Source organism: Apodemus sylvaticus, chromosome 2 (genome assembly GCF_947179515.1).
Source record: "Apodemus sylvaticus chromosome 2, mApoSyl1.1, whole genome shotgun sequence".
In the NCBI taxonomy this organism is placed as follows: domain Eukaryota; kingdom Metazoa; phylum Chordata; class Mammalia; order Rodentia; family Muridae; genus Apodemus; species Apodemus sylvaticus.
Window position 1 is genome coordinate 183859119 of NC_067473.1, and position 131881 is coordinate 183990999.

Sequence of the window (131881 nt, forward strand, 5' to 3'; positions counted from 1 at the left end):
GACACCTCAGAGAGAGAATCAGAGCCAGTGATGTGGACAGGGAGCTGGAGAGGGGAGGTTGAGCCCCACTGAGGTCACCAATGACCACATGCTCCTCTAGCCCTCACTCTTCACAGCAAGACAGCTTTTCTCTAGAGAGGATGAAAAAGAAATGCCATAGGGTATTAAGGTAGTAAGTCTGACATGTTTAACTCACAAAAGAATTGAAATAGAGATGATAATTCCTGCTGAGTGCAGACATTTATCTTCCTAAATTGGAATAAAGTACTTGAAGTCAACTAGCTTACTATTTCTACAAAAGGTTCATCCGTTTAAAAAACATCCATTAGGCCAGGCAGTGGTGGCGCACGCCTTTAATTTCTCTGCACTTGGGAGGCAGAGGCAGGTGGATTTCTGAGTTTGAGGCTAGCCTGGTCTACAGGGTGAGTTCCAGGACAGGCAGGGCTACAGAGAAACCCTGTCTCAGAAAAACAGAAGAAGAAGGAAAACCAACCATCCATTATATACTGCATTTTGAGGATTTTGTTTGGTCTTGTTTTGTTTCCATCTGGTAGCTAAAATAGTAACCCCTAAATTCCAAATTGAAGAAGACCTTAGAGGATATGTGTTTATATTCTCTTGAGAAGAAAAGGGGACTCATCCGTGGTCAGACAGAATTCTTAAACATTTTATAGGGTTTTGATGTTCAAAACAAACACCAGACAAATAAACACTCAGTGTCTGACTCCTGTGTGTCTTGAGCAATGCCATTGAAGATGGGACTTTGGCAAGTCTGAGGGGATCTGAGCTTACGTGACTCCGCGGTCTGCAAGAGAGAAGCTGCCCAGCTCTCCTGACAATGACTGGACAGGTGCCGAGTGCTCTGCTTTGTGTGTTTCTAGACTACATGTGCATAGAAAGCAGAGGGCAGAAAATGTCAGCCATTGTCTTCTTCAAACAATGCAGAAGCCATCTGGAGGGTGGGAAGAGGGGATAGTTGAAGAATCATGCTGGGAATCACGGAAGCATAAGTATTACCACCAACCAGTCCGAAGGACAGGGATGGTAGGGAAGCTACCATGTGTACAGCAGATGGGACACCCCCCTTTTTTCCTGGTTTTTCGAGGCAGGGTTTCTCTATGTAGCCCTGGCTGACCTGGAACTCACTCTGTAGACCAGGCTGGCCTCGAACTCAGAAATCTGCCTGCCTCTGCCTCCCAAGTGCTGGGATTAAAGGCATGTGCCACCACTGCCTGGATATTTTCAAACTCTACCTTCCCACTTTACAATGGAAACCCTCTAACTAAGGCTTACTGTTGTTACTGCTACTGTCCCCAATGCTCTCAGGTCACATGCCTGAGCAGGGAAATAGTGGTGTGAGTGTGTGTGTGTGTGTGTGTGTGTGTGTGTGTGTGTGTTCTGAGACAGGCTGTGTCACTGAGCCTAGAGCTTTCCCTTCTAACTAGGCTGGTTCCCAGTTAGCCATGGGCTCAGGCTGTCTCTGCCTCCTAGCACTGTGATTTGAATCTCTTTTGGAGGGCTGTGGGGTTCTGAACCAGGGTCCTTGTGCTCCAACAGCAAGCGCTTTACCTACGGAGCCATCCCCGATCCTATGACGTTCTCACTCTAAGCTCTGGGCCGCTTCTCTACTCAAACACATCCAGGGCCTGCTATCTGCTGAGCCCCTCACATCATGGAATATAAATAAAAGATAAAAAGCAGATTCAGAAACTCGAGTCGCTTTCTGCCATACAGATGGATGCCTGCTCTGACCCAAACAGGCCTGCTCATCCAGCATCAGAGTCACACGAGGTTTGTTTCTATATTAATTTTGCTTATTGTGGGGGAAGGAGGCTCATGTGTGGACCGCAGTATACACGTGGAGGTCAAAGACAACTTGTGGATGTCGGTTCTCTCCTTCCACCATGTGGACTGTGGGCACTGTTTCAGACTTGGTGGCAAGTACCCTTACTTACTGAGCTTCTGGGGACACCAAGAGCATCTAGCTTCCAGTTCACCTCCAGGAACACTGTGCTTGCATATTTAACGAATGTAGCTTTTTTTTCCTCTGAGATCAGGAACATCTAGGTCTTTCCTCAAGAACTTTCCCAAGGCAGGAGGTCCAGCAACCCTCCAGCACACGAAGATGAGCAAATCCGTAGCAAGTGCAGGGCAGTGAGCGTGGTCCCCTAGAACTCCATGTAAGAGAAACCAGAGGATGGTGTGATAGTTTGTATCTGCTTGGCCCAGGGAGTGGCACAATTAGGTGGTATAGCCTTGTTGGAGTGGGTGTGGCCTGTTGGAGTGGGTGTGGCCTTGTTGGAGGAGGTGTGGCCTTGTTGGAGGAGGTGTGTCACTGTGGGCATGGATCTTAAGACCCTAGTTCTAGCTGCCTAGAAATCAGATGAAGATGTAGAACTCTCAGCTCCTCCTGCACCATGCCTGCCTGGATGCTGCCATGCTCCTGCCTTGATGATGATGGACTGAACCTCTGACCCTGTAAGCCAGCCCCAATTAAATGTTGTCCTTATAAGAGTTGCCTTGGTCATGGTGTCTGCTCACAGCAGTGAGATCCTAAAACAGAAGTCATCCTCCCATGAGCCTCTTGTGACCCAGTCTCCTTGCACCCCATCCACCCCCAGGGGTGCTATTTCCACATTAGATCTAAGCAGAGTCCTATCTGAAGGGGTTGCTAAGGTTGCAATGAAATAAAAGGTTTTCAAAATCAGATACTGTACAGACTGTTAAGAAACAAAACAAAGGGCTGGAGAGATGGCTCAGCGGTTAATAACACTGACTGTTCTTCCAAATGTCCTGAGTTCAAATCCCTGCAACCACATGGTGGCTCACAATAATCTGTAATGAGATCTGATGCCCTCTTCTAGTGTGTCTGAAGACAGTTACAGTGTATTTAGATATAATAAATAAATCTTAAAAAAAAAAAGCCCAACTCTACCTGGAAAGGGGTTTTGTACCTATTACCTGAACCCTGAACATTCATTGGGCCAGAGGCAAAGGCCAGGAACTACTTACAACTACCATATTCCCTGAGAGAAATGATTGTTACAATTCTTCCTCTGATATTCTACTCCTCTTAGCTTTCTTTTTGTTGTTACTGTTACCTGGGTTTTGTTTGGTTAGTGTTTGCTTGTTTTGTTTCATTCTGATTTTTGAAGACCTGGAATTTACTAGGTAGACCAGGCTGCCCTCAAAGTCATGGAGATCTGCCTGCCCTCTGTCTCCCTATTGCTGAGATTAATGAAGTAAGCTACCATGACTGGATCGTTTATTTCTGAGACAGGGTTTTACTACGTGGACCAGACTAGCCTGGATCTGTGTAGCCCAAGCTGCCCTCAAACTCACAGTGACTCTCCTGCCTCCTCTTTCTAGAGTGCTTAGGCTCTAACCATGCCCACCCACCGTTCTTTTTCATTTTTTACCGCTGTGTTATTTAGGACCCACAAGGAACCAAAGCTGAATCTGCAGGGCTCCCGCAGACCTCAGTCTGTTGGTTAGTTACCGCTGTGTGGGCTTCACATTTGAGCTATCATTGCAGGAGAGGGATCTGGAAGTAGTTCTGCTTCTTAGTAATTCCAGTCTCTAGGGTGTCCATCCATTTATGGGGTGCCTGTGGGGAATGAAACATTAGGAGCCAATTTTTCTTCTCAGAAAGTGGGAAATCTGCATGGAGTTTCTAAAGAGAACTCTGAATGTAGTTTGTTCTGGAACACATAATTACTTCACACACTGAAATCAAGAAGTCAGGCCCTGATTGTCCTCACAGATGTGCTGGCAAATTACAACCCGTGCCTCATCACTGCCATCAACCCAGAGATAACCTTTGTTGGGTGCTTGAAACAATGACTCCTTCCTTGTGTAAGCCAAAGGGATTGTGGGTAAAAATGTAACACTGTGGGTTTCTTATGGTAACTGGTGACACGGCTTGGGGCCTGAAGAAGTCCTCCAGTGAGATTAAAACGTAATAGGTACTTGCATGGATAGGCATGTGCACACACACACACAAGTACATACACATGTGCACACACATGTACACATGTGCACGCATATGCACAATGTTTTCTTTCTCCCCCTTTTTATTTCACATCCTTTCTCAAAAAGAGATTGAAATCATTTGTGCTAACTCCTGCATTTTAAACATAATATACTAATTCCTTGAGGATTTCATACATGTGTACAGTATATTTTGTTCATATTCACACTTCTGCTCTGTCCCATAGCTCCTCTAAGACCCAACCCCTCAACTCTCCTACAACTTCAAATCCACTTATTTTTAAAAACGTAACCTACTTAGGCCAGTTTGTGCTGCCTTATTCTTCTCTATGTCAGTCAACACTGGCCTCCCAGAAGGGTACACCCTTAAAGAAAATTGACTCCACCCACCCCAGCAGACATTCATCAACTGTCAACAGCTTCACTACTAATGGTGGGGGTCTTGTGAGCCCCTCCCCCTTCCATGCCAGCATGTTGATTGACTTGATTTTGTACAAGACTGGATTAAAAGCCACAGGGGGGGTGAGTCCAAGGGTGGTGGTGCTCACCTCCAATCCCAGCACTCCAGAGAGGAGGCAAGAGGCTTGCCATGGCTGCATAGAGAGACCCTGCCTCCCAAAACAAGCAAAGAAACAAAGAAACAGACCAAGAAACGGTGTTTACTGATTGAATGTTTACTTGTCTGTTAGAGGAAAGGAATTATCTCTCTTGACACCCACCAGCGGTCCCTGCTGCATCCGTCCCAATGAATGGAGCTCCTTCTAGACATATGTAAAGACTGTTCTAACACAGTGCAGTGATTCAAAGCTTTAATTCCCTTTGTCCCTGGTATGCTGCTGTAGTTTGGATGAGAATTGGCCCCCACAGGTTCAGGTCCATTACCACAGGGTGTCTGACTACAGTACTGCTGGGGAAATACAGAGACAGGCGTTGAGGGATGACAGGCTCACTCTGCTTGGCCTGCCTCCTCGTTGTGGTTGAGAAGGTCTTAGCAGAGCTTCCTGCTCCTGTGACCCTGTGACCGTGTCCACACCTTCACTTCTGTTATAGACGCTCCCTAAGGAACCGTAAGCCAAAATAAACCCTTCGTTCTGTAAGTCACCTGGGCCATGCTGATCTGAGAGGGCAACAGAAAGGTAGCCAAGCCACACTCCAACCACGCAGGATCACACCGTCTCTACTAGGGGTTCTGTTCATCCTGTTCCTGTTTGAAAACTTGATCATCTTTTCACACATGCAAAGTCACACGTGTCTTAGACACAGCAACCAGGAGCACTCTATTCCCAGACTCAGGAAGGATGGACAGTCCATGTGGGTTTGCTGACAGAAGCATTTTAAGGTGACTAGAAGGGAAGTTCTGTTGAACATTCCCATCTTCATTACATAATGGCTTTGGAGTCAGGTGAACCTAGGGGGATCCCAGTAAGAGAAATACAAATTTAATAACCATTACAGATATAGGGCCTTTGCTCTCCTTCTCCTCTTCCTCCCCCTCCTCCGTTCCCTCTCCTCCTCCTCCCTCTCCTCCTTTTCTTCTTCCTCCTGTTCCTCCTCCCCTCCTCCTCCTTCTCTTCCTCTTCTTCCTTCTCCTCTCCCTCCTCCTCTTGCTCCTTCTCCCCCTCCCCCAACTCTTCTTCCTTTTCTTCCTGCTCCTCCTCCTTCTCTTCTTCTTCCTCCTCCTCTTGCTCCTTCTCCCCCTCCTTCCCCTCTTTTTCCCTTTCTTTCTCCCCCTCCTTCTCTTTTTCTTCTCTTTTTCTTTCAGAGACAGAGTCTCATCACGTAGACCAGGCTGGCCTGTAGCTCAGAGATCTATTTCTGTCTCCCAAGTTCTGGGATTAAAGGCATGTGCTGCCACGCTCTGCCTTGATTTCTCCCTGAGGGAGCATTTGCAGTTGGTGCCTTCAAGGGAATTTGTCAGTTCCACGTCTGTTATTACTGTTTAAGTGCCGGTGCTAATAAGAACAGGGAGACTCTTTGGATACCTAAGAAGCAATTGTATTTGTTGGATCTACAGTGATGTTCCCTGGAAAAGAATAACTTATTATTTTATGTATGTACACAGCATGGCACACATGTGGAGGTCAGAGGACATCTGTGTGAGTCCAGTTCTCTTTCTGCCTTGACGTGGGTTCCAGGGACTGAACTTGGGTCATTCAGGCTTCTTGGCTCTTGCCTACAAGGTGTGTCCTTTCTCATTTGTGACACTGGTCACCACCACCACCACCACCAAAATTCTATCCACTTTAAACCTTCTCAAGGAACTGGATTTTAGTTTTCTTTGGTCGCCCACTGTTTCACACCTCTTCTTGTGTATTTCAGCTTGACTTGTTATTACTTCTCATAATGCATGTGTGTACACATTTCGAGCATGATTGATGGGTGCACATGTGTGTGAAGAGCAGAAATTTGGATCAGATATTCTTCCTCAGACTCTGCTGACCAGTGAGCTGCAGATGCTCCTGTCTCCACCTTCCCAGTGTGCAATGCAGCCCCTGGCTCTCCTTGGGTTTGGGGGACTGAACTCGGGTCCTCTTGTTTGCACAGCCAGCACTTCACCAGCTGAACCAGCTTCCCAGCCTCGTTATTTCTTGGGATTTTCTCTTTAGATCTATTTTTTTTATTTGTGGACTTGTGTGCATTTATGATTTGAGCCCTTTAATTTCTCTTTCAGCGCTATTTTGACTTTCCCACACAAAGTGCTTCCTGATTTTTCCCAGCTTGGCACACAGATCCTCTGGTCTGTGTTAAATGCCAAGTGTGCAGGATTTTCCGGCGGTTCCTGACTCGCTCGGCCCCTGCTCTCCAGCTGGTTCTGAGTTTGAAGCCATATGTGTGATCTCGCTTTGTGGGCCGTGGTGATGAGCTGTATCTGAGACCTGCCCTGTGCTTCCTCGGCGCCCCTGTGTCCTCATGCATCACCCATCCCTTTGGTGGTCTTCAGAGCACTCTCCAGGACACTTCTACCTGATCCGGCAGAGGAAGCACAAACCATGAACTTGACAGGAAATCAAATACGACTTTTGATTGTGAGACTGAAAGACTGCCAACGTTGAGTAGGGACTTAGCGGACGTCAGTTAAATCATGCATGCAGCTGAATTCTGTAACTCAGGAAGAGGGCACTGAAAATACATAATGGAATTTTAGTCCAATTTGAGGATTAATGGGTTGGCAGAAACACAGCAATGAAGACTCTCAGTAGTTTGTTAATCTCTCCTTTGACATAACCCCGAAGTGCTAACTTTACTCCTTCTGTGAGGAGGTGGTCCTGATGCTAAAGTCCTGTTCCTCAATTGGTTCTTGACCTGTCAGTAAAGAAGTCATGGCCAATTGCTGGACGGAAGGGATAGGGATAGGCGGGACTTCCAGGAGGAGGAGGAGGAAGGGGGGAAGAGAGAGAGAGAGAGTTAGCTCACCATGTTTCTGATGGAGAAAAACTGACCAGCATGTGAGATCTCAAAACAGAGTGGCCACAGGGCGCTCCTACAGGCAGATGGTGGTCAGGGGAGTTTAGCAACTAATGTTCGGGGTAGTGGGGAGGTGCAGAGAGCTAAGCCTATTGATAAGGGCGTGCTGTTCCAGGGAAGAGATAGTAGCACCCAGCAATTGTGCCAAAGGGCACGTTGAAATTGAACAGCTGTGTGTCTGTGTCTTCCATCCCTGGACTCAAGGGAAGCTGTGTGGTGGCTGGTAGTGCACTCTGTTCCTCGAGTTTAGGAAGGGCAGCAAAGCTACAGGCTGCACTCCTGGTCTGTCTCCCAGAGCAGGCAGCAGATGGCCTATGTGACCAATACTCCCTCTGACAGCAGAGCTGCCAATGAGTGTGTCGCAGAGGCAGGCTCTGCCCTCATCCGCGGTCACAGTCACAGGCATCTTTAGCAAGCCCTCCAGAGTCCAAATTATACTACTGAATATTTAATACAGTCCAGCCTCCTGTCTGTGGTTCCAAAGCCTAGAGACATGCTGTCAGTGACTTAAATGTGAGAGTTAAAGTAAGAGAACGTTTTTAAATTTTAGAGACACAGGCCAAAATAGGGGTGGATTTGAAATTGTGTTTTTCTAAAAATAAAAATTTAATTACTTCCTTATTGAAAGAGCACATGTATCCCTCACAGCTTGGCCCCAGAAGCCTGGCTACCATGACCCAGAGATGAAGAAAATGCCTGAGCGACCCTCGAACAGAAAAGCTGGGATCGGGTGGGCTCTGCTCTCGGATGGAGGGCACAGACTACAGTCTGGATCTGGATCGGCTGGGTTATTCTGAACAGCACAGGAGGGTTGACTAGTCTCTGTGGGCGGTCTCTGTGAGGAACAGTCTGGGTGGCAGTCAGCAGCAGGAGGAAGCTGCAGTTGTCAGCCTTTGTATGCACTGGTCAGTCATTTTTTTTATTCGATATAATTTTTTATTTACATTTCAAATGATTTCCCCTTTTCTAGCCCCCCACTCCCCGAAAGTCCCGTAAGCCCCCTTCTCTTCCCCTGTCCTCCCACCCACCCCTTCCCACTTCCCCGTTCTGGTTTTGCCAAATACTGCTTCACTGAGTCTTTCCAGAACAAGGGGCCACTCCTCCTTTCTTCTTGTACCTCATTTGATGTGTGGATTATGTTTTGGGTATTCCAGTTTTCTAGGTTAATAACCACTTATTAGTGAGTGCATACCATGATTCACCTTTTGAGTCTGGGTTACCTCACTTAGTATGATGTTCTCTAGCTCCATCCATTTGCCTAAGAATTTCATGAATTCATTGTTTCTAATGGCTGAATAGTACTCCATTGTGTAGATATACCACATTTTTTGCATCCACTCTTCTGTTGAGGGATACCTGGGTTCTTTCCAGCATCTGGCAATTATAAATAGGGCTGCTATGAACATAGTAGAGCATGTATCCTTATTACATGGTGGGGAATCCTCTGGGTATATGCCCAGGAGTGGTATAGCAGGATCTTCTGGAAGTGAGGTGCCCAGTTTTCAGAGGAACCGCCAGACTGATTTCCAGAGTGGTTGTACCAATTTGCAACCCCACCAGCAGTGGAGGAGTGTTCCTCTTTCTCCACACCCTCTCCAACACCTGTTCTCTCCTGAATTTTTAATCTTAGCCATTCTGACTGGTCAGTCATTCGTAAACTCACTTGAACAGGAGGAAGACTTTCCCAGTCCACAGAGCCCCTCCCAGGAAGGCTTTCCCACTCACATTTGTGTGAGGCATCGGGGTCTTGACATGGCTGTGCCCACATGAGCAGCACACATTCATTCAGACTTCACCTGCTCCCCTCCCCCTTGTATGCCGTACCGGAGAATGGAGCCCAGAGCTTTGCGCATGCTCAGTGTGTCCTCTGCCCACACAGCCCTATCTATCCCCAGCCCCCTAGCCGTAGGCTTCAGACAAATCATTTCATGGTGCACAAACAGACCAATTCACGAATGTTTGTGAATATTCTCCACGGGAGTCCAATAAAGTATATGTTCTTCATCAGTGTCTAGAGCCGGCCATCGATAATCGCAGGGGTTCACTTAAAAGCCAAAGGTGGAGCTGAGGAGTTACTTTGGCGAAAAGCACTTACTCAATGTTCAAAGCTTTTGATCTCCAGCACTCCCCTACCTGCTAACTGATGCCACCCACTGCTGTCGCCACCACCACCACTGTCATTACCTCTACCACCTCCTCACAACCACCACCACTTCTACTTCTTCACCACCACCACCTTCACCATCACCCCCTTTATTACCACTACAACCTTCTCCTCAACACCACTACCACCACCACCACCTCTGCTTCCTCACCACTTCCACCACCACCACCATCACCATCACCACCTAGAAGGAAAGGCAGACCACTGGCTGGGCAAATCAATCAAGGGTTGCATCTATGCAAATTGAAACACAAACCTCAGCCCTGAATTCTGTCTCTAGGTTGGAAGGAGCAGCAGCCTTTCTCGTTTGTAAGATCAAAGTCAGCTTCTCCAGTGCCATGGATTTATTAATATGAACAAAGCATCATCTGCGTTCACATGGCGGATTTGTTGACCAGCACAGTTCACATTGGCACAGTTTGGTGGAAGGTAGTACTAAGGCAGCAGGAGTGTCCCCCGAGATGCTCTGATCTTCACAGTCCCAAATCATCAGAAGAGCACCTGGTCTTCGCATCAGCTTAAATTATGTGTTCTTAGAGAGTGTGGTGGTTGGAATGTGCTTGGCCCAGGGAGAGGCACTGTTAGGAGGTGTGGCCTTATTGGAGTGGGTGTGGCCTCATTGGAGGAAGCGTGCCATTGTGGGTGTGGCCTTTAAGACCCTCATGTGAGCTGCCTAGAAGTCAGTCTTCTCCTATTGGCCTTTGGAACACAATGTAGAGCTCTCAGCCCCTCTTGCACCATGCTTGCCTGGACGCTGCCATGTTCCTACCTTGATGATGATGGACTGAACCTCTGACCCTGTAAGCCAACCCAAAATAAATGTTGTCCTTATGAGAGTTGCCTTGGTCATGGTGTCTCTTCACAGCAGTAAAACCCTAAGACATAGATCCTAAAAATAGTTTTCCTTTTAAAAATTAAAATACATTTGCATTCATGGATTAATGCTGTTGAGGCCACCTCATGCTATTAATTAAAAGCACATTCATTCATGATGAATTTATGGAGGCTCATGTTTTATGGGGTGTTTTGTTTCATTTTGTTTTGTTTTTGCTTGTTTGTTTCTTTGTTTAAAAGATTTATTAATTGTTATATGTAGTTGTCTTCAGACACACCAGAAGGGGGCATCAAATTTCATTACAGATTGTTGTGAGCCACCATGTGGTTGCTCAGACTTGAACTCAGAGCCTTCGGAAGAGCAGCCAGTGCTCTTAACCACTGAGCCATCTCACCAGCCCTTGTTTTTGTTTTTTAATTTTTTTCATCCCAAAATATATTATTCTTGAGATTAAAAAAATGCTGATTCATAATCAGATTGACTTAGAAATGTGTCTAGGCCAGAGAAGGACAGGGGTGGGGTTGAGGAATGTAGACCAGCAAAAGGTCTGGTTTAACTTTTACAAGGGATAAAATGTCTCAGAATCAAATCTCGAGGTTGTTTATAATCCAAAAGGCATCAGGGATGAATTTGGAAATAACAAAACCACAAAACCTCGCCTCACTGACATCTGCCCTCTGTGTGGGGCGGTTCTCTGAAGAGGGAGACTGCTCTCCCAGGTTTGTCCTGGGAATGCCATGTTTACTACTAATGACATTTCAGGAATGCACTGTCTGAGGTGACAGAGCCAGACACACCCGAGCCCTGAGGAGGCCTGCATGGCATCTTGGTTGTGATAATTGTGTTGTGTTCTGTCTCCTGTGACCTAGCAGTTACAATTCCACCCCTCTCTTGACGGGAACAAACAAATACTGATCTCAGCTGCGACTCAGCCTTTAAAATGAGGCTGAACTATCTCTTAGGACAGAGCTGGGAACACAGGCAATAAAGCTGTCTTTCCTGACAGTGCTGCCGTGCTGCCTGCATTCCTGTGTGTGAGCCGACCATCCTGCTGTGCATCTAGCAGCCTTTCCCCTTGAGTCTAACCCACACATGGAAATAGATCAACCTGTTACCATGGATACGTAAAAACATGGCCAAATGATTAAAATTCTTGCCTAAACCATTGCTGTGTCTGACCCAGTACTCTGGCCTTCTCCTTAGGAAGTGACACCCCAAGGAAGGGGGCACAGCATCTGCAGACCCCTGTCCCTGTGTCCACTGGTCCAGCTCTTACCATTTATCTGCCTGGGCCCCACGTCTGGGATCTGAAGCCACAGATCCCATGTCCACACACTATAGGTGCCAATGTTCTCCGCCCCCGACTCCCACTGTGCATCTCAACGATAATTACTCTGACTTCCAAGGCTTTATTAATTTCCCTCTTTATCCATACCAAATGTGAAAAATCTCTTTGACTTTTGTTAGCTTAAGCAAAGTGCTTGCCCCAGAAAATCAGTTCAAGATTGCATTTAAATATAAGACTTAATTGGACTCCTTAGTTTTATTTAACTCTATGGGCTTTGCATACATTGCCAGACATTATTCATTCAACGAGATTTGTCCATGGCTGTCCCCCTGACTAACAGGTACATGAAGGAGAAGTGGTTGTGCTGCTCTTCGGAGTCTGGTGGCTGGGTCACCGTGCTGGGTGGTGACACTGGCCACACAGAGGGAAATGACCCATCTGAGCACAGAGACAGTCACCCAGACAGCATGGCTTCCACTAAGAATGAAGTCAGAGGCAGTGGTTGAGTTGGGGGTGGGGGGAGATGTGGAGAGAGAGGAGGACACAGTTATGGAGGTGGACTGTGGAAAATGTCATCCCAGCAAGGTACTTGGCACACAGGAAAAACTGTCATAACTGTTGGCCAAGGCCACAACCCTTTGAAAACTCCTCCATTTTAATTAAATGGTGGCAATTTCCCCAAAGCATAGTAATCAGCCTTCCCGGAGCTGTTTTCCTCCATCCCTCCCCATGGAGACCCCCACAATGCCTGTCAACCCTCTGACATTCCTTCCTTCCTGCTAAGCATTCTTTGGTCACTCCTAGCAATGGCCAATCTTCAGTCCCTTTGACCCACACCTCCTGTCCTCCTGGTCTCCAGCTCACCCCCTCACCTCCATCCCGTAATAACCCCTAGTCGGCAAGCAGACACAGAACACTGGTTTCTCAACCTAGAGACTATCCTTCAGCGGAACTACTCAGATTAAACCTAGCCTGCTCTGTGTCTTTTCCTTCAGCCATAACATTTAGATGTTCTACTAGTAGCAGTGCACATAAAACATTGCTACAAATAGCATCTAAAGACCAATAACGTTTAGTCAAATACATTAAAATTGTTGTAGCTAGCCTGTGACTAATTGTATTCCCAGGGATTTTCCCCAAATAAATGCAAATATACATATACCTGTGCAAAGTCTACAATAAAGGCACTATGTGTCGATGATGTTTCCCAACACTGCAATGACTCTTAGAATTCATTTCTCCTCACAGTTTGAGAAGAGCTATTCTGCCTTGCACTGGACAGCAGGCACTAGAGGGTCGTATGCAGCCGGGAGCCTGTAGTGCCTGCCTGCTCACATCTTGGCAGACCAGGAAGTGAAGACTGGACCCAGAAGCAAGCCTGTGCTACAACCTTCAAAGTCCATTAACCCATTTCTCCCAGATTTAGGTCTTCCCCAAACAGCAGCCCACCCGGGAACCAAGTGTTGAAACCCATGAGCCAGTAGGAACATTTCACAACCAAATCAGAACTGTTCCTAGAAGGTTTAGGCTTGATAACCCAACTATAAAGAACTCATAGTTCTTGGGCTGGAGAGATGGCTCAGAGCACTGACTGTTCTTCCAAAGGTCCAGAGTTCAATTCCCAGCAACCATATGGTGGCTCACAACCATCTGTAATGCTGTCTGATGCCCCTTCTTCTGGTGTGTGTGAAGACAGCTACAGTGTACTAACATACATTAAATAAATAAATAAATAAATATAAAAAAGAACTCAATATTAACAGGGATATGGATAAACAAACTGTATATTTATACAATGTATTTTCTAGTGCTGAAAGAGGAATACATTAGGAATACATGCAATATGGACACGTCCCAGTGAGAGAAAGGAGACAGGGGCTAGAGAGGGACCTCCGTGGTCCAAAGGCCTTGCAGCTCTTGCAGAGGACCAGTTCAGTTCAGTTCCTGGCACCCACATCAAGTGGCTCAGAAGCCACCTGTGACTCCAGCTCCAGGGGATCCAACATCCCACCATACTCATGCGCCCACCTGTGAATGCAAAAATAATCAAAACCAAATCATCTTAAAAAGCAGCTTGACAATCACCCAAAGAAGGAAACTTTGGTTCCATTTATGCGATGCCTGAGAAAAACCCTATGCACTGAGAACAGCAGGTCAGGTTGATTTTCAACAGTGATGCAGTCTGACCAAGGAACAGTGTAAATGCCAAGGACAAGGAAAACAATAGAGGTGTAGGCTGTAGCTGTGTGCAGGGTTAAAACTCACTCCGCTGTATGCTCACGGCTCCCGGCGGCCACTGCGTGTTTCTAACCTAAAACATGAAACTCAATACCAGACGGTAAACCTTAGGCTTGCTTTTCATTTCTACAGACCAGTCCTCCCGAGGCTACTGTCTGTGTATTTTGAGCCTGCAGAAAACTCATCCCAAGTTCTTTGCTGCTGAGGGAAGAAACAAGACATTCAAAAGTCACAAAGATGGGACGGTGGTGTTCATGTGCGGCTGCTCGAAACTTGCCACGTGACGGCACCAAATCAAGCAGCTTGCGCTGTTTAGAGTGAAATGAAGGGGCAAGGATAACGTCTTGTGACTCTTTACACGGCTGTGGCTGCAATAGTGTGGATATAGGATAAGACTGTTTCAAATGCCTTTCTTTTTAAAATGTGGAAATAAATTTATGTGTGGTTCATATTTACTCATTGGGTCAACCTGCTGAATTATCACGTGTCCTTAGTAATGGTCTAGAAATGGAGATCTCATATCCCATTGGTCCATCTATCATCTACCTGTCCATCTGTCTGTCTGTTCATACACATCCATCTCTCTATTCTGAAAGACTCTAGAAACAGACACGGGCAACAGTAAGCATGCTCAATAGCCACATTGTTGGCAAAATCCTACATTAAAAGGATAGATACAGGACTGGGGAGATGTCTCTGCAGCTAAAGTACTTGCTTCACAAGTCTGAAGACAGAAATGTCAGGTAGGCGTGGTGACCTGGCTGTAGTTCTAGAATAGTACCAATGAATAAAAAACTTATGGGTAAAAGTTTGATGAAAAAGGAGATTATTTTTCATAGGATTTTCCCTGTCCAATTACATTAGTGCAGAGGAGGTTTGTGATTGGACAGGGAAAAAGGAGGTGGAGCTAAGAGTTGCAGAGAGAGTGGGTGTCTCAGGGTAAGTGAGAGAAGAAAGATGGTTGCAGACAACCTGCACAGCGTTCAGCAACCAGTCCAGGTGATCAGCAGTCTCTATAAATTGGCTAAGTTTTGGGAGCTGGGTTAGGTTTCCTATATATTTTCAGTTGATAACAGTCGTTCTTGGATTTCTGACAGGGTTAAAGACTTATAGTCAGCTCTAGCCAACCCAGGCTATTTACTCTGAGAGGAACAGATTTGAGAGGATGATCTTCAGATGGCGTTCAATCTGAAGCCAAGACATAGCCAGGTGCAGAACTATAATCTTTTAAGTTAGGATAGAGGACAGTGTTCAATTTTATTGGCAAAACTGTTAGACTGGGTCTTAGGTCTATCTTATACCATATAAATTACAAAATGGTAATAGGTGTGCTCAATTTATATTTTGAGAGAAAGTTGTTTTTTTTTATTTATTTAATTAAACAGAAAGGGTGATAGGTCACAGGATTTTCCCCGTCCAATTACATTAGTGCAGAGGAGGGCTGTGATTGGACAGGGAAAAGGGAGGCGGAGCTAAGAGTGACAGAGGAGTGGGGAGAGAGAGAGAGAGAGAGAGAGAGAGAGAGAGAGAGAGAGAGAGAGAGAGAGAGAGAGAGAGAGAGAGAGAGTTTCAGGGTAGGGGAGAGAAGATGGCGACACATATGAACCCACGTGGCGTTTACCGGCCACAAGTAGTTGCAGTATCATAAGGTTAGAGTAATTGGGATAAAGCTTTTATCATTATCAATTGGCTCTGAAATTATTGTATTTGCACTTTGTAAATTCTGATATTATTGATACATAAATCTGATTGGTTAATTAAGCTTTAAAGTGTTAATTCTACCAGGTAATTGGGTGATGTGATGGCTTACCGGGGTGCATGGGGCATTGCGTGGTAGGGAGAGAAACTTGGTCCCCCCTTCCCCCCCAGGGATGGCGGGGAGAGGAATTGAAGAGTGCGATGGCCCGACATGGCTGGAGAGCTGGCAGGCCCGCTCGAGTATGGGAGCGTAGTCTGGCCCCCGGAGAGTTGGCAGGTTCGTTTTTTAATAATTCCTGCAACAATTATTTACCTAGTCTTAAAATATCTCCCCTTATTCTAGATAAAGGGAGTTTTTTACTTCAGAAATATAAATTTTAAAGTGTACAGTTAGAATAAAATCAAAATAAACTGTAAACTAGCCATCTCTCCAGCCCCTACGTGGTACAAATTAATACATACAAGCAAACCACCCGGCCCCACACACATACACGAAGTAAGATATTTTTCAAACCACACTGTAAGGATAGTGAAGTAATGCACATCACCCTCAGAAGGTCGAGGATGCAGCACATAGTCCTAACGATGCCTGGCAGACACAGCAATGCCATAGCTAGATAGAGACCACCCCCAGAAGTCTCCTATGTGTAAGGCTTGGAGCTCAGGCTTATGCAATGAGAAGGTCATGGGGCCTTGAAGAGGCGGAGCCTAGGGATTTAGGTCACTGGGATCATGACTGTGATTGGCAGTAGAACTAGGTATAACCCCCCGGCTATGCCTGCGTGGGCTTGTCTTGATCCGGTTAACTGAAGCAGGAAGAGCTACAGTAAGGCAGTAAGGCGTTGGTAGTGCAGTTCCCCGTGCTTTGGGCCATGGACAGAGGAAAACGGAGAGAGCTGTTGATCAGGATTCCTCTCCTTACTGGGGAATCAACATGAGCAGCCACCACCGTGGAGTACCTTCGAGTAAAAGCCAGAATAAATCCTCTCTCTCTTGAAGTTACTTTGTCTGGGATGAAATACCCAGCAACGGGGAAAATAACACCGATATCAGCTTCCATCCGCCTTCACACACCAAATTCATGGGTAAGCTTAGTTTCGCTTCTAGGTTCCTGGCAAGGGATGGCCAGAATTCAAACATGCCCCTGTTGAAGGACATCAAAACAACAAAAGTGTGACACAGATGTGAAACCCCATCGGCAGGATAAAATCAATCGGTCAGCCCAGGAACCAAGCACAAAGTAATCAGCTTGAATATGTGGATGTGGTAATAGTTAATGGTGCAGTGTTGAAATATCAGCTCTAACACGTGCCTCCAGGGCGCTTAACAAAAGTCCAATTTAAAGAGCATTCACTGTGCTGTGTAGCTGAGCTCTCCAGGGACAGAGTGATGGAGGGAAGAGGGAGGCATCACACCCTGGAGCTCCGCAGAGAGCAACTGTATCATCATGGAGTCTTCAGTGCTGAATGGCTCTGACCACTTGGGGGCCTGGAACTGAAACCTTTGATGGCCCATGGGTAGGACGATTAGAAAGACAAGCCTGACCACATAATGTGAATACAATGATTTTGCTCATTTTTGTTTTCCTTTCTGAGTACATCTGCATTTTCTTTGTTTTCTTTTTATTTTTAAGATTTGTTTATTTTATTTATATGAGTACATTGTAACTATCTTCAGACACACCAGAAGAGGGAGTCAGATCTTATGTCTGATGGTTGTAAGCCACCATGTGGTTGCTGGGAATTGAACTCAGGACCGCTGGAAGAGCAGTTCATGCTCTTAATGGCTGAGCCGTCTCTCCAGCCCTGCATCTGCAATTTCTAAAGGCTAATAGATGTGAGTATATAAAGATCAAAATGGTGGTGTTGGAAAGGTGGCTCAGTGCTTACAATGCTTGTCGTGGAAGTGTGGAGGCCTGAGATTCGCCTCAGCCTTCATACTAGCAGGCGCCTGTAATCTCAGAGCAAGAGAGGCAGAGACAGAGAGTTCCCTGAGGCTTCCTAGCAAGTTAGCCCAGCCCAGTGAGCAGGGCCTCAGGTCCCAGTCAGAAACCATGTCTGAATAAGAGCCGTCTGATGGCTCCTGAGGACTGACATTGGTTCTAGCTTCCACATACTGACGTCTGTTCACACACATACTCATAAACACACATGGAGGAAAGAATGTCTCATTACGCCATCTCACCCTCTGCTACAACATGTTCATAATTAAAGCAAAATTACCAGGAAATCGTGCATGAAATTTAAACCTAGAAGCCTCTCCTTGGGATATCGACCCAACCACCTGCTGAACCATTCTCAGGCCCAGATACTTGCTCCGCAAAACTACCATGCTCAAACACGGTGAGCTCCTTCACTGGCAGCCTCCTCCTTGTTGTTGTTGTTTTCTGATCTTCTTTGGGTCTTGGAAGGCATCTCCTGATGTGTCCCAGGCTGGTCTGGGGAGAACGATCCTTCTCCCCTGCATTAGGATCCTGCATTAGGAGATTGCTTGCACACACCTCCACACCCAGCATCATCTACTACTCCTAACCCTAACTCCCAGCTCCAGGGCTTAGTCTGCAAGATATTTATCCTCTTCTCTGAGGACGGATTTCTTTCCAGAATCAGTTAAAGCCAGCAAACTTTAGAACAGGATAATCTGCATTTAGCCTACCCGTAAGGAGGGACATTTACTCCTGGTCCTGGCTCTTTATCTGGAAACTTTGATATAATGCCCTTGGCCTCTTTATCCCTTTACAGAGTCTGTGTAGCTCACCCTTGCTTGTGTGCTTGACAAATGGCTACAGCAAAGCCCATATTCATGTTATTGCTTCCACATGTTCTAAGCAGGCCACTGCAGCAACAGGCCCATGCCCATCTGGCCAGGATGGAAGGGTGAGTGTGCCCCTTCTGAGACACAGTACTAATGAGCTCATCGTCGCTGTGTCCTGAGCCACATTATCCCTCCAGTCACAATCAGCCATGAACACCATGTCTCCACCCCCAGCTGTCTTAGTCCTGTCTCTCTCATAAGCAGCTTACGACTCCGGGACTCTTTCTCTGTCCTGTTGACCTTGAACTGTTACTTAACTCCAGACCTCATTTCTACTCCCATCTGTCGGGTCTTTCAGCATCTTCGTTTCTCTTTCGGGTGTTTTATCTCTTTGGAGTGTTACCATTTTTTCGGTGGCGAGACTGAAGCTACAGAGAAGAGGTTGCCTTCTAGTCTGCTATTTTAAATTAGCGAAACATCACCTTCCTTCCTTCCTTCCTTCCTTCCTTCCTTCCTTCCTTCCTTCCTTCCTTCCTTCCTTCCTTCCTTCCTGCCTTCCTTCCTTTCTGTGATTCCTTTCAGGAAGCTACTGAGGTAGTTTTAATTTTAAAGACCCAATCTAGAATCATCCAGAAAGAGAATATCAGAGAAAGATCAGGTTTGCCTGTAGGCGTGTTTGTCGGCGACGTCTTGATTCCTGACCTGAGGGGGGAACTGAGGGAACTCAGTCTAGAAGTGAGAAGCACCGTTCTCTGGGTTTTGGTTTTAGATTACATGAAAAAAAGAGAAGGAGTTGAGTACAGGTGTGTGTATATCCCTTCTGTGTACAGGTGTGTGTATGTCCCTTCTGTGTACAGGTGTGTGTATGTCCCTTCTGTGTACAGGTGTGTGTATATCCCTTCTGTGTACAGGTGTGTATATCCTTTCTGTGTACAGGTGTGTGTATATCCTTTCTGTGTACAGGTGTGTGTATATCCCTTCTGTGTACAGGTGTGTGTATATCCCTTCTGTGTACAGGTGTGTGTATGTCCCTTCTGTGTACAGGTGTGTGTATGTCCCTTCTGTGTACAGGTGTGTGTATATCCCTTCTGTGTACAGGTGTGTGTATATCCCTTCTGTGTACAGGTGTGTGTATATCCCTTCTGTGTACAGGTGTGTATATATCCCTTCTGTATGGGTGTGTGTATATCCCTTCTGTGTACAGGTGTGTGTATATTCCTTCTCTCTCTGATCTTGACATTAGATGCCATGTGAATGGCTGCCTCCTGTGGGGTACTTTATCAGTGCGAAAGGGTGATACTAGAACAGTTGGTCGCTTTCTTCTTCCTCCTCCCACCTCCTCCCCAGCACTTTCTTACTCACCCTTCCTTCCGCCTCCAGAAATTGCCCCACTGAGTGACTCTTCAAATGCTCACTGGATCTGTAGCATCAGTGACTTCAGGGCAAGAAACTCTCAGCCTCCACCCTAGGTCTCACTGCCTCAGGAACTCTGGAGGCGGAAGGCAGCAATCTGAGGTTCTGAGCCCTCTGGGCACTCTGACACACAGTCAGTTTTGAGAACCATAACCTTAACTCACCCAGCTCTGGGCCTGTGTCTGCAAGATGTTTATCCTCTTCTGTGATGACCAACCCATTTATTAGGCACATCCTTAGTTGCTTCATGCTTCTAGGTCCTACTATCTCCATCCAAAAGAGTAACTATTAGACCTTAAAAGGATTTCTATGAGTCTCTTTTGTACAGCTTTTTATCACTACGGAATAGTTTGGCAACTTTGCAACTTTGTTTTAATTTAGTTTAACAGATGTTTTTGTTTTTGTTTTGGTACAACCCACGCAGCTCTTGTACAACACAAGCCCCTTATGTTTTTACATGTCTTAGTGTTTTGTTCTTAATGAATAAATAGATATTTCATCATAGGATACTATAGGTCACACTAATAAAAAATTGGTTTTCACAGCACTTATTTTCTAACAACTTAAAAGGCATTGATTGAGTCAATTACCTTAAATTGTCATCCAGTTTGTTTCATTGTAGGAGAGTTGGTATCTTGTCATGAGGATCAGGAAATTAATTATTTTCTGGACTTTTTGCTTGATGTCTGAAAGAAATATTTAGGAGCAGTAACAGTGAGGAGCCTGGAGTGACAGGCAGGAGATGGAATAAAATCTGAGAAAACAAAGATTTTTTATTTTATCATGTCAAATAAATCTAATATAAACATTTGTATTCAATTTGTTCAACATATTTTCCTACCTGTTCATACTCCACTAAAGGTTATCTAATGCTCAGATATTTCCAATAATTAAATAGTTCAGGTATTATTAGCTACTTTCCATTGTTCTCCCAACACTAAAAATTAATTTTTAAACCAGCAAAGTTTGTAGACCATCATAGCTCAACTATGATCTCATAACAAACGAACGGGTCATGTTTGGGGCAGTGTCACTCTCTGCCATTCAGGAAGAGGCACCATGGGGGTGGGGGGAGGGCAGAACAAGTCACTCACACGAGTTGTAATGAAAAGCATTCAGTTTTTATGAGTTAGTCAGAGGTGTGTTCTCAAGGGAGTGTTTCAGCACTGTTAGGCATTCACTGTTTCCCCGAGAGGGAGGGAAACCAGAGCTAGTGAACTGAAGTCTGTGAGCTGAGTCATTACTTAGCTCCATTCCAAGGGCTTGCTCAGTCTCAACGCAGCCCCTCAGGTTCAGTGTACAGTCCCCAGCAAAGACTTTTCTTTGTGGTCTGCCCCCAGTGATCAAACTCAGACGTGACTTGTCTGTTCTCTGAAGTCCCTTGATCTGTACACATCCTCGGATGAAGACTGGTCCCTTGTATTAATACTCTAAAATTTTCACCTTGATGGTGGGTGAAGACAGTTGTTCTACTTTCTGATTTTCTGATACTTAATTCTAATTATCAATGGACTGGATTAACAAACACCTGGAATAACCGTGCGATATGCCTCTGGTAGTGTCTGAGAGGTTGTTCCCGGAGAGGATTAACTGAGGGGGCCAGGATTTTGTGTGAATTAAAAGAGCACAGTAGAAAGCCAGGCAAGCACCCACATCCACCTCTCTGGGCTTGCTGATCTGTAGATCTGCCGCTAAGGAGCTCCACCCACAGTGTGTCCCTCATGGACCTCACTTTTCCCACCAGAAAGGACTGTATCCCAGAGAACTGTGAGCCCAAGTAACCCCTCACCCCACCCTTCACCCTTAAGTTTCTTCTTGTCAGGAATTTGGTCAGCAGAAGAAAGGTTACGGATGGGTGGTATCTGCACTGATTTCTTTCTTTCTTTTCTTTTTTTTTTTTTTTGGTTTCTAGGAGACAGAGTTTCTCTGTGTAGCCCTGGCTATCCTGAAACTCACTTTGTAGACCAGGCTGGCCTTGAACTCAGAAATCTGCCCGCCTCTGCCTCCCAAGTACTGGGATTAAAGGTGTGAGCCACCACGCCTGGCTTCCGCAGTGTTTTCTCACAGGAATGGCACACTGGCCTCATTTGATATTTTTGTTCTTTCTCTAAACCTAACTACACATATTTTACCAAATCCAGGCTCCAGGAAAGGTTAAGACGACCTTCTCAAACCTTCAGGCTTCTTTTAACTTTCCTTGAGTCTTCTTTTTGTTTGTTTGTTTGGTTGGTTTATTTGTTTTTGTTTTTTTGTTCTTTTTTTTTTTTTTTTTTGAGACAGGGTTTCTCTGTGTAGCCCTGGCTGTCCTGGAACTCACTCTGTAGACCAGGCTGGCCTTGAACTCAGAAATCCACCTGCCTCTGCCTCCTGCATGCTGGAATTAAAGGTATGCACCACCCACTGCCTGGTAGAGTCTTCTGCGTTAGTTCCAGCCCTCAATCCTCTCAGTTTTCTTTGCGTCCTCCAAAGGTATCATCTTCCTCCGAAAGCCTGCACAACTTTCCGGAGCCCCCCTTCAGCAGCCCCTGTAGACTCTTGAGCAGTAGTTTTCACATCTGTGAGTCCAGATCCCTTTGGGTGAAAATTCCTGTTCACAGGGATGGGTGGCCTAAGACCATAGAAAACACATGTACATTATGATTAATAACAGTAGCAAAGCAACAGTTACAAAGTAGCAATGAAAATGTGCAAGTTACCACACAGGAGGAGCTGTATTAATGCAGCCCAGGGAGGGTTGAGAAGCCTTCTCTCTATCCTGCTCCCTAGCCTCACATGGATTGGTCTGGACTGAACTCTCTCCCGGCAAGTCCCATTCTCTCCCTACTTTCTTTATTCCATGCACAAGACACAGACTTTGCCATTTATTGCCCCTCCCTTTCTGTGCCTCTCCTCCCTTGTGTTTCTGTGCAATCTCAATGTTTCTTCTGCTTGAGAGGCACCTGGATTCCTTTGTAATCAGTTTACTCATCCCATCAGCCCCTCCACACACCTCCCCCTCTCCCACCCTCCACCCCTTGCCCTTCCCTTATCCTCCCTGCCACACCCTTTTGCTCCACCTGTTTTTATCTCTGTCCTTTGAAGGCTTTTACTGCAAACACTCTGCTGTGACACAGAAACATAAGCAAATAGGCCGACTGCGTGGGCTTTGCGATCCCATAGAGCAGGCTTCATGAGTGCTTGGGGTTTTTAAATTTTTTTTTAAAGATTCATTTTAAGATGCAAGTGTTTTGGCTCCATCTATGTGCATCAGCTGAATACCTGATGTCCAGGAGGTCAGAAAAATCAAATAATAAACAAAAACAAACAAAAAAAGAGATTCCCTGGAACTGGAGTTCCAGATGCTTATGAGCCCACTATGTGGGTGGTGGGAACTACCCTGGGGCCTAGCAGGAGCAAGTGCTCTCAACCAGGGAGCCATCGCTCCAGTCCCTGTTTGTTTTGAGGTGAGATTTCAGGGGTCCTGAATAAATACCCAGCACAGCCAGCCATAAGTTCAGACCAACCCTGTTTGGTCTTGGGCTTCTTGTGAACAGCAATGCTCCACTGTCTTGCAGAAACTTTCTCAAAGGCAGCTGTATGCAGTAACTTGCTGCAGTGACCTGCTGCGGTGACCTGTTGCGGTGACCTGTTGCGGTGACCTGCTGCTGCTAACTCAGTGTACTGAGTCTCTGATGCCCCCTCCTTTACTCAGAACTTAACTAGAACGTTCTCCTTGCTTGGCTTTTGGGAGATTCACATATCCTCAACGTACTTCCCTGTTTCCTTAAGGGAGGCTCCCCTCCCCCTCCTCTACCCTCCCTCATCCCTCCCCCTTCTCAACCCTCCCCCACCCCAGCTTGTCAGGTGTTTTCTAAGACTTCTTGATTTCTTTCTTGTTCTTATCAAGGTACACTTTTAAAATTATTGTTTCTTGCGGGCAATTACACACTCTAAAGTCTAACTGCCTGCTATATAATTTTTACCTTGGGATATTCTAGAGAAAGGACTGGCAAACATTTTCAATAAAGAACAGATAGCTAGTGTTTAAAGGTCCGTGTTTAAGTCACCATTACAACTGCAAAATTATAGCACCATGTAGAACATAGACAACACACGTGAATTTGCATGCCCTGCGAAATTCTATTTATGAACACCAGTCATTTTTTTTAAAGATTTATTTATGTATTATATGTAAGTATATTGTAGCTGTCTTCAGACACTCCAGAAGAGGGTGTCAGATCTCATTACGGATGGTTATGAGCCACCATGCGGTTGCTGGGATTTGAACTCAGGATCTTCAGCAGTCAGTGCTCTTAACTGCTGAGCCATCTCTCCAGCACAACACCAGTCATTTGTATTCCATACAATTATTATGCATCACACTTATTTTTGGGATTCTTTTTTAAATCTCAAAGTATAAAATATTGGACTGGATAGATAGATAGCTCAGTGGTTAGGAGCAGAGCAGGACCTCTTCCAGAGGTCCTAATTTCAGTTCCCAGCAACCACATGGTGGCTCACACCATCTGTAATGGAATCCAATGCCCTCCTCTGGTGTGTCTGAAGACAGAGACAGTATACTCATATATTAAATAAATAGAACTTTTTAAAAAAGTATAAAATATCTATCTCAGATAAAACTGTGAATCTCAGGCCAGTTTGGCTCTCAGGCACTGCCAAGCATGGTCTAGAAGTTCTGGGGGCTGGTTCTGAAGCTGACCTTTGGCACGCTTGTACGGTCGAGGGCCTGTGGATCACAGAGTCACTGCCCCCCATGATGTCAGCAGAAGGTTGAAGCAGAAATTGTTCTACATTCAATGTTTGATAACTACCACAATAATTGTGGTGCAGGAGGACCCAGCTGAAACAAACTGTGGGGCAGGAGAGCTGGTTCAGGGGACAGAAGTGCTTATCATGCAAGCATGAGGACCTGAGTCCAAATCAGTGCCCTGGAACTGATGTAACCAGTGACAGTGATCCCATAGCTTAAACCTGAATCCCAATGTTCTTAGAGCCAGATAGGAAGCAGAGACAGGAGAATGGCAGGAGATGTGTGTGTGTGTGTGTGTGTGTGTGTGTGTGTGATTATAAGTTTATATATGTGTGTACATATAGTTGGTGTTTACTTACTTTAAACAAGGGCTGGTGAGATGACGTGGTAGGCAAAGGCACTTGCCACCAAGCCTAACAGCCTGACTTACACCTCAGGGACTCGCATGGTGGAAGGAGAAAACATACGCCTGTAAGTTGTCTTTTGATTACCACTTATGCCTCATACGTACCTACAAAATAAACAAGAACAGAACAATTCAACAACAAGATTAATTGTCATTACAATATATAAAGAATCACCCGGGCGGTGGTGGCGCACACCTTTAATCCCAGCACTTGGGAAACAGAGGCAGAGGCAGGCTGATTTCCGAGTTTGAGGCCAGCCTGGTCTACAGAGTGAGTTCCAGGTCAGCCAGGGCTACACAGAGAAACCCTGTCTCAAAAAAAAGGCCAAATATGTATGTGTGTGTGTGTGTATTTATATATATATGTGTGTGTGTGCATATATGCATATATGTATATAGACATATATACATATACATGCATACATGCATATTTGCATATATGTGTATATGTCTATATGAAGAATTATTTTCCTATTCTTGATGCTTATTTTATCCACAGAAATGCATTTTCTTAGAATTCATTAAGAATTCAGAGTTTCATTAAGCATATCCAAGTATTCATTTGGCTTTTATGAGCTTATTAAAGACAGATTCCTTTGTACCCCTTCCTTCCCCTGAGAACTTAAGGCAGTGAGAATGAGCTCAGTCCTCATTCAGTCAAAGCCTGCATGTGTGCTCTTTGGCCCTGGACCAACCCAGGCTGCGTGTTTTGGTCCTCATTTGTTATATTGTTTTGATCTTGTCTATTTTAATTTTTTGAAAAATCTTCACAGGAAATCACCAACTATGTTATTTTGATGTGTGAGAAAAACCAAAGCAAAGCAATATAAGCAAAATGTTCAGCTGTTTTTAAGATTTACTATTAGCCAGGACCAAGTGTGAAAGTAAACAAACCCACAAATTTACCTTCATTCCAATTTATATTTCATTTTAAAAATAATCCCTCTGAGATGTCTTTAATTTTAAAGTTGATTTTATTTACATTGTCTCTGTGTGTGCTTCTTCCCATGCACATGTGTGTGTGCCTGTGTGAGTGCGTGTCACGGCATGTGTGTGGAGGTCTGAGCACAGGTTTTGGGGAGTTGTTCCTTCCCTTCCATTGCGGGTTCAGAGTATCTCTCGGACTCTGGTGGCCACACTTGTTCGAAGCCTTTACCAGTCAGTCAGTCTTGCTAGCCCTACACTCTAGAGTCTCAGACTCACTGGAATCAACCTTGCTCTCTGTGCTTTTGCTACTCAGTTTATACATGATCTGTAAAGAGTGTTACTTCAGGAGGGCGCATTTTATCCTAAGGAGGATCTCACCCTAAGTAATCTAGGATTCTCATGGAATGCTATGGCTGAGAAATGGGACTTGAGGTGTATTTTTGTGCCTTTCAGAGACACAGGGAATGGCAGACGAGTGTATTGTATCTATGCAGATCCCAACACTTTGGAAAATATGTCTGACTCTGGTAAATATGCCTTTATATTTGGATACAACCTTAAAATAATCTTGAGGGTTTAGAGAAAATCACTCTCAGAACCAAAGCGAAATAACTGGTTATATCCAGAGTTCTGTTTTCTTTTTCTTTCTTTCTTGTTTTTCTTTTTGAGAGCCTTTAAAAATTATCCTTATATTTATTTTTGTCTCTGTGTATGCATGTGTATATGTGTGACTAAAGACCATCTGTGAGCTGGTATCTGATGTGGCTAAAAACGGGGTCATAGGTCACCTGGAGTTGTAGCTACAGGCAGTTGCGAGCCACTTAACATGGGTCCTGGGGATTGAACTCAAGCCCTCTGAAAGAATGGTAAGAACGCTTAATATCCAGGAATTAGAGATAGGAGACTCTCTTCAGTCCTGTGGAGTTCCATTTTCTGAAAATTAAATTTTTGCTTATATAGTTTGACCATTCTTATTGAGATAAAATATGAGATATTTCATAAACTATTTTTTACAGTAGTAAAAAATTAGGGATTAAGGCTGTAATCTGTAATTAAGGCTTAATTCTGTAAGAGCACCCCAGAAGGTAATGGCTCAAAAACCAGAGTCAAACAAGTGTCACATGATGTCACCTACCTGTGGGCACTAAAATGTGATGTCATCACACTAAGTGTAAAAATAAGTCTCAGCAGAGAGGAGAAAGGGTGTGGGAGGGGTCAGGGAGATGCCAGTTCCTAAGGAGAGGGAGGTTGGTCCTCCTCAGTGGTTGGTCTCCAGTTAGTGGTAACTCCTCGTGCATCTCACAATGGCTAGATGAGAGGAACAGAATGGTAAGTGTGTTCAGTATCACATACGGTATCAAGCCAATTTGATCGTTACATAGTATCTACATGTATTAAAGTACCCCAGAAATGTGAATAATTATTATGTAGCAAGTAAAAATAGAACATTTTCTAAACAACGAAGTTTATCTGTCTCCTTGGTAACAGCCCCAGATAAATCTGGCAGCTTTAGTCAGTGGAGACCCAGGATGGCCCTACCTCTGCTGTAGCATAGGCTAGCTCTGGTGCTTAGTCACCATGAGAAATTACAGGCAGGATGAGATGCTGGCTGGGGCTTTCTTTACACAAAGAGGAGGCACAAGATCCTTAACTCATCCACATTCTAGTGACAAATATCCGGTCACGTGACCATGCCAGGTCTCTAGAGAGAATCCTGAAGGCAGCTTTCTGTGTCCACACAAGAGAGGATGGGCAGGATGGAAAGCTGCTATGCTCTTACGCGTGACTGTGAACAACTATCGGTGACCAACCTGCACGATGCCAAGCACCTGGGAAGCTGGACCAACATAGTGAGATGTGAGAAACGAACCTGTCCATGTCCTTCCATAATGAAAATATTCAGCAAGGCAAAGCCTGAGGCAGGCCTGTCTGACTTAATGTCGCTACATGAGAAGATTTTAGTTAGCAAAAGCTCAGAGGATATAGCCAACTTTAAAATGGACCATGTTCCAAAACCTGGGAATTGATTTTCTCATAGAAAACTGGCTGGGTTCCTACGTTGTTTCAAACAGACTCCTTTACCTCATGTGTTTCATCCTCAATGTAAAAATAAAAGACAATGTTACGCTTTAGTGCCCCAAATGGAAAAGCTGTAAAGTACTAATCATTGTACTACATTTTTTAATACTTGATGATTAGAGAATGTACAGAGGGCTGTGGTGAGGAAATACCGTGCAGAGACTCTTCAGAGCTAAGGCAGAGCGTGTTAGTTCAAAACCACCAGAACATACGGCTCCGTCCTTTAAGGTTTATCACAAGTTCAATGTGGTTGCGTCTATACAACTGCCTTCTTAAACGTTTATCCTTGTACCCATCCACAGAGCAAGGCACTGTTGACCCTCTCTCTCATCAGAGGACCTTCTTGTGGAGCTGATGGCCGTTAATGCAGAGATTCACAACTGGCCAAAGTGCAGAGAGTAAGCGACCATGGAGGGCTCGGCGACATCTATATTACCCCAGCGCCCCGGGCCCCCGCTGCCCTGCCCTGCGATGCTCGGGGCGGGGACCATGGCAGAAGGGGCTAGAAGGATGTGAGAGCCAGAGGTGAGGCAAGACTTGTGAAGAATGTTTTCTAGCACGGGCCATTGGACCGATGGATTCACTGTAGCTGTGACACCAACTCCTGTGGCATCAGTCAAGAGGAGACAGGCTCATCAGACCGGGGCAGCACTAACTAGATGCAGAGGGGGTTGGGGCATGAAGTAGGGCGTGGGACTCGAGCAGTGGAGTTGAAGGGAGAGCAATCGGGTATAAATGCATATTGTATTCGTGTACCAAAGACTGTTTCCGGTTTTTTGTTTGTTTGTTTGTTTTGCTTGCTTGCTTGCTTGTTTTAATGTGGTTGCTTCTGATAACAAGAAGAGCTGAGAAACCAAATGCAGGAGGGGACTGGAGAGCTAGCTCCCAGCTGCCCTGCTCACTTCTCTACAGGGTCCAGGTAAAGAGAGAGGGCAAGCAGTGGGACTGAGCTTCTCCTAGCCTGGGACCACAGGGAGTTTTGATTACTGCTTACTCAAACTGGGCAAGGCAGCTTGTGAGCAGTGTGGAGAAGGAATGCCCCCCCCTGCCCCCCCAGAAGTTCAGAGAGATGGCCTCTTTCCCTTTTCAATCAGCTCCCAGAACATTCATAGAGCAACGTTAGGGAAAGGGAAAACCTCAACACTTCAACTCGAAGACTTCCCACTGTGCTGGTGTATAAAGTCAGTTTAGGGAAAGCAAAGCGTCCTCTTCCACAGGCCTGACGATGTACCGAATGCCTTTGCAGCTTTCAAACATACATCGGCACTCTTACTGTGGTTTTGCTTCAGTTCACTGGGTAATCCCTCTACTGCTTTCAACATGGCTTCTGAACATGCCTGTTCTTCAGGAAAAAGCTTCCGGGGGCCTCAGGGAGGTGAGTCCCGCCTTAACGACTGCATGGAGGGCTATTCTCTGTTGAATCTGGCTGCAGCAGACTCTGGCTTCTCTCTGGACAATTGAGCCTTCTATAATCAGGGACCTAACAGTTGGGCTCTGCAGAAAATGGCCTCCAGTTGCTTTCAAAGCTGTGCCCAATCTAACCACGCATGGAAACTCACCAAGTGTCGTCAGGGTCAGAAACAGCGAGTCTCCGGATCCCAAGGACTGAACAAAGATTCTTTTACATGTGAAAATAAACAACAACACTCCTATTGGCTGCAAATTACTTAATCGTATGCTCTCTATGGTTACAGAGAATGCAGACAGCCCCAGATTCTCCAGGTAAGTCAAGTTCTCTCATTTGAAATGTTATAACATTATTTTGCAAAGGAGATAAAAGTTAGAAGAGGAGGGAGGCCCCTGGTCCTGGAAAGGCTGAGTGCAGCAGTGTAGGGGAATACCAGGACAGGGAAGTTGGAAGGGGGTGATTAGGGAACAGGGGAGGGAAGAGGGCTTATGGGACTTTCGGGGAGTGGGGATCCAGGAAAGGGGAAATCATTTGAAATGTAAATAAAGAATATATCTAATAAAAAAAAAGTTAGTAAGACAAGGCATAACAGTTGTATGAACTGAGAGAGAGAACAACAGTAAAGAAATCCAACCATTTTCTATCTGCCAAAGGGAGTGATTTCCCTAAGCTCCGGAAGGGACTCATGCCTGTCCACATAGCAATAGAACGTGAGAGCCAGAGAGGTCCTCCCTGGGCTCCTCCTCAACAGCACTACTTATAAGTTATACATTTCAAAGTTCACCACTAACCTGCGCCCTCCCCTCCCCCTTCCAAAAGCTACACATCTCCTTATACCCCAGCCTCCCTGCTTTTCTCTGCATCCCCCTCCCCCCCAGCCCTGTTCTCTATGTCTTGCTCCACTACGTCCACTAATCTCCCCACTACACACTCTTGTCCTGGCCATGCCCAGAATGCTTCTCTTTCTCTCAGCTCTGGACTCTCCCTGATGCCTCTGGATATTTTCTGTCTCTTATTAACAATAAAAACCTTTCCCCCCACAGCGGAGCACCATGCTAGCCATTTTTTTCAATTGCACGCGCACACGCGCGCGCACACACACACACTCACCATCTCTGATTACTTTCATCTTCAGTATGACTTTTCAAGTTTCCCATATGATCTGACACCCTAAGCCAACCTGACACAGAGAGAAAAAGGCTTTCCCAGGCAACAAAAGAACCCGTTCGTTCCCGTTCTCATCACCCCTGCCCAGCAACAGTCCTGCTCCACAGACCTCTCCCTCAGAACAGTGGTGACACATCTGTGCTTAGACGCCACATAAAGCACTCTTTTCCACAATAAGGGTGATGACACACAGCAGTACTAAATGGCTGGTTTTTCGCTTTTCATAGAAACAAACCAAGAATAAAAAGAACCCAGAACGAGCACAAAAAACAATGTTTCCGTCTAATTGATACAACATGGCTGCTCCGGAGGGTGGGGGTGGAAATGACAGACGTCTGCCGCTGCTGCTGTTTCCCTGTCACCAGGGTATGACTCTCCTCTCCCTGGTCCTAACTAAGATGCTTGGTCTCTGGTCTTGCCCCCTTCCCCTCCTACCACTAAGTAAGAGACAGTATCTCAAAGGCCAGGCAGTGACGGTTCACGCCTTTAATCCCAGAACTTGGGAGGCAGAGGCAGGTGGATTTCTGAGGCCGGCCTGGTCTACAGAGTGAGTTCCAGGACAGCCAGGGCTACACAGAGAAACCCTGTCTTGAAAAAAAAAAAAACCGGGGAAAAAAAGTACAGCTTTCAACCAGAAGTCACAGGTTGCAGCTGACAGACTGAGGACATGCTGGGCTGTTCATCTCTGTGCCCAGTGTGACTGCCTTGGAACCACCCAGGAGATACACCTGCGTGAGCCTCTGTGAGGATATTACTGAGTCAGGGAGGACTGACTGAGGATGGGAATCCTGTGTTGATGTATGATTCACCCTCCCACAGGCTGGGAATTAAAAGGGGGGATAGAAGTGAGCTGAGTGTGAGCAGGGGGCTCTCTCTCTGCTTTCGGACTTCAGAAGCAACCCGAGCAGCTGCCTTACATTCCCGCCACCGCCACCATACCTCCTTGCATGGAAGGCTCTGTTTGCTCATCCTGGGAGACACGTTAGGCCATCCCTCCCTACAATTACCTAATGCCAGGTATTTGGTTATAGGACTGAGGGGTTATTCACATACATGCCTAGAGGGCACACACCGTTTGAAGCAGTTACCCCTCCAAGTACCCTGTGCTCATTTTCATCATCCAGTTTGCAGAAACAGATCAAATTGCTCAAAGTCAGCACCAGAGCTTCCGGGATAAGCTTGCACTGTCCAGCAGGGCGGTGTCTTCCTCCTTCAAGGATGGGTTTTGGGTAGCTGGGAGGGGTGGAGAGATAAAATAAAAATGATAAACAGCATCCTCAGATACCAGAAGTTTTCATCCTCAGATATTCTATCCTCCTGATGTCCATCTTGCTTAGGCTTAAGTTTCAGGACAGAGCTCTGGATTTGCTTTTATCTATTTCGCCAAAATCTTACTGAGGCACCACCTCTCGTTCCTATCACCCCTCTGGGTATTGGAAAGTCAGTTGGAATAACAGAACCAACAGTAGGATGTCCACGCTTCAGAGGGATGACAGTCCAGCGCCCACGCCCTTCTGCGTCTGTGTGTTCACCCCAGGCATGCTCTCTTCTTGTGCATAGCTGTGTGTGCTGGCAAGGTGGGAACCAGATGCAATCGGCCTTCCTTCACATCTGGAGGTTTATGTTCTGTCCATCCATAATAACCCTACACGATGTCTAAAATACAAGCTAAATGCATTCATGAGCTCATGTAGTAAAATGTCTGTGTGCAAAACCTTCTCTTTCTACCTCCAGTGTTCCAGAAATACCTCGATTAAAGCCCTCTGCCTTGACCAACACCGTCTTCTGGTTTTTCTCTGCCTTTCAGAGAAATGCAGGTCTGAAATTTCAGGTCCCGTTTTTTTTTTTTTGTTTGTTTTGTTTTGTTTTATGTTTTTGTTTTTGTTTTAACTTATAAAACTTTTCTAAAGCTGCTTATCCCATTATTTGCATCTGCATAGTGTGGCCTGTTGGTCAGGATTCAATCTCACTCATAGGGGTTTCCGGAGCCTGGATATTAGTGCTCTCTTGTTACAAAAGAGAAGAGGGAGAGGCACCTGTCTCACTCTTTGTTTTCTGAGACTTGGGTCCTAATAAATAGTGGGTTTGATTGAACTGCGATGTCCTCTGAGAATATCAAGTGGCAACAATTTTAAAGACAAAAATAAAAACCTGTTTTTCTTTGCCTTGAGAAGGAAAGTGTTTCCTTTGCTCTGCTCCCTTCCTGAAATCCCGCTGGGCAGAGGTGCCCCGCCCCGCCCCGCCTCCATCCAGAGCCAAGCACGTGTCCTCTTCTGCCTCTGCTCAGCTCATGCGCTCTCATGACTGTAAGTGTGTGAATGTCCCGTTTTCTAAGATTGCTCACTTTTACTCGATGTGTCTGAGTGTTTGTCTGAATGTATGTATATGCCCCATGTGTACACTGCATGAGGTGGCCAAATAGAGGATGTCAAATGCGCTGGAACTAGAGTTACAGGCTGGCGTGCTCTGCCCTGCTGGTGCTGGGAACCAAAGTCAAGACCTCTGCAAGAGCGCTGAGTTCCCCTCACCTTGGAGCCAGCTCTCCAGCTCCAAGTTCCTATCTTCACTTCCCAGGTTAACAAGCATCAGGAGGCTGCTGTGTCTTGGGCTTTTGGCTTCGTTCATTCATCTGCTGTAAAGCTCTAGTGACTGACAGAACTCAGAGGTTAACGGCATTGTGGGAAGGCGATGCTCAGGAGCTAACTCAGATCCAGAAGTCCCGATCCAAGACGAAGGCGCTGAGCCCAGAGCTTCCTACGCTTAAAGTGCTTTTACAAGGGATGTTTTCTGATTTTTCAGTTACAGACTGTCTCCTCTTTAAAGCTGTTCACAGTGCCGTCTATGGTCATCTCCCGGCTCTGTGTAGATACTCTATGAAGCCAAGGAGCCTCATGTTAGTATGTGGGTCCCACCTGGAAGATATGTCATTAGATATATGCAAATGTCACAGGTTTCCCCAAACCTGAAATAGGAAACACATGAACTCACTCACTCTGTCCAGGAAGTGAATGGTAGGAGTGAAGTTCCAAACACAATCAGAAACTGTGTGTGTTATGCACCTGCAGCAGGTCTGTCCTAAAGGCCCTGAGCGGAGACTTCTTGGGAGACAACACAGCTCTACTTATCCACAGAAGGAAACCCGGGGCAGACCGAGGTAAGGACTGCACCGAAGTCCAACTTGGCAAACCATTGAGCTTTTATTGAGGTTGCTTACAGGAGCAGGATGGCTCCAAAGTACTTGCATCACTGCAGAGCCGACCCCCAACAAGTTCATAGCACTGTGGGGGTGGTCAGAGCACTGTGGGGGTGGTCAGAGCACTGTCATAAGGGGGTTTGAGCATTTGGAAAAGGCCAAGCACAGAATGTATTAAAATAAAAAACTTTAGTCGCTCTCATTGGTGAAGACAGGCATAGTGGTGCACGCCTGTAGTCCCAGCACTTGGGAGGCAGAGGCAGGAGGATTTCTGAGTTTGAGGCCAGCCTGGTCTACAGAGTGAGTTCCAGGATAGCCAGGACTACACAGAGAAACCCTGTCTCGAAAACAAACAAACAAACAAACAAAAACAAAAGACATCTCACTTAAGAGCATCTAGATTGTAGTCATTCTTGTGACAGGAAAGCGGCTGCTACAGTCCCTGCTTTCCCCACATCCCTACAGGCCATCTTCCCAGTCAACTGTTTTACTCTTATCTTCTATCTCTCCGTTTATTAAGGATTTTAACATTTTTACCCATGTGTCTATGTCTGTGAGACTGCTTACAAAACATGCACATTTGAAGTGCATTTTTAAAAATGCTCCCGATGTTCCTCAAGACAACACATGACATATTATAGTTATTAGAGCGATCTGCCACCTGACACATTACCAACAAGCACACCTGTGGCAATTCCTTAAAAACGTGCTGGGATGATGACATTGCGTCCTGATAATGGCTCTTGTCAGGATAACGCTCACATTTTAAAACTCTGTTGTGCTGTCCTGGCTTTTTGCTTTGCCTCTCCGTGAGCTGTAGACTTGGCTGGTGGTGACGGCCGAGTTTCTGACAAAAAGGCTCTGGTCAGTCTAGCAGTGCTATAAGACAGATGGATTTCCTAGCTTGCAACTAATAAAACTATAATTAAATACTCGAAGGCAAAGCAGAATGTAACTCAATCTTCCTGCTGTGACTCAGAAGTCACGACAGGGTCATCATTATGAAACTCCAGTTACAGTATTGCAGAGGCTCGGGGAGACCCGAGAGTGGAGTTTGGCTTGAGAGAACGCGGTGGAGCTCAGACTTGGCCATGTGTGTTTATGAGGATGCAGCTTTATAAACATCTGGTCCCTGCTTCACTGCCTCCCAATATTCTGATCCTAAAATAGGCTCTGCTACAATCTTAATCTCAACTACCCAAATCATTCTCCATCTCGTAATGAAAGAATCAAGACTTTTTAATTTTCATGGGATTATCTTCTTAAGTAACTTCCATCCAAGGAAGGGCCCACTATTTTAAATCCCGTTTTTGATTATATTTGAACAGGTTCCTTTTAGCTTAAGCTGTTACAGTCTCTACTTGTGGCTTATGCTTTCCCCCCTGAGTTGTACTTTATTGCTTGACAAAATACATTGATTATTATCTTTCTGTCCTATTAGTAATGGGGGAGGGTCATTAAAACTATTGTAATTTAGTAATTAAGAAAATTCTTTTGAGACAGAGTCTTACTATGTATCTCTGGCTGGCCTAGAACTGACTACACAGACCAGGCTGGCCTTGAGCTCTTAGAGATCTGCCTCCCTCAGGCTCCTGAGTGCCGAGATCAAAGGTATATGCCATCATGCCCAGCACTGAACTTTAACTTTTAAGAAAAAACTATTTTTCTTTCTTTCTTTCTTTTTTGAAAAAACTGTTTTTCAATGTTAAAGTCCTAGATGTGAGAGCTATTGGTTTTTCTCAAAGACTTTACATTGATTAAGTATATCATAACATTCAGAGGTTGCTGCAGCCTTCAGCAGTTGAGGGAGGCTTTCCCGGGACTGGTAAGATACTTGTTTAACATACTGACTAGGGTACAAGATGTGGTTTCTTATCCTTCTTAGTTAATCACTGTTAAAGTAGAAGGCATAGCAATTCTGCCTGAGGACCAAGGATCTCTAAATGCAAGGAGATCCGAGAGTGGCAGGTCTCTCCCCATTTGTGCATTCTGAACAAAATGACTAAACCTTTGAACTAATCAAATCAATACAGGGAAAAACTATTAGTTTCTTTTCAAAGCAGGAAGAACATACAGAAAGGTAAAAATTTACAACTGGGTCCCCAGCTAGAGTGTTGACATAACTAACATGCCTGAAATCCTGGGTTTGAGCCTCAGCATCACATCAACCACATCAAACCAGGCATATTACACATGCCTGTGCCCCCACACTTGGGAGGCTGGCTCTGAAGGACCATCCTTAGCAACACAGATGAGGCTACATAAACCCTACAGGGCATTATTAACATTTCTTCAGATTTCAAAGGTTTCCATAATTTACCAAGTTTAATGTCCCTCTAAATCAAAACCAGAAACTTTTTTGGCTTCCCTCCATCTTCCCAGACTCCTCAGCTTCACCTCAAGCATTTACAGAGCATAAGACCTAAAGTCCCCCTTTCCCAGCCTCTTGAACACCACTCAGCTTTTCAGTTATGTGCTCTGGGAACCCCTTTCCATCTTCCCCTTTCCAGAAAACAATCCATCTTTCTTAAACTGGCTGTACATCTTATGCCCCTAATGCCAACACATTGTAATTAGCTGTTGTATCTGTTGGAAGCTTGGCTAATAGTAAGAGGCCTGATGCTTCTCTCTCACATACACCCAGAGATAAGCATTTTGGGGTTCCAAGATCAGCTCTTCTTTTCTTTCATCTGTCTGTTGTCTTTAGCAGGACTTTGAGCCTCTTGATGCCGCAAGACTGTTGGGTAGCTACAGCTTTAGGCCGTAATACAGCTTGAGGCAGCCAGCAGACCACTACCAGCATGCAAAGGAGTTGTTTTCCTCGACAACTCTCATCTACACATCACATGGCTAACTAACCATGCACTTCTAAAAAGAAGGGTATGAAAAATGAAAACATTCCAGCTGGGCACATGTGGAGAGCTCTTGGGGCCACTTCTAGAAACTTGGTAAGAGTTTGACTTTGGCCTAGGACAAAGAAGCAGGCTCAAGATCTTGATCATCTTGATAAGTCCCGGAATACCAATGGACTTTGTTTATTGCCTTGTTTGTTTATTGCCTTGTTTGTTCCCTGACCTAGAAGTGACCTTATTCTTTGCATGCACTTAAAATGCTATAAAAGCAGACTGGGGGGGGGGGGAAATAAACCTGCTTCCCTCTAAGCACTGGCTGGAGTCGTGTTATAGTGTTATCTAATTGTCTTTTTCTTGTTTTGTTTTTTGGATTTTTTTTTTTTTTTTTTTTTGAGACAGGGTTTCTCTGTGTAGCTCCAGCTGTCCTGGAACTCACTCTGCAGACCAGGCTGGCCTCGAACTCAGAAATCTGCCTGCCTCTGCCTCTGCCTCTCAAGTGCTGGGATTAAAGGCTTGTGCCACCACTGTCTGGCTTTTGTCTTTTTCTTTCCAATCTTCACTCCCTCCCTTAAGACTGGTTGGTTGACTGACTGACTGAGCTGGCTTGGTCAAGCACAAAACCAGGTTTCTGTTGTCAAGATAGAAAGGAGAAAAGGAGAATGAAATGGACAGTAGCAGCATTTGCCTCACTTACCTTAAAAACGTTTTTAAAGATTTTAATTATGTGTGTATGTATGTGTGGGTCTGTGCACATGGGTGCAGTTCCCATGGAGGCCAGAAGATCTCTCAGATCTGTAGTTAAAAGTTTGTGATCCACCAATGTTGGTGCTAGAAATGGAATTTGGGGGCTGCAAGAGTAGTATGTTCTCTTAACTGCTGAGCTCCCAATCTTCAGCTCCCAAATCTCTCTTTTAGAAGCATGTTTCCTTAGATGGCATATGAGTTCGTGAAAGCTTGATATTGTATAGTGTTCATTTTGTAATCTCAGTACTGTGATTTATTTAATTATTAATTGAAAGAATACATATCTCACATGTTAAGGGAAGAACAAAGAAAGGAACAGATGGAAGAGATGTTATTAGGCACTCATTTTAAATCACCATCTACTCATTTGTTACTAGTTGAGCTCCTAGTCTGAGTCAGGCGGAGGGGCGATGGAGGAACACACCAGGATCCTGTCTTTAAGAAAGGCCTAGGCTGAGGATGGCAGAGGACCCTGGGGTTCTTTAGGCAAAGGATCTGGGGGACATGAATGATCCATGATCTGAGGCCGGAAAGTTGGAAGTTTACTATGCCTTGGAGTAAAAGTTGAGGGAAAAGAGGAAAGAAACTTGTAAATTACACTCAGCTAGGTAACTGTTTCCTGACAGTGCTTCATATGATTTCATAAGTTATACTCAGCTAGGTAACTGTTTTCTGACAGTGCTACATACAGTTTCACAAGTTACACTCAGTTAGATAACTGGTTCCTGACAGTGCTACATACATTTTTATAAGTTACACTCAGTTACATAACTGTTTCCTGACAATGCTACATACAATTTCATAAGCTACACTCAGGTAACTGATTCCTGATAGTCCTACATACAAGTTTCACTTCTCAATTACTTGGGCTTTCCTAGTAATTTCCTAGGGCTTTGCCCCTAGTGAATTCTGACCCACTGACACCCCTGTTTGAGGGTATGAATACATCTGCCAGTTTAGAATGCATTCACAACTGTGTCACCTCGATGACTGTCTTGGTTAACTGTCAATTTGAGATAGCTTAGAGTTATCTGAGGGAAAGAAAATCCTAGATTGAGGAATTTCCTACATCAGATTGGACTGTGTGCATATCTGTGAAGGTTTTGTCCTGATTGTTGATTGATATAGGAAGGCTCAGTCGACTGTGGGTGGCACCATTCTCTGGGCAGGTGGTCCTGTGCTGTATAAGAAAGTCCGTAAGTGAGCCAGCAAGCAGCATTCCCCTATGGTGCCAGCTTTCGGTTTCATGCTTCAGTTCCCTCACTGATAGACTGTGACTTGGAAGTGTAAGTCGAATATTTCTCCCATGTGTTCCTTTTGGTCAGAGTATTTTATCATATCAACAGAGAAGTAATGTATGGACAAGTGACTTCCTGGAACTCTGTCTTACAGGTTGGTGTTCTCTAGTGGGCTAGTTTGGGAAATGCTATTTAGGCATGTACCATGGAAACCTGGCAAAATGACTCCACTAGACATCTACAAGAGTTCCCAGGGCTTTCTCAAGGGAGATGAACATTCTCTAAGAACTGGGTATAAGTCTCCTGCTCCAACATTTAGAAGGAACATAGGAACCATACCCTGTTAAGATTTCTAAGCTTCAGGACCGTGAGATTATACATTCTTTTTTAAGCCATCAAGTTTATGACTTTTTCCTATAGTAGCAATAGCAACAGGAAACTGTCCACGGAGGTGGAGGCAGGGACAATGTTTCAGGCTACCAGCCAGTAACAGCTGGACAGATTGGAGAATTCACTCAGGTAAAGTCAGAACCCTGACTTTGACACAGGAAAGAACTTCAGGACAAGCTAATATAAAGCAGAGATGGAATTTTTTATTAAAACATATTTTAACATCGATTTTAGACAGGAAGGGGGATAGTCAAGAGAGAGGCATCCAGGAAAACAGTGAGGCTCGCTTGGGACAGCACGGGTGTAGACAGATCAAAGGAGATTTGTAATTCACTGTCTGTACAATAGGATATCATACAAATCTCTGAAGTTTTCATTGTCAAAGGGCTGCTAAGAAATTTAAAGGAGATGGCACTGAGGTGCCCAAGGTGATGCCGACAGGCTTACATTTAGCCACACATTGCATGTCCGGAATGTAGAAAGTTGAGCTATCTTATCTTCATGTAACAAAGGTTGGTAGTTTTGCTCATGAGAGTCCCAAAAAATATCTGGGAGAAGAGTGAGGGCCTGTCCCAGGTCCTATGGATCCATCCTGAAGCCTGACCTATTGGCATTTTAACGTTTTTACTTGAAAGTGTTGTGTAAGATAAATATGGGCCCCATGTCAACGACATTCACAATATTGTGTCAGAATTATTGATTCTCAGCTGTTGTAAGGTTTCACATACTGCAAACTGCGGGGTTCCTTTGTCACCCAAGTCCCATACTCTTCCTGCCTGCCTTGCTTCAGAAGGACTGAGTACTTGGTAATGAATCTCCAGGGGTAGCTCTCCCTTCTTCCCACTGCTCTCCCTGTTGGCTGCTATTCGCAGTTGCCTGTTTTCTGAAGTCTTCCTCTCAAGTTGTTTTCTACAATCTGATTATGTCACAGGGTTTCAAGTGTTCTCTCAGTCTAGCTGGGTGCTTTTCCAGGAATAGAATCAGAAACAGGAAACATGAGCTGTTTATCAATCCTTTCGAAGACATTTGGTGGCATCTCAGGAAATCCTAACAGGTACACGATCTGGCTAAGAAAGCTTAAAACAATCTGTATTATACACCAGGAGAGGGAAATTGGGGCTAAGTGGGGCTGAAGTAGGGAACGGATCTCTGTTTACCTGGAACTGGGAAAAATTCTGACTTTGCCAGCTATCCATAAGGCCATGTTCCATTCAGTGTGGGGATAAGATGCCTCACTGGGTGCCTGGGTCTTAGGAAAGGCTTCTATACATGGTAGACATGGTTACTCATAGTACACTAAATTCTATTCACTTCTGTACACGAGCACCGTCACAGGTAAGTTAACTTGTTCATAGTTAAAAAAAGGAAGAAGAATAGGCCAAGACTGGCAAATTTTGCAAAGGGCACAAACTGGGCGTTAAGATTTTCCATTATCTTTGGCAATCAGGCAGGTGGCTGATCCTGTTCAGTGGAGTAGAGGACTGACAGGGGAGGAGATGTTAGGGCTAGTCTACCTCAAGGCCAGAAAACACCTTCGAGAAGATCTACGAGGGTTACGGAGCACTCCACTGAAATCCTATTTCCTCAGATTGTGCATTTGACTCTCAGAGGAAGCCTCTCACCAAATTCTTCAACTGTTGTTTCCTTGAATTCGTGTCTTAGCTGGTGTTCTCTTCTTTCTTGTGGTGGTGAAGGAGCCAGTGACCTGGGGAGTAACCACAGGTGAAAATCTGAGGAAACGAATGTCCAAACAAGAAAGTCTCTCGGACAGTGAGAAACTGGAAGTCGTTTTTCATATCCTTATTCTGATGATAAAAAGCAAGTGCCCGGGCAGTAAAGGGTACATTTTACAACTGGAATACATTCTTGCCTCGCTCCCACTGTGCGCAACACCATCTCTTTTCAAATTAATAACTGTTGCTGAACTTTGGGCATGTGTGAGCATTTCTAGCCCAAAGACTGAATTTTGTCCACTCCAGTCACTGCCTGACAGAAAAATAGTGAAACAACACACGAATCTGCACTTCCAGGTCAATGTTCCGATGTCCTTTGCTGATTAAAAGCTATTTTTAAAGGTGTGTGGGTGCATTTTTTGAATCTGAGCCCAGTTCTTTCTAAACTTTTGTTACTCACCTCTGATTCATTTGCCGTTTTTTTTTCCTTGTCTGTTGCCTCTATCATAGCCTGCTAAGGGAGGTGGGGTGCTGGGGCTGAATCATAGCTACTCAGAGGAAAAGCAATCCAAACCATGCCTTGGAGAATTGGAGAATGCAAGACTTAGATGTCTTTCTGTTTTTGACAGTCTCATTCTGTAGCCCAGGTTGCCCTGGAACCAAAGTATGTAGCCCAGGCTGTTTTTAAACATCTGGCAAAATTCTTGCCTGCCCCCCCCCTCAGATCCTTCTAACTTCTGTAATATATGATTCACTCTTTGGGGTCTGATATTGCCTGTTGCTAAGGATAGCATATACTGACCTCGAACGTGACCATCCTCTTGTTTCAGCCTTTCCAGTGATCCCAGCTCTTTTAAAACCTTTGCTACATCCAATTCATTCACTTCATTTTTATTTCTCCTCACTCGCAACGGTCATCGCTGGTTGCTGTGGTGGACATCTATTCACAGCCAGTCTACAGGAAAAGCCATTCAAATCAGTCCTTGGAAAGGCTGGGCCTTTTCTCCCTTCTCTCTTGTCAGCAGACGCAGAGCGGTCAGCTCCAAGGTCCCACTGGCCTGGCGACCCCAAACCAGGGAGCAACTGGAGGAATCTTTACCTCAGCCGTGCTCCAGCCTGCAGACCTCAGCGCCTCCCACAATGCCGCACCGCGCCGCTCCCACACGGTGTCTGCAGGAGGGGCCGGGCTGCTGTAACCCGAGCTGGTGAGGGGCAAAACACTGCTGCTCTCCCTTCAGGCCGCGACCAGAAAAGGGGAGGAGCCTCTGGCTCTTGGCCCTCCTCCCCGGCCCTCGGCCCGCCCCTACTCCAGCCCTCCATCCAACTCTCTCGGGCTCTCCACCCTGCCCTCCCTTACCCACCTACAACCCACCGTCTCCCTGCAATCATGGCCCCTCGGTCCCGCCTCCTCGGCCCTACGACTCTCCCCCTCCTGCCCTTGGTCCCGCTTCCTCGGCTTCCGCCCCGCCTCTTTGGCCCTCTGCCCCTCCTTCCCTGGCCCTTGGCTCCTCCTACTCGGCCTCAGCCCCGCCCTCCCTGGCCCTTCGCCCCGCCTCCTCGGACCCCCACTACGCCTCCCAGACCTCGTCCTCCCGGCCCTGGCGCGGCCTCCCCGGCTGGCCTGCACTGGCGGCCCTCATCCCGCCCCTGTGCGGGGCTCCGCGGCCCTCTTGGTCCCGCCCTCCCTCCTCCGCCCTTCCTCCTCTGCGCCGCTGTGCACCGCCCTCCCTGCCGGGCCAGGCCGGCGTGCGCCCTCCCCGCGCGTCTCTCTGCCGGCTCAGCCCTCCGCGCGCCGCCCTGCGGCCCGGCCTCCTCAGCCCCGGCCCGCCGCTCGCCCTCCGCCGCCGCTCGCTGCGGCCGCCTCCGCCACTGCCTCAGCCCGGGCGGGCCGGGCCTCCGCCGCGGACCGTGCACCGGGACGGCGAGGACAGGCTGCGAGCGCAGTAAGTACAACTTTCCCGGCCCGCGTCCCCCGCGGCCCCGCTGTCACCCCCGTGCCCTCGCCCCGCCGCCCGAAAGTTGGCCCTGCCCGGGGTCGCCTCCTTCCCGGTGTCCTTGGCGAGCGACTTTAGAGGCCACTTTTGTGGGCGAGGGGAATGCGCGGCCGGCCCTCTCCCTCTCCAGATGGAAATCGGATGCTCGCCTGGAGGGAGAGCTTCCCTTCTGGAAAAGGAAAAGTGGCGGTTGGAAGGCTTCTGCATTTTGTCTGAGCCGTGGCCGCCCTGCCTCCCGGGTGGCCAGCCCCTCCGGGGAAGCGAGTCGCCCAGAGGCGGCTTGCAAAGTTGGCTGCGTCCTGCACCCTGGAAACTTGCAGAGGGCAATCACAGGGAGGCTCAACTTTAAGGGTCTGGGGGGGGGGGTTGGCGAGTGAGGCCGCTGCGGCCCGGTGGTGGGCGGCAGAGACCGGCTTGGGGCTGGGTTGCTCGTCTCAGCATTGCCGAGCTGCCCGGGGTTGCGGAACCACTACTTTCCCAGCATCGAACAGCATCTTGAGCCCTTCGATCCTAGGTAGGGTTTAATCGCAGTCAGTTCTGGTCCTAATCTTTGGAGGAACAGAAGGAAATATGCAGGACACGTTTCCTAGCCGACTCCAGCTTGTCAGGTCAGCCCTGCCAACACATCAAAGCCTTGCGTTAAGTAAAAAAATTAAAAAAAAAAAAAAATCTCTCCAACCCGCTGACTGCAGGGACGAGCACTTTGCTACCTAACTGTAGATTGGGGCTCAGCCATTTTTCATGAAATATGTGTTGTCCCAGGGAAGTAGCTTAAATATGTAGTGATCTCTGTGTTTCTGCCCAGTTTGGGATGTGTGTGTGTGTGTGTGTGTGTGTGTGTTGGGTGGGTGGGGGTGTAGGTAGTTTTCTTTCTTCTTTAGAAGTCTTTAGTCCCTGGTTGCCAGGGGTTGTGATCATACCATGGAGGCACAGAAAACCGGCACCTTTCCTGTTTTGTTTTGTTTTTTTTTAAACCCAAACCTGTTCTTTGCTTGAGGCAATCTGGAATGTCAGCCCCTTGCAGGGGGAGGTCCTGGTAAACACAGGAATCGGGGCTCCGGACAACTGCGCTATCAGTTTGGGAAGTGGTTTGTGCTTTATCCTCTAGTGGTCACGTTAATGGCTCTTGTGATGTTATATATTACCATGGGGAACTACCCCCAAACCTCAAAATTACACATGACCAAATCTCCATTTAAGAAGACTGGATACGGTTTGATGATTCTTCTACTGAAGGATCAGATTCAACACAGCGTAATTTGCAGTGTAGGTAATTAAATCTTTTAAAAAATCTCCTGTTCATTCTTCCCTCCCTTTAAGAGTCTCAAGATGGTACTCTCCGTATGGGACTCAGTTGGCCATAATGTGATCAAGCCCTGTTTCTGGGCTACAGGAGCTCTGGGGGACAGTAGAGAGCCCCTAGAGGGAGCCACATCACATCACGGGACTGACTGTGCAGATAGGAAAGGTTTTCAGTTAGTGCCAGTGTCCTGGAGGAAACATAGTTCCAGAGGTGCCCATGGCATTCGCCGGGTCACACTTTGTAAATTCTGCATTTTTTAGCGCTGTTTGGAAATTGAAGATTTAGCATCCTACAGGGCTGTTGTGTTGTTTTTCTTTGCATTTTTGGCTTTAAGAGTTTTTGAGCTTGTGTCTTTTAAAATCCTAATCCTTGGTGCTCCCTTTTGTAGCCTTTGTATTAGGTGGCATGTGTTAGTGCTTGGCTGAGAAATGGTTAATTTCTTAAGAAAAGTTTTCCTTTTTCTTATTGGCCCTTCTGTTGGTTCAGATAATTTGGGAGTAAAACTATTGTTTACTGCAGGATATCATTGCTCTTTTTGTTGGAATCAATTTTCGCAGAGTGGCTTTGTCCATTTATAAAATGTTGAAGCCCCAGAAAAATTTGCAAGTGTTCAAAACTTGGCAAAGTTCGTTCTCGGTGGAGGTGGAGGTGGAATGGGGTTGAGATTCGGATAGGAAACATTAGAAATTGTAAATACAGGATTCAAATCAAAAAGTAATGTATCAACTACTGGCTCTTCTTGGCTGTTACTTTGTTCCAATCCTAAATATTCTAATGAAGAAGTAGTTCCTGCTGTTCTATAGACTTGGGAGCGATGCCTCCAAGCAGCTAAGGGAGCTAAGAGTGGGGCCCTGTTTCTCCAGCTCTGTCCTCCAAAGTCACTGCCTTTAGGATATTAGCAGGAAAGCTATGATGGACTGGCGCCTCAGACGTGCCTGGCACATCTTTGTCTACAATGGCAGCATCTCCCAATGCTCCAGAACTTCGTCTGTGCCATCCAGACTTGCGAACTCTTCCTTGCCTGTTCTGAGCTCATCTGTCCAAGCAAGGTGTCTGCTTACTCTTCCCTCTTCTTCCGTCCCTCAGCTCTTCCAAACAGTTGACCACAAAGTGTCTCTCAAAGCTGTCTGATTTTCAGGCTCTGCTCTGTTGTCCTTTAGTTCAGGCCACTCTGATCTCTCTCAGGTTCACCGGCCTCCTTTGACCCTTCCTGCTTGTTTTCTTGGCAATAACCTGAAAAAGAAAGTCATTTCTTCAGGTCTTCAAGGTTCCCAAGAATCCTTGGAGCAAGGTACAGAATTCGCAGCAGGCTTTCCTGCCCTGTTTCTTAAGACCCTAGCCCCTCACCCACCAGCTTATAGGCCAATTCCCCAGCAGCCTGGCCTCGGGGCCATTATCCCGGCTCCTGAATAACTTCTTATCTTCTGAGTACTAGCTCCAACATTGCTTCTATGGAAGTCTTCTGTGAGAAGGCCACTGTGTTCGCGTCTGTTAGACCCAACTTATTTCTTCCATAAGGACAATCATCCTTAATTTGTCACAATTTATAATTTCCTATATTTTACTGTTCTCTCCCTTGTGGGCAATAGTGACTGCTTTCCTCTCCAGTCCTAGTGTACATAGCGGTGCTCAGTAGCAGTAATAAAATAGCGTGGCATCGACTTTTCATGTATGCCCTTGTTTGAAACAGGGTCTCACTGAATAGAACAGGCTGTCTTCAAACTCACAGAGCCTGCCTGCTTCTGCCTACTGAGTGCCGGGATAAAAGCACTCGGGCACCAGCACACCCGGGACACTTATATTCTGTGATATTTGTGTTTTGTGTCAGAAAAGCCAGACTAGCCTTTCTGTGTTCTAATTTTGTGAATGGTCTGGAACAGCTTTTTAAGTATCAGGTAGAAACAATGTTTTTGCGGTTTGTGGAAAATGCACGCTAATGAGACACTTCTAATTAGTGTCGTTCTTGTGCTACTCCAGTACACATTCCGTTTTTCCCAACTCCGGCATTAAACCAACTGTGTTTTATTAGCACCGGATTACAGAATGGAAATATGAATTCTGCTGTGCCTGATGTTTTAGTGTCACGTGGTTGTGGGCCAGACAGATGGTGTGACTGCTCAGTGCCAGATGCCCAGGGAGGTTGGGAGCTGCCACAGGCAAAGGAGGGCCAGGTCTGAGGCTGCCCAGAGGCGTCTGGCCCGCAGAGTGGGATTCTCATCACCACAGCCATCTGAGCAGACTGTGGGCAGGAGCAACAGGAGCCACCTAGAGGAAGTTCTCTTCCTTTCTCACCAAAGCCTTTTTTTTTTTAAAGCAAAAGTAGGCATGACCTTCCTTGGCCAAGGAAGTGTAAAACCTTGGCTGTTTCTGTCATGTGGCTGCCCCACATAAAATCCTGACTCAGTGTCCCCAGGCCCAGCAATGCCTCTGCTGCTCACTCAGCAGATGCTTCTGACTTACAATCCTTCTGCATTGCCTCCTGCCTTTTTCTCAAGTCAGTGTGTTTCCTTCCCTTACTCCTCACTCAGAGCACATGTGACCCGGCTTCTTTCTTGTTGGTCAGAGAATGCACCAAGGACTTTGGATCTACTGCTGACTTCAGAAGGAGTCCTCAGTGCACAGCCTCTAGGTCCCCCTCTGTGCTGGGATGGCGAACAGGAGTGATTACAGATACCTCTGAGTTCCTGCAGCATGCCCAGTCCCATGCTGGCTCAAGAGGGGGGTGTGGCTGACCAGGACATAGTCAGGAAAAGGCTGCTCAGATCTTCACACTTTCATCTTACTCAGAGAAACTAGTCCCCTTCTCTCTTCTTCCCACTGAAGATAGAGCTATGCCTTCTGCTTTCCTACATGAACGAATAGGAATGTTTTTTGGAGGGAGTCTGACATGTGACTTGCTTTGTGCAGGACCTCTGTGCACCAGGACATTTGTGTCACCACTGTAGACATTATTGTGGTTGGGTACCCTTGGTCTCTTAATTTATTGGTCTCTTAGGTGTATATGCCTACTGGCTACCTAGAACTTGGTCAGTTGCCTGGAGTATCTTGGCACCAATACCATTTATCACCTTCTACTTCCCGGCCCTAATGTTAGTTGTTTATATGTTTTATACATTCAGGTTTTATCATCAAGCTCAACATAATTAATTTTGGAGCTGTCCAGGTTTTATGCATTGTAGCTTACTTTCAGTAAGCATTCAGTTTTTATACACACACACACACACACACACACACACACACACACACACACACACGTACACCCCCCCAAGGTTGTAACAAAAGGGAAGTTGTAATCACTTTCTTCCATATTTTATTCATGTAGACATAGGCATTGTCTTTCTTGTTGATTATCATTGGCTTCTAAGTGCTAAGTCAAACTTATCATTAAGTGTAGTAATTTTGTTATTGGAAAATCAGTTAAAATAAAATGATCCTTTCAAATAAAAATATATATTCTGAAAAATATTGGATAGACATTAGTCAGAAGAGTAAAGTAAGAATTTATTTTTATTTGTGTTTACTATAGTTGAATACATGTATAATATATGTAGCTCTGTAGTAGATACACCATTGTTAGGTAGAATAGGTTAGGCATAATGTCAAACTCTCTTAGTTAAAACTCAGTCATTTAGGCAAGAGATTATATTACTGGATGCATTAGAATCTGTCAGGAAACAAATAGTTTTTGTATTTTAGCTTTCTTATTTTTATGTGTACAATAGCTTTTCTTACATTTATTTACTTATTCTAAATATGTTGCTGTACTGTTTATTTGCTTTGTGTAAATGGGTGAGCCTCACATGTGGAGACCAGAGGACAGTTTGTGAGAGTCCTCACTCCCCTCCTAAGTAGGTCCTCAGACTTGGTAGTGAGCTGGCCTCGCTGAGCTATCTTAAAACTGTAGTGAACTACGATGCATGTGCTTGGCTGCAGTTTTACAGGCTTTGGTACAGGTATGTGAAGCCCTTGCCACTGCCAGCACAGGCCTGTCCATTCTCCTCCCCAAGTGTCTGACAGTGCCTCCCCTTCCCAGCCCCATTCCTTCAAAACTCCCCTCTGTTCTCTGTCCGGGCAGAAGTCTGCCTTTTCTAGAATTTGAGCTGAGTGGAATCATTAAGTAGTTGTCTCACTCCTTTGGTGTTTGTAACAGTGGGGTTGGCAGGTAGCAAGGTGGTAGAGTGCTTGCCTTCATGCACAAAACCCTGGCTCAGTCTCCAGCCCTGTGTAAGCAGGACAATTATAAATTCAAGGTCACCCTCCTTTGCTTGTGATTTCCTGGGCTATCTGGGACACCAAGGGCGGGTCTTAAAAACAAACAAACAAACATTCCAGATGTGTTCCTGCTGTTCATCTGTATCTGTGCTTGCTTATCTGTTGATAGACTTCTGGGCTGTTGCCTTTGGTGGTGAGCTTAGCTTTTAAAGAAAATGCCAGAATGTTTTCTAAACTTACTCTGCCATTTTACATTTGTTTTGCTTCTTTGCTGTGTTTGCCTGTCCTTGAACTGTCCTTCCCACCTCCCTCCCACTCCAGAGATGGGGGAGGGGCGGGTGGGAGGGAAGGGTGTTTACAGGCAAGTGTGCCACCATTTTACCGGCCGGCCGTATGCTAACACACTCTCATCTTGCTTTCTGCACTCAGTATAATCAGTCTCGTTATTAAGCGTTCGGGTGTCCATTGGTGCGTTTCATTGACTGACACATGTCTAATGATTGATGTTGAACATCTCTAAATTCATTTTTATTTTATTTTATGTGTATCGATGTTTTGCCGGCTCGTGTGTCTGCACATCATGCGCATGTCTGGTGTCTCTGAGGCCAGAAGAGGGTATTGGATCCCCCGAGACTGGAGTTGGAAATGGTTTTGAGACACCGTGTGGGTGCTGGGAATTGAACCCTGTTCTTTTGCGAGAGTAGAAAGTATTCTTAACTGCTGAACCATCTTTCCAGCCCTGGTCACATTCTTGCTGGGTTTTAAGATTGAATTTTGAGAGTTCTTTTGTTTTTGGATCCAGTTACTCATCAAATAGATTTTCTGCCAAAGTGTCTCAGTTCAGGGCCTGCCATTGACTGACCGTGGGGACTTTCTAAGAGAGGGAGTTTTACATTTCAGTGAAATCTAACCTATAAGGTTTTTTTTTCTTTCTTATTTTGGTAGTACTTATATAATGTGGTACTCAAGACAACTTTGTCAATCCAAAGTCATAACTGTATGTTCCTTTGTTTTCTTCCAAAAGTTTTATATAGCTTCAAGTTTTAGATTGAGACCTGTGATCTGTTTCGAGTTAATTTTTTGCAGAAATGTGAATTATGGGTCCAGGCTCATTTTCTACATATAGAAATTCAGTTGTTCTCACGTTGTTTATTAGAGTGCTTTTGTCTGATAAAATCTCCCTTGCCCCATCTCTAAAGTAAGTTGTCTGGTAGTCAGTGGCTATTTGTAGCTGAGTGGAAACTGAATCCAGATCTCGGTTATGTGTTTGGGACATGTTTAACAACACTTTTGGTCTCTTTACTGTGACCGTAGGGAAACCTTCCCTCAAAGCTTCCTTTTTGATTTGACTTTACCTAGGTTGTTGTTAGGTGAGAAGCAGTTGTTACAGTGATGCAGTCGCAGCGGGTCCCAGACCTGTTGTTGCTTGTCAGTCAGAGTCCCTACAGCCCTGCCTTCCATCCTGAACTGTCTCCTTCGCTTCATTTTTTTCTAGCTCTATCTTTCCTTTCCTCTGTTGTATTTTATTGAGCTCAAGGCAGGTGCTAGAGAAAGTGTCCACTTCAGTTGGAAGCCCGGGGCAGAGTAGGGAGATGGCTCAGCTGTTAAGAGACGCCACGCCCTCCCAGAAGACCCAAGTTTAGCTCCAGTAGGGACTTGAGAATCACTTACAACTGGGTACCTAGACCTGCCAAGGCCTTGTCAGCCCAAATGGGGCCAGTGTTTGGCAACATTCACAGTCTGACCTGTCTTCTGTCTTAACATAGCTCTTCTTAGCTGGCGCTGTGCTGCCCACCTGTGGTCCAGAGGCAGGTGAATCTCTGTGAGTTTGAGGCCAGCCTAGTATACCTAGCAAGTTTCAGACCCGCCAGCGCTACACTGTGAGCCCTTGTCTTAACAAACAAGCATCAGAACATTCTTCATAGTTGCCATCCTTTCTGTATCTGTTTATCAAAACAAGCCATGCACTTCCCTGGTGGAGATGTAGCGGAGACATTGCAGAGAGCACCTGTTGCTGTGGACAGTGGGGGAGGCGGGTATTAAAGGAGGAGCCATTTGACATGTTTCTGCATGGTTTAGCCTGGTCTCTGTGGGCAGCAGGCTGCCCGTGGGCTCTCTGAGCCCTCTCAGGATGCCTACTCAGGAGCCTTTCTCTCTGTTTTTGCGTTTCTGAGAAGTGCAGAACTTACCCGGTTCTGAAGTTTAACCTAAGAGGGCCGGTCTGGTTGGTCTCTGCTCTGACATTCAAACAGTTCTTCCCCATCTGTTCCTCCAGAGTTCCAGATCCTGCCCGCCCGCCCGCCTAGCCTCATGGCAGGCTTCCGGGATCGGGGTGGCCACGTCTTCCTTAGCTCCTACCTGGGTCTGTGGCACACTGGGCAACGTGTTCCTGCTTCCTTGTCTGTGCCGCCCCACTCTGCCTGCCTTTTACAGCATAAGTGTCCTTCCCCTTTCCCCACGGCCCCAGTTTACTGCTTCTCGTACAGACAGGGGCCACTTACCTGGTCTCCTCTTCATCTCACATCACCATCCACGCATTGCTGACTGGTGATAGCTCAGCTCCATCGCTGCCTACTGGGTTAATTTAAACTCTGGGATGCACATAGGACTTCTTCCTTTTAAGCCAGCGTATTTAATGTTACCTCTCCGACAGTAACACTGGAGTGCTTTGCGGATGTACAGTGTAGAGAGCACAGCCCCACATGACTGGTGCCAAGTGACGTGTAGCACTGTCCCCTTGCTTGTCGCACAGTGTCCTTCAGCTGAGGACAGACAGTGCATGGAGCCTGGCTGGTTAGGAAAGCAAGGGACTCAGGGTCCTGTGAAGTGGGCAGCTCCTCCCCAGCTGGCCCCGCTTGGTCGGACCGTTCAGGGATTGTCTCTATAGGCTGTCACCCAGGACCTGTCTGTGCTCTTGCTTACTCTAGGCTCCAGTCTCCTGCCCTGGCATGGGCAGGTGACTGTCCTGCCTCCCTGCTTCATCTGCCCTTCCACACCTCACGCATCCTGTGTGCCTAACAGCTAAATCAGGACCAGACTACGGTGTCTTGCAATGGTGCCTGATAATGATGCCCTGGTTGCTCTTGTGAATAAAGGTTCTGCCCCTCTTCCCTGCCGTAGCCTTAAGACCAGCCCCGCTGGGCTGTGCAAGTCGCCTGTATGGGGGCTCAGTTCCCTAGGAGCTAGGCTTTCTTCCCTGCCGTGGGCATGCCTGCCTCTCGGATTCCTTTGTGTGGTAATTTGGAGCACTCTACTTCAAACAGGGGAGCTTCTGAGGGGCTCTTCTTGGCTCATTTGTTCCTGAGTTCAAAGTGACTAAGGAGGCTGTGAGCTCACTCGCAGTCCCTGCTGCAGTTCAAGGAGTGGAAGTGGGCCCTTTGAAGCTTCCTAGCCAGTGGTGCCCTTGCTGTGGTGTTCTCTGGGGTGTCTTTTTCAAAAGTGGAGCAGCTTTGTCTGCATGAAAGTCTCCTGAGACCAGAGGCTTCTTCATAATTTTTTGTGGCCTCGCGGAACCTCTAGGTGGTCCCTGGTGTCCAGGCTCACCGCTGGCCAGGCTTCGAGGATTTGGTGTGTTCATCTGTGGCCAGCCCTTCTGTTCTCAGGCACTTCCCTGGCCCCCTGAACTCACCTGGGCCACGTTTCCGAGTTCGGCGTGTTCATCGTCCCACACATTCTGAGTCTTTCCCTCTGTGCCCTGGTTCACCATTACTGTTTGGACTTCATCTTGACCCTGGAAAGGTCAGACCCTTCTAGGTGAGGGGCAGCGGCTCAGGGGTGAAGAGAACAAAAGTAATTTTGCTTAGCTGCTTTATTAGTTCCTTTGTTTCTGCAGTCACTTCTGTGTTAGCACTTGAGTGGTACTGAGATTTCCATGGCCAGAGCTGATGGATTAACAGTATTTGTAAAACACTTCAGAATGATGTTTTAAATGCAGCAGACATAGACTAGTGAGCGAGAAAGCGCCCACACAGGGAGTTTTCCACGTTCCCAGAGCACCATCTGCTCTGTCTGCAGCTGAGGTGGGAAGGCTCAGGAGTGGGACTTCCTGGTCGCTTCATGCTGTCTGCCCTGCCCGTGGATAGATCCTGGGGCTTCTAGAAAGCAACATCCCTCCATGGCGGATATCGACCGACTGGGTAGCATGTAGCCGGCAACCGTTTTTCCTTGGATTCTTGGTGTGGTTGTCTGTTGGATGAATTCACTGTCTTGTCTCAGCCAGATGGAGAAATGGGAAGCCGTCAGCGTCTGCATCACCCGCCCGCTTCAGCTTCTCAGGTGTCCCATTGCTCTCACTGCCTTTTTTTTTTCTAATAAAAATCTTGCCTGCCTTCCTTAGTGCCTGATCCCTCACTCAAGGTCACGTGACGTGCTCGAGTGTGATTATAGACTGCACCGTCACGTTGTTGCTGACGTTGAGACCTGTTCCTTTATTGCCTGTTTTCCGGTGTTTTCTGTGAAGAATGTATATTTATAACCAAAGAAAGATACTATTTATGGGATTGTTTTATTGGTTGGCTGTTTGGTTGTGTTTATTTTTGCATGCTTGGGATTGAACCTAAGGCCTCCTGAATGATAAAATGTTCTCTACCACCCCATTATGTTCCCAGCTCAGAAGAGACAACGGCAAGTTTATACACGCTTGGGAAGTCGCTTGCCAATTAGACTAGACCATGGGACATAGGAAAGAGAATTGAGCAAACTGTTGTGGACATACCAAAGCAGATGTGCCTGTGGCACATGTCTGCTGGGGTCAGAGGACAAGAGTCCGTCCTGTTGCTTTAGTCTGTCATGGGACTGACCCTTTGATCCCCAGATTCGTTTATTCCTGGGTCAGTTAAATACAATGTTATCTTCCAAGTAAACTGACTGAGGATTGATCTCAGGTGATGAGTCTGAGTTCAACTGTTCTCAGCAAGGCCTTAACTTCTTCTGAAACTCGGGGTTCCTCAGTGTGGCTGCTGGAGGGGAGGGGCGACTGTCAGGACTTGACAGTTTCTAGGCCTCTTCAGAGCCTTTGTTGACATCATACACACACACACACACACACACTCATACACACAACACATACTCATACACACACTCCTATACACACACACACATGCACATACATACACATTCATACACACACACTCATATACATAAACATACTCATACACACACACTCATACACACACTCCTACACACACTTGTACATGCACTCCTACACACACACACACACACTCCCCCCCAGGATGGTGTGTCAGAGGAGCTAAAGCCTGGGAGGTGATAAAGGTGTGAAGGTAGATCCCGTATGCTCTTACCTGACAGTTAACTATCTAACTAACTACAAGAGAGCAATCTAGTTAACTATTCCTCTACAGTGTGAGGAAATGGCACGGGAGGACCCCCAAGAGGCAGAAAGGAGCTCCCACCTGACCTCCAGCCAGACTCTATACCACGGAAACAGAACTTTGTGTTGTTTGGAAGCCAGCAGCTGTAGTGCTCCCCATAGGAGCACGAAGGAGCTAAAACAGAGCTCATGTTCCATTGGCTCAACTTCCTCTCTGAAGGAGGGAGAGGAAAGGCATCATCTCAACTGAAGCCATGAGATTTCAAGGTGTGCGTGCAAATAAAACCAAACGTGTGGGACAGGCAGCCCCCGAGTTGTCAGCAAGCTCGGGGTCAGGGAAATTGAAGGCAGGGAAGCATCTGCTGTGCACCGCTGCCTGCGCTGTGCAGTCCCTCGGGTTTACTGTTTCCCGTAGTGCCATCAGGTGGGAAGGTGAGCAGCAGGAGGAAGATGGAGGGAGGAGCTGCCCAGCTGTGAGGTGGGCAGTGTGCTGCCAGCCCACTCTTCAAACAGCAGAGCCAGGGCCTGTTTGAAGGTTGCCTGATGTAAGCTGAGGTGGGCTGTAGTGACTTGTAATGTCTTCTCTGAAGCGGTTTCCCTGGAAGAGAGGTCTGAAGTTTAGATGTAGTCCATGAAGCCTGAAGGACGGGACTGTTCCCAAGCATCTTCCATAGCTCTCCTCCCACGGTCCAAGGCAATCCTTGATGCTCACACCAATTCTAAAGCCACCCGTACTCCCCTAGTGTGGAGTCCACGCATGCAGGAGTCACAGCTTCTCTCTGGGCTGCATCCTGGCGTCTCTCTTCTCTGTACCCTGGCTGCCTCTGGCAGATAGAACAGGAGCGCTCAGGGACAGGCTCATAAAGAACAGCACCTTTGGTGCTGGTGGGCCGGGCAGTGCTGTAGCTCATCCCAGGTCCACGCAGTATGTCTGAGTGCTGTGAAAACCTATCTTATCTCCCAAGTGCTTTGTTAGGAGGGGCAAGCATCTGAGCAGTCCTAGGATCATGGAGCCGGAACTAACCGCTTCTGGAAAGATATGTTAGCCTGGGGAAAATTGAGAGTTCCCTCAAGTTTAAAAGGATAACCTACTCAAGCTAGGCCTAATGGGGGAAGTCTGGGAGGAGTCTCATCCAAGTAGAACTGCAGGGTGGAGGCAGTGTTCAGAGACCACAGTCTGTGGAAAACTACAGGTGGCTGTGTTTTCTGGTTCCATGTACCATGGGGCCAGGAAGAGTGGTATGCACAGGGCAAGGTGTAATGTGCCAGCCCTGGGGTAAAGACGGCCTTCTAGACTTTGTTTACCTCTGGTTTGCTAGCAAGCTTACTTATGGAAACCACAGGTGGTGGTGGTTGGTTTTGCTCGCATTGTTTTAGACTAAGATTTCTGCTTATTCAGAGTGTACCTGAGAAGTGTTGAGATTGGATCAGAGTTGGCTTGGCCTTGGGGCAGTGCTCAGAGTTTCTGTACAGTTTATCAGAGCGTAGCCTGCTTTTACTCCGCAGTTTACTCTGCAGACACCACACACTCTCGTGATGGGGAGGAAGCGGTTTGTGTAGTAGTTGGTCAGCACAGAGAAGGGCTTCTGCATCTTAGAAGGTGCATCTTATCATCTAGCAAAAGCTAAACTTTAAACAAAAGCCCCTAGACTGACCTGGGTATGTGTACATACCAGTAGTTCCATCACTCAGGAGGCTAAAGGGTTATATCTTCTCTGTGCTTGTCAACCTGGACCATACAGTGTGTTCATGTCCACCCTGACTACAGAGGAAGACCCTGCCCACAAAAGAAGGCTTGGGGTGGGTGTACAGCTCGGTGGTAGATAGAACACTTGCCCAGGTATCGTGTGCAAGGCCCCAGTTCAACTCCATAAAGGAAATACTTAAATGTAAGTTACTTGCTAAATTAAGAAGTAGAGGAGTGTCTTAGAAGACAACACACACCAAAGACAGAGGAGGAGGGTGGATGTCAGGTAGTGGTACAGAGGTGGATGTGGCAGGAAGCTGGAGAAAGACAGAGGAGGAGGGTGGATGTCAGGTAGTGGTGCAGAGGTGGATGTGGCGGGAAGCTGGAGAAAGACCTCTGCAGCCTGAGCATGTAGAAGAGGCTAGTCCGGGACACACCCTGCCTCCCAGTCTCACCCTTCAGGACAAGGAACAGGGTGGGCCCAACTGGAACCTGCCTCTAATCTCACTCACTGTGCTTATCGCTGATAGTTATTTTCTGTCACTTCCATGTTCTGAAGTTACTTTCCTAACTCTGAGTGCCTGGTTGGGTGATTGACCTGAGCTGGTTAAGAATCAAATGAGATCTGAGCACTAAACTGGATGTGTGGAGAATCCCGGGAGATAGCTTAGTAGTGTCATAGAGTTTGGGATGCTAAAGTGACCAGTTCCTGGTGTCCCGAGGGGCGTTGGCTCTGTTGCCAAGCAGCAGGCTTGGCTCAGACTGTCTCATTCCCTCCCAGCTGCTGTGGTGGCACAGGCTGGGTGGCTGTGCCTCCCTCTCACGGTACCACCACAGCAGCTGGAAGACCTCTGGCTTGCCCGCAGTGCCTGGGAGAGCTGTGCTTTCCAGATCACCGACCCTTTCCCTGCTTGGTGCCCCTCCTGAGCTGGTTTCCTCACTGGGGTTCTTCAGAGCCGTAGCTCTTGTGCTACATTTGTGTGTGCGCCTCACTTGGTTCTTAACTTTCACTGGCAATCATCAGATCTGCTGGATTATAGTTAGAGACATAGCTCAAAGCTGAAGTGAGTGGGCCACAGTCACCAGCAATGGATGTTGGAAACCAGATTGACAGACCTTTCCTTTCTGGCCTATCAGGTCCTTCTGTGGAACTCCTCAGAGCCTTTCACATGAGCGATTCTCGGTTCCTCCCAGAGACCAAGCACACCAGCGTCGGTGTGACCGCACTTGAGTGCTTTGAAAGGGCTGCAGCTGTGGCCACACCATGCCAGTTGCTCGGAGAAGAGCTGCCTGGCTTCTGTAGGGCTTGCTGAGAGCATCCCGTCTCTTGCCTTCCCTCAGTGCTAAAAGCCTGAGCTCAGTAATCTCTCTCATCTGATTTCATTTTCTGGGAAAATAACCCAGGATAACTGCAGTTCATATTGGTGACCTTTTTGCCTTGCACAGTCTGCTCCACTGAATGTTAGCTAGCAAATTAGGTGTGTTGTTTTAGTGAATTTAATTAGCATTGTGACTTGCCAACTTAAGTGTACAAATTAAAATATGTAAATACAAAAGACTGAGACTCTTTCTTCCTTCCCAAACATATTTCCTGCTCTTTTCAGAAGTTACATAGTTCACAGTTTGTCTGGAAATCAGCTGGAGTCAGTGCTGACTTTAAAGTCAGGACCACTGCCCTCTTCGAGCCCTGGGATTTATGACAAGTGTCGCTATTAAGTAAAACAAGAGCTCAGCTTTGTGTAGGCTTGGCACTTTGGTTGCACTGTTTGAGTCCCAACTCTCCCTTCAGTCCAGGAGACCTGGGAGTCATCAGTGTGGTAAACAATGTAGATGATTCTGGAGCTCAAAGGAAACATTTCATTTTGTTTGTCAGGACAGGGTTTCTCTGTGTAGCCCTCCTGTCCTGGAACTTGCTCTGTAGATGAGGCTGGCTTTGAACTCACAGAGATCTGGCTGCCTCTGCCTACTGAGTGCTGGGATTAAAGGTGTGCACCACCACTGCCCAGTGTAAGGCAGGAACCTATAGCTAATGCAACCCCAGAGCTGGAGAGAGAAAGAATTCAGTCAGTATCTGCTGGCTGACCTCACACACGTGGCAACTGAGGACCTATAAACTAGTCCTGTAGCACTGGGTGAGCAGAGACTCCAGCAGTAGGGAGCTTTAGCAGTTGATTCAACTCGTCGAAAAACAGGAGAATCCACGACTCTCAGAAACAGGGAGATGAGTCTTAGCACAAAGACAGCCGTAGTATCACAGAGGAAATCACCCAAGATAAAGGCTAGAAGCTTTGATGACGAGCAAATGAACACCATCTTCCCAGGTAAAAGGAGGAGTGCAAGGAATGGAGACTTTTTTTTATCTTAAAATTATTTTTATTTATGAGTGTGTGTGTGTGTGTGTGTGAGAGAGAGAGAGAGAGAGAGAGAGAGCGCGAGAGAGAGAGAGAGTGTGTGCTTTTATGTGTGCACACTTGTGTGTGCATGCGTGTGCGTGCTTTTGTATATACATGTATCCATGTGCCCAGTTGCCCAATTCCTTGGAGTTGGAGGCATTTGCGGTTTGTGAGTCAGTCAGCATTGGTGCTTGGATCTGATCTCTGATCGTTATGACTGAGCTTATGAATGGGCTGCCAGGTGCTAAGTATTTATCACAACAACTTCTGTAAAACCAGATCCACAATATTTGTCCAAGCCCGTAGTGACAGGCAGAGGTGGGGCAGAGCCAGGATTCTAAGTCCAGGGCAGCTCACCGCTCCTGGGTCTCAACACTGTTCACGCTGCAGCGTTTCTGCTATCAGGGCTGGGCACCTAGTGTTCCATGTACCTTGTGGGTGATGGGCAGAGACCATCCTGGAGACCAGCAGATAGGATGTCTTAGTTAACTGTGGTGGGAGTTTGGAGCCAATAGGCAGGGTAGTAGATAGACAGTTTTCTGTTTTCATTGGAAGACAGAAAGATGGATTAAGAACATTCTCTTGGAAAAGGTTCGCTGAGTAAAAGCAAGGTGGTACGTTAGGCAATCTATGTATGAGATCTGGGATTTCAGCCTTAGGTGCAGTGAAGTCCCCAGCTAATGGGGCGGGGCGGGGCGGGGGCGTGCCGTGCAGCCCCCCTCTTGAGCCCTCACTCCACGGAGAGATGCAGGTCCAGATCTCGGGTTCCTGCTGAGTGACTCCTCTCCCAGAGCGCCCTGCTTCTTTGTGTGTATGGTTGTCACAGGGCCTGTCACGGCAGACAAGTCAGAACAACGTGTAAACTTCAGGATGACGTCCACAAAACAAAGGTTGTTGGGGTTTTGTTTTGATTTGTTTGTTGTCATGCTGTTGGTCTTTAGGTTAAATAATAGGACTTAAATAATGTTAGTATTGAGTTGAGTGAAATATGCCAGGTCGTGCCAGGCCCTTTTTTGTTACACTTTCGCGGCTCTACACGCTTTCTAGGCTCGGGGACATATTTTAAGCTACAGAATCTTAGCCGGAACCCAGTGGGGAGACTGGTGCGAGGGAATCAATCTGGGTTATGAGGAGAAGCAGAGAGATGTGTCCAGCTCTGCTCCTGCTGTCTGGCATGACAGGGCCTTTCATCCTGATGGTGCTATGTGGTTTTATATGATGTTTTTTGTTTTGTTTGTTTTTTGTTTTGTTTTTGAGCCAGAGTTTTTCTGTGTAGCCCTGGCTGTTCTGGAACTCACTCTGTAGATCAGACTGGCCTTGAACTCAGAAATCTGCCTGCCTCTGCCTCCCTAGTGCTGGGATTACAGGCGTGAGCCACCACCGCCCAGTTTATATGTGTTAATATGCTTCTGAGTTGCAGAACCCTTTCTCGTTGAGGTGGAGTGAGGCCTGTGTTCAGAAGGAGCCCACTTCTTGTAAACCAGTCCCAGAAGCAGAGGCTAGCCCGCAGGGCCATTTTAGCCAGCCCCGAATGATCGTTACTGTTGCTGCCAGCACCTTTTGAATCATTTTGGAGGCATGATTTTCAAAACCATCCTCCTATTAACTGTAAATTATGGTTATGCCTTCTGGATTTGATACATAGGCAGTGCAGGAATTGTAGTTTCAACGTTATACACTAAAATTCATTGTGAGCATCCACAATGACTTCTAGGTTAAGTTAATGTAACATTTCCCCACTTTGAGACAGGGTCTTTTATGGAGTCCTGGCTGCCCTGGGACTTACTATGTACACCAGGCTGACTTTGAACTCACAGAGATTCACCTGTCTCTGCCTCCCCTAGTGCTGGGATTAAAGATGTAAACCGTAACAATTGACTTAACATTGGTTTTTAAAAAATGTGTTTTCTGACAAATACCTTTTATTATAAGAAATTGAAAGTAGCAGATACCCCTTTTACAAGTATCCACTGTTTTGGAATTTTTTAAATGACAGGATGGATCATAGGGTATTTTGTGTCTTTTCTACTTTGTAATAAAAGTAGAGAAAGCAGGAGGAGGAGTCTTGAGTGAGAACGTTTGGAGATCCAGCCATCCCTTCTCTGTGGCTGTGAGAAAACACCGTAAGGCACCGTAAGGACGAGATACAGTCATCACTAGCACCGTGACTAAAAGCTCCTTAAGGGAGAGAGGGTTTACTGTGGCTTGTGGGTCCAGAAGGAGCAGGAACAGGAGCTGCTATGCAGAGGAAGTGGGGAGAGCCGGAAATGGGACAAGGGGGTAAGTCCTCGAACCTGCCCATGTGAAGTATTTTCTCCAGCAAGGTTGTGCCCCTAAAAGTTCCATAACCTCCCCAAAGAGCACTGCCTACTGGGGACCAAGGATTCCAGTGCTCCTATGGACCAAGAATTCCTATGGGCAGCATTGCATGTTCAATTCACAATGGAAGATACAGAGAATAGCTAAGGAGAGCAGCTTGAAACGACATTCCAAATTTTAAAAACCAAAAGACTAAATGTAATAGGTCAGAATCAGGTTAAACTAGCAGCTGTGGGCATGGCTACCCAGCCCGGACAGTTACGGAATGTGGGGTAGGTGGAACCAGCCTGGAGAGCGTGGGAGAGTATACGTGCCCCTGGCTCCCTGTTGTGTGGTTAGGGTATGGCTAAGGTAGACCGCGCTGGCCCTTGCATACAGGCTGTTTCTTACTGGGAGACCTGGTTTTAAGTCACATAGCCATCTGCTCCTGCATAAAGCTGTCACTTGTCACATAGAAAGAGCTATAAGAGTTTTTTCTTGCATCTGGAGACAGCCCAGCATTACAGATACCATCGTACGCTTTCTAGCGGAGCTGAAACAAGTATAGCAAAGTGAACCCCAGACGGTTCTTTGGGTCTTCCTTCATTCCAGGAAGGACCTAGTTAGTGAGTGAACCTTCGTTCACTCGGGTACCCTGACAGGTGATAAGGTTTCAGGAACTGGCCACATCCAAATCCTTGGCTTAAATGGCATTAAAATCTAAAGACACCCAGCTCTTGAAGCTGAGTGTTTGACTGAGTAAGCATTTTATTTTCAATCGGAAACTGGGCATCGCTTCAAGATTAGCATGCAGCATGCAGCCGGTTTAGGAAATTAGTTAATTGTATAAAACAAGCTTGAACATGCCAACATCCTAAAGTCATTTCGTGTTCACCGGTGGAATATCTTTTATCGTTATCCCGAACGTACACTAGAGTCTGTGTCAGCACCTGTTGTCTGCTGCAGGGCTGATGGTGAGAACAGGTCTCACACCTGCGAGGCAAGCCCCTCCTACCTACAACCTCTCTTCTCTGCAAGACTCTCAGCTGTGGTGGTTTAGAAGATGAACTCTCCTCCGTGTTTGGATGTACTCTCCTTGCATTCTTAAGTTCACGTTCCTAGACCATTAGAGAAGAAACACACTAGCTGGGAAAGTTTCCATCCCGCTTAGAGACCCACAGGCTGTCTTGGGGTTTCCTTCTGGAAGCAGCGTTATGAACAGCTGGTTAGTCCACACCGTGAAGCCAAGTAGCCAAGTCTCTGAGTGAAGGGGTTGACTGCAGCATCTCTGGCATTTGGGAGGATTTTCGGGGTGACTGGGGAGTGCTCTCTCCGCCAGTGTTTGGAACATCATTTGTATTAGTATAAAAATCCAGCAGAGCTGCAGCTTGTTCTGATTAGTTTTTCTTTGATTTGAAAACTAATTCCACCTACACCATCATTCTCTGCTTGTAGGGAAGGAAAAGAGGTTTTCTGGTCAGCTACCACACACACACACACACACACACACACACACACACACATAATAAACACACACTTCAGGAACTAGTATGCCAGGTTCCTGTGTTGTCAGGACCTCCTGTTGTCCTTCTCTGGTCCTTCAGAGTTGTTCACATTCTGTATGAGGTGAGGGCTCCATGGTATAGGAGAGGAGTGGGTACAAGACACAGCAAAGGGTGGAAGCCTGTGGGAGCCCTGGTGTGCTCCTGTGGGAGCCCTGGTGTGCTCTGAGGGGTCCTACCCTCAACTGTGGGAGCCCTGGTGTGCTCTGAGGGGTCCTACCCTCAACTGTGGGAGCCCTGGTGTGCTCTGAGGGGTCCTACCCTCAGCTGTGGGAGCCCTGGTGTGCTCTGAGGGGTTCTACCCTCAGCTGTGGGAGCCCTGGTGTGCTCTGAGGGGTCCTACCCTCAGCTGTGGGAGCCCTGGTGTGCTCTGAGGGGTCCTACCCTCAGCTGTGGGAGCCCTGGTGTGCACTGAGGAGTCCTACCCTCAGCTGTGGGAGCCCTGGTGTGCACTGAGGGGTTCTACCCTCAGCTGTGGGAGCCCTGGTGTGCTCTGAGGGGTCCTACCCTCAGCTGTGGGAGCCCTGGTGTGCTCTGAGGGGTCCTACCCTCAGCTGTGGGAGCCCTGGTGTGCACTGAGGAGTCCTACCCTCAGCTGTGGGAGCCCTGGTGTGCTCTGAGGGGTCCTACCCTCAGCTGTGGGAGCCCTGGTGTGCTCTGAGGGGTTCTACCCTCAGCTGTGGGAGCCCTGGTGTGCTCTGAGGGGTCCTACCCTCAGCTGTGGGAGCCCTGGTGTGCACTGAGGAGTCCTGCCCTCACCTGTGGGAGCCCTGGTGTGCTCTGAGGGGTCCTACCCTCACCTGTGGGAGCCCTGGTGTGCTCTGAGGGGTCCTACCCTCAGCTGTGGGAGCCCTGGTGTGCACTGAGGAGTCCTGCCCTCACCTGTGGGAGCCCTAAGTTCATTAAGAAGGCATTGACCCCTTTTGGTAGGTTTTGTCTATCTACTTGGACCCCTATGTAAACCAGCCTCCGTCAGAGGGCTGTGCTACATCATGCCCTAGGGTGACAGGACAGCTTTGGGATGTCACCTCATTGCTGGCCTGCTTCCTTACCTATTCTGTGAGTTTCTTTGTCCTGTAGCATTCCCATCTATTTGAATATTTGCTCTCAAAAATATGAGCTGGACATGTGCTGTTGGCCTTGCCTTTTGTTTTGGTTTTTGTTTCAGTACCTGCTGGATCCCACGGGGATGGTGGATGGCTATGTTATGCTATGCTATTCTGCTCCCAGGGCCCTCTTTAGTCAACATTTAACCCTTTATGTCCCATTACCACACTAGATAGGTGTTCTGGAGTAAGAACAGTTTCTACTCATGTTGTTGTGTTTATTTTTCAATCTCTGCACTCTTGATGGTGTATGTTCCTTCCCTCAAATTGGGGGTCCTAAATCTTCCACGAATTTGGACGAATTCTGATCTAGCCTGGGGAAGTAGACCCTGACCAAATAATGATCATACAGCTTAGCTGCTAAACTTTGTGAGACTCGTTTTGGATTCATTTAAGTGAATCAGTGGCTGAACATTTAAAATAGCCCACAGCATTCTGTTCCTGGCCTCTACCATGCGGCTCTTCTGGTTCCCTGTGCACTTAGCAGATCACGAAACTGTTGGGGTGAATTTCAGTTCTTGAGGGAGTGTGGGTCAGTGCTTGAGGTTAGAGGGTCAGAGTGTGGTAGTGTGCACATATCTATCTCCTGAGAGCAGCATGGGGTGAGGAGGGGTGACTTGGAGCCGAAGCACACTGGGCTCACCACAGTGTGCGCACTGTCTGCCTGCTGCCCTGCATGCTGCCTTCTTGCTAGGCATTTGTTGCTTTAGCTCCCAAAGCCGCTGGTCTGCCTGCTCCGTGGGACTGCCCTTTCTGCTGGCTGTGTAATAGCATTAATATTGGGAACAGCAAGACTTTATGGCCATATACAAGGAGGGACTTGATAACTAAAGATTTCCTTCATCTGTCCACAGGTTTTAAGTGATTTCTTATGCTAATTTTGTTGTAGCTTTTGTTGTCTGCTTGGGACCTAGCAAACATTTCCTTTATATTATTTCTCTAGATCAGTGGTTCTCAGCCTTCCTTACACTGCAGCCTTTTAACACAGTTCCTCATGTGGTGGTGACTCCCCCACCATAGAATTATTTTTGTTGCTACTTTTTAACTGTAATTTTGTGCTGTTGTGAATCGCAATGCAAATATGTTTTCTTATGGTCTTCGGCGACGGGTGGAGATTCACAGGTTGAGAGCCGTCACTCCGGACATTGGCTCTGTCTCACAAGCTTTGCACAGTGAGCAGAAAAAATCCATACCAGTCTTTTTAGTGCCTCCCCTACTTTAAATAAGGCAAGTGTTTAGCAATCGGTTGTTACATTGTTAGCTTTGTTGTATCATTGCCTGTTGACCAGTGATCATCGGGTCAGTGGAGCTCACAGCTCACAGCCGGGTAGTTCTGGAGTCTACCCTCTTCTCTGTGGTCAGTCTGTTGTCTTAACATTTTGTATGGAACGGGAAGCAGAAGGTACATTTCTTACCAACATTGCACGTTGCTTTTAGCACAACTGAGTTGCATGTGAAGTGTGTATTTATAAGTCTAATGTCAAAGAAAAATGAAAGCACCCAGGGTGTTCCTATCCTTTCCTTTATCTTTGTGACAGAAAACCAAACTCAGGGATATTTCAGGTGTGTGCTTATTTATGACTTCATTCTCACTTGGTGGGTTCTAGGGTGGATGACTTGTGAGAAAACAGCTGGCACATTCTCGTCTTGTTCATTGTTGAAGACTTCATACGTGAGCATTGTACTTGAGTCATTTCTACCCCTTCTGTCCCCTCTATTTCCTTCCATGGTATGTCCCCAATTCCCTCTCAAATTCATGGCCTCTTATTCTTTAATTATTATTGTTTCACACACACACACACACATACACACACACACTCCTGCTGAGTCCCTTTAGTGTGTGTTGCTTATGTGTATGTGTTTGTTTTAGGGCTGACCAGTTGAAGTAGGTATCTGTCAGGGGTTGGTCCCAGAGAAGACTGATTCCCCTCTCTCAGCAGCTGGTGATTGCCTGCAGCTCTTCATCTGGTGTTGGGGCTTGTGACATTTCCCCTGACCACATTGGTTTGTCAACTGGTTCCGTTATTCAGTTATATAGACTATGTGTGTGTGTGTGTGTGTGTGTGTGTGTGGTAGGGAGGGGGTTGGGAACGCAGCAGATGTCTTGGTCTGGCTCTTAAAATTTTCTCACACTATGGAAATCTTTCCTCTTCTGTGATGTTTACTGAGCCCCAAGTCTGGGGTTGTGTTGTAGGTGTACCGTCCCAGGTGTGGGTTGTGTTGTAGGTGTACCATCCCAGGTGTGGGGTTAATAGGTGTACCATCCCAGGTGTGTGCTGTGTTGTAGGTTTACCATCCCAGGTGTGGGTTGTGTTGTAGGTGTACCATCTCAGGTGTGGGGTTGTTAATAGGTATACCATCCCAGGTGTGGGGTTGTTAATAGGTGTACCATCTCAGGTGTGGGGTTGTTAATAGGTGTACCATCCCAGGTGTGGGTTGTGTTGTAGGTGTACCATCCCAGGTGTGGGTTGTGTTGTAGGTATACCATCCCAGGTGTGGGGTTATTAATAGGTATACCGTCCCAGGTATGGTGTTGTTATAGGTGTACCAACCCAGGTGTGGGGTTGTTAATAAGTGTACCATCCCAGGTGTGGGGTTGTTAATAGGTGTACCATCCCAGGTGTGGGTTGTGTTGTAGGTGTACCGTCCCAGGTGTGGGTTGTGTTGTAGGTGTACCATCCCAGGTGTGGGGTTGTTAATAGGTGTACCATCCCAGGTGTGGGGTTGTTAATAGGTGTACCATCCCAGGTGTGGGGTTGTTAATAGGTATACCATCCCAAGTGTGGGGTTGTTAATAGGTGTACCATCTCAGGTGTGGGGTTGTTAATAGGTGTACCATCCCAGGTGTGGGTTGTGTTGTAGGTGTACCATCCCAGGTGTGGGGTTATTAATAGGTATACCGTCCCAGGTATGGTGTTGTTATAGGTGTACCAACCCAGGTGTGGGGTTGTTAATAAGTGTACCATCCCAGGTGTGGGTTGTGTTGTAGGTGTACCGTCCCAGGTGTGGGTTGTGTTATAGGTGTACCATCCCAGGTGTGGGGTTGTTAATAGGTGTACCATCCCAGGTGTGGGTTTTGTTGTAGGTGTACCGTCCCAGGTGTGGGTTGTGTTGTAGGTGTACCATCCCAGGTGTGGGGTTGTTAATAGGTGTACCGTCCCAGGTGTGGGGTTGTTAATAGGTGTACCGTCCCAGGTGTGGGTTTTGTTGTAGGTGTACCGTCCCAGGTGTGGGTTGTGTTGTAGGTGTACCATCCCAGGTGTGGGGTTGTTAATAGGTGTACCGTCCCAGGTGTGGGGTTGTTAATAGGTGTACCGTCCCAGGTGTGGGGTTGTTAATAGGTGTACCGTCCCAGGTGTGGGGTTGTTAATAGGTGTACCGTCCCAGGTGTGGGGTTGTTAATAGGTGTACCGTCCCAGGTGTGGGGGTTGTTAATAGGTGTACCGTCCCAGGTGTGGGGTTGTTAATAGGTGTACCATCCCAGGTGTGGGGTTATTAATAGGTGTACCATCCCAGGTGTGGGGTTGTTAATAGGTGTACCATCCCAGGTGTGGGGTTGTTAATAGGTGTACCATCCCAGGTGTGGGGTTGTTAATAGGTGTACCATCCCAGGTGTGGGGTTGTTGTAGGTGTACCATCCCAGGTGTGGGGTTGTTAATAGGTGTACCATCCCAGGTGTGGGGTTGTTAATAGGTGTACCATCCCAGGTGTGGGGTTGTTAATAGGTGTACCATCCCAGGTGTGGGGTTGTTATAGGTGTACCATCCCAGGTGTGGGGTTGTTAATAGGTGTTCCATTCCAGCCTGGGCCCCCATGGTCACTTGTTACCTACATTTTAACCAGTTGTGGATCTCTAAAATAGTCCTCATCTCTTACAAAAAGAAGTCCCTTTGACGAGGGGCGAGAGCTCTGCTCATTTGTAGATGGGAGGACATTATTTCCAGGGGTGGCAGGAGGACGTCTGACTGGCCTGCTGGCAGGTGAGGTGGCGTGTGTCCACTACCGAGCTGGTGCAGCCTGGGCGTGGGATGCTAACACAGTAGAACTGGACGCAGGGAAGCGTGGCAGGCTGCTGCATCCTCTCCCGTGGCTCCCGGGAAGGAGGTGGGAAGGAGCTTAGTGTGTCCTGATGTGAAAGACTCGGGGAGCACGCACCACGCCCTGCGTTTCCTGAGGTCACCCTGCTTTACCTTCTTACGGTCACAGCTGCCAGGTCTTCTCCTTGTCTTGGGGGAGTTTTATCAGTCAATTGCAAAAGATGTTAAAAAAGGTTGAGAAGCAGTGGCGTGATGGGATTTGATCTTTCTGTCTAGGAAGTGGATGGGCTGAAGGAGAGCAGTGGGCAGGAAGGCAGAACTGTTGGCGGGGTCACAGGAGACATGCCTGACGCCTCCAGGAACTGCAGAAAGACGCCCGGGCCGTGTTCAAGCACACTCCCATGGCTCCTGCTCCATCCCAGACAGCCTGGACTGGGTCAGAACCTCACAGTTATAGAAGCTTAGAAAGGAGCCCTGCGAATCTGAGCGCGTGTGTAAGCTGGTGCATTTTGGCTGTTGTGTGAGGACATAGATCTCTTTGGATTTTAAATGTCTGGCTCTGCTAATGAGCTGGTTGTAGACCAAAAAAGATGATGTAAGTTTTAGAAATTCCTCAATGGCTCACTTCCCACTTGGGCAAGTTTTCTTGAAAACAATACTAAAAACAGGATGTTTTAAAAAAAAGAGAAGGTGGGCGGGGAGAGTTTACTCTGGGTAAGAAAACTGTTTTTATGCAGAGTAGATAGATTGGGGGCTTGAGAGCCTGCCTGTGGCCAAGTTCCAGTGGTTGGTAGTTCAGGTAGTTCTTCCCAAGTCATTCTAATTGGCTGCCTGGTTTTCATTGCCCTTCCTTGGCATTTTGAGCCTATTAAGTCACTTCATCCCCAGGTGTTGGTTATCTCCTGGGGGAGAGTGTCAGTGGGGCTTGTGGAAGCCAAAGGCTCTCCTCTGATGGCTGACACCACACAGGACATGGGAATTCCTTGATGCTTTATAACCTGCTATTCTTATTTAAATTAACAATTGGAAACAGGCAGTAGTAATATACCTTAGTGTTGCAATGGTAACAGTGTTTAAAATTAATCAGGGGCTGGCGAGATGGCTCAGTGAGTAAAGATGCTTGCCACCAAGCCTGACAGCCCAAGTTCAATCCCTGAGGCTCACATTTTAGATGGGGAGAACCAACTGCTGTCAGTTGTCTTGTAACGTACACTCACCCTCCAAGGTATGTGTATATATATATATATATATATATATATATATAGAGAGAGAGAGAGAGAGAGAGAGAGAGAGAGAGAGAGAGAGAGAGAGAAGAAGAAGAAGAAGAAGAAGAAGAAGAAGAAGAAGAAGAAGAAGAAGAAGAAGAAGAAGAAACGAGTGCCTTTTTAAAAAACAGGAAATTAACGACATTTGTGGAACACCTAGGAAATTCTAGACAGTCTGACTTCCGGAGAGGGCGGCCTGGCGGCTGGAGCTGGCCATAGAAAGGCAGCCGTGACTCACGTTTTCTTCCTCTGTTGTTGAACATGCATATTTTTTCCAATCTTGCATGGTGTCTGGGTTCTACAATTTCTTAATGTTTCACTTCTTATTTACTATTTCATGTAATTTTGTGACTAAGGCTTTAAGAATTCAGGTTTTCTAAGGGATGAGGGTTGGAGTGTCTTTTATTCATAAGAAAAGTAGTTTGTGTATGAGTCTATTATGAGAGTGGTAAAATGGCGACAGTAACTGGCCTGGCCCTAAACATCCTATAAATAGATGCAGAGACATCTTTGAAGGGCACAATATGAGAGTAGCAGACACAAGCTGCGTCGACTCGTGTCCATAGCCAAGACTTCTCAGACTCCCTCCCGCCTCGCATTCTCCAGGCATTGGGCCCTGGAGTGGTCATGTGTCGCCAGGCGCTCCCTTCCCCAGGAGCCGGGGTCATTTGTTCTCGCCAAGGAAAGTGTGGCAGGTTTTGTTTTTATTCTCTAAAGCCAACTCTCCGGGTCTCCTTCAACATTTTTAGCCCTCACTTTAGGCAGTTTTCCAAATGCCTAACTGGTAACTGTCCAAGCAGTTCCTGAGCTGTTGCAGGCAGCTTTGGCAGTAGAGAGAGGGTGAGGACCCCTTGCTAGAGCACTCTGGGCCGCTAAGTGGTCTTTAAAGAAACAACTGAATTCTTTTTCCAAAGACACAAAGTGTTAGGTGAAACTCTACAGAAACCCACCCCTCCCAGGTGACCGGGATCAGAGGACAGAGGGGTGAGGGCTGACAGAACACAGTTGGGAGAACAGCTTGTGTGTCTTGCTTTTTTAGGGCAGTAAGTTAAAGTCAGGGAATTCATCATTTTTAAGGTAGAAATTGGCCACCACTCTAAGAACACTGTGTGTGTTTTCCGCCTGTGTCACCCCTCAGAGCCTTGTGAGGCTCTGCCTTCCCAGCACACTACCTCATAAGGGCTGGCCCTGCTCAAGCGAGTCAGAAGCTCGGCCAGCATGTGTCCTAGCACCCTGGCCGATTACTCTGAGAAGCCTTTCAGTGGGTATGTATGTATGTTCAGTGGGGACTCAGGGGCTGTCCTGTGCAACATGCTGCTTTAAAGAACTACAGTGTGAGGTGGTACCATGCCACTGTGTTAGGATGCCTGGCCAAGCTTGCACTGACAATGCATCTCTAAATGAGCTTGGCTTTGCGAGTGTCTCTGTCACTCCGGGGCCTTCTGAGCACTGCCATGCCCTGTCCTACCTGCACTTCCAATTGTTCCCTCTGAAAGCGGAGGAGTCACAGGCACTGCTAGGAAGGCTTGTGGCTTTGTCCTCAGTTGTCTGTGATATCCTTGGTGGCACTGAACTGTCCTGAGCGGCTTTTATGTACAAAGAACCCAGCAATCCTTTAGTGCACACAACCAAGTTAAGAATTAGGTTGCTTTCTGTATGGCTGCTCCAGCATCTCGTCTCCGTCTCTCAGACATGACATACTGGTCTCAGGAGAAAAAGCAGCCTGACCTTGTTTGTGGCAAGTGAATCACTTAATGAGCGAGCTGTTCATATTTTACAGGTGAATAAACTCTTTAAGGACACCAACCAGCGTGCCATGCTATAAATTCCTTAGCCCTTCATTCATTAGTGATCACATGACCCTCAGAGGGCTTATTTAAATTAATCTTCTAAAAACAATGCATAGCCTCAGAAACTTCTAGTAGGGCCCCTAAGTCTGCAACTCCATTTCCTTCTGGTTCAGTTCTTAGCAGAACCTGCTAGGGTGTGTTGTGTTTAGAGGAAACTCTAGTGCTCAGCCACAAGGGTTGAGAGTGAAGCAGTGACTGCAACAGGGCCACAGATCACACTCATGTGAGCTCTGAAGCCGGTGGAGTGAGTCCTGCCCATAGCCCTGCTGAGTACCGAGTCTGGGAAGGCGGTGCTCGGCAGTACAGCTGCAGCTGTATCACAATGCAGTATCACAATGCAGAGGCCGTCCACAGCTGCTTTCTGGGTCGCAGGATAGAGTGTGGGTTCTGTGCGGAGGACAAGGCTGAGGCTTCATGCTTGGGGCGGGGCATGTGCACGGGGACTTGAAGGATTCAGGGTTTATTTGCATCCCTCATATTATGCAGGTGAGGATTAGATGACTTACTTGGAATTTGCTGCTGAGGAGCCTCCGTATTGCTGTTTTCTGTAATTCTTAACTAAACACAGCTCCCTTTGCCTTTTACCTCTCTTCCCCTCTTCATAAGATGCAGCTTTGCCTGCTGATGCGGGAAGGCTCCACGGACCTGGGGTGTAGCTGCACATCCATCAGCCTGCCTGCTGCCAACATAGGACATAGCCTGGCTCACCAGGGAGCATGGCCCCCTGCGCCTGCAGGGGCAGAGGCAGCCATTCTGGTTTTGTTTAAGATTTATTTATTTTATATGTGCGAATACACTGTAGCTGTCTTCAGACACATCAGAAGAAGGCATCAGATCCCATTACGAATGGTTTTGAGCTACCTTGTGGTTGCTGGGAATTGAACTCAGAACCTCTGTAAGAGCATTCAGTGCTTTTAACGGCTGAGCCACCTCTCCAGCCCCTGGAGAAGCATCTAATTTTACTGTTAACTTTGATGGATAATAAGGTAGCTTTTCAGTCTCACAGCTCATTGTAACACTGTTTATGTTTTCATAGGGCTGTTATATATTTATTTTAATATTATTGTCTTATAGTCAGAATATGTAGTAAATCATGGTTTTCTCCATGGATACATAGTTTTAAAGTCATTTTTCTTTCTGAGGGTGATGATAGAGAATAATTTTCACTTTGTCACAAGTCAGCCTGTTAGGTTTCTACATTTGAATCAGTGATAACAAACTTTGTGTCCTATGTTTTCTTTTAAAAAAGAGATATATTACTTTTTATTTTACATGTATTTGTGTGTGCCTGAGACTATGTATATGCACCACGTGTGTGCTGTAAGGGCCAGAAGCAGGTGCTGGATTCCCCAGAACTATAATTGCATGTGGTTGGAAGCTGTCTGATGTGAGTGCTAGGACCTGAACCTGGCTCCTCTGCAGGAACAGTGCACACTCAGCCACTGGGCCATCTCCAGCCCTGGAAGCATGCAAGTTCTATGAAAAGACAGACTTGGTAAAATAGGGTACATTTTACAGATTGTTTGTCTTTCCCTCTGTTCTGAAATGGGCCTTCTTCCCCAGACCACTCTTTCCACAGAGGGTGTTAGTGAGAAGGGATAAGGACTCAAATCTCTGGCTGAAGGGTTTAGTGGTGATATCCCATGGCTCTGGTTATGAGAAATGGAATAGTCTCTATCTCTGTGTGTGTGTGTGCAAGCCTGCACACATATGTGTATGTTCAGTCTGGTTCCACTTCCTGATCCTTGCTGCTTTAATGAAAAATATTTTATATTCTTGTATTTGGTTTAAAGGGTTATCAGATGAAGTCATTTCTAAAAGCTTGTAAAGAAGTTTTTGTGGGTACAGTTTGTAGCAACCGATTTAGAAAGGCTGTGTGTGACACTCCATAGGAACAGCATTTCCTGTGGGACAGGCATTTCCTGCAGCTCACATTGCCACAGTGACTTGCAGCCGGAAGCACTTGCCTTGGTCCCCAGACCTTGAGAATGTCAATGACAATAAATGTCCTGATTGCATTCATCATCTTTATTTTCCCCAAGAAATGAGCTTTTGTGGCCTCATTATGTTTTTCCTGGTTTTAGAAGACCAGGAACAGTTTGTCTGTTTTAGCATTTTGAAACTTCATTCATTGAGTAAAGCTGAAGGGTGGGGACATGTGACTGGGGAGCTAGGACTTGGAGTTTTCAGTGTGATTGTTACTGTATGACTTAATGAGATGTGAAAGGAACAAGATTCGATGAGAAATGGAGGAATCACCATACCCATTTGTTAATGTGAATTTCTAATATTTAAATACTGGAATCTGGTTCTCATGGGTCACTGGTCTAGGAACACCATTACTTAATGTCAGCTTGTTAATATTGTTCCCTTGCAGTACGCTGTGCTGGAGTCTTGCTTGGGAACAGGCGTGTGGGAGCAAGGAGAGTGGAGCTTTTACTTGTACAGTAAGGTTACTTTGACCCTGGATTCAGACCACTGTCTGTATACAATAGGATATGGTTTCAGAAAAGAAAACGTTTTCTTTTGATTTTCTTCTGCACTACAGTCTACAAGATGGTAATCACTAGCAAGATCATTTTGAGTAAAACATGGATGCTTTAGTAGAGGTGGAGAGCTTGTGGATGTGCAGGTATTCAAACCCCACAGGTACATGTCACTTACTTTAGAATGTGTGGAAAATGGAAGAGTCTATGGCCTGAGTGTTCACGAACAGCAGAGTTAAGGGACCAGCCTGGGTGTCCACCAGTGCATGGATGGATGAAGAAAAATTGACACACATACATATACTCTCATGCATGCAGGCACACATACACACTGACACACATACACACTGACATACATACATACACATAGGCACACACACATAGGCATATACATCCACACATACACTCATACATGTACACATACAAGGGCACACAGACATGTACATACACACATATGTACATACATTGATGCATACATACACATACACTGACACACATATGCATAATGCACATCATGTATGCACATTCACGCACACACATGTATACACACATATGAATGCACACATATATATGTGTGTACACACAGGATGGCATTTTATTCTGCCATAAACAAGAATGAAATTATATCATTTTCAGGAAAATCTGAAGAACTGAAAATCATCATGTTAAGTAAAATAAACCAGACTCACAAAGACTATAATATTTTTGTCTCCTGTGGAATTTAGGGGAAGAGAGACATGAGGAAGACTCTTCCCGAGGATGCAGGAGAGGGTAGAGAGGACAAAAAAGGGTAAAAGGATGGATATGCTCAAAGAACATTACATGCATATATTGAAGTGTCACAGGAACACCCAGTAATTAGTACAATTAATGCACCATAATTAAAAAATCAAGAGTCTATGGCTAGGAGAGTCTTTTAAATTGTATACAGAAATCCTCTGCTGGGAAACAGTCCACCCAGCATCTTTTGAGAAGCCCCTGTGTTGAACTGTCACTCTGTATGCCACACATACATTCAGTTGCTTTAAAAAAAGAACACAGCACATGAGATTGGCCAGGTCTCCCAAATTTTATTATATGATGTTTTGAAAAACTGTTTTTTCATGGAGATAAATATTGATGTGAGCTGCTTATGAAAATGAAGATATTCTCAGAGTTTCTATGGGGCCAAACAGACTGAGCTCCTCAGCTCAGACTAACATGGAGTTCAAGGGTTTTCATCTTAATATTGCAGTGCATGCCTGTGTGTGATGGAGCTCTGCATCCAGGGGCTGGGGATGGGCTGGGGTGGGGGGACGGGGGCGGGGTGCGGGGACGGGGGCAGTGCCCCAGCAGCTCTCCTGGTGTGTTCAGTCTTGTGTTGCTGTAGCACAATGCTTTACACTTGGCATTCTCTGATGAAAGAAACTCACCTGCTCACAGTTCTAGGTCAAGCTTCTATACGCATCTTCTGTCTGTGTAATCACATGCTAACTAGGAGGGACCAGGACAGAAAAAGAAAAGGGGGACCCCATGTGAGGACCCCACTTCTGAGGCAGACAGTGGCATGAATCCATGTGTGGGGGCAGTTCTCTTGTGGCCCGATTACCTCTGCGAGGCCCCACCTCTTGACGCTGTTTAAATGGCAGTTGAATTTCAGTGTATTAATTGAGTTGAAGGCATTTTGGAGGGAATTCATTCGGATCCTAGCAATCTTTGTTTAGGCTCTGCCCCTTTCCCCACACCCACTACATCCAGTCACGGTGTTTAAGTGTTCATGTTGCCACTGATGTGAATGAAGCAGTCTATGGATTACATGCCGATTGGGAGGGCTGTTTCAGTTCCACAACCATATTAACTCGCTATTCACTAAACCTACCCTTCCCTCTTGACACTGGTGTTTCGGTTAGTGCATACACCTGAGCTTGCCAGGCAGGAGACGTTCAGGAATGTTCCTGAACCTAATTGTGTAAATGGATTAGAGACCTTTATCATTCTAGAGTCAGCTGTGGTCTCGGAGGGGTGTAAGAATCTGGCCTGATCAGACTGTGTTGTCCTGACACAGCCTTGAATGGAGTTCTTACGCTTAAGAGCCTTCTGGCTGTCCTTCACGAGGTGAAGTTACCTACAAGTGCACCACTTTTAAGTTTAAGGAAAACCTGGTTTTATATCACTTGAAACAGGCTTTAGTTTAGTTTTGCTTAATTATATTCTCTAAGGCAAAAATTGGTGACTGTAGACGGGTCTTTCCCAACACACTGTTGTTCCTTATTGTTTCTAAATTCTGGAAAAGTACTTTTCCCCTCAAAGGCAAATATTAGTTTTATATTTTCTAAAATTGCTCATTAAAAAAAACCCTGCAGTTCAAAGTATATAGGAAGTGTACCTGTGAGCTGATATAATAGTTCGAAGTGTCTAGAAGGTAAAATGAGAATATAGGAGCTCTAAGCCTGTGTAAACACTGCAGTGTGAGTTAATATAGTAGTGCAAAGTCTATAGGAAGTGTACCGTGTGAACTAACACAGTAGGTCAGAGTGATGCCAGGGTGTCTGTGTAATACCCACAGTCACATCACCCTGCCACTCGGTCTTCCTGCTCCTTTCTTTCAGAACCCAGGTAGGCTGTACTTGCGCCTTGGGAAGGTTAAGGAAACTTTTTTTTCTTTTGAGACGGAGTTTCTCCAAGTAGCGCTGGCTGTCCTGGAACTCACTCTGTAGACCAGGCTGGCCTTGAACTCAGAAATCCGCCTGCCTCTGCCTCCCAAGTGCTGGGATTAAAGGCATTTAAGGAAACATTTTAACCCTCTCATTTTGACACTTGGGCTGATCCTCCATACCCTTGTAAGTCCAGGATACTCCATCTTTAGTGATCACCTCTTTTTCTTTGAAGTCACCAGTGTGGTCTTCAATCACACACACACACACACACACACACACACACACACACACCTCACTCACACATTCGTACAACTCAGACCAATCAAAGATCTGAGAATTAGAAGGAAATCATACCTTGAGGGAGGGTATTTTTGATTGCTTCCTGACTTTTCCTGAGGGAAAAGTATACCCCCTCTCTTTCCCTCCCTACCTCTCCCTCTTTTCCTCCCATCCCCTCTGTGCTCCCTCTCTCTATTTATTCTTTCCCTTCAAGATATCTCAAGAAGTACCCATTCTGTCATTTCAAACATTGTCATGCCTGTGGAATTATCAGTCTGAGCGAAGTCACATTTCTTGTTAGTGAATGAAGTACCTACCCTCTATTGGCAGACCCGAGTCTTCCCACTCAACATATTGGATATAAGAACATCAGTTTCATTGAACATTAAATTATACACACACACACACACACATATATATATGTATATATTATATAAACACACATATATATGTATATAGTGTAATATATGGCTTGGTTTATAAACAATTCAATGAATGAGAACTATTGTTATTTTTATTAAAGTATTATGGCCTTTCTACCCAAATCTCATTCTTGTCCTAGACATAGTCTGTGAATAGTTTTATACTAGAAGATGTCCGTTCTCTTATCCTAAAGGATCTGACCAAGTACTCTGTAGGTAGAAAGAAGTATAAGTTATTGTTTTTGTAGGTAAGCCAGGACTCACAGTCACTCTGCACAACTCTAGTGACTCACAAGCATGTGCAGTGCAGGAAGCAGGACTGTGGGGGGCGCTGTGTAGCAATCTAGGGGTGGGATGATCAGGCCATAGCCTCTGTCTCTCCCTCATGGATTGGCGTCCACTGTACCTTTCTGCAGGGTGAGCACATAAAATACAGTGTAGTTCTGTAAAATGGACACCTTTGTCCTCTCCAGTGCTGCACTGAGGGTGAGCTCTGTCTGGACAGCTCTGCAGTGTGTCCTGTGGACAGTCAGTAATTCTGACAAGCAGTCCCAATGACCGACCGCACCGGAGATAGACCCTCAGTTCACTCCAGTTCTCAACATCAGAAGGCAGGACTCGGGGTCTCCACCCACCGCAGTCCCTAACACACTCTTGTTGGATGTGCTTTCTTTTGCGCTTGCCTACTCTTTGGGTAAGTTGATGTCTGAATGGGTGAAGTATAATTTTTTAAGATTTAAGCATGGCGTTCACATGTATTTAATCATGAGACTTCCATGTCACTCAGAGACACTAGTTTTGTACACAAGCTTCCTATACTTTTAAACGTTATAATTGGTGGTGTACATGCTAGATTTTATCTTTTTAATGTTTACTACTATTATATATGTTCATGTGTGAGAGAGATTTTTAGTGTTAATAATTTCTTTAATCTTAAAATTAAACATTTAGCAATTCTCATTCTCAAAAGGGTTTGCTACTTTAAATTATTCTCCTTTGAAAGAGCAGATAGATACTTTACATTATAAGCTACAGTGCCAACCACTTAAAATTTCTCTTGTTACAAAGGAAATTTCATAGAAGATAAATTATTATAGATCATTAAACACTACCACCTTCAGACAAATGGGGCAATAATTAATTATTGCTATTTCTATTCTGTTTCACCCCAAAGAACATTTGAATCATCCTCTCCAGAGCACAGTGGTTTTTTATAGGCAGTGAAGTTGAGTTCCACAGAGCACTGTCTCCAGTCTTAGGGAGGCTGAGCCCTCTAGCACAGCAGCCTGCTTCTGTAGTTTCTCACTGTGGATCATTGTTAGCATCTACACAGAAGCTGAACTGTTTTGGCATTTTGAGACTGAGATTTAATGTTGAAGAAATTGTTGTGTGATATGGGACTGGAGAATTCCTTCTAGACTTTTCTTCTGGGTTAAAACTGGCTGTCTTCACGTGTAAGGAGTAAGTGAAGGTCTGTGGAGCGGCCACCATCTTTCTTCACAGACCCTTTTGCTTCCATTCAGTCCAGTGTTCTATGTGGCCATTTTCTATGTATCTCCTTTTCTACTGGAAATGGATCTATACAGCAGCAGCCCAAGGCCTCAAGCTCGGTAAAGTTGCCACCAAAGATGCCACAAGCCATCCTCGCTCCACCCTGCACTCCAGGAACTTGCTTTGAGTGAGTATCAGGTAGGAATGAGCCTCAAGCCAGAAGACCTCCACCCTCGCAGGCTTGTTCTTTCATGGAGAAGCTTGGGTCAGGTGCCCATCAGGGCCATGAACTTTAGCCAAAATTAAGTTAAATATTCATGAGAAATTGGGAAGGAAGGCAGGGCCAATCAATCACCTCTTCTCCATGAACAGGTTCTTAGGACAGCTAAGGTTCCGGCCTCTTCTGTCAGAAAGGCAGAGGCAGGCAGGGGATGAGAGGAGCGGGTTCTCAAGCCTCACAGGAGCTGCATGGGTGTCTGGGGAGGAGCCACCTCACACTGGACAGCACAGTGGGACCCTCACTTGCCAAGAGTCCAGGTCCCTGTGCCTGCCTGGGAGTGGGCACTGCTCTTGGTGTTTGTCACGTTCCGTCTCCTGATGACCTCCTCTCGTTGTATCACCTGAAGAGTGGATTGCTTTGCTCAGGCCTAGTCTGACACGCGCACCCTCGTTATCTAACACGGGGCATTCGGCTTTCACTGCTCACTGCTTCCCATCTGAGAAAACTTACACCACTGTGAGTAAAACGGAGGGCAAAACAGATGTATGAATTAACCTTAGTGAAAATAAACTATAGTTATGTCTTAAATGATTCTCAAATAAATGTAACTTTATATTTATTCAAATGTAAATATAAGTCAACACACTAACACATGAATTTCTGTTTAGTACCCTTGAAGTGCCTATCATAGGCTCAGAAAATATATATGTAAATGATATGGGTGTGCTGTTTAAAAGCAATACACAGAATAAACATGTTATAAATGGTGGTCAGAAAGCAGGAAAGGCCTTTGTTTTCTATGGCTAAGTCATTATTTTCTGTGAGAAGAAGTGTTTGTGCACGGTGAGAACACTGCACACCGTAATACAACTGTTTTGCATCTGAGGCATGTCAGGCGTGTCATGGTCGGATCACTGCATGATGATGTGCGCACCTCTGTGTGCGTGTTGTATGTTTAGAACTTGGGCTGCAGTGAAGTCATGTGACACAACATAAACAAACGTTTCCAGAAACAACTCATGCTCATGCATTTGACTTGAAGCTAAGTTGTCATGGTGCAACCACAGACTTTGATTATGGTCAAAATTTTTCATGAACCCCACATTCAATTACACAACACCAAATGCACTTTAGCCAGATTGGGTTAAAAATATTGGGTCATAGTGCCCTGCTTAATACTCTTTGGTTTAATCCAATTCAGCTATTCCCCTGTGTCCAAGCAATAGCCGGGCAGTGGTGGCGCACGCCTGTAATCCCAGCACTTGGGAGGCAGAGGCAGGTGGATTTCTGAATTTGAGGCCAGCCTGGTCTACAGAGTGAGTTCCAGGACAGCCAGGGCTACACAGAGAAACCCTGTCTTGAAAACAAACAAACAAACAAACAAAAAAAAAAACAAAAAAGAAAGAAAGGAAGGAAGAAAGAAAAGAAAAGAGAAAAGAAAAGAAAAGAAAAGAGTGAGTACTGACCCTAGCTGGTTCAGAAAGTATAGCCACCTGCTTCCCAGAAGACGCTTCCTCTCCCTGATGCGCAGTACTGTTTTTGATAGGAATAGATTGTTCTGCCACACCCCCTGCTTACCTGCCTTCCATCCCACTATCATGAGAGCCCGGTAAACCTGACTTTAATCTAGACTGCTGACTACTCAGGTAATCTAGACCAACGGCAGGGGCTGGCTGTACACCTCTCCCTCCCATCCACCCCTGGTCTCAGGAGGCAGGGTCTTTGGGAAGTGATTACGGTTTTAGAAGTCATGAGCGGAGCTGGCACTCTTGTGAAATGGGCCACGGAGAGCTGGCTCGTCTGTTTTGCCATGTGACAGCAGAGTGGGAAGGCAGCATCCATACGCAGGAGGCGGGTCCTCACCGCACAGGCATCTATCTGGTCGCCTGCTCTGGACTGCCAGCCTTCAGAACTTGCTACATTTGTGTTATTAGTCAGTTACCCATTTGTTGGTGTTGGTAACACAGGTCAACACACATGAACTGTTGAGTATCCGTAAAGTGCCTGTCATAGGCTCAGTACACAGTAGGCCATTAGTGAATGCCTTCATTTTATTTACTTAGTATTTTAGGGTCAAAAGACTACTTAGTGGAGCTGATTCTTTTCTTCCAAGTTTACAGGGCCCTGGGGGTTAAACACAGGTGGCCAGTCCTGTGCAGCAAACCACTGAGCCATCTCTCTGAGTGGCTGCTCTTTAATTCGGTGCCACATTAATTCTTTTCTTGAGTAGTGGAGCGGGCTAGCTAAATGCCTGGCAGGATGTCTGGATTCCAGTCTTGGCTCTCTTGCAGTGAAGTGTGAGTGTGGGCATCTGCTCTGAGACGGTCTCCTCTGAAAGATGGCAATGATAGTTATCTAGAAGAGCTTTTGGGAATTAAATACAGCTGCACATTTGGAGCCCTTAGAGCAGAGCCTGGCACCTTTGTGAGCACGGTGACAAGAGCTGCCAGGCGCCCTGTGCTGGAAATGGAGAATCCCGGATTCCTGCCGCCCTTCACGAAGGCTGAAGCTGGCATGAGTCAGTAGTGCTGGGTCTGTGAGCCCTACCTGGCTGCGATCAGTGTGTTGCTCGGACATAACGGTGCTCACGCGCGTCTTACACACAGTGGTAGTGAGTCGAGTTGTAAAATGGCGTGGACTGTGATGAGCCTCCTGGTTTGTTTTCTTCTGGATATGAGTTCATGACGTTTCTTTCCGCAGTAGTTTAAATCTGTGCAGTCTGTCCCCTCTCTGCTCCCAAACCCAGATGTGGAGGCTGTGAAGTGAAGGTTTCCCCATGGTTGGGGCATGTTTTCCACCAGGCCTGCTGTCATCTTGGGCTCTCACAGATCAGTAAAGGGGCCGAGATCTTGTGGCCGAGTGCCCGCACCCTACCTAGCCCCTCTCGTGCTCTCAGTTCCTGCTCCAGCTGTACCGGTTTACCCCCTGCTGAGCAGCATTTGAGTTCCTGAAGTGTTTAAGTCATGTCTGTGCTGTGCAGACGAAGCGTGAGCCACCGTGTCATGTGTGCAAAGTCATTCCAAACCCACAGTTAGAGTACACTGTGAGCCCAGCCTGCTGACTGTTAATCCTGCCTTCCAGTTCACGGATTCCCATCACTGCCCCAGCTCAGTAACAGTGCAGTGATAGGGCATGGAGCCCTGATCCGGCCTGTTAATTAGAATCAGAGTCAGGGAGTGACATTTTCTACCAGTGTGGGAGGACTTGGTACTACTAGCTGTGGAAAGTTTTTTAAAACAACAAAGGCATGTGTCTCTTTTTAGCTGCGCTCATTCTTGCTGCCCGTGGCATGTGATAGCATTTCCCAATATCTCAGTTTTTAAAGTGTTTTCTGATATAAACTTCCTTACTACAGGAAGTTTCCTATGTTAGAAGTCTTCAATGTAGCAGCGTTAAATAGGCTCACAGTAAGACTCTGAAGTTCTTTGCAGAGTGTAATTACCAGTTTTTATCCTGTGTTTGGTAGGTTGGTGAGCAGTCCTTGGAAGAAGAAGACGGTTCTATTTCTGTAACAATCATTTCTCATCAGAGCAAATGGCACGCTTCTGCGCTGCTTGTACAGGCTCAGAGGACGGTAGCTGAGAGTGTGCTGTGGGCCCTGCGACCTGTGAGGTGTTCCTGTACAGGGCAACAGTGGCCTCCAGTGAGGTCTGAGCTTCCACAGCAGCCTATGAGCCGAAACCTCTGTCTCCAGACATCTCTGTGGTCAACCAGTAATCAGCTCTGAGAAATGCAGATTACAATGGGAATACTAATAAGGACGATCACGTCTGATGGGAGTGTGATACGCCCTGCTGTAAGCATTCATACTGTTATCTGGTTTTGACATTTAAGGATTATTCCTGTTCTAGAGCCAGGGAAACCAATCGAAAGCCGCCTAGCCAGTGAGTGGCAGGGTCAGGTGACAGTCAGTGTACCCTGGGTGCTCCTTTCACCCTGCAGGCATCACTAATCGATGGCATTGTACATGCTGAGCCTGAGCAATGAACCTTTCCCACATCCAGGTAGACATCTGTAGCTCAACAGTCAGGAACCCCACAGTGTAGGAACACCCACAGTACAGGAACACCCACAGTGCAGGAACACCCACAGTTACAGGAACACCCACAGTGTAGGAACACCCACAGTGCAGGAACACCCACAGTGCAGGAACACCACAGTGCAGAAACACCCACAGTACAGGAACACCCACAGTACAGGAACACCCACAGTGCAGGAACACCTATAGTGCAGGAACACCCACAGTACAGGAACACCCACAGTACAGGAAAACTCACAGTACAGGAGCACCACAGTGCAGGAATATCACAGTTTAGGAACACCCACAGTGCAGGAACACCCACAGTGCAGGAACACCCACAGCACAAGAACACCCACAGCGCAAGAACACCCACAGTACAAGAACACCCACAGTACAAGAAAACTCACAGCACAAATGTCTCACCTCCTGTCTGCTGCTCAGTGTTTAAGATACTCTAATTTTAAGTCTTAAGTCAAGACAGAAAAACTTGGAATTTAAAATAATTGATATCAAGATACATTTCCATTGATAGTCACCTGTCCACAAAGACACTGAAATGACAGTCCACATGAATGTGCCAGGCCACAGAAGCTGGCTTTCCTGCCAACCCTCGGCTGTGTCCTCCAGCTCGCTGTTAACATCTCAGTTTGTCAAGATGTGGGCAGACGTGGGCAGCTTCTTCATTTTTGTAAGGATGTTGCTGAGCTTGTGTGTGCATGTGTGTACACGTGTATGTGTGTGTGTGTGTGTGTGAGAGAGAGAGAGATGTAATACTAAACTAATTGTAAGAAATGCTGACTTGTAAAATAATTGAACTTACTTTGTTTGAATATTCTTTGTAAAAATAAATGAATTGAGAGAAATCAGGTGTTAGTGGTGGTCTGCAGTTTTCCTGTGCCTATTCTCCATCACATTTCTGTCTTCCTCTGTTGATAAGGGCCTGGACGCTCATGCCTCAGAAACAGGCCATGTCTCTGACCACACCCTCCACCAGCTCAGGTCAGGCTGTTTGCAAGGCCTGGGTGTTCCTGGCCTCTGTGAGGTCTTGCTGTTTACTCATTATCCTTCTTTGCCATAGGCTCTGCCTATCAGGCAGTCCCAGAATCCAAGGCTGGACTCTATGCTTTAGACCTTCACCAGAGCCAAGAGGTTTCCTTTTGAAACCCATGAGGGAATATTCATCCATTGTTTTTTTCAGCTTTTGAAAACCTGGAAGATATCACAGGCTGATTTAGTGGTTTTGTTGTTGTTCAGTTAGGTTTTTATTTTGTTTCCTAATTTGGCTTTGTTTTGAATTATCTAATCTCTGATTCTAAAATCTAGTGCTTTGTTTTGCCTTTTAGGTGCTAGGGTAAGGCCCCTTTAGATAAGGATTTGCTTCTGTTGGGTCTGTGATCTTGAGATCTCCTAATAATCCCTTACTGTAATCCTCATGTCTTGATTATATTCTTTAGATGTCATCTTAATTAATCTGAATGTTGTTACTTAGGACATGGTAGGGGAATCTTTTTAGATGATGTAATTATCTGCATATGGAGAGCTTTTGGGATGTTCTGTGAACTGCAGAGTTGGTTCTGTGCAGGCTTTATCCGGAGTGAGCCCACTGTTCTTAGGCAATTATATATAGTGCTTAACCTCTGTAAACATTACTAAAGTTTCTGCCTGGAGTTTGGGTTGCTTGTAAAGAGTGTGATAGCAGCTTGACACGTCTGTCCACACAACACAGTGTGAAGGTATCTCCTTCCTTTTTAATTCTGCAATATATTAGTATCCAGCCTATTGTACTGAGGTCAAGGTCCTGAGGCAGAGGCCTCCATCACAGAGGAAAATCCCAGCTGTGGCTCACTGAATGGAATTTACCAGAATGCTAGAGACACCGCATGAAGACGCCGCCCCAGGTGCTTTCTGTGGACTCCATGCTGCAGAGCTGCCCTTGCTGCCCGGCTCATGCACCAAGGGCTCCACTTTGCTTCATAAGCTGCTGAACAGGACCGAAAGCAGAGCCTGGCCTGTCTTCACTGCTGTTCCTCTGCCAGAACTTCACCTGGTGAACCATCCACAAAAGTACTTAGGAGTCCAGACCCATTTTCAAAGAGCAGGCAAGAGGGTGAAGCTGGAGCCGAGAAAGCAGTGTCCACTGATACACGCGGCCTAGTTCGTCCGTGATTCAGAGACTGACCTCATTGCTGCTGACGTCTGTAGAGACCTTGCCCAGTGCGAAACACTGTAGTGTGCTCTGGATCTGAGGAAACCGACTGATACTTCAGTTGGAGTGTCTGTAGACCTGAGACTGCGCCTTGGAGAAGCACCCTGTTAGAAGCAAACAGATCTGGCTGACACATGGAGGAACTCTGGACGGAAGATAAGGTGGCTCAGAAGGCAGTTTCGTTTTAGCCAGAAGCGTGCAGCTAGCCCCAGGCTGTGCCGACACACAGCCTGTTGCTCACCTCGGGAAGCTCTGTTTGTTTTGAGTCCTCAGTCTCTTGCACTTAGTTTTTAATGACTGAAGCAAAGCAAATGAAGGCTAGAGAGAAGGAGGTCGACCATGTAAGTCATTTATGTGCAAACAAAAGTTTTACCAACTCAGGAATTAAAACATTTGCAGGTGGTGGTGTTGGGAGAAAGCATCTGCATAAAAGTTTTACAAGGTGGGGTAGATAAAAAGATTGGAATTACTATCATAAACAAAAGTTCAGTGTTTGAGAGAAAAGGATAACATTAATATTTCTTACAACTTTTTATCTTTTTAAACCTTTATGTTTTAAAGGCATTACGTTATTTCATCCTATTATTCGAGGTAGTCATTAAAACAAAAGCATAAAAACCACACAAGCCTCAGGAGTGGGCGTGGTCACACTGGGACTTCATTCTTGCTGAAATAGAAGCACCTCTAGAGCTTGGTCACCTTTAGAAAATTTGTTTCTTAATTTAAAAATAATTAAAAGTATGTGAGTGTATGGATTTTAAAAATCCTACTATAACGTATCTTACTAAAAGAAATAAAATCAAGGCTGGAGAGATGGCTCAGTTGAGAAGCACCTAGCTCTTCTTCCAGAGGATGTCAGTTCAGTTCCCAGCACCCACACTAACTTCAGCCTCAGGGGATCTAATGCCTGCAGCTTCCTAAGGCACCTGCACACACATGTACATGTTTACACATGGCACACACATGCACATAGTAAAAATTAAAAAAAAAAACAGGAACTGAAAAAACCTACAAGTCATGTGCTAAAATATAATAAAACCAAAACCATTTGATAAAACCAAATATATTTCTTCCTTACTAGGAGTGGAAGTCAAACAATGTGACTTTAATTTCTTAGTAAAACTGGGAATCACATAAAGATCACACGGATCAGCAGGCTGTGGCTGTGGCTGACTCAAGCTTTTGTTCTTCTGTCCCGTGCCTCTCTGAAGAAACCAGGCCTTGGGTGGACACTGGATCAAACCTAGGTGGCCATCTGCCTACCAGAAGGCTCTCCCAGTGCTAGCAAGCTTAGCCTGGCTCCAGTGTAGATGTCTGCTTCTGGCCTCTTTACAGACAGTTAAGTTGTTTAGAATATGGCTTCATGAGTGTCTTGAGCTGCTGTGTCCCGGTTTTCCTGGAAGCCTTTCTTTTCTCCCTGGCAGATTTAGGCCTGCTTTGCATGAGGCAAGGGAGTGAGGAAAAGGAAGGGTCGAGCTGTCCCTGGAGAACAATTTGTGGAAAGTCCTAAGCGATCCCCTGTGAGATGGCTGAGATGGCGTTGGGGATCAGGAGTCAATTGTGCTTTGGTTCCTACTGAGGAACCATCACAAGATAAACTGTGTCTGCATAAAGCACATGAAAAGGATAAAATGCTTAGGCGTGCATTGTCACAACAATCATAGAAGCTAGACACAAAACGCTATGAAACACTTTTGGAAAAAACTAAAAGCTAATAAGGACAGCCCACGTTGAGGGTTCACTAGGTGTGCTTATGCAAAAGAAAGAAGGCGGTCTAATTCTCACCTCATGCACTGAATGGAAGTAATGACAGATTTAAAGAAAAGAAGAAAAACAAAAACCTTTTCAGCTAAGATGTGATGCCCCAGGAACCAGACAGCAGTTCCTTGTACCTGACACTAAGTGTTAGGGCAACAGGAATACACTAGGTATCAGAAGGAAAACTTGGGTTCAAATGGTGTCATCAAAAAAGGGGCAAGAAACTCTTCTGTAATGGAAAGTATTTGCAAATAATTTGTTTGATAAAGGACTTATTTATAGACAATATAAGAACTCCTACAACCTAGTTAATTTTTAAAAACAGCTCAAGACTAATTGTCACTTTTCCAGAGACAGATGCTTGACATTGCTTCTCAAGGAAGTGTAAAACAAAACCAGAGAAAACTACCTATAATTAAAAAAAAATGCAGACACTCACTATGGTACAATGATAAACAAAGCAAAGCCATCATACACGCACTAATAGGGCCGTGAAAGTGACTCAGCCACTTTGGAAGACAGCCGGACAGTTCTTCAGTGTGGGCTTTTAAGGCCCTGCAGTGTTCCTGAGTGTGTGTCCAAGGGCAGTGTACATCCCCGTGTAAAATTGCACAGCCGTGCTCCTCACGGCTCCTTGGCTCCAGCACGGGATGCCTGGCGGCGAATGGGAACAGGATTCCATTCCATTGTGTCCTTTGCTGTAACAGACGAACATGGCAAGTGCCATGCTAAGTCAAAAAGCCGGCCGTGAAAGCACATGCTGGTGGATTTGTTTCCTTCAGACCCTTAAGAAACAGGAGGCAGTGTGGCCCTTTGCACTATTATTGCTGAAATGGAGATGAATTACAACGTAAAGAAGTTGAAGCCATGAATTGAACTGTATCTTTTTAAAAATGTTTCAACCACTATTTCATTGCCACCACCCCCAAATTCAGTGGGTCATGGTTATTTTCATCTTCTCAAAGCTAGGGCTTTGGTTAAGTCACAAGTTAGTACTGATGGGTTTGAGGCTTTGGGGGCCAGGGATTGGGGATAGTCTGAAACTGATTGTGGTAATGGCTACACAATCAACTTATGCTATGACTTAATGGGATACCAGTGAACCTCAGGAACTGCTGATGAGACAAACTAGACAGTGCAGACAATTTACCATGCTACACTGTAAACACGAAAGACTGAAGGGCTGTGGACCCCCTAAGGAGGACCCTGGGAAATGAGCAAACGTCCGTTATGCTTTTAGGATTCACAGCTTAAACCCGCTTTAATGACTAACTTGCCAGTTAGGAGTTCAGACCTTCATAGATAAGAGGCTGCTGCTGTGGGGTCTGACTGGCCTTGGAGCAGAGAACTTCCTGGCAATTAGATTTACAAACCATTAATCATTAGTAAAAATCTAACATTTATCAAGGACCTATTGTACATAAAGTCAGGTGCATCATCCACATCCCTATCAGGGACCTGTTGCATGTAGGGTACATGGACCACAGCCCAATAGTGCATGCCACCAGAAAGAAGGACAGAGGGTAGACCTGGCAATTTAGTAGTCATGCTTCCACTTGGGGGAGCATCCTCAGGTGAGGGGTGGGGGTGGGGGGGCCAGACAGATGGGAGAAGGCACAGGAGGAGGGGTGAGCACACAGGACAGAAGAGCATGCAGGAGGCCAGAACATTGATGCTGTGGGGACATCCCAAGAGGAAGGGGGACAGCTGGAGGCACAGCCTGCAGCATAAGGTTCTTGATGGTATTGTCAGAGCTGTGTTATTCAAGGATAGGTGGAGACACAGTGTAAGATGGAGATACAGTGTAAGATGGAGACACAGTGTAAGATGGAGACACAGTGTAAGATGGAGACACAGTGTAAGATGGAGACACAGAATAAGGCAGAAACTATCAGTGTGAATTGTGTGTGTTTTAAAGTGTTTCATGCTGTACTTGGCTCAGTTCCTCACACTCTGCAGAGATATTAGTGATTTTGTTTCCTCAAAGCCTTTCCTCTTTTCTGGATATTTTTAGTAGGCATACTTGACTTTTGCAGTAGAGGAAGTTGTTTTTAGGAATCTGAGGTTCCCTGATGAGTGATAGCCTTGTCAGCGGGCCGGACGCAGTACTCCAGACAGGACTCCATGAAGAAACTGCTCGCTCTCTATCACCCTCTATGTTTTTGTGGTGAAACAAGGAACTGGTGCGGGGTTTAACCCCTTGCTAGCCAGCAGGTCTTTCTTGCATGGTCCCTTGGCTATTAGGTTATTGAGGAGCACTGTCATCTTGAGCTTCCTGCGAGTGGCCCGATTCTGGCCCTGCAACAGTGTCTCCCTTTGTGAGACGGGAGGGATATTTGGTTCAAGGCACAGTGATGGACTAAACTTCACTTGGCTGACTTTTGTTTTGTTTCGGTTTGGTTTTGAGATGGGGTTTTGCTATGCAGCTCAGGCTGCTTTCAGAAATGTGAACTGTCTCAGCTCACATCCCACACTGCTGTGCTGTGAATCACGGGCACACACCACCAGTGCTCACCAGTGCCCACCAGTGCAGGCTCTTCCTTCTAATTGGTTTCAAATATATATGCAGAGCCCTGAAGCAGCCCTGGCAAATTTACACTTTCATGAAGCAATAGAAAATATTACTGCAGTCTTTAGCTGAGGAAGGCCAAGGAGTGGCCATATTTGTACAGTAGGAACTCTGGAGAGTCCTTCCAGCTCTGCCTTATATCTTAGCAGCTGGGCAGCTAGTCCACAGATCTCTACTGCCAGGAGAGTACTCCACAGCCTCTCCTCAGCCCTCAGTGATGGACTTAACTCTGTTATGTTGTCTAGAGGTTTAGCCCTGGGGCTGGGGCTGGGGCTGGGGCTGGGGCTGGGGCTGGGGCTGGGGCAGGTTCATGGCTCCTGCTCTCTGCTGCCTGTGTTAAGCGGTGGGGAGCTCCATCCTCACATCCTTTCTTTCATTCCCCCAACAAACCTGTGGCTGGATGAGCTTTGCCTTACTTGCATCTTTCTAGGGAAGAGTGACCTCTGGTGGCTAAAACCACAAACCCCAAACTAATGAGAAAGCTTGGGCCACTTCTGCTTAATATCCCTGCACTTCAGACTGTGTCAGGCGCACTTCCACTTCCACGTAGCGAATGCCTTTTGCTACGTGTTTACCGGCTGCGTCTCTTGTTACTACCACACATGCCCTGCATTCACAGTCAACCTTAATTCCAGACCCTGGTATTTCTTCCTAGTTGTTTCCCTGGCCCTCTTGTTCAGTAATAAACCTAAAACCCCAATAACTTAAGATGTTTGTTTGTTTGTTTTACCTGACAGCTAAAGAGCTATACTGTCTGATTCATACCCTAGCTGCTGCCCGTCTCTGCACCAGCTGTCTGATAGTTATCGGACTGCATTCTCAGTTTGCTTAGTCTGCCATTAATGCAACCTGATTGTCTGCCAGTTGTGGTCTCATATCAGTCTTTAAAAGTCTGATTTCTTGTGGCTCACTTTTAAAATGAAGGGTGGTAGTAACTTATAAGGATGCCCAAGCTGTCGAGAACAGAGAAGAAAATAAATTCAAGCAACAAAGGGCAGTGTTGCCTGTGGGTTACAGGTTATCTGATAGACCGTGTAAGTGTCTCATCCATTTGTGAGAACGTAGGTCAGTGGTATGGGTGATACAATTGAGGTGGTTTATATTTAGTGATAAAGTCATTCTTAGTTTTTCACTGGGATCAATAGACTGTTTTATTCAGAAGATGAGAAAAACATCTTTGATTAAGAGCTGAGGGGTCCAAGACATTTATGTGGAAATACAAATCCACATTATTTCTATTCCACAGCCCTGGGGGGGGGGCGCTGCATGGATCACATGCTGTATCCATTTTAAGAAAGCTCTAGCAGGGTTCAGGAACTGGCTTTTTAAATTTAATTGTCCAAGTGAGATATAGTATTGTGCGTGTTTTCACACACAAATTGTCTATGCAGCCTGTGACTCTCACGTACTGACTCCATCACAAAATTCCAGGCTGTTCTTAGGAAACAGAAACTCCCATGGTACCCATCTGCAATAGAAAGGCATCATTTAAGAGAGACATATTTCTTTTAGAAGCTAGTAGTAATTCTGAATTTGATTTTTCTCTAAAATTCAGCTCCAGTAGGTAAGTAGTTCTGGAGTTGAGCCTAGAACAAAACCTCAAGAATTCATTTCCTCCTCATGTGGCATAGGCAGTTATCAGGATCAGTTGTTTAATCATAAAATACAACCAAATAACACCACAAAAAGACAGCCAGCCGCGAGGTCAGTGCATACTTAATTATTATGTACATAGTAACTTCTAAGTGTGTTTTCAGTATTTTAGTAGTGTTTGTAGAAATACAGTATTCAGTGTCCTGTTGTAACACAACAGAGGGAGATTGCAGTTGTCAGTGGCAGCCAGAAGAGGGCGCCAGTCTCCTGGCACTGGAGTTAGAGGCAACATGAGTGAGACAGCCTGGTGCTAGGAACCAAAGGATTCTCTGAGGAGCGGCAAGCGCCCCTAACCACCGAGCCATGCCTCCAGCGCCTGCAAGTGTCTCTATAAGGAGTCAGTGCTGTAGAAATGATCTGTGAGGTGCCAGGATGAGAGGGTGACAGTGTCGGACACACTGCAGAGGCAACGGCAGCTGTGAGTGAGTGCAGGTAGTGACCGTTAGATGTCGCGACCACCCTCGCTGGCAAGGAATGACACAACACAGGAAGATCTTCAAGCAGTTTACTCAGGATCCCTGTACTTCTTCTTCTGACCCTGGAGAGAATCAGCCCAGCCCTTAAATACTAATAGCTAGCCAATCAGGCTTAGCCATGTGGGCATTGCTGATAGGCTGTATCCACGCAGAAGGTGCAAGACTCAACAGGCTCCACCCAAATAAGGACTTGTTTACGACAGGGAGCCCGCCAGCAGGAAGGCAAAAAGCGGAAACCCGCGCCATTTTAAGGGCGTGGGAGCAAGCAGCTCCCTACAGTTAGAGCCTTGTTGCCAGGAAGGACAGCAAGCAGTGGGTGGTCAGAGGTGTTGTGAACTAAAAGACAGTCTGCTGGGACTCACCCACTGGGAATGAGGTCAGATTTGGGATGGAAAAACTTAGAGTGCAGAGTACTTCAGGTTTCTGCATTCTTGAGATGTTCTTACTCAGCAATATAGAGAAACCCTGGGGAAGTACTCTGGGACCTTCACCTGTCTTACGAGCCTTCCTCTAAACATTCCTCCTGTGCCTCATGTGTGTAATCACATGCAGGTCATTTTTCAGTGAGACATGTTTCTGTGTTTAATTGCCCACACAGGAGCAAGTATTCCAGCCACAGGAAGTTTGTGATGGAGCCTTCCCATGTCATGGGGAAGGAGTGACCAACAGACAAGACAGTGCTAGGATACTTGGACATTTTATATGTGCATACTGTCTAGATGAAGTTTTCCATGCCCTTGCTTCTTTGCCATGCCCTTCTTCTGTCACCACCTCTGACTCTGTCAGTCTGAGCTTCCTTTGTGACGCCGTGCTCATTGTCATGTGCTGACTTCTAAAGTCTTGCAGGAAGTTTGATATTGTGTATATTACTTTTTTCATAGAAGAAAGTAGGAGAGATTTGGGTTATTAGTGTACATGAAGATGGCCGCACTTACATTTGTAGAAAATTGTTGAAAATCATGGAGGAAGGAAGTGTTCATGCAAAACATATTGCGTGCATTGAGTGTGAGTCCCAAGGCCTAAGTCTGTCTAAATCTTCTCAGATACAAATAATAACAAAAAAAAAATGGAAATTTCTACATTTGTGTGCAGTGAGGACTCAAGCATATCCTTTCCTAGAATTTTTTATTTTTATTTTCATTTGTTTGTTTGTTTGTTTGTTTGTTTTTGAGACACCAGAGTCTCTCTGTGTAGCTCTGGCTGTCCTGGAACTCACTCTGTAGTAGACATAGCTTGAATTCAGAGATCCACCTGCTTCTGACTCCCGAGTGCTGGAACTAAACACACCCTGCTTCCTAGCAGTTTTTAGTGTACTTTTCCTGCTAGTCATTGCCTCAGAAACTTTTAATCCATAAAACTTAGAGACTTATTTCAGTTGAAAGAGCTAGATGAATCCAGCAGCACCCAATTTCTTTACCTTTCTCTGCTTATTCCAAGCAGGTTCCACACGGGAACATCAGCTGAGAAATTGTTCGTGTTTGAAATGCCTGGAGTACCAGCGTAATTAAACAGCATGTGAACACTCTTTGGCCACACTCCCAAACCGATGATTACGTGTCTAACATTAATCCTGTGTGTCTGCAGAAGCTGTTAGAGCAAATATCTAGACTCTTGTACCACCAAAGCTGAAATATCACATGAGTTAAAAAGAAAAAGCTGCAGAGATGCACCACAGAGAGTGATTTGTGTATGATTGTCCTTTAAAGCAGCTAAATACATAAACTGTCACCTGTCCTTCAGTGTAACTTTCCTGAGATAAAAATTAAAGATGCTTTAACTGTTGCTGAAGAGGTTAGAGATCGCGTGCTCAGCCAGCCTTTGTAACTGTGACAAAATGCCCAGATAAGCAACTACAAAGAAGCAATCTTTACTTAGGGATAACTTTGTAGGTTGCATTCCTGATACACTATTTGCTGTGGCCTGTGCAGGCAGAGCACAGCAGAGCATCTTCCACTTCCGGCTGTCCTTCTGTCCAGGCTCCAGGCCGTTGACTGATGCCATCCACATTCAGGGTCTGTGTTTCCCCTTCATGCTGCCCTGGGTTCCAGTCACCTCTAAACATACCTTACAGATACACCCGGAAGTGTGCTTTCCTAAGCTAGACGTTTCGGATCCAGCCAAGACTCCCCCTCAACAACAGTGAATACTTTGTAATGAATTGGGTTTCATTAATTGGAGACAAATTTTTATCTATTACAGAAACTGAGAGTGTGGTGGTGCTCCTTTGGCTTAGATAGTTTGGAAGGACTTCATCTAAGAATTATATTATTCTCATGTTAAATAACCTATTGCCTATTGTGTTAAATCAGCAACACTCTTGGTTGATGGTTTTCAAGGAATCTTCTACAGCCTTTAACCTTTTTTAAGACAAGGTCTTACTGGGTAGCTGTGAGACCTTGTTCTAGGACCATGGCTGTCCAGAACTCACTGTGTAGACCAAACTGGCCTTGAACCTGTAGAGATGTGTCTGCCTCTGCCTCCTGAGTGCTGGCATTAAGTTAGCATGCCACCATGGTTGGTGATTTATATTCAACATTCTACCCTGTTACTCAGAAGGAAACAACCCTGACCTGGAGATGAAGGTATGGCTTTGGGGTTCTGATTTACTTCAGAAGTGGGTTTATTTAAATACATTTGTAACTAATAGTTCAGTTTAGACAAACCAGGTGATTTACCTATTTTTATTAAGTGTTTATAGGAAGAATGTGCTTGTTACTTCTGTCTTCATGATATAACATCATAACATCTAACAGAATGTCTGACTGACCCTGTGGAGATGTATTTAGCACAGAGTTCATGAGTCAGGTCATTGATGGAAAGTCAGATCCTTGCCAGGTGGAAATGCATGAATCCCAGCACTCTGAAGGCAGAGCAGATAGATTTCTGAGTTCAAGGCCAGCCTGGACTTCAGAGCAAGTTCCAGGACAGCCAGGGCTACACATAGAAGCCCTGTTTTGAAAATTCCAAAAAAGGAAAAAAGAGAGAGGGTGAGAGGATGGGAAGGAAGGAAGGAAGGAAGGAAGGAAGGAAGGAAGGAAGGAAGGAAGGAAGGAAGGAAGGAAGGCTGTCTCTAATCTGCCTGAACATTTACTTGCTCACTCAGAACAGACTTTGTTTTGTTTTGTTTTGTTTTGTTTTGTTTTATTGGTATTCTAGTGTTCAGACTTTGATTCTTACTAGAGGGTAGATGGTGGCTGTCCCCAGACCCCAAAGCCCATTCATAAAGGCTAGATCTTTGGAGGGGGCTGTGAGGCCTCTTAGGTACAGGGTGCTCCAACGCACTCTGCACTGTACTCTGCACTGTCGGTATTGTCCACAGATGTGCAGAAGCACTGGGTTTACCCAGTCACAGCTGGAGTGGCTAAAGCCATGGCCTCCTGTCTTTAAAGTTAATTATCACAGTGTTCTGGAATGGAGTGGGAAGCCAATGGTTGTTTTCATGATGGAAATACATTATTGGTTTCATTTCTTGCTGTGTATGTGTGTGTGTGTTGTGATGTGCATGTGTGTCGGCTGTGCACTCACTGGTTGTTCTGTCTGTCACTGTCTTATTTCTTTGAGATGTATTCTGTCACTGAGCATGGAGCTAGCTGGTGACAAGCAAGCCCCCACAGCCACCCCACCCCCTGAACCCCACTGGAGTTACAGGCACATATGGCCACCAAGGCCTCTGTGTAATGGGCTAGGGGTTCCCATGTTGGCACAGTGAGTGCTCTTACCCCGCCAGCCCCCAGCTCCCACAGTCTGTGTGTGTTTAAAAATGAAATCAGAAAATTGTCATGTCCTACTAGGACATTTCTAGACTAGTAGGCTAAACACAAATAACTGTTTCTTTGTATTTGAGCCCAAAATGTGACCAATTTAATTTTCCCAGATGCTTTGCCACTGCTGAGTATATTTGGAAACTAGGTTAGCATCCCCGAGGCGGTGGTTCGTTGGTGTGAGATGACAGGGTGTGGTAAGGTGACCTCTTACCTGAAGGAGGAGATGCCTGTTGGCCTGAAGTTCCCTAAAGGGCCATAGGCAGGGAGGACATGGCTTTTGCTGTTGGACTTGTAGGGCAGGGAGGGGGCAGGGAGGATGGGTTAGGAAGCATCACAGAGGACGGAAGCTTCTACCAGCACTTCAGGGGCCAGCAGCAAGAGCAGACTTCCTGCCTGGGAAAGTCCTGCAGGAGGGCTGTGCAGCGCCAGGCCGCCTCGGAACCCCGACTGTCCCATAACCCAGCACTGCACTGCTGACTCCTCACAGACCTGCTTCTCACTGGTTTTGAATGGCCGATGTATTTATATATCGCTGACTTGCACGAGCAAGTTCACCTTGTTAGAATGTGGTTTCCAAACTTGTGCTCTATGTGACTTTCCCCCGTAGTCTAAAATTTACTGTTCAGTCTGTGTCTTTTACTCTGAACATTGATCAAACTGTAATACATGCCATGTCCTTTTGAGAACTGTTCACAGTTGTCCAATGTGCAGTTTCTAGAGTTTGGCATTTGATTTGCTTTCTAGAAGCCAATACTTTCCTTGGGATCTTGGGTGGACTGTTACTGTGAATATGTGAAAATCCAGGTGATCAGAAATGCAGTGTCTCTTTAAATTGGATGACTGTGAACGAGCAGTGTTTCCATTGTGCGGCGTGTTTCACATGTGTTGTGGCTACAAGCTCCTCTTCCTGTGGAAAGTGATGGAAGCCCAGTCTCCAGTTTAGGAGACGGCAAAGAAAGTAGAGAGCATGTGTGTGCACACGCATATCTACGCACATGCACACATCACATACATGTGTGTATACACACAATCCAGTGCAATAAGGAGCTAGAGCGGAGTCCAGTCGGATCTCCATGGGGATGGACAGTCTGACAGCATCATGCTTCCTCCATGAAACTTGACCCCTTGTGTCTAGTTTTTTCCTATAAGTACATGTTTTTAACTCTTCTGCATAGCTCTACAGAAATTGAAAATATGCAAAATTTAACTTAACTATTTTTCTTTAGTGCAGACTCTTACTGTGACAGTAAGTTTCTGGCTGCTGTAAATACTTTGAAATTTTTTCCATTTAAAATTTTTCCATTAATTAATTTATTTATTCCCTTGCATCAACTGCAGCCCCTCCCAGTCCCCCTTCACATAGCCCTCCCCCATACCCTCTCCCCTTCTCCTCTGAGACGGGGAGGTCCCCCTGAGTATCACCCCACCCTGGCACATCAAGTCACTGCAGGACTAGGGCATCCCACTGAGGCCAGACAAGGCAGCCTAGTTATGGGAACAGGACCCACAGGCAGGCAGCAGAGTCAGGGTAAGCCTCCCCTCCCCTGCTGCAGTTGATGGGGTCCCACATGAAGACCAAGCTGCACATCTGCTTTGTGTACCTAGGTCCAGCCCATGGATGCTTTTTGCCTGGTGATTTTGTCTCTGAGAGCCCCCAGGGGTCCAGGTTAGTTGATCTTTTTGATCTTCCTGTGGAGTCCCTGTCCTCTCTGGGTCCCTCAGTCCTTCCCCCAGCTCCTCCACAGGACTCCCCGAGCTCCATCTAATGTTTGGCTGTGGGTCTCTGCATCTGTTTCAGTCAGCTGCTAGGTGGAGCCTCTCAGAAGACAATTATGCTAGGCTCCTGTCTGCAGGCATAGCAGAGTATCATTAATAGTGCCAGGGATTGGTTCTTGCCCATGGGATGGGTCTCAAGTTGGGCGAGTCACTGGTGGGCCATTCCCTCAGTCTCTGCTCCATCTTTGTCCCTGTACTTCTTGTAAGCAGGACAGATTTTGAATCGGAACTTTTGTGGGCGTGTTGGTGTCTTTACCCATCCACTGGGAGTCCTGCCTGGCTACAGGAGGTGGCCACTGCAGGATCCATGTCCCCCACTGCTAGGAGTTTCATTTAGAGTCATCTGATAGACTCGCTGGAGCCTCCCCATCCCAGGTCTCTGGCGCATCCTTGAGATGCACCCCCATTTCTGCTCACTCTCCCAGCCCCCCTCCCCTGTCCACCCTATACCCGATTTTCCCCTTCCTTCCCCTCCCCTGCTCTCGTCTCCCCTTTCCTCCCCTCCCCAGATCTCCTCTCCCCTTCCTTCCCCTCCCCCTGCTCTCCTATCCCCTTTCTTCCCCTCCCCTGCTCTCCTATCCCCTTCCTTCTCCTCCCCTGCTCTCCCCTTCCTTCCCCTCCCTCCACTCTCCTATCCCTTTCCTTCCCCTCCCTCCGCTCTCCTATCCCCCTTCCTTCCCCTCCCCTGCTCACCTATTCCCTTTCTCCCCCCTCCTATCCCCCTTCCTTCCCCTCCCCCACTCTCCTATGCCCCTTCCTTCCCCTCCCCCGCTCTCCTATCCCCTTCCTTTCCCTCCCCCACTCTCCTATCCCCTTCCTTCCCCTCCCCCACTCTCCTATCCTTCTTCCTTCCCCTCCCCTACTCTCCTATCTCCCTTCCTTCCCCTCCCCTGCTCTCCTATCCCCTTCCTTCCCCTCCCCTACTCTCCTATCTCCCTTCCTTCCCCTCCCCTGCTCTCCTATCCCCTTCCTTCCCCTCCCCTACTCTCCTATCTCCCTTCCTTCCCCTCCCCTGCTCTCCTATCCCCTTTCCTTCCCCAGCACCCAGTTCCCTCCCTCCCTCCCTACACCTCTGATGATTGTTTCCCCTTCTGGGTGAGATTCATGCATCCTCCCTTGGGCCTCCTTGTCACTTAGCTTCTTTGGGTCTGTGGGTTGTAGCATGGGTCCTGTTCTTTATGACTAATATCCACTTATAAGTGAGTATATACCATGCATGTCAGTTGGGGTCTGGATTATCTCACTTAGGATATTTTTCTAGTTTCATCCATTTGCCTGCAGATATCCTGATGGTCTTATTTTTATAGCTGAGTAGTATTTTATTATGTGAATTAACCACATTTTCTTTATCTGTTCTTTGGTTGAGGGACATCTGGGTTGTTTCCAGTTTCTCTGGCTATTGTGAATGAAGCTGCTATGAACATAGTTGAGCAGGTGTTGTTGTGGGATGGTGGAACATCTTTTGGGTGTGTGCCCAGGGGTATAGCTGGGTCTTGAGGTAAGCTATCCTCAGTTTCCTGAGAAACCTACAAATTGATTTCCAGAGTGGCTGTAAAAGTTTGTACTCCAAGCAGCAATGGAGTGTCCCCTGCGCCACATCCTCTCCCACATGTGCTGTCACCTGAGTTTTTGATCTTAGCCATTGTGGTTGGTGTAAGGTGCAATCTCAGAATCATTTTGATTTGCATTTCCCTGGTCACTAAGGATGCTGAACATTTCTTTAAGTGTTTCTCTGCTATTAGGATTCCTCTGTTGAGAATTCTGTGTTTAGCTCTATACCCCATTTTTTAATTGAGTTATTTGGTTTGTTAGTGTCTAACTTGTTGAGTTCTTTATATATTTTAGACATTAGCTTTCTGTCAGATGTAGGGCTGGTGACGATCTTTTTCCATTCTGTAGGCTGTCATTTTGTCTATTGATGGTGTCATTTGCCTTACAGAAGCTTTTCAGTTTCATGAGTTCACATTTATTATTGAACTTGGTCTGAGCAATTGGTGTTCTGTTCAGGAAGTTGTCTCCTATGCCGATGCAGTCAGGGTTATCCCTCACTTTCTCTTCTGTTGGATTCAGTGCATACTTTTCTACGTGCAGGGATCCAGTTAGACCAGCACCATTTGTTGAAGATGCTTTCCATTTCCCAGTCTTTAGTTTTGGCTTCTTTGCCAAAGAATCAAGTGTCCATAGGTGTGTGGGTTTATTTCTGCATCTTTGATTCAATTCTATTGATCAACCTGTCTGTTTCTATACCAGCACCGTACAGTTTTTATTACTATTTCTCTGTTGTACAGCTTGAATTCAGGGATGATGATTCCCCCAGAAGTTCTTTTATTTTACAGGATTATTTTAGCTATCCTGTGTTGTTTTTCCATATGAAGTTGAGAATTGCTCTTTCAAGGTGTGTAAAGAATTGTGTTGGAATTTTGATGTAGATTGCATTGAACCTGTAGATTGCTTTTGATAAGATGGCCATTTCCACTGTTAAACCTACTGATCCATGATCATAAGAGATCTTTCTACCTTCTGATATCTTACTCAGTTTCTTTCTTCAGGGACTTGAAGTTTACAGGTTTTTCATTTGCTTAGTTAGAGTTACACCAAGACATTTTATGGATTTGAAGTCTGTTTAGAAGTCTGGTATAATTCTGATAGAGCTGCCTTTATATGTTACTTTGCCTTTTTTCCTTTTAAGCTTTTAATATAATTTTTTTGCTCTGTATATTTGGTGTTCTGTAAGCCTTTTGTACATTTATAGGCATTTTTTTAGGTTGGAGAAATTTTCTTGTATGATTTTGTTGAAGATATTTTGTGGGTCTTTGAGTTGGGAATTATTTTCTTTTATTCCTATTATTCATAGCTTTGGTCTTTTCAGAGTGTCCCAAATTTCCTGGATGTTTTGTGTAAGAAACTTTTTAGGTTTATCATTTTCTTTGACATCAATTTCCTCTGTCATATTTTCTACACCTGAGATTCTCTCTTCATTGTCTTGTATTCTATTGGTGATGCTTGTGTCTCTAGTTCCTGTTCACTTTTCTAGGATTTCTATCGCCAGGATTGCCTCCTTGTATATTTTCTTTTTGGCTTCTAAGATGGCCACAGGCCTCTGGGATTGCAGGCAGAGCTGGGGCCCAGGGAATAGAGTGCAAAGGGCTGGACTTGCCACTGCTCAATTGCCCAAAGGCGCTGCAGGCAGGCAGGCAGGCAGGCAGGCAGGCAGGCAGGCAGGGAATTGGGATGGGGGTCTCACCTGCCATTCCTGGTGACTACAGGGTTCTGGGATTGCAGGTAGAGGTGTGGACTGGAAGATGGATTGCAGAGGGGACCAGGAAGACCTGTGCCTACTGGGCTTGCTGTGGGGCATGGCAGGCAGGGGGTTAGAGTTCGGAGACCTTACCTGGTTGTCTCTGGTGGCTACAGGCCTCTAGGGATGCAGGCAGAGCTGTGGCCCATGGATGAAGAGCAGAAGAAACCGTGTTTTGAAATTTTTAATGACTGATCTTAAAAACAAAAGGAATGCTGGCTGCTTTTTTTCCTGCATTGTAACTTTTTTACACCTATTGTGTACAATGTTTATCATCTAAAATACAAGGAAGGGTATATTTGCTTTTCCCCAGAATATGCTATGAACTTTCCCTTTAACAAGGATCTTTTCTGGAAAAGTATAAATATCAATCAAATAATGTTAATTCATTTTTTCTCTAGTTAAAGGAAAAACATAGAAACTTAAGAATTTGTCGAGGCTAGTGAGAAGGCTTAGGTAAAATCACCCTCCACTAAGCCTAAGAGACTGAGTTCAGTTCCCAGAGCCCACATAGTGGACAGAGAGAACTGAACTTCAGCAAGTTTTCCTCTCACTGCTGCATGCACCATGATATCTGCATGTGTGGATGCATGGACACACACATACATACACACACAGACACGCATAAATAAATGTAAAACTATAACAATAGTTTATTAACTGAAAACCAAGATGAGACTAGATAGCTGTGAAGCCTGTGTCCCCTCAGAAGTGTCAGGACAGGCGGTGCATGGGTCTGCTGTGTCCATGACCTCACACAAGTAAGGCCTGGCTGGCCACTAGCTCCTCCTTTATGTAGATTTCCTCACACTCCTTGGATTATCTTTATTGACCCTGAGGTTTGAAGGCAGAGCTTGGTTTGCTCTATTTTGATTAACTTATTTTTAGGGAAGAAAAAACTTTGTTTATGTCGTTGGAAACACCTCTGCTAAGACATACAATACTAGTTAATTTTTTTCCACTTCTAAGTGATATTAGCATAGTGTTTTGTAGTTTTTCTATTTCCTCTTATATAAATATGATTTGCTCAAGCATTTCCCTAAATATTTAAAAGCCAAACAACAATGCCTGTGAAACTGCTTCAGTGACCTGTTTTGTTAAAGCTCCTGGGGAAGTTTAGATGCTGCCTTGAATATATTTCAGAGTTTTACACTGGTGTTTTATATTCACCATAGCATCAATTAATGGTCTAGGTTAACATTGGTCCTAGGAATTTGAGTCAAAGTAAGGACTCTGGTACAAAACACCTGCCCACCATCTTTACACAGAGCTCAGAGTTCTCAGTGCACCTGTGCTTTGCATTGCTGTTGTCTGTTTGTAGAGTTTGTGTTTGGGTTCTACAGATGTGCATGATGTGTCCACTTGTGTCAGTCCCTGTGGTGAGGGACTCAGAAGAATTAGGATTCACGCTTAAGATTCTTGAATTTTTCTATTATACTTCAATAATGTTTTAATTTCAGTTTTATGAACTGCTAAGCATATGTGTATTGTCAGATACTATTTCCAGCCTCCTCCATCTGAACAGTCGCTGTCACCAAGCTGTCTGCCATTTGCCACTCACCGAGACAGTGGGGAGTCTGATGGGCACTGCTAGCACCTGGGCCTTTCAGGCTGTCAGTAAATTTGCTCTAGCCTGAGCTGTATTCTTCCCTCTGAAACCCTAGGGCTGGTAAACACTTCCTGGATAAACCAATGAAAGGAAATGTGTTCTTTTCAACAGAAACGCCTCCCTTTATGCAAGCAGTCCTATATTGCTGTAGTGTGTACAGTAGTGTGTGCAGAAGTGTGTGCAGGAGTGTGTGCACTAATACATGCTGTAGTGTGTATAGTAGTGTGTGCAGTCCTGTATGCAGTAGTATGTACAGTATTATGTGCAGAAGTATGTACAGTCCTGTGTGCAGGAGAAACTACAGTTTAACTGATGCTTGAGTTCGGGGCTCTTCACAGGGTGTGGTCCCTCGTCCCATTTCTGAAAGTGTGAGAGGCTGCCCTGGAAGGGCAGCTATCTCTGAGGGCTTAGAGTCCTAGGACCAAGACAGATGGCTTTCCACGCTCCCTTTAATAATTACTACTGCAAGAGATAGATCCCAATAGTTCAAACAGTAAGAAAACATCCCCAACTCTACAGGAATGCCCGGCTTGCCGTCTCTGTACTGGACACTGGTCTGTACTATGTATACAGCTGTGCCGCTTGATGCCACACTTTGCTGTGGGTTTTGCCCAGGTGTTTTCAGTGAACTCGGAGCCACAGTGGCTTTGGATGTAGTTTGCATGTCTCCCAAAGGCTTGTATGTTGGAAGCCTGGTTCCTTAGGTTGCCATGATGGGAGACCCTGGACCTTTAAGAGGTAGGGCCCAGCAGAGACAACCTCAAAAGAAATCAAGGTATTCCCCAGGACCCCAGTTATTTCTGGCATGAGCACTGTTTAGGGCTCTTACTAGGGCCTAGTCCATTCCAAATCCTGCTTCACGTCTGGTTGGACACGTGATCACTTCCTTCTGCTTAGCTCTTGCCGCCGTGTGGTGCCTTCCATGGTAACCCCACTGGAGGGCAGACACATGGGCCTCTTTTGTTTAGGAATTGGCCTGTCTCTGGTGTGTCATGGAGTAATACTAGTCAGACTATCATAGTATCCTCCATTTCCTAAAGGAAATGCTCTGTGAAGAACCTCTAGCGTTCTCCAAGCGTAAGCCATCACCAGGTAGAGCCAACTCTTTGGGGCATTGATTGACGAGTTAGTGCGTGGTTTGAGGGGACAGGGATGGCAAGCTGGACCGTGGGGAGACAGGAGGAGGTGGGTGCACATGCTGAGAGCAGCAGCAGTGTGTACAGCAGAGGTACTCCTGTTAGGGCTGACCCCTAGAGAGATGGGCTGCATGAACCTTACCCTGGAGGCTGTGGGTGAGGCCCACTGTGTTCCCATTACTTGGAGGGAAGTGTTTCCTGCCCCATTGCACCTGCTGTGCTGTTTCCTTCTCCCATTGCTTCTGCAGGGCTTGATGTCAGGCTATGGTCCTAAGCAGAGTTCCTCCTGTGGCAGTGCTCCTGTCAGCCGGAAGTCAGGGTCCAGCCTGACAGTGGTCCGTGCACCTCTTTAGAGCACTAGAATGATTTCCATAAGTAACCAGGGCCAGTTGGGGACAGCAAGCTACTGGGAGGAAGAGCTGCTTTATAGTGGAGCTGATTCTGTAGGCAAGCCTCAGCTATTACAATATCTGTTTTCTAAAATAGACAAATATGAAGATTTTGCTCATTCTTGAACTATAATTATTACACGAATATCCTGTATTTGAACATAGACCCTGTTCTTGAAGCAAAATTTACTCTTTCAAAAATTTTGTGAGTGTGTTTGTGTGTCTAACTATCTGTCTGTCTGACTAACTATATACACACATATTTATGGGAGTGCCCATGGAGGCTAGAACAGGGAGTTGGATTAAAGGTGTTTGCAAGCTGTGTAGCATGGTGCAAGGATCTAAATTCAGGTCCTCATGATGGAGCAGCAATCCGTTGTAACCCTGAGCCATCTCTCTGCAGCCCAGCACAGGCTGATGGACAGCACACACAGCACAGGCTGAAGCACAGCACACACAACACGGGCTGATGGACAGCACACACAACACGGGCTGACACACAGCACACACAGCACGGGCTGATGGACAGCACACACAGCACAGGCTGAAGCACAGCACACACGGCACAGGCTGAAGCATAGCACACACAACACGGGCTGATGGACAGCACACACAACACGGGCTGACACACAGCACACACAGCACGGGCTGATGGACAGCACACACAGCACAGGCTGAAGCACAGCACACACGGCACAGGCTGAAGCATAGCACACACAACATGGGCTGATGGACAGCACACACAACACAGGCTGACACACAGCACACACAGCACGGGCTGATGGACAGCACACACAGCACAGGCTGATGACAAGCAAGAGTCCCTCTTTAGCACTGTGATCCCAGAGGCTTACAATGCTGACTGAGGAGTTGTTGTTGAACACCACTAGCTGTGGAATTAATCTCAGTGTGGATGTGAAGTCAGCATCATGCGTGGCTTAGGAAAATGGATGTGTCAGTACACTATCCAGGATGAACTTTCCAAAAAAGAAAAAGAAATAACCTCATAGTGCTAAAGTAAGAGATAAAATTAAAAACAGGTTTCTGATTACATTCATCAGAAAAGTCAAAAGAGAGAGTTGTCAGGCCAGCTCCGTAGGTAAAGGAGCTCACTGCTGACTTCCGGCCTGAGTCTGGGATCTGAGCTAGACAAAGAGAGCTAACGCCTGCAAGCTGTCCTTGGACCTCCATACATATGTGCTCCCACAGACAGACAGACAGATAGACACACACACAATATGTAATAGGAACTTTTTTAAAGTTTAAGAAAAAAGGGCCTTCTTAGCAAAAGGATTGATATTTTCATGCCAAAAGCTTTATCTGAACTCAGAATGATTTATACTAAGTGTGATAGAAATTTTAAATATGAATCCTTTAAAAAGTTATGGTTGGCTGTACCATGCATGATACAGTAACCTAAAATTTTCAGTGGTCCTACTATTTTTTTCCAATTTTTTTTATTGCTATTTACTTTCTGTATGACAGAAGTTCCTAATTCTTTTGTTTTTTGTTTTTTGCTTTTTTTTTTTTTTTTTTTTTGGATTTGGTTTTTTCGAGACAGGGTTTCTCTGTATAGCTCAGGCTGCCCTGGAGCTCACTCTATAGACCAGGCTGGCCTCGAACTCAGAAATCCGTCTGCCTCTGCCTCCCAGAGTGCTGAGATTACAGGCGTGCACCACCACCACCTGGCTTCCTAATTCTTAAAAGACAGAATTTTCATTTCCGCCTAGAGAAAAAACTTGAATTCACAATTCAGAAGTCACTTGAGCGTGTAATACTTGACAGTAATAAACCATTCTGAACTGTCAAGCTGTTGTTAAAGAGATGGGACCAGCAGCGCTGACTTCCACACAGGGAAGGAAGGCCAGCTTCTGCGGAGCACACCTCTAAGGAGCAGCGCCATCCGCCATCGAGGGCCTCATCCTGATGCTGGTACTCACAGCCATTTTATAGGCAGGCACAGCTTCCACAAGGGGTAGCTCCCGCCCTGTCGTTCAGCAGGAGGTTTGATGGGGTTCTGTCGTTTGGGAAGTGACACCCACAGGCCCATGTGTCTGAACACTGTCCCTAACTGGCAGCACTGCTTTGAGAGATTAGGGGACCTTTTACACACGAGGCCTTCCAAGCAGCCATGGAGTCCCTGGGCCCAGTCTATGCTCACTCTGGTGTTCCCTGGGTGGAGTCCTGACCCACTGAGATGGGAGCTCCCGCGGAGCTGCCAGGCCTTGCTCCATGCTGGACTTAGACTGAGCCAAAGCACATCCTTGCCCTCTTGAGTTGCTTGCCATAGGTCTGTCATGGTGGTGGAAAATATCAGCACCAGACACTCTTCCCCATGGAGTTGCTGATTTACATTGAATACAAGTTACCCCGTCCTCCATCATGGGATAGCAGAACTATCGCCGATTGTTTTGCCCTAGACTTGGCCGTAAGCTCTTTGTATGCTTGCTCCTTGTGTCCCAGAGGTCACCGTCCACAAACATGCTGACTCTGCAGAACACAGCAGGCTGGCAATGCCCACAGCGCCTGCCCCTGTAAGCCCATGTGAACACTCCTCTAGGAAGTGCCATTTTTCTAGGCCCAGTGCCCTGAGTCTGTCACAACAGTTTGTAAATTAGTCCATATCTAGCATTAATATTGAGCCTGCATCTGACTGTCATCTGTTCAGTGTGTTCTCAGTCACAACAGACAGCACCTTACTGCTGCGCCCCAGGGCAGTTTCACTGGGAACCAACACAGAAGCACAAAATAGCTAACTGCCTGTGTCAGAGTTGAAAAGGAGCAGATGTGGGCGTGGTTCTGGGTTCCATCTCTGCTCTGACTTTTGTGGTACACTTCCAAATATTTTCCTGTCTGAGTAAGAATTATGTCACTTTAAACTCTTAATCATTAAGAGAATGCAAATGAACATGCAATGCACATGCACGGCAGAGACACGTCTTAGAATGCAGACTGAGGCGCAGCCGCATGCAGAGTAGAGCAGCCCCCCGTTGGGGCTGGAGGGGCGGTGGAGCAGAGGCATCTGTCCTGTCAGGGCTGGCACAGGCTTGGGTAACTGAGTAAAGTGTTCTGGTTGACCCTTAGTATGGACAGGTTATTTTCTAAGAGAGCGGGTAAGCAGTAGACACTGTGAAGCAAGCATGTTTTACATTGTTGGGATGACTCTTCTGACAATGAAATCAACAAGCCAGCAGTGAAAAAGGACAGACGGACAGACATGAGGGACCGATGTCCTTCAGCTCTTTTCATAGCACTGGTATGGAAAGCTCAGGGAGGCCGGGGAGGCCAGAGGGTGTGACAGGACGGACACTGGTCAGCAGGATAGCACAGCAAGTATGTTTAAAAGTGGTTCCGCTGTGGTTTCTGAAATGATAGGAACGTGAAAGAATCTATCCTAATGGGAAAATCACAAGCACATGCACTGAACAAGAAGACAAGAGTCTGTAGACCTGGGACACAGTTTAAAAGCTACTGTGGAAGTGTAGAATCCTAACCAGTCTTGGGGTGTGGAGCCAGCACTTACCCTGCCGAGTTCTGCTCTGTAAAGTAGGTGTGGGCTTTAATCACAGCGGGAGATTTGTTATGTTTTAGTTCACATAATGCAGGGAAAGTTTACTTTATTTTAACAAACATTTTACCTCTTTTAGCTGTGTTTCCGAAGCCAGAGCCATGACCTGACACCCTAATGCCTGCTGTCAGGGCCCCTGCACGACTGGCACATACATCATGGAACTTAAAGTGTGGGTGGATGGAGTTCAGAGGATCGTCTGTGGCGTCACGGAAGTCACAACTTGCCAGGAGGTTGTAATAGCCTTAGCCCAAGCTATAGGTAAGCAAAACTTGGCAAGAAAATGGTACTTCACACTTGTCTGGAGTGTGGTGGGGCTGTGTGTGTGCATGTGTGTGTGTGCGTGCGCGCGCGCGTGTGTGTGTGCGTGTGTGTGTGCATGTGTGTGTGTGTGTGTGTGTGTGTGTGTGTGTTTGTGTGTTAGCTGCCTCAGCATCTTGAACGTGCCCGAAAGATATCTAGGGGTGCATATTTGGACTCACAGTTTCAAAGGGCTCAGCCCATAGTTTCTTGGCCTGAGATGCCTGGGCAGAGTCCATCAAGGAGTAAGTGGGGTGGAGAGAGAAGGAAGGGAAGGGGAATGGAGGAGGGAGAGAAGGGGAAAGGAGGAGGGAGAGAAGGGGAAAGGAGGAGGGAGAGAAGGGGAAGGGAGGAGAGAGGGAAGGGAAAGGGAAGACAGACAGAAGGAGAAGAAGGGCAGGCACACAGAGACAGACAGTGAGACCATGCCAGGGACAAGATATCTTTAAAAACCCTATCCCTGTAGCTTGCTTCTTATAGCTGGATCCCATCTCCTAAAGTTTCTAGAACCTCCCAAAATACCATCACCATCTTGGGATCAAGCAGTAAACACATGAACCTTTGGGAAGACACTTTATGTCTAAACTGTACCATTCTGACACATCCCCAAAAGTCTGAATGTGCGCACCTTATAGTTCACAGTGCAGCAAATCTGCCTCAGTGGTCTTAACAGTTCAACACTGTTCAAAAGCCCCAATTAAAAGTCTCTTGGAGGCTCAGTGTACTCCTAGCTATGAGCCACTGTAGGAGAGAAAGACGTTATAAAATCACAGCATATGGTGCTGCAGATTAGACATTCCTGTTATAAGACAAAGAGGAATAGGAAAATACTAAGAAAGTATTGGACTAAGGCTAGAGAGGTGACTCAGTGGCCGGAGAGGACCCAGTTCAGTTTCCGGCACCCATGCCATAAAGCTCACACCACATGTGACTGCAGTGCTAGGGGGCCAGGCACCCTTTTCTAGCCCCAAAGGTACATGTACACATGTGGCACACACACTCAAAGACACACAAACGTATACATCAATAAATATAAATATTATCAAAAGCGATTGGATCAAGGCATGACTGAAGCCAGTAGGACAACACTGGATCCTGTAGTTCCAGGTCCAGCATCCAGGCACTTGTTATGTGAGCTCCAGTGGGCTTGGGTGGTCATGTGACCTTACTGCTCATGGTTCCGGCCTCCCCAGCACCCCGAGTCTCTTCACCTGCACAGCTTCACACACTGACCTGAGAGCGCTCTTCAGGACGCCAACCCTGCCCCACACTGCCTGGCTTCCCAGGCTTTGTCTTAGAAACATGGATGGGCGTTTCCATCTTCCCACAGCTCTTGCCCTCTGCACACCTGTGAAACCAGCACCACATGGATGATGCCAAACCTGCTGCCAGCCCAAGCCTCCCAGCTTTGTACCTCAGCTGCTCAGCCTCTGAGTACTTGGGCAGCTGTGCACAGTGAAAAAACAAATCCCGAGGAGAGTACTTGCCAGGCAGCCCTTGTCCACGAGGCACCCAAATCTATGTCCTTCCAAGGGGGAGCCCTTTGAAGGGATGCTACTGGGTCACACTCCAGTCTGTGAGGATGCAGTGTGGCCAGTTTCTGTGATCCCATCTGGGTACCTCCCGTCGAAACCCCACAGCCACACCCCTGTCTGCAGCACAGTCCTTTCCTAACCATTGCACTTGCTCTGCTTTGTATTTCTAGGTCTTACTGTATGCCTGGCTCAGGCCACTAGCACTACCAATGCGTAGCCCGGGTACTGTGCTCTCCTAAAACACTTCACCTGATGATTATTCCATCCTGTTTAGATCAGCCTCGCACAACGTCTCAGATTATGAACAAAATGTAGACATTATTTGCCACAACAGAGCACAGATGACATCTCGTCTCTCCCAGTTGCCAATTGAGTTGTTCCATCTGAAACTTCATGAGCCAAGCTGTCACTGCCCACAGTCCCACTGGAACTCTGCCCCCCCTCCCCCAGTGCCACCCCAACCACCCAGTAACTCACTTACAGCACTGTAAAGGCCTTCTCGCCTGTCTCTCCAAACTCTCTCAAGTTCATCCCACAGACTCCTTCCCAAGGGCTCACAAATCACCTGGCCAAACACCACAGCAGCCCCACCTACCAGTTCTCTGCATCAGGTGCTTTTACGTAGTGATCACCAGATGCCTGGCATAACAGCTTCATGTGAGTCTTACTGGTCTGTTTCATAGGTCCAGGAGTGTCCCTTTATCACGGCGGCTAATCATATGACACAGCTCATGGTAGCTGCCTTAGTCACTGTCCTATTGCCATGAAGACACATTGTGACTAAGGCAACTCTTATAAGAGACTCTTAGAAGCATTAATTAGGGGCTGGCTCACAGCTTCAGAAGTTCAGCCCACTGTCATCCCTGCAGGAAGCGTGGTGGCACGCAGGCTGGATGGTTCTGGAGTAGTAGTCGAGAGATACTTCATGATCCACAGGCAGAGAAACTGGGCCTGACATGGGCAACCTCAAAGCCCATCCCCTATGATGCAGTTCCTCCAATAAGGCCACACTTAGTCTAATAAGGACACACCTCCTAATCCTTCTCAAATAATGTCACTCCCCAGTCACTAAGCATTTGATATATGAGCCTGTGGGGCCATTCTTACTCAAACTATCATCATAGTGACCAAGTTAAAATAAGAACTACAGGAAGAGGCTAGGGCAGTAAGTCATCCCAAAGACGTGGTACCATGGGCCAACGTCCTCCAATTAGGCTCTATTTCCTGTCTCTTACCACTTCCCAATAATACAATCATAAATCCATCAAAGGATGAATCCATCCATTTGGTCAGGGCCCTAATTATCACCTCTAGGAATACTGTCACAGACAACACCAGTCTGTGCTCTGCTGCTGTAGGCATTTCCTGATCCGCTAAGTGGGCTTTAGCCAGTGTTTGTGGGTACGCACTGCATTCCTTCCCAGTGGGCTGGGGTGCACAGACAGCTCTCGGCTGCACCTTTCTCTGCCGCCCTTTGCCTGGCGTGTGTCATGTTGTGACGATCCTTGCTCTCTGAATCTGGAGTTTGCACTGTCTGCTCCCCAGGCTTATCTTGAGTAGTGATTTTTTTCTTTTAATTCTAGATGTTTGTTTAAACCAGAACAGTCTCCTAGTGCCCAGAATCCCTCATAAGTTAAACTCTGTCAAATTCTGAATACATTTAAAATCAAAGAATAAATTAAATAATATGGTTCTTTATTAAACTGAAATGTATTCTTTAAAAAAACTGTTGTAATAAAATGAAGAAGTTGCCAAGTTTCTCTCTCTCTCTCTCTCTCTCTCTCTCTCTCTCTCTCTCTCTCTCTCTGTGTGTGTGTGTGTGTGTGTGTTTCTGTCTCTCTGTCTCTGTCTCTATCTCTATATATAATGCCATTTATATAAAAACTTTCTGTGGTACTAGGGACCTACTGGGGAACTAGGGACTCAGAAATGCTAAGCAAATGCTCTGCCACTGACTAGCCTCTCTTCCCAACCTGCCTGGTTTTGAGACATGGCACCTCCATGCCCAGGCTGGCTTTGGACTCAGTCTAGAACTCAGGAAAGTCCTGATCTTCCTGCCTCAGCCTCCTGAGTTGCTGGAATTATAGGCCTGTGCTACTGGGCTCTGTATAAAATGTTCTTCATCAGAGTTTGGGACATGATGAGGACATAAACTTCTCTCAGTAATATGTTCAGTTTGTGTTTGCATCATAAACCTATTATTTAGTAAACACATATGAAGAAGAGACTGCACCTGGCACTGTGCTCATCTGCACTTTGTCTTGAGCTCCTAGTCCAACGGTTACCGTACACCTTGGCAGTTCATACTGGAAGCACGTCACGTCAGTTCAGGATTGGAATAGGTCACCTGTTGCCAGCACTGTGGGAGATCTGCCCCATGCTAGCCAAGATGCTTTCTCCTCACCCTGACATTCTTGATTCCACTGAGGCACTGCAGAACATGTAAGCCGTGCTAGATATGCAGGCCGTGCTAGACCTGCAGGCCGTGCAAGCATGCTGGACATGCAGGCTGTGCAAGCCGTGCTGGACTTGCCCTCCAGGGAACATCGTCCTCCATGACTAGTTTTTGTAGACTTGAGCTTAATCATGGAAGGCATTTTCTTTCTGTCAACATACTCAGAACTCATTCTCCGTGATCTGTTGGATCAAAACAAGCTAAGATTCAGCGATGATTAATACTCAAAGTTTCTCTTGAATGGTGTAATTAAAAGTAATTACTTTTCTTATTTTTTAAAAAGACTTATTTATGTAAATGAGTTCTGTGTCTGCATGTACACATGCACCCCAGAAGAGGGCATCAGAGTCCATTACAGATGGTTGTGAGCCACCATGTGGTTGTTGGAATTTGAGCTCAGGACCTCTTGAAGAGCAGCTAATGTTCTTAACCACTGAGCCATCTCTCCAGCCCCTTTTCTTCTGTTGTTTTTTTGGTTTGTTTATTGTTTTGTTTTTTTTTGTTGTTTTAACAGATTTACTTATTGTTTTTAAAGAAAAGGTCCTACTGTATAGAGCAGGCAGCCTTGACCTGTGGCAACCGTCCTGTCTTGTTTAATCCAGTGCTGGGAGACAGGCCCGCATCAGCACACCTAGAAGAAGAGTAGGTGTACGGAAGACCCTGCTGAGCAGAGGCCACAGGCTGCCTCGTTTCCTATGAGAACCACACTTTCTGCGTAGAATCCATGGAGAGGGCATGTCCTATTCACCCGATGCATAGTTCTTCATTATAATGAATATTGTACTTAACCTGTGATCAACTGTCTTAACTGAAACAACTACCCTACTTTTACTTTCTTAATAACTCTATTCAAGGCCTGCTTTGAAAAGTTGAAAACTTGAATATAGATGTTTTATGATGCTGTTTCAAATTTGACCTAAAAGCCTTTTCCTGTATCATCAGTACTTGATGTACTGTGATTCCTGCAGCTGATGATCCTTCCTGGCTGCCAAGAGGCTTTACAGCCACATTCTAACTGCATCAACTATTTAAAAATATAGCCAGTATTTTATTAGTGATTATTTACGTATGCCACACTTATTTAGCAAACAGTTTAAACTGTCAGTCAGTGCCATAGAAAGCCAGCTGGGTAGGTATGGACTGACGGACATGGAGCTCTGTCCGTTCAGGCATTCTTCATGCCTGCTGACCTGCTGGGTGAGTGTTCATGTCTGCACATCCAGATGCCCCTGGGTGTCCAGTAATGGAGGACATGCTGCTGTCTGTCCTTGTGCCACTCCAGTTGTGAGACGGCACGTCAGGCACTGTCTCCTTGCTTTCTGTGCTTGTGTGTGTGTGTTACCTGTATGCACGAAGTTCAGAGGAGCCCCGAGGCCTGAGCACTTCAGTGAGCTGGGTGGGTTCTAGACTGACCCCGCATCTCTCTTGAGGAAGTTTAGACAGTGAAAATCTGTGCAGGTTTAGAAGCTCGGGTCGGCGCCTAGGGCCACCACTCTTTGCTGTGGACACATTTTCAATGTTTTTCTTTGTTCCATATATCCCCAGAAGTTCTGAACACTTTCACATTTGGCCAGAGTGTAAGTTCTCTCAGTTGGGGGAAATAGAAAGTAGAATTTCTAAGCAAGCTAGAGGACGCTTATACTTCAGATCTGGGCGGTATGCTGCCCCAGCTTCGGGAGGTTTGGTATCTTCTGAAGCTGCCACGGGTGGCCTGGCCTGGACTCTAAACGCTGACACTCTGAGGTGCAAGAACAGTTGTTAGACATGCGATCTGCTGCATTATTGATGATTCCATGTCTTGCCGTGACGGTGGTCTCTGATCTTTTCTGTCTAGGTCGAACTGGAAGGTACACACTTATAGAGAAATGGAGAGACACGGAACGGCACTTGGCACCGCACGAAAACCCCATCGTGTCCTTAAACAAGTGGGGGCAGTACGCAAGCGACGTGCAGCTCATCCTGCGCCGGACTGGGCCGTCTCTCAGTGAGCGGCCCACCTCAGACAGTGTGGCCCGCATCCCTGAAAGAACTTTGTATCGACAGAGCCTCCCCCCCTTAGCCAAGCTCCGGCCTCAGGTGGACAAGTCCATCAGAAGGAGAGAGCCTAAAAGGAAGTCTCTCACCTTCACAGGGGGCGCCAAGGGGCTGACTGACATTTTTGGGAAAGGTAAAGAGACTGAGCTTAGGCAGAAGGTGCTGAGTAGCTGCAGGGCCTCGGCCGAGGAGCTGAAGAGGCTGATCCGGCTGCAGACCGGGAAGCTGCAGGCCATCGAGCAGCAGCTGGAGTCCAGCGAGGCGGAGATCCGCTTCTGGGAGCAGAAGTACAGCTGCGGCCTGGAGGAGGAGATCGTCCGCCTAGAGCAGAGGATCAAGAGGAATGCCGTGGAGATCGAGGAGGAGGAGTTCTGGGAAAACGAACTGCAGATCGAGCAAGAAAATGAGAAGCAGCTGCAGGGCCAGCTGGAGGAGATACGGCAGAAAGTGACCGACTGTGACGGCAGGCTCAAGGACTACCTGGCCCAGATCCACACCATGGAGAGCGGCCTCCAGGCTGGGAAACTGCACCGGGAAGTTCAGGAGGCTCAGGTCAACGAGGAAGAGGTGAAGGGGAAGATTGAAAAGGTCAAGGGGGAGATGGACCTGCAAGGGCAGCAGAGCCTGAGGCTGGAGAACGGCATTAGAGCTGTGGAAAGGTCCCTGGGGCAGGCCACCAAGCGCTTACAGGTAAGTGCGTCTCAGTGAGCAGCTGCCGTCCCTAGAAGGGGACGTCTAATTAACAGGAGCCAGAGGTGGCTCGTAGTCACAGGGTTAAGAGTCTTAGACTGAGAAGTTTGTGATCGTCTTGCTTTCCTCATGTTATAAAATGATTATTAGTAGATAAAACTCCAACATCTTATCAAAAGTAAGAACTCTTAACTCTTATGAACCAAATTGCTATTAATTCACAGTCAGTTATAAAGTATACAAGATGTGACCAGATCAGCAGATTGTCGCACCTGGGTCTATAGAAACTATAGACTTGTCATATATTTTTTATGACAGAGTAAGAATATGCACCTATTTTATAAGAGTCTATGGCACTTTCCAGAAGGGAAGTGTCATATCAAAGGAGATGGGACAGTACTTATTGTCTTTGGCCACTGTATCCACATAAACCAGGTGTGTCAAATGAGTCCTTCTGAAAGTGGGCCCCATTTCCCACCCCTATAGCAGGAGGTTTGTCCCCAAAACAGCCCTACCCACCAAGCCCCAATTATAGACTAACTGGTGTTTTCCAACCAGGACAAGGAGCAGGAGCTGGAGCAGCTGACCAAGGAGCTGCGGCAGGTCAACCTCCAGCAGTTCATCCAGCAGACAGGGACAAAAGTCACCGTGCTGCCGGCTGAGCCCGCCGGAATCGAGGCCTCGCAGGCAGACGCAGAGACAGGTAAGGCCACCACCTAAAATGGCATCCTTGTTTCTGAGGAAAACAGTAATGTTAGGGTAATCTGCTCACTTACAAAGCCATATTATTTATTTTAAACTGCTTTTTAATGGGCCTGTTTACCAAAGTACAAATATAGATATGAATATTGGCTGCATTAATTTGCATCCCAGAGTCTGAATCTTCATATTCTCATCTCTTCCGGTGTTGAGACTTCCCGCCAGTGGGCTGTGGCCCCGGCAGCTGGGGGACAGGCAAGGTGCTCTAGCCTTAGTAACCGTGCCAGAGCACCACCTTCTCCTTCCCGGGTCTCCAGTCCACTTCCCAGTGTGCTCTGTTCTCTCCAGTTCACAGGGTGGGAAGTTGACATATTTTCTGATTAGCCAGTTCACCAGATGATTTCTGTTTCCTGTTTAGAGGCGCCGTTCCAGTCTGGGTCCCTGAAGCGACCTGGTTCATCTCGGCAGCTTCCCAGTAATCTTCGTATTCTACAGAACCCTGTCTCCTCTGGTTTTAATCCTGAAGGCATCTATGTATAACACTGTCTTTGGGAGAAGGATCCAGCTAAGGTACCATGGACGGTAAAATCCTTCAGTTTGTGCCAACTGAACAGAGGGTGTGTTCCCACGCCATATCCTCTCTCTCAGCCACACACCACTTAGAGCCACACCCCGTGCACTGATGCTGAACGTGGAGCCGGTTCACTCTTGCAGTATTGACGTGTTGTCCAGCAACTCGAATACAAAGCCTTTGTTTTTATTTTGTAGCATTTTGAGAGCATTAGGAAAGCATTAATCTATGTTTATACATGAATATACCCCGAATTAAGAGCAAAGAAGTTATGTGACTGCTTAGTTTAATTTATTCCATGTAGTTGATTAATGTATGAATGTTGTTCTTTAATGTTTTATTAATACTTACCCTGTGACTTGATTCTGTCAGACATTGTGGGATTCTGGCTGTGCATGTCTGCAGACTCACGCAGTTTGCCCAAGCCTTGTGGGCCGCTCCACCATCTGACTGACCCTGTGGCCCCGCCACACTTACGTGGAGCCCGCTTAGCTCTTGCTTACGTGAGATAGTTCAGCTTGCTTTCTAGTCTGGAAGTTAATTGTTCCTTTTCAGTATTCCGAACATGACATCACAGAAACATCATCAATGAAGTAAATTATTCATGTAAAATGCTTGTGCTCACTGACGTCTCGGTGCACTCTGGGAGGCTCTCCTGCCTTGCTGCCTTCTCCCATGGGTCCTCACGGGAAGGTCCTGTGAGGAGGAGGGGCCTGGGATCCGGTCGGTGCACTTTGGGAGTCGTGCGCCTGGTGATGCGCTTCAGAACAACCCGCTTCCTCCGTGAACTCTGTGCCACGCACAGCAGGGGAGTGCTGCTTGCCAAGGCTTCCGACGTGGACACAGACGGAGAGAGCACTGGGGTCGGGATTTTACCAAGGAGATAAAATTAAATTCAGAGTATGTTTTTTATTTTTAAGTTTGACTTTATAGGATATTAGTCTCCATTTATATTTATATCATTTGTGTATAAAGCCAAAAATGAGTCAGTACTTTTCTGGTGAGCAGTGACTTTACTGTGTTCACCAGGAATATCTAGACAGGTGCTGCCAGGTGCCTCAGCCCTTCACCGTCTCTCTGAGCAAATTTGATACAATGTAACTAAAATTTTAACCTGAACTCTAAAGAAGCTTTTATTCCTGAAAAGAATGCATCCTCTGTATTATTTACATGCAACAACGTGAGCGTGAGTTAGCATAGTGATGTCATAACAACGCTCACAGTGAGGTGAGGTGTGTGACCACCTCCGACTTCCTTTTGGTTTAATGAATGTTTAATGAAGCCAAGAATGCTGCTTCCAGTGAAAAGATTTAAGAATGGCTGTGAAGTAGTAGACACTTGCAGAGAACTGAAATTCGTGCAATGTTGCCTTCTTACCCAAGTGAATCACAGACCTCAGCTGAAAGTCCACTTACCCAGTAGGTCTTGCTGTTACTGCCTTGCAGATGACTTGAGAAGTAAATTATTCTTTCTGAAATAACCACCGCCTGAACACATTTGCTCCACATTTGTAACAATTGTTTCATATCTATATACATTTAAAAATAATAATTCAAAGTCAAAGTAATTTGTAACTTTTGGTGACACTGGTAAGTCCACACCTCAGAACCTGCCTTCCTCTCAGACTTCCTCTCCTGAGTCATTGCACTGTTCAGATAAATTGAAACCTTGCTCATAAAACAAAACATTGTACAAATGGATTAGCTTTGATTTAAACCAAAATGTTGGCTGTGGGTAGGTTAAACTCTGAAACACGAGATGAAGCTGGGCGTGGTGGCTCATGACCGGGACACCTACACTGAGGCTGAGGCAGGACACTTGTCACGGGGCCCAGGCTATGCTAAGTCACAGGGGAAGTTCTAGGATAGCCTGGGGTCTGCTGTGAGACTCTGTGGAAAGAAAGGGAAATGCACAGCTCCCTCGGCATTCCTGGTCCGCACACTCAGTTGTGAACTGCCTGACGTAGGAGGAACCTAAGGCGGGGCGCTCTTCCCCCAGCTCCCAGCAGCCCTGGCACTCCACCGCCACTGTCACCTCTGAACTCGGAAGCTGCCAGCTACTCTGCAGGCCTCCTTGATGGGAGGGTGCAGCCATGTGAATTCACAAACACACTGAGTAGCTGTGCTGTGTCACAGTCACCGGACCTTCACAGACACACCATTGTCCAGTGTTTTCTAAATCTTTTTTTTAGCTGGGAGTGGGGGGACAACTAATTTGTGTGGGAACACCTGAAAATATTTTAGTCTGCTGTCACAGTTTTTACCTATTGTGACTATACATGAATTGGCTTATGAACACTACCTTTGGCTACGTGTCAGAGGGGTGCAGCCAATGGTATTCAAAAACTACCAATTGTAAAATTTTGCATATGGAGAAGTATACAGGTTCTAAATAATATAGATCACAAATTTTTGTGTCTTTTTAATTAGTGCTTCAGGTTATGTGGTTTTTCTACAGGTATTAAATAAATTACAAGTTTTTTTTCTTACCAATGAATAATTTGAATATCATTGGTCTATTTGACCTATAGAGCATCCTCTTTCTCAGAGAATCATCCACAGTGGGTTACCTCAGTTTTTTTGTGTGTGTGGGTTCTTTTTGTTTTTTTGTTTTTTGTTTTTTGCATTTCTTTTATATTTTATATTTTGGCTGTTAGTGTTCCTTTTTTGTCTCAGTGAACAGGGAAGTTTTTATATGTGAGGCTTCAGTTGGTGTTGATAGAGGCTGCCCTCTGCCTGTTCAGACTGTTAGATAACTATCAGTGAGCAGAGCTCCTCTCAGCAGAGTCTGCACAGTGAATCAGCTGCCACTGAGGTCCTCACTGCAGAGCGTAAGCAGCACAGACCACAGATCACTGCTCCACAGCGCAGTCCTGCGGTGACACAGCTGTTTGTAAGTGCAAAGAGGTCTGCAGAGACAAGAGCTCTTCACTTAGAGTGACTTCAGGAGCACCTTTCCAAGTTAGGACCTTGATAGATTGAGAAAATGAAGTGGATAAGACAAAGGCCTGATTGCAGGTGGGCACAGGGGGGCAGGCAGTTAGCACTGGGCATTGCCTTAATGTATATTAAAAGATGCTGTGTGCTTCCCAAAGCCTGTCTTGACCGGTAGATACTGCGGTGAGGCTAGCTCATGAGTATTCCTTTTGTATCACACCAGTGTTTTTAAGTTGTGTGTTTGTGCTGTCTGCTGTGGTATTTTTAAGTTCTGGTAGAAGGCTGCCGGCTGTGTCAAGTCAGGGCCATCAGTATTTCCTCAGTATTGCTGCTCCACGTTCCCCAGTGCGCCTTCAATGCCAGGACAGCAGCCGCGTCAAAGCCGCGGGAGTGCCCTCCCGCTCATTTTATACATATTTTTAGAAACCAAATGACCGCAGACAGCTATGTAGTATACTGTTTAGCCAGCGGACCTCTAAAGGCAATAAATATATGCATATAGATGGAGGGGAGAGTGGAAGTGCAGGTTACAGCCAGCCATGGTGATAGCCCAGCCATGGTGATAGCCCTGCAGGGTAGCTCTGGCTCTTCACCGACCTAGAAGGATTTGAGTTGCTGCAGCTTTAGACAGAAAATGTCCACGTCTGCTGATTGTGGGCCATACATATGCTTTTAGTACTGCTTTGCTGATGTATAAATAAGAAATCTGTAATATGTACTATATGTAATTATTTTCTTTTGACTTTATTTCAAAATGTATATTTTCTGATTATTATCATGAGCTATAAAGCAAAAAGATCAATATCTGATATTCTCCCAAATAATAAATTTTCAAGATTCATTGGGGCAATACAATTGTTGCTTGCTTTCTTATATACCTAATACTTTAAGGTATAATATTGTTTCCTTTGAAAGATGCCAAAGAAAGTAGGTCTGTGTATCTGTGAGGTTAAAAAAAAAAATGACATTTTCCTAAATGTACTGTGAACCTGAAGAATAGTCTATTACTTGGAAGGTAGCAGCCAGGCCTGGGAGGTCTCTGTAGGTAAATAAGAACCTGGCGCAGAAGCGAGTCCTGTGTTCAGGTCGTCAGCATCCTTGTGAAACACGTCGCACCCTCAGCGTTGATTCCAGGCTATTGAAGACAAATGGGCTCATTGGCCAGCTGAGCCAGAACAGCACCTTCCACGTTCAGTGAGGAGGGACACCGATCGGGACGGGTACCCACAGTTGACCTCTGGCCTCTGAACGCGATGTGCAAATGTGCACACATGGCACACATGAAAAATAAGCAAAAAAGAAAGGATGCTGCTTCATTAAAGTAGAACATGTAAGAAACTAATGCCCCGCCCCTCGTTTCAAAAGTTGCTTGTTAGTTAGTCTGCTCCCAGATCTCTTAAAATCTGTGGGGCAGCTTTAAGATGTGAACTCTGCAGTGTCACTGGGGCGGGGAGACTGGTGCCTCATGACTAAAGGTTCTTGTCACAGTCACTCCAGGAACTACTTAACAGTGAGTAAGTACCCAGCCATCTTGAAATCCAGAGCTTCTAGCTCCCAGAGCTCTTCTTGTAACCCTGGTGAAACTGCTGGGGCTCGCAGAGGGCAGCATCTGCATCTCGCCACCTCTGATGTGCACGGGTATCCATGTTTGTGGGAGTGCTTTTAAGTAGAGCTAAGCCTAGGTTAAGAAAATATGCACGAGTAATATTGTGCTATAAAAGTAAAGACAAAATGAGACTCGGTTCTGACTCCTAGTTGGAAGCTTTACACTTTCAATGACCCATCCGTCTCCTCTAAAGCAGGTGTTAATGGCTGAACGAAACAGGGTGCTCTGTTTACAAAGCTCCTCCCTGGCCGCTCACATTCTTCATGTGGGGTCCATGGGTGATACCAGTGGGTGTGTAGTGATCCCTACTTCAGGCCATACTGTACTGAACTTGACACAGGTCCCCCACTTCAAGGAGTTTACCCTCATGAGGAAGGCGAACCTCGCTACCACATGTTAAGCTCAGTTAAATGGGTGAGGGTCCGGTGTCACTGGGCCATGGCTGGAAGGGCTTCCCCATCAGCCGAAGCATCAGGACCCTAGAGAAGGGGATAGGAATCAGAAGGGCCTCTGCCATGCCACTATGAAGTACTTATGAAGGACTGAGCAGCTGTGATAAGATGGTGATACCCAGGAGGGAACAGGGCGGCAGACATCATGACTCTGAAGGCCTGGGTTGCCGTGTAAGGGGCTGGGGTTGGTGCCCACGGATTCTCATGCTTGGACATGTGGTTTAGAAGATGATAAAACCTTAGGGACCTGGACCTAACCTGGGAGAAGGGGGCCACTGGGAGATGGGCCAGGAGGTCCACTGGGACTGAAGCAGTCACTGCTGCACACTGCCACAGAGCCCCCGACCTCCCTGCTGTGATAAACTGCAGGAGCCATATTCCAATTGTCGTGGACACATCAAATACAGAATGGCGTGGTCAGGTTAGTATCTAAGGAATACGCTTGCGGCTGCCAGTGTGGGCTCACTGAGGAGTCACATGACAAGGTAACTGTGTAAGACGCCTAGAAGAACCAGGCAAAGGTCAGCGGGCTGAGGAAGCAGCTGTAGGGGCTTGTGTATTTAAAAGGACACACAGAGTGCTGGGAAATAAGGAACCAACGGGATAAGAGCTGGGTGGAGCAGCGTCTGAGCAGGGGCTCATGGGAGCCTCTCTGATGTGAGTGGCTTTGGAATACTGCTGCATACTCTTGAGAATATTGCAGGGTGGCAAGGTTGCATGTAGGGGCACTTGTTACTGAGTGAAATAAGGCAGCCTTGCAATATATATTTATATAATAATGTATTTATATAGTTATGTAATAATATATTTTACATAATATATTTAATATATATTTATAATTTTGTGTATGAATTTTGTGTCCACATGTTTGTATATATACCATGTGTGAGCCTGATGCCCACAGGGGCCAGAGAGGAACACGTTAGATCCCCTGGACCTGGAGTTACCAGGTTGTAAGTTATCGAGGAGGGCCCCAGAGAGGAACACGTTAGATCTCCTGGACCTGGAGTTACCAGGTTGTAAGTTATCGAGGAGGGCTCCATGCTTTCCTCATCCCTGTTTCTGGCCCGGGTACATACCTGAGAGAGAGAGAGAGAGAGAGAGAGAGAGAGAGAGAGAGAGAGAGAGAGAGAGAGATGAGAGATGAGAGACGAGAGATGGGGAGGGAGAGGGGGAGAGAGAGAGACGAAGAGGGGGGAAGGAGAGAGAGAAGGGGGGAGGGAGAGAAGTAAGTTTTATTAAAAGACAGATGAGTGGGTCCTGCCCTCTGCAAAAGAGAAAGAGCATCCTCGCCCACATCAGATCACTCGAAATGAGACCACAGGTTGCGTGTCTCACTGGTTCCACACTGCCCTCCATGTGGCTGGCCTGCCTCCTTCTTCAGTCTCCTGGCAACAGCACAGTGGTGGTGGGATGTAAGGCTAGCCCAGCGGAGGACTGGCCTGGATCCTTCTCACCCACACTCCTCCCTCTTACTTGTTTCTTGATGCTTCCTCATCTCCCCCCCCCTCCCCGTGTGCGAGTGGTCTGCCCACCCACAGAAGGTCCGCTTGGCCTATGATCTTGTGACCTTGCCTCACAGCAAGGGTCAGGAGTCAGCGTTTTCAAAGATCTGACCTCTCTGCCTTTTCCTACTTACATATCTGACATGAATGTTAGACACAGACACTCAAGTTAGAGGTGAGTTAGTTTTAATTTCTCAGTAGATTCACCTCAGAATCCACTCTCACTCCCAAGTTGGGCTTCCATCTTTGGCCCAGATACAGGGAAGACACAATCTAATATAAAGTAAGATTAACTACTCTTGTCCAAATAAAAGTCCAAGGTCATCTTCTCTACCTCATAAGAGCACCAATGCAAACTGCCGGGTGGTGGTTTAGTCTGTTGTGACTCCATGTCTGCTGTTTGCCACAACGTGGACTTACGTGCACTCTTGATAGCCTCTCTCCTCAGCCTCTGTCAACTTGCTGTCACACAGAGAATGCATACAAAGAGCTGGGACTTGTCTGCATGGGGCTTGCAAGGAAAGGCACTGAGTCCCTCCCAGATTGCTAATTCCTACACGTCTCCGTGTGTTCGCAGAGTTTTTCCCAGGACTTCCCACTACAGGGCAGTGAGGTTTCGCTACCTGGTCATCTGGTGCCCTCCAGGGGAAGATTCTTTGTTGGCTGTGTTTCAACCTAGATGTCCCCAGGATTGTCTTCATGGGACCAATGCTAGATCTGTGGCTCTGTAAAGATTAGCTCTACTTGTAACCATCCTGGCAGGGCTGAAGATATGCTAAAGATACGTTTGTGCTCCTTGCTTTGCTACAGGACTATTGAAGCAGTGGACCACAAGAAATTAGAACTCCCCCACCCCCTGGAACCTCAAGCTGGGAGAAGAGAAAGCCTAGAGCCTGGGGAGAAGACTCACAGTTGTGTGGACCACCTTACAGAAAGGAGAATGAAGGGTCAGAGGCAGCAGCACCACACCTGGGCCACAGCTGCCTGTGTGTGCACAGTGCACAGCTGCCTGTGTGTGCACAGTGCACAGCTGCCTGTGTGTGCACAGTGCACAGCTGCCTGTGTGTGCACAGTGCACAGCTGCCTGTGTGTGCACAGTGCACAGCTGCCTGTGTGTGCAATGTGCTGCTTTATTTAAAACTTAACCTCAAATCAAGACCCCAGAGCTGCTGACACCCTCTTCCCAATGTGGCACCTCGGTGCACCTCCTTTTTCTGTTTCTCACAATTAATTTGCCTGTCTTGATCGCTCACTCAAGACTAACAGCTGAACCTGGTTTGTTCTGGCAGAGGCCATTTCCCTGAGTCCAAAGTATGATCACCCACAGATCCCCCCATCCTAAAGTCAAGATGTCATCATGCTCTCAACTTCACTTAACAGTTTTTTCTTTTTTAATTTCCATGGAGAATTGTATTGGAAGAAGTTCTGCTATGGATGTAGGTATTCTGATTTTAATCTACATCTCTTCACAAGCCCTTTCTGTAGCCAGTGTGTGGCCTTCTTGCCTTTTCATTATTCTGAATCTGTACCACGAGTCTTTATTTTCATTTAGTTTCCCTAAAAGAAATATTGGACCTGAAGCTCCACAGGAGCTACCTATGCACGCATGTCCACAAACACATGCACATACACAAGGGCTCTCTCACACACACACACAAACACACACACATGCACATGTGCTACACACACATGCATGCACACATGCTCCACATACACATACATATACATGCATGCACTCATATGCTACACACACACCTATGCATATATGTGCTACACACACATATGCACACATGTTCTACACATACCTGCACACACGCCTGCACTCACAAATGCATGCGTGTGTTACACACACACACCTGCACACATGCATGCACACATATGCTACACACACACATACACACCTGCACACATGTGCTACACACACAAATGCATACACATGCATGCACTCATGCTGCTCACACCTGCACACATGCATGCACACATATGCTACACACACATACACACACATACACACCTACACATATGCATACATGTGCTCTACACACATACACACCTATACACATGTATGAACACATGTGCTCTACACACACACACACACACAGACACGCACACCTGCACAGCCATGAATAAAACTGGAGTGCAAACACTGCCAGGCTCTAGAGTGACTTCTGCTGTTGGCAGAATCCTGAATGATCAGCTGCTCCCCAGGGCTTCACATAGGCACCTAGTGAAGATTCTTCCAGGTCTGAAAATGAGTCCCATTCTGAATATTCCCAAGGCACCCATCCCTATATTATGTATTGTTGTTTTAATGGTATGTGGTTAGCTTAACTTTCTGTTTCAGTATCATGCTCTCTGGTCCCATCTGTGGCTCCCTGGTACTTGCTACATCTTTACAGAGATCAGTTACTGTACACACAGACCTCACATGAAACACAGTGTTGCGATTACATTTGAAGACACACAAAACCTCTGTCCTCTCCTCCTCATTCCTGACTTCTCTTAATACTTGCCCAATCAACATGCCCTACAAATGAAGATGGCCTTTGTACATGTCACATTGTGACTGAAAATGTCCCTTATAGGTGTATGTATTTCAATAAGTGGTTCTCTAGCTGGTGGAACTATTTTGGAAGGCTTCAGAGCCTTTAGGAGGTGGAGCTGCACAGTGGGAAGTGGATCACTAGAAGAGCCATTAGGTTTTATCCCTGGTTCTATTTCCTGTTCATTCTTTGCTTCTTGCTTGGGGTGCAATGTGACCAGTGCCTCTTACCCCTTCCCTATATGTGGCTCTCCCACTGTGATGAATTGTATCCCTGAAAACTGGAAACTAAAATAAACTTCTCCTTCATTAAGTTTCTGGATAAACTGATGCCATCTGTGAGCTGCAGCTTCTGTAGTATCCACTTGGCTAATGATCTTACTTCTCAGAATCCCGCCTAGATTTCCTCACCTGTAAAATATGACACATGCATGTGCAGAGAGCAGGATTTCCCTGCAAAGTTCCATTATTTCTAACTCCTGTAGGTCTAGTATAGAATTAAACTTTTACTGAAATCTTTTGATTGTGGAGAAACAGTATTTTTAATTTCTTCCTAAAGACCAATATGCCTGTAGCCCCACCAAAGCTTCCATGGTAGAGAGACTTCCACAGTATGGCAGCTCCCTCTGTAAGAAAATCACACAGAGGCAGCCACATCTAATGGCTAGTAGTCAAGGACACATGGGAAAATAAAAACTCACTTTACTAAACAGGGCCACAGCATAAGGCCTACTGGTGGTGAGGGGCTATCATCTGTGGTACTTGGGGAATTGAGGCAGGATTACACATTCAAGGCCTGTCTAAGAATGAGTTCAAAGACACCCTGAGAAACTTGGTGAAACTCTGTCTTCAGAAAGGAAAAGAGGAGGGGCTGGAGAGATGGCTCAGTGGTTAAGAGCACCAACTGCTCTTTCAGAGGTCCTGAGTTCAATTCCCAGCAACCACATGGTGGCTCACAACCATCCGTAATGGAGTCTGGTGTCCTCTTCTGGTGTGCCTGAAGAGAATAATGGTGGTGTACTCATATGTATAAAATAAATAAATCTTTAAAAAGAAAGAAAGAAAAGGGGGAGACATGGATTTTAGCTCAATGGTAGAGCCTTTGCCTGGAATACATGAGGCCCTGGATTCAGTCCCCAGTGTTAACAAAAGAGACATTGTCTGGGCATGGTAGTATATACCTGAAACCACAGCATACAGGGGGTCTAAGAGAAGGATCAAGACTTTCAAGCCACATCGGGCTGCATAATGAGGCCTTGGTCCAGGGTCCACAGATCCAGCTGAGGCTGAAACTTACTTCTGGATGACTGGGAAGTTTGTTGTTATTTTTAACAACAGTGGAATAAGCAAAATCAAAATAATTTGTCACCTGACACCTGCAGGACAAGAAATTCTTCGAATGGGGAGAGATACCACCTGGAAATACAGACCCATCTAAAAGAATAAAGGGCTCCAGAACTGCAAACCACTCAGACACAGAGTTCATTCACATACCAGGGCAGTGAGTGAGGAAAGGAGGGAGAATCCGGTAGAAGCAGGCGCCGGCCAACAGAGGCCAACAGAGGCGAACAGCAGCCAGCCTACACCAGGAGGGGGCAGTCCTTGGAGGATGCACTTAGACAAAGAGACAGACCCAAAGCAATGGCGAACAGAAAATAGATGAAAGCTAAATAGCTGGGTGATTGATAGATAGCTGGAGACAGAAGAGGGGTATAGACGGTAGATAGATGATAGACAAATGATAGACAGATAGTTGATAGATGGTAGACGGAAGAGAGAATATAGATAGACAGACAGTGAATGGATAGTTAGATCAATAGACATGATAGAAGATACACAATAGATGGTAGAAGATGGTAGACAGATATAAGTTAGAAGCTAATTAGAAGATGATAGATAAGACAGAAAATCAAAGACATGACAGATTACAAATGATTGGTCAATAGATCACTGACAGAGCATTGATGATTGATACATACTTATATATATATATTATAGGTTAATAGACATTAACAAACGATAGGTAGACATTAGATGGACAATCAATAGATAGGTGATGGACTGGTAGACAGACAGACAGATTTCTCTGGAACAAATATCTAGAAGAAGGAATTGTTTCACATGGATATAGGTGCTGAGAAGTTTCACAACCTCCCAGGAGAAGCTGAGGCCCCAGGAAGCTGCTGTGTGGCCCAGTGTAGATCTGAGTAGTAAGAGTCAGGAGTAGTGTCACTGTGTGGCCTGTGTGAGAGACAGGAGAAGGCTGTCCGGATCCTAAGAGTGTCACCAGGCTCAGATGTAGAGGGGTAGTCAGTCACAGGTGGGGCCTTGGGGTTGACTGACTGTGGAGCTGACCAATTCATATATTAATGGGCTACGGGGAGACCTTGGAAACTTTAGAAGGTGGGAGAACATAGGAGGTTGGGGTCACGGATTCATGAGGTGCACTTCGCCACCATCTCTCCTTGTTACCATGAGGAGAACAGCCTGACGTCGTGACGTCCAGTCTGGCCGCTGGCCTATAAGCAACCACAAACTGAAACCTCTGGAGCCATGAGTCAGAAATGAAACCTTTCCTCCAGAGTCGATTCTCTCAGAAGTTTGTCACAGTGATAGAGAACCAATGTTCAGGGTCAAGCAGTCAGGTAGAGTAGAATTCGCCCTACCTCCTCCTGTTTCTGTTCAGACATTCAAAATATTACATGGTGGCCATCCATGCTGGAGAGGACAGTCAGCCCACCAACCCAAACGCTACAACCAGGAGCACTCTCCCAGACATGCTTGGAGAAGCCGGGGGGCCGTTAGTCAGTCAAGATAACTAAACCGCAAAGGGAAGGGGAAAGGGCAGAGAGGAAGGGATTTCAGAACCGACTAAACGAGCTTCAGCCTTTGGAGACGACATGGAAAGCCAAGACAGGACTTTATGAGATCACCTAAGAGAGGTTTTTACAAACAAACAAAACAATTAAATTGTGTCTGTTGTGGTTAATCTCGGTTGTCAGTTTGAGGAGCTCTAGAGTCCTCTGTGAGATGGACCTCTGGGTGGACTTGAGGGCGTTATCTTGGTTGTACTACAACATACTAAAAGACCTGCCCACCGATGGTGCTATTCCCTGCCTTAGGGGCTCAGACTGAATACAAAGAAGAAAGGCAGCCGAGCCCAAACACCCGCCATTCTGCTTCCTGAGTGCTGACACATGGTGACCGGCCACCTCAAGCTCTGGATGGACTGCACCCTGGAGCTGCGAGACAAGACAAATCCTTTCAAAGGTGCATTCCTTGGGACAGCAGCTCATGGTTCAGTTCTTGTTTTCTGTATGTTACTTGCCTCTCCAAACCGACTGGGAGGAAGCAGGCAGCTCGACCCCCACCCTCAGCTCCCTCCTCCCTGCATTCACAGCAATCCTCCAGGATCTATTTACTGCACACATGCATGCCCAGGGATAGATAAATCAGCTGCAGTTTTCCAGTGAAATGCCCGCATACAGGGTGTGTGTAGTTACCCTTGCTAGGAGGTTAAGATGAACGAACCCTGGAGTGTTTCTCTTCCTAACAACCAGTGACCTCTGACAGTGACCTCCCATTTGCCTTATTGTGTGTCTGAGCTAAAGAGTCAAAGGCCTTCTTTAGCTTCTGTGCAGTAGGGGACTCTGAAGTAAACTGCAGACACACAGCAGGCAGAGACAGGCTGATCTCTGAATAGGCAAGCCTGGTCTACATTGTGCCCAACTACACACCTACACACACACACACACACACTTAATAACTAAAACCGTGGTAAGCATTTAGTCACTTTCCCCCCACCTCAAAGTGCTGACGCTGTACTTGAGCCAGAACACACTGAGGGTGTTACAGAGGCCAGGACACAATCTCACGGCTCCAGCCACAGAGTGAGTTCCTCTGTCCCTGTCCCTGCCTGGCATGTGAGTAACTTCTGACCTTTAGCTGGACAGGAACCAACCCCCAGCGCACTGCCCCAGCCAGCCGCAGTCAGTATTCCTGTTTGCAGCAGATGTGAGCCGAGCCAACGGCCTCAGATACTGGTTGTGCTTTCGTGGGCCTGAGCTGCCTGGGATCAGGGTCACAGACACACAACCTCTACCCATGTACAAGGCCCTCAGAAGGGCACTGTGCTGGCTTCGCTACTCACCTGCCGCCATCATGGGACTATTCATCCCATCTGGACTTTGTAAGAGAAGTCTCATGGGACAGAGGGACATGAACAACAGCAGAGGTGACTTTCGTGACCAGCGTACATCTGCCATCCCTTACCTCGTGTCCACATACCGAATTCCCATGTCCCAGCACCACAGAACAGCAGGCTTCAGGTGTGAGGTCACCATGGGGTCAGGTCAGGTGCGATGTCACCGTGGGAAAGCCATCGGCTCCCGTAGAACCTGGACCCACAGTGACACAACACTCTGGCCCAGCAGACAGGAGGCTGAGGGCCCTGGCAGGCCCTCCCCTGCTCCTATCTCTGCCAGCCCCATATGCTGAAGATATCGAGTGGGGGGAAGGGGAGGGAGCTCCCAAGGCCCCTTCTCTCTGCTCATCACGAAGGCTCGTTTGCTCTTCTTTTCACACTGACTGGCACTACATAAGATGGGTAAATTGATTTAATATTTAATTTTTTCTAGATTCACATTTGAAATTGTTGATATTAAAACACGGTGAATGTAGAGTGCAGAGAGAAGCCAGGGCATTTTACACTGTCACTGTCACTGTCACAGTTTCCTTTTCTGTCAGCACCGAGTCTTGTAAATTACATGGCTGACTGGAGCTGGAAAAAAGCTGGGAGGGGGAGGAAGGGACAGAGACAGAGAGACAGACAGAGAGAGACAGAGAGGCAGAGACAGAGAGGCAGAGAGACAGAGACAGAAAGAGAGAGACAGAGAAAGAGACAGAGAGACAGAGAGGCAGAGACAGAGAGACAGAGACAGAAAGAGAGAGACAGAGAAAGAGACAGACAGAGAGAGACAGAGACAGAGAGGGAGAGAGAGAGGGTGACAGAGAGACACACAGAGACACACACAGAGAAAGACAGAGAGAGACAGAGACAGAGAGACAGACAGAAACAGAAACATAGAGACAGGGAGACAGAGACACAGGGAGACAGAAACAGAGGAAAACAGAGACACAGATACAGAGAGACATGGAGACAGAGATAGAGACACAGAGCAGCAATTTCTGGGAGGAACAGCTGTTAAATCTCTGGTTTGTTTTTTTTTTTTTGTTTTTTTTTTTTTTGGTTTTAGGTTTTTTTGTTTTGTTTTGCCTGCCTGTCTTCCTGTCTGTCTGTCTGTCTTTATCATCTTTCTCTGTCTGTCTCTCCGTGTCTTTGTCTCTAAGCACTCATTCTGAAAGATTAAGACATTGTAAATGTCTCCATTATTTTTATTATTTCATTTATTTTCCATTCATACGGTTCCCTGGGTGACCGAGGAACTCAGTGCCTGCAGTAGCTGACAACTGTACACTAGGGGGCAGCAGCCACCGTCACTCAGCTGGCCGCTGCTGCAAAGCTGGTGAACCAGAGCAAAGGCGGCCTTGGTACCCAGGAAGGGAGCTGTTGCAAGAATTCCTCACGTTGTGTTGATTCTGAAAGAGGATGTTCTTCTTATACCCAGGACTTAAGTGGGTCCTTTACCAGTGAAGAAAGAACAGTGAGTGTGCTTTGTAGGCTAATTGTCATAGGTCGCCTCTAAGGCAACAAAGTTACAACTGAAGATTGTAGAATCTTGAAATTTAAAATTAGTGTCTCTAAGGTCTTGTAGTAATTAGTGTTTTTTGTTGTTGTTCTTTTTTGTTGTTTTTTGTTGTTGTTTGCTTCGTTTTAACCTATTATGAATCTGAGCCATGCTGCTGAGGTCACTACAATCAGGTGTGAACACTTTGGTAGTTAGAGACTTTAAGGGAAGCTCCCAGGGTTAGGGCGACAGATGCCAATTGCTGGGAGCACTGGAGCAGCGGAATGTCACAGGAGAATGTCTGCAACGGTAGGGCTGTCTGTTACTTCTCTGGTTGCTATGACAAAATGCCCTGCAAGAGTGGCATATGGAAGGCAGGTTGAGAGTTTGTCATGGTGGGGCAGGGTGGGGTGGTGGGGTGGGGCGGGGCGGGGGGGGGGTGGGCCTGGGGCCATATGAGCTACTTTTCGTACCATGTCTGCAGGCAGGAAGCTGAGCCACAGGTGTGCAGCTGACTTTCTCCCTTTTCTCCAGTTTAGGCCCCAGAGCACAGCGGGGTGCTCCCCATGGCTGAGGTAAGTCTTTCTACCCATCCACCTTATCCAGAAACTCCCTTACAGACACACCCAGAAGTTTGTCTCCCAGATCCGGTGAAGATGACACTATAAACCATCGCATGTGTTATTTACAAAGCTATGGTGGAGAACAGCATCACCCAGAACTTGAGTGTTCCCAAAGACAGACTGGAATACTGTACTCACATGTTCCAACAAATACCCAAGTGTGAATTGTATTAAAAGTAGATTTAAAGTTCCCTAAGACAGCGCAATAAGAAACCACTTCTGAATCCAGACTCTTAGATGACACTTAGAGCATCTTTCTACCCAAGTTAGTGGCTCTCAGCTAGAGCAGTTCCATCCACCAGGGGACATGCAGACATTCCCAGAGCTGTCTTTGGTGGCCCCAGATATTAGAGACGTCATTTCTCTTCAGTATAGTAGCAAGATAACTCAGTGGCAAGAAGACAGCATTGCCATTTTTAAAGTGGGCCAAGGACTCAGACAATTTGCAAACTATGCAAGCAGTCTCCAGGTTCATGAAAACAAATCTCATAAATGCACAATGGAACATTGCCTCAGAGAGTACTGTGGCCACTGTGAGCAAGACGGAAGTGAGCATTAGTGAGTGGGAGAAAGGGCTCCTTGCACACACTGGTGAGCATGAAAGTTGCCTCTCCTGGGTATACACCAGAGGTGAACATCATTGTGTCAAAGGGATAACCACACTCATGCCCACTGCTTTACAACAGGCATGTGGAATAGCACACATGTGCACATACACACACACACACTCACAATGTGCACATGCATGCATTCAGACACAGAAAGGCAAATATCCATATTCTTATTTAGGAGTGGTGTGTATGCATGTGTGTTTATATGTATGTGAGTATGTGTATGTATGTCTGTGCATATGTGTACATGAACAAGTGTGTATGTATGTGTGCTTGCATGTTATGTGTGTTAGTGTAAGTATGTATTTTTTCTGTGTGTGTGTGTGTGAGTGTGAGTGTGTGTGTATGTGTGTGAGTGTGTGTGTCTTCAGATTCAGAAGTGCAGACTTGCAAAGCATCTAGGAGGAAGCAGGGTGGATTTGGGTGAAAGGTTCAGATTCGGGCCAAGTGCACAGCACGGGCTGGACATCAGGAATGGTCCTGACATTCTCAGTGCAGCAGGGCAGTCAGAGTTAAACAGCTACGGGCATGCTTCAAATGTCTCACTGCAGACTCTGATGTGATAGGCCAACAGACAGGTTATTAGGTAATGTTACCACCTCACATACAACAAAATATCATCACTCTACAAATACAGCCGTGTTGCAGATAGCCCTGGGGCTAAATGTATTTGATGTTAATTCCGTTCTCCTGTGAGGGGCTGAGAACAAGGACTGAGCCAGCCCTCAGGTGACTTCCTGTAAACCTTCTTCATCTTAATTTGTAAAATAAAGGTAGAGCCAGTGATTGGGCAAGAGAAGGGGAGGTGGAGCTGAAGGTCTTGGAAGAGAAGGAGGAGAAAGAAGAGAGAACAATGGAGGAGGAGGTAGGGGAGAAGTGGAACAGAACCTGGCCTGGAGAAGCCACAAGGGGTCTCAAAGACGGGGAAGATGGTAGTGTAGTGCTAGATCTGCCCAATCTAGGCACACAGCTTGTATTCATATTAATTGAGTTGTGTTTTCTTTGCATTAATTGAGTTGTGTTTTCTTTGTCCAGGCATATTTGGGTTGGAGATTTGCCTCAACGCAACCGTATGATGATCTGTTGATCAGATATGATTAATTTAAAGACATGGAGGAGCAGGCATGTTAAGCTTCTATGATACATGGATCAGACCTCATAATGAAGAATTATGGAATGTGCCACTTGCCTACAATCTCAGCACTCGAGGAATTGGGAATTGAAGGCTAGCCTTGGCTACATGGAATCCTATCTCAAACAAGAAAGGAAGTAAAATTATTGTCTCCTCTCTTCTGACCTTTAACAATCCCTCTCTATTTACATATAAGCACAAAATATTTTTAAAGATTTATTTATTTATTATATGTAAGTCCACTGTAGCTGTCTTCAGATACCCCCAGAAGAGGGCATCAGATCTCGTTACAGATGGTTGTGAGCCACCATGTGGTTGCTGGGATTTGAACTCAGGACCTTTAGAAGAGTAGTCAGTGCTCTTAACTGCTGAGCCATCTCTCCAGCCCCACAAAATATTTTTAGAATGGTCTGAATAAATTTGAGAAGTCCAGAAACACAACAACAGTGAGCTGAGGAGAGAGTGTGATGTCGGGGTGTTAGACATCACATGCTCACACGCACGCACGCACCAGCAAGGGACATTCTGGGTCCTTGGATTCTGGGGATGATGTCACACTCAGTTTTCCCGGCGCTCCACGATGCCAGGTTAACTGTTAAGCCCTGTTGCTGTTTCTGTTGCATCTACAGCTCAGCGGGTGGAACTGAGTCAGCTCCGGCTCCTGGAGAGTACCTCGAGCAGTGGCTCCCGGAGAGTCTAGCGTGCATGTCAACATATCTCGAGCAGTTTCCTGGGAGCAGCAACTGTGAACGGGAACCGAGGAGACGGCCTCTCTGTCTCTTAAGCTCCAACGCGGTCCATTGTCACCTGTGGAGAAGGTCACTGTGTCTGAGCTTCTCACGTCTATACTTAGGCCTCTCGTCCCTCTCCTTCCTCCTTTCTTTGCAGGTTCTTTGTGTTCTGTTTGTCTGACTCTGCAGTGCTGAGATCTACTTGGACGGACGGACGGACGGACGGACGGCAGATGCTCTGCCCATGCTCTTGGGGCAGCACAGAGCTGCATCTGCATGTCTCTTCTCACTTCTTATCTTTCAGACA

The 131881-nt window shown here is 46.4% G+C and overlaps 1 protein-coding gene and 1 long non-coding RNA gene across 5 annotated transcripts; one reads left to right on the forward strand and one right to left on the reverse strand.

The window, feature by feature from the left end:
* Positions 1 to 39182: 39182 nt before the first annotated feature.
* Positions 39183 to 42333, reverse strand: LOC127679405 (uncharacterized). 4 transcript variants are annotated; one of them, XR_007976757.1, is made up of 3 exons: positions 42256 to 42333; positions 41475 to 41627; positions 39183 to 40704 (listed from the first exon to the last, which is right to left on the reverse strand). It is a non-coding gene; the product is annotated as an uncharacterized LOC127679405 (long non-coding RNA). The 4 variants fall into 4 exon arrangements; XR_007976758.1 differs by lacking the exon at positions 42256 to 42333 and adding an exon at positions 42045 to 42094; XR_007976756.1 differs by lacking the exon at positions 42256 to 42333 and adding an exon at positions 41772 to 41910.
* Rassf8 (Ras association domain family member 8) lies at positions 42273 to 117524 on the forward strand. Its single transcript, XM_052175265.1, has 5 exons — positions 42273 to 42615; positions 105545 to 105726; positions 111590 to 112479; positions 113038 to 113182; positions 113597 to 117524. The coding sequence occupies exons 2-5, from the start codon at positions 105624 to 105626 to the stop codon at positions 113716 to 113718; spliced, it is 1260 nt and encodes a 419-aa protein (XP_052031225.1). The 5' UTR covers positions 42273 to 42615; positions 105545 to 105623; the 3' UTR covers positions 113719 to 117524.
* The last annotated feature ends 14357 nt before the right edge of the window (positions 117525 to 131881 follow it).

What these genes read in the sequence shown, in the direction of transcription:
- Rassf8 (XM_052175265.1), top strand. Translation starts at nt 105,624, where the DNA reads ATGGAACTTAAAGTGTGGGTGGATGGAGTTCAGAGGATCGTCTGTGGC. An exon ending in AGCCTTAGCCCAAGCTATAG is followed by an intron (nt 105,727 to 111,589) that starts GTAAGCAAAACT and finishes TTTTCTGTCTAG; the next exon opens with GTCGAACTGGAAGGTACACA. An exon ending in GCAGGCAGACGCAGAGACAG is followed by an intron (nt 113,183 to 113,596) that starts GTAAGGCCACCA and finishes TTTCCTGTTTAG; the next exon opens with AGGCGCCGTTCCAGTCTGGG.